This window comes from Acomys russatus, chromosome 17 (assembly GCF_903995435.1).
Source record: "Acomys russatus chromosome 17, mAcoRus1.1, whole genome shotgun sequence".
Classification (NCBI taxonomy): Eukaryota; Metazoa; Chordata; class Mammalia; order Rodentia; family Muridae; genus Acomys; species Acomys russatus.
Window position 1 is genome coordinate 47212570 of NC_067153.1, and position 143130 is coordinate 47355699.

Consider the following 143130-nt stretch of genomic DNA (forward strand, 5'->3'; position numbering starts at 1 on the left):
TTTTGGGTTCCTGTAAGCAAGCTTGGGGGACTGGCTCTCCCTAAGTCATGTCTTGGGGTCCCCATCTTCTCATCTCTCTCACAGGCCTCATAAGGCAATTGAAGCTTGGAGGATAATGTCTGTTTTGTGTTCAGTGGTGGCTGTGCAGTGGTTCACAGCTGGGAATGGGGCCCACACCCTAGTCACAAGCTGTGTGACGTTGAGTCCGTTGCTAGCCACTCTCTGCCTTGGTTTCCTTACCGGTGAAGTTATGGAGAGGTCAAATGGAGTTGATTTATGCAGAGTGCCTCAAAGAGGCCACAAGGCATGCTTGTTAGCAATCCTCTGTCTGTGGCCTTTGGGAGCAAGCCTGGGTGTTGAGTGAATTTCTGTGTTGCTGACACTTCCCTGCTGAAGGCCAGCCAGCTCCAACTTGGAATCAAGAAATGACCTTTCAGTTGGAAAGGGCAGGAGGCAGAGATTCTCAGAAGGAACTGGTCAGGCAGGTCTGGGTTCTGGAGACTTCAAGAGCTACCCTTGCCCTTCCTCCACTGGCCTTAAAATTAAACTCTACACTGCCAATGCTGAATGGACAGGCTATCTGGGCTGGGGTTTGCCTGGCTTATGATTTGCAGTAAACAGAAACCCCAGGGTCCCAGGATAGATTCTGAGTCAGAGTCTTGGTCTCTCTGAGGTTCCGGCAACTGTGCCATCAAGTTCTCAGCATAGGCAGGTGTGTGTGTGTGTGGGGGGGTGTGTGTGTGTGTGTGTGTACATGTATGTATATGTGTGTGTTGTAATACCTTGTATTTTTCATAGTAGATTTTATTTATTTCTTCATCGTTAAAAAGATTTGTTCAGCCAGCAGTGGTGGCACATGCCTTTACTCCCAGCACTTGCGAGGCAGAGGCAGGCAGATCTCTGTGTGTTCTAGGTCAATCTGGTCTACAGATCGGGCTCCAGGGCAGCCAGGGCTGCACAGAGAAACTCTGTCTCAAAAAAAAAAAAAAAGTTTTATTTCTCTCTCTCTCTCTCTCTCTCTCTCTCTCTCTCTCTCTCTCTCTCTCTGTGTGTGTGTGTGTGTGTGTATGAGTGCATGTGGGAGCATGCTCACAAATGTGGGGCATCTATTGGCCAGTTCCCTCAGAGAGCTGGAGTTCTAAGCAGTCATGAGCCACCTACTGTGGGTACTGGGAGCCGAGCTCAGGTCCTCTGAAAGACTTGGAGCTCCCAGCTGTCTAGGCATCTCTCTTGTGTGTCTGCATGTCGGTATGTGTACATGAGTGCAGGTGTCCTGTGAGGCCAGAGGGGTTTTGGATCCCCTGGATTCCCTGGAGTTGGGGTCACAGATGGTTGGGAACTACTCTGGGAAGTGACCATCAGTCCTCTAGAAGAGCAGTAAGTGTTTCTAACTTTTATCTTGCATTTAATTTGTTCACTTTATATCCTGACTGTAGTGTTCCTAACTCTTGAACCATCTCTCCAGCCCCTATTTATCTGGTAAAGATTTAGTTATTTTTATTTTATGTGTATGAGTGTTTTGCCTCCATGTATGTCTGTGTACCATGTGTGCGCAGTGCCCCAGAGGCCAGAAGAGGTGTCAGAGCCTCCAGAATTGAACTTATGGATGGTTCTTAACTCCTGTTAGGAAGCAGGGGAAGGTGGGAGCAGGATTATTGGGTCCCTAGGATCTCACTTGAGTTCCCAAGGAGCCGACTTGAGTCCAGACTGTACGATGAGTTGTATTTCAGCCAGTGATGATGGTTCAAGTTGGTTATGGATCCCTTGCCTCAGGTAGGGCCGTGTGTTCTAGGTGACGAGAAGACAGTATGTACAAAGGCTCTGGGGCAGCCACAGCATGGTGTTTGAAGAGTGCCTGAGGCCCATTCGGCTATAGCAAAGGGAATGAGGTGAAAGTGATCCATCTTGTTTTCTGGAGGGCAGCACTTGAGCGGGGGATGGGGGCTTCAGGAAGCCCTTGATGAGAAGAAAGTTGAAACCAGAAGCATTGGGTAGCATTGGATGGTAAAGTCTGATCTTGGTAGGATTGATGGGGGTGGGGGACATTCTGGTGGGTTTTTATTTTTAACTCAACACCTAGGATTACCTAGAAAGAAGGACCCTTAACTGAGGAATCATCCAGATGAGATTGATGATTGACAGTGGGAGGGTCTAGCCCACTGGGCAGCACATCCCTAGGCGGGTGGGCCTGGGCTGTCTAACAAAACTGAGCATGAGGGGCTAGAGAGATGGCTCAGTGGTTAAGAGCGCCGCCTGCTCTTCCAAAGGTCCTGAGTTCAATTCCCAGCAACCACATGGTGGCTCACAACCATCTATAATGTGATCTGATACCCTCTTTTGCAGATAAAGCACTCATATACAATAAATAAATAAATTTAAAAAAAATAAAATAAAACTGAGCGTGAGCCAGTGAGCAAGCCAGTAAGCAGCATTCCTCCTCCGGTTCCTAGTTCAGTTCCTGCTTACACTTTCCCGCCCTGATTTCCCTCAATGATGAACCTTGACCTGGAAGTTGTAAGATGAAATAAGCTCTTTCCTCTTCATAGTTGCTTCTGGTCAGAGTGTTTTATCACAGAAACAGAAAAACAAACTAAAACAGGGATGTTTGGGCCTGAGACTGGGCATTGAGGGTGGGATCCTAGGCTTCAGCATCCTTAGGAAGAAGACCAGGGACCCAGGCCAGCACTGAACATGGGTGGTGGAAGCTGTGACAGAGGTACCAGTGATGCCCAAATGGTGATGGGAGGGGCCCCAGACTGTGAGAGCGGGGCTAGACAAGAACAGATCTTGAACTCCAGGCTCCTGTCAGTCAGTTAGCCACGTGGACTTTACCATTGCCACGCCCACCCCACCCTGTGTGTCGCCTGGATCTGGATTCTAGTGGCTCCCTGTTTCTCCACCTAGACAAGTTAAGCAGTCTGTGTGTGCCTCCTGCCAGCACCAGGGACCTCGTGGTGTTGGTTGTAAGGTGGGGCTGAGACGAAAAGATGGACCCTGCTGTGATGTCTGAGGCAGAGGTAGCCAGCGCATGCCTCTCTGTTTCTGAGCCTTAGAGGGTTAGGCATGGTAGTATGGGGCCCCTCTCCTGAATTCGGAGAGAGTCTGGAGGCTTGCACATCTCCTGGGTTCTTTATCTGTGTGCCCCACCCCCACAACAGGCTGTGCTACTTAAGGTAAACCCAGCACTAATTTGCCCAAAGTAAGTAGGTACTCGTCTGCAGCTACAACATTAAGATAATTGCTATAAGGGTCTGCTTGTGTAATATGCAAACACATTTTGACAGCAACAAACCATTTTGCTATGAATGATGAATAAACGTCTTGGGTGGCTTTGGAATCTGTTTTGCATAGTGTGCTTGCTGCTGGATGGCCTGTTCTGGTCTCAGGCTCTGGTGAAAACCCGAAGCTCTCCCAGTCTCACGGATGCTGAAGGCTCCCCCAGGGATAACTCCCCTCATGGGGGAGACTCTGGACCAGCTGAACTGCAAAGGGAGCAGCAAGTGGAGGCAGTGGACACAGGCAGGGGGTGGACACAGCAGAGCCACAACAGACTGGGGACAGGGTTGAGGTTCAGATACATTTGAGCAGGACAAAGGGTCTGCTTGCAGTGTGACCTGTCACTCTGGCATTTATGAGGGCCCTTGACAATGCTGGCCTTGCACAGGGTATGTGGGGGGAGGGAGGCTTGGGCCCTTGTGAAACTTTACTCCACCTACAGAGAGCCAGAGAGTCACTTTCTGGTCATCTCTAGTGGGGAGCTGTGATGTGGGCCCACTGCTAAGAGGGTTTGACACTCCTGGGGAAAAGGGAGAATTCTCCAGAGTGAGGAAGGAGCATAGAGGCAGTGCTTGCAGCCAGGCCTGAGACAGGACTTTTTGTTTGTTTTTGTTTTTGGAGACAGGGTCTCTCTGTGTAGCCTTGTCTCTCCTGGACTCACTTTGTATACCAGGCTGGCCTCGAACTCACAGCGATCCGCCACCATGCCCGGCTTGAGACAGGATTTTTAAACGTGTATTTTGGTGGATGCGGACTGGGGGGAATGTTTGTAGTAAAAGCATGTGGATCTGAGTTCAGGTCTCCAGCACACAGGTAAAAAGCTGGGTGTGGCTGTGCCCCTGTAACACTAGCCCTGGAGATCGGGGCAGAGACAGGAGGATCTCCTGGCCTTGCTATCTGCCAATCTAGCTTTGGGTTCAATGAGAGACCTTGTTCCTAGGGGATAAGGCAGAGGCTGACAGGAGAGCTGATGTCTTCCCCTGGCCTCCATGTTTGCATGTATGTGCAACTGTATGCACACACACATACATACTATATATGACATGTAGTTACATGTAGTTACATGAGAGCCATCAAACTCACTGGAAGAGCAATTGTCTAGCATATGGTTGTCCTGGGTATATGTGTGTGTGTGTGGGAGGGATGTATTAACAGCATTATTGAGTTCTTTCAGCTACAGCTGAGTTTATGTTAATAAGGTGACTCAAAGTGGCCCCAACTTAGCTTCTGAATGGGGGAACCAACCTGTCCTGGAGGGTTGAGCCACTCCTAGGGTCTTTACTGATTAGATAGCACCCTCCTCCATTAAAGGGGGTCATGCACTTTACCCAAAGCCACCTGACTTAGATGTCAACATCACCCACAAATATCTTCACAGCAGAGACTCGTGTTTGAGCAAACACCTGGGCACTGGAGGCCCGACCAGTTGATATGCATGAAAAGGACCCTGTCTTGGATCTGTGCTAAGCCTCACTTTGGACCAGAGTCACTCCTCAGGAACTAGTGTCTGTTAGCATCACTGGTGGCTCCCAGGCCTGGAAAAAGCCAGCCAGCCACATGGCACCTGGTGGGGGCACGATACGGGAAGGGGGTCCTCAGAACTTCCTAGGCCTCTCAGAGGCAGTATGGTCCAGCTTCCTTCCTTCTTGGGTCTGTCCAGGCTGTCTACTCTGTGAAGCGTGTCCCCACTGCTCATAACATCAAGAGCCAGGTGGTGCTGAGAGCCTCCCTTTAATTCCCACTGGCTGCAGTGGGAAGAGGGCACCTGGAGCTCCCTAGCTCCCTGCACAACGGTGCAGCAGGGCTGACTGTGCAAACTTCGGAGCAGCACATTTGGGCTGTGCGAAAGGATAAAGACTTTGTGCTTGTAAAGGGAAAAGGACCCCGATGTTCGTTGGCTAAAGCAGAGGACGGGAGGAAAATGAAGCCATCACTGATGCAGAGGCCGTGGCTGTGGGCGCTGCATAGCTACTTGGCCCTGTGGATGGTGTGAGGCCTGGCTTCTCAGACATTACTGGTTCCGGTCCAGCTGCCTCAGACGTGTGTCCATGGACTGTGGGCTCTGAGGGCCGAGTTGCTTTACTAGGCTTTGTGGTAGGTTTTCCCTGCAAGACATGGGCTCAGGATCATCCCGCACTGGCTAGGCCTCCAGGTGAGCTGCTTTCCAGCAATGGATACTTTTGAATTTGAGGAATGCTGGAAAGAAGATGCCAGCCAGGGAGGCAAACCTGATCCTGAGTATGCATCTGGGACCTGGGCCAGTGGCTCCCCAGCTCAGAGGCCCAGCATCTAGAGTTAGGTGATGTGGAAAAATACGAGTTGCAGGCCTGGGGGGACTGAGCGTGGGGTGGTCACAGGTCAAGCCTCTTGTGGGAAGTATAGGAGGGCTGAGGTGGCTCAGCGGTCCACACTGGTGGTGTAGGAAGAAATGTCACAGGCTAGGATGGGAAGGTAGGTGGCCCAGAATTACAGGTGCTTTGGTCAGGGCTTGCATGTGTGTATGTCTGTTGCAGGTGTGAGGTATAAAGAAGGTGCCTGGGACACACAGCACCCCTCCCTGGTTGTCTCCTCAGGGCTTTATACCCTTGGCTCTCTCCTGGGACCTTTGCCCTCTCTGTTCCTCCCCCACCCTGGACTCCTTTCTTTCGGGATCTCCTGCCAGCATTGCCCTGGCAGCCCCCCAGGGACTTGGCAGAGGTTTAGCAACCGCCTTGCCTGTCTGACCACCCAGATAGAGGCAAAGCTCCAAGCCTGGGGGCGGGGGCGGCGGGGGGCTACACAGCAGCATGGCGGTGGCAGAGTCCTGCCTGTCTCAGGGCACAAATGGCTGAGGGCTTGTGGGAAGGAAGGGGAACAGTACGGGCAGGGGGGAAGGGTGTGTGGCAACTGGACACAGATTCTAGAAATGCCACTGTTGACATGAGAGAAGCTGCAGCAATCCCTCCCAATGACCTAGTTTCCTGGTTAGAGGTGGCCAACTTAACACCACCCCCCGCAGGGGGCACCAGCAGGGAGAGAGCTCAGTACCACCATCTCACCTGGTGGAGAGCTTGCAGAAGCACAAAGCCAAGAGGTCTGGGGCTTTCTGTCCTGGGTCCTGACCTGTGGGTGACCTTGGGCTAGTGTCTGCACTGAAGCTGGTGCAGAGCTCTGGTAAACAGAGAGATTGGTGGTTGAGAAGGGTGCTCTCCCTCAGTCACTGCCTCTAGCTCTCAGTGATATTTCTGTGGCCTGAAGACTGGGAGGGGGTGTGCTTTTGTGAGACAGAGTCTTGCTGTGTAACCCAGGCTGGCCTCCCACTTACTAGCCAGTAGCCACGTGCCACCGAGTATATCCCCTAGCCATAGTTCTAAGAGGTTTCATAGTCTATCCTAGAGAGGTCGAACCTCCCTGCTTACCAGAACACAGAGCTGCTGTGCTGCCTGTAGTGATGTCTCCTGGCTGTGGTTTTAGTTTCCCGTCTGTGTTTGAAGACGTATACTTTGTCAACTCTACTGTGTTTTAGTCAGTGAAGTGTCTTCCCCCTTTCCCTCTGTGTGTGTGTGTGTGTGTGTGGTGTAGGTCAGATGTCAGTGTCTAGTGTCCTCCTCAGTCAACTCTCCATAAGGACTGCTGGGAACTGAACCCAGGTCCTCTGCAAGCTTTGTTTTGTTTTTTTGTTTTTCAAGACAGGGTTTCTCTGTGTAGCCTTGACTGTCCTATACTCACTTTGTAGACCAGGCTGACCTCGAACTCATAGCGATCTGCCTGCCTCTGCCTCCCAAGTGCTGGGATTAAAGGTGTGTGCCACCCCTGGCTACAGCAGCCAGTGCTTTTAACCACTGAGGAATCTTTCCAGCCCCTGGAGGATTGCTTAAGTTATTACTTCTAAAATTTTTAATTACATTTATTTATCTATCTATTTTGTGTGTGTGTGTGTGTGTGTGTGTGTGTGTGTGTGTGTGTGTGATGCTGGGGCCTCACATGACACCTGTTCGTTTTGGCTGCTGGCCAGAAGCCCTTTTGCTGTGGAACTTGTGCCTGGACCTCACACACCTGTCTGTGGGGAATCTTCCTACTGAGCACTGCAGGGGAGGGAGCGGCAAAGTCACCCACCCTTGCCCTCAGCGCTCTTGACAAGCTCTGTTTATGAATGTTTGAAGGAAGTTCAGCTTCTTTCTCCATGGTGGTCAGCCCTCGTGGGGCCCCAGTACTCCATGGTGGTCAGCCCTCATGGGGCCCCAGTACTCCATGGTGGTCAGCCCTTGTGGGGCCCCAGTACTCCATGGTGGTCAGCCCTCATGGGGCCCCAGTACTCCATGGTGGTCAGCCCTCATGGGGCCCAGTACTTCATGGTGCTCAGCCCTCGTGGGGCCCCAGTACAACATGGTGGTCAGCCCTCATGGGGCCTCAGTACTCCATGGTGGTCAGCCCTCATGGGGCCCAGTACTCCATGGTGGTCAGCCCTCGTGGGTCCCCAGTACTCCATGGTGGTCAGCCCTCGTGGGTCCCCAGTACTCCATGGTGGTCAGCCCTCATGGGGCCCCAGTACTTAGCAGCTGTTGTAAAACTTGGTTTCTGACAACAGCCTGTGGTGACAGCATTCAGCAACAGCCAATGGTACTTTTTAGTGTTAGGGCTCTTGGGACTGGGTGTCAGGTCCTACCTCTCGACAGTGCTTGGTGTTTGTTACAGCTCTCAGGCCTGGGTGTCTGCATCCCAATCCTCGACAGCAGTTAGAGTTACAGCTTTAGGGCTGTGTGTCTGGATCCCAGCCCTCGACAGTGTCTGGTGTTACAGCTCTCAGGCCTGGCTGTCTGAGACCGAGCCTCTGACAGCTCCCTGGAACTGTTCTAGCAATCAAGGCCCTTGGTTTCTTCTGACTTGCACCGCTCTTGTCTCTACCACATTTGTTCTTATTGCTTCTCATTTAGCTTCTGGTATATTCTTCATCTGCGTTCTTCCTTGTTTGGGTTTGCTGTGGTTGTTGGTTTGTTTTTGTTCTGTTTTGAGAAAGCATCTCACTACATAGCCCCGGGTGCCCTGGAACTCGATATGTAGATCAGGCTGGCCTTGAACTCACAGGTAGCTGTCTGCCTCTGCCTCCCAAGTACTGAGATTAAAGGCACAAGCCGCCGCCACTACACACAACTTTAGAGGCACCTCTTATTGCTACTCCCATTGCTACGGCTGCTGTTGCCACCACCTTCCTTTCTTCCTGTTAGCTGCTCAGCCCACTCTATCTGTAACTCAAGCCAGACAAGACCCTAGTATGGAGAGGGAAGGTAGGCACAAAGTCCCACCCCTAGCTAAGGACCTGTTGGCCATTGATGGTTGCTAGGAGAGGGACAGTCAGGGTTCCCTGGTTGTTTTTAAGAATGTAGCCCTGGAGGGCTAGAGAGATGGCTCAGTGGTTAAGAGCACCATCTGCTCTTCAAAAGGTCCTGAGTTCAATTCCCAGGAACCACATGGTGGCTCACAACCATCTATAATAAGATCTGGGGCCCTCTTCTGGTGTACGTGCAGGCAAAACACTGTATATAATAAATAAATAAATCTATTAAAAAAAAAAAAAAAAGAACGTAGCCCTTAGCGGGGCATGGTAGCTCATGTCTTTAATCCCAGCACTCAGGAGGCAGAGGCAGGTGGACCGATATGTGTTCAAGGCCAGCCTGGTCTACAAAGTGAGTCCAGGACAGCCAAGGGTAACGCAGAGAAACCCTGACTGGGAAAAAAAAGAAAAGAAAAAAAGAAAGAAAGAAAGAAGGAAAGAAAGAAAGGAAAAGAAAAAAGAATGTAGGCCTGATAAGTGGACCATGCTCCAGTGGAAGGCTGCTGATCCAGGAAAATGTAGGCAGCACAGACTTGACTTTCATGGGTTGAGAAAAAGAAAACCGGAGACATACAGGTGGGTAGGTGGGGAAGCCAAGGTGGATCTGATCTGAGAGCAGTTGCAGGAGGGATGTGAATGTGACCAAAACACACTGTATTAAAGAACTAATAAGCTGGGTGTGGTGGCGCACGCCCTTAGTCCCAGCACTTGGGAGGCAGAGGCAGGTGGATCGTTGTGAGTTCGAGGCCAGCCTGGTCTACAAAGCGAGTCCAGAGTAGCCAAGATAACATAGAGAAACCCTGTCTCAAAAACCCAAAGAATAAAAATTTTAAAAAGAAAGAAAAAGAAAAGAAAGAACTAATAAAAACAGAGGGAGAAAAAAAAGATCAGAATTGAGCAAGAAATGAACTCCAGAGAGACGCCTTTAATGGGCCCTGCTATTGCAGGACCATGGACAACACAGGAAACTGCCTTCCTCTGACTCACAAAGGGATCCATTCACTTAGCCCACTCATATAAATGGGATAGAACAATGGCGGTGAGAGCCTGGCATGGGCATCTTTAACAACTACGGCAGGCCTTCATTCAAATGAGGAACTCCGCACCAGTCACAAGCCTTCTGCAGGTCTGAGTAGAAATGACTGCAGGGTCATGCAGAGTTCACGGGGGTGGGGGGTGGGGGTAGGGGGGCTGGTGTGATGGGCAGAAGTCCAGGGCAGCGTGTTGAAGTGGGTGTGGCTGGACAGAGCTTTAGGAAACAGAACTGAGCTTCCGCAGCAAGGAAGCAGCTGAAGTTGCCATGGCGCTTCCTCAAGGCCCTGTATAGCCCTCAGGGCAGCCAAGGATGGCTGGCCATTTGGCAGCCACTCATTCACTCAAAATAGCAGGGGCACCAGGGAAGGGTCTAACAGCTGTCAACTAGGGGGTCCACTTCCCTCTGACAGTCAACCTCTCAGCTTAAAACAAAAGTACACCTGAAAAAAGATGGCTACAATAAAGGCTAACAATTAATGGCTGACCAGTAGCGTTTAATAGTGATTTGTCAATGCTTAGTTCCTGTCCTGGTACTTTAGCAAGCGATAAGTCCCTCTAACCTAACTTGCCTCCCTTTCATTCCTGTGTCTCCAGCAGAGCTAGAGTGACAAGGAAGCCACAACCACACTGGGGACCACAGGAGGGTCCTCAATGGTGTCCATGGCTGGCCTGGACCCCATGCTGAGCACAAGTCATCCATTCTATGATGTGGCCAGACATGGCATCCTGCAGGTGGCAGGTAGGTTAACTGTCTGGCTGGTCCCCAGACTGGGCGGTACAGTCTTCTGGGTCTTGCAGAGTGGTGGGCTGTCACAGGCTGCCTGTCCCTAGTTGGACTAATAGAACAAAAAGTGTCATGGGATCTCAGCCACAGCAACAGATGTCAGTAAAAACATCGACGATGGGTAGCTCACGCTCTCAGGTGTCAGGACAAAATACTGCCTCATACAATTTAGGCCTGAGGATCAGGAACTCTCAGTATGCATGACCCATGTGGGCAGGAGATGACACTTTTAAGTGCCCCTGCTCTGTCACCACTGGCTCTCACTTGTAAGGAGCTAGGATCCTATTGAGGAATCAAACAAGAAGAAGTACTGTCCCAAATAGTTGAAGACCCCAGAAACAGGAGTAGTGAATGTTCTGGCACCTGCTGAGTGTAGGAGGAATCATAAGACGGCTTCGGCCCATGGGTACTTAGTTGTTTGAAGGCCTCCAGTGTCCTTTTCAAAAAGCTTTAGGCTTAGGGAGGACGGTGCTAGATCAAATATGGGGGACACGGATTCCCATACCACATATATCAGCCAAAGGAAAGAAGGAAATCATCACTTTTTAATTATTTTATTTATTTTTTATTTTTTTTTTATTTTTTGGTTTTTCAAGACAGGGTTTCTCTGTGTAGCCTTGGCCATCCTGGACTCACTTTGTAGACCAGGCTGGCCTCGAACTCACAGTGATCTGCCTGCCTCTGCCTCCTGAGTGCTGGGATTAAAGGCGTGCGCCACCATGCCCGGCTGAAATCGTCACTTTTAATAAGACAAAATATATATTTAAAGCATGGTGGCACACGCCTGTAATCCCAGCACTCAGGGAGGCAGAGGCAGGTGGATCTCTGTGAGTTTGAGGCCAGACTGGTCTACAAAGCGAGACCAGGACAGCCAAGGCTCCACAGAGAAACCCTGCCTCAAAATAAATAAATAAATAAATAAATAAATAAATAAATAAATAAAAATCAAGGTTGGAGAATGCCCTTTGGGTTTCTGACCCTGCTGAGCCAACTTAAGTTTCTCTTGTGGTATTTATTCATGGGTGTCTTTTCAAGCAGCCATACTGTGACTCGGAACTCCAGCTGAGGGAGCAATGGCCCAGGCAGGAGGACCCAGTTTGGAAAAGTCAGTTTCCTGGTGTTGTGCCCAGAGCCCCTGCTGGATAAGGGAGGGGACTGTGTGGTGGGTTATAGCAGATTGTTCTAGACTCTTAAATGCCCACCCATGCCTAGGCAGTCAACACACGTGATTCTGGTTCGTTCCTGTTCATTACCTTTCTGGGCATGCAGTCTTCTGTCCTGTATCATGTTTCGGGGAACAGGGGAGGAGCACCCCTGAGAATGGCTATAAATACTTCTTTACAACCCAAGTGAGTTAAAGATGGGTCTCTTTCTAGAAGGGGGCCCTTTGATTTCTTCCGCCAAGCAATCAGTGACGATTAGACCTGCAGAGGAGATGGCCAGGAGCCCTGGAAGTGGCTGGAGGGGGTCTCCTATGTCTTCTCCTCAGGGATGCGTATGGGCTGTGGACATCCAGCCTGCTGGGCCTCTAGACGTCTCTGGGGTGGGGGCCAGGCAAAGGGAGGAGGTGGAAGGAGCCACAAACAACAAAGTGGTGCTGAGGAGCCTGGACATCACAGGGAGTGGCATGGGGGAGCTGCAGGGGAAGGGCAGGAGGCTCTCCCATGCACGGCAAGCAGAGGAGGATGATGGGAGCTACAGGTGGTGGCTGTTCTGTGGGACCCAGGCTGGGATGTGTGTGTGTGTGTGTGTGTGTGTGTGTGTGTGTGTGTGTGTGTGTGTGTGTGTGTGTAGAGACTTACAGGCTGATGCTGAGGTCTGGTGAGTAGCTGGGGGCCTTGGCCGTATGTCCTGGTCCTGGTGTAGATGAGATAGGATGTGGGATAAAGGAGACATTCTTAATTCTGAATAGAGACACAGTTGCCCTTCATTCTGAGAAGGGAGATGAAGGCAGTGCTGCAGCCTCCCCCAGGGGAGGACAGGTTAAACCACGTCACAGTGGCATCTGCATAGCTCTGGCCTCTAGCTCATGGGTTTCTATACATTGTAAAGATGTCCACAGACAGAATGCATTGTATCACTTTTCTCCTCGGTCTGTGCAAATTACACATGAACCCATTTCCCTCCACCAAGTGACAAGTAACAACACTAGGGCTGCTGGAACCGATGGCCCCATCCAAGGAGCTTCAAACAACAGGCATTTGGTCACGTGGTTCTGGGGTTCAGAAGTGAGAACCCAAGGTACAAGTGGGCTGGTTCCTGGAAGGTCTAGGAAAATCCACCGCAAACCTCCCCAGCACCTGGAGTCCTGGCATTCCTTTGTACCTCTTGGCTTTTAACTGTTACTGCACTTCATACCTCCCGTGGCTTTAACTTAATTACATTTGCGATGACCCTACTTGCAAATAAAGTCACATTTGGAGGCTCTAGGAAGTCATGAGGTGTTTTTTTTTTCTTTTTTGGGGGAGGGGACACAAGGGGACAGAATTCAACCCAAAGCTGTCTCCATAGCCACTTTCTCTGAAGTCTAGTGCTTGGAGACTTAGGAGTGTCAAAGGTTCCAGGGAAATGCCGCTCAGTGCAGCTAGCTCTAAAACTTTGGAACCTTTAATGATAAAGCTAGGTCCGTGTGTGTGTGTGTGTGTGTGGTGTTTTGCCCTCATGTATGTTTCTGTAAGAGAGTCAGATCTTGGAGTTATAGACAGTTGTGAACTGCCATGTGAGTGCTAGGAATTGAACCCAGGTCCTGTCAGTCCTCTGAGCCATTTCTCTAGCCCTAGCTAGGTTTTGTTTTGTTGGTTGGTTGGTTGGAGACAATGACTGCCTATGTATCTCTGGCTTTTCTGGAACTCTGTAGACCAGGCTAGCCTCAAACTCGGATCTGCCTGCCTCTGCCTCCTGAGTGCTGGGATTACAGGGTGCGCCAGTACATCTGGCTAAGCTGGGTCCTTGACTGCACTGTGGAAAAGAATTTCAGGATGGAAATAAAAGAGAATAAGAAAAATAAAAATTTAAGGGCAGCTCAGAATGAATCAAGTTAGCAAGTTTTTGTTCCGTTTCATGTGTGGGGGTGTTTTGCCTGCATTTATGTCTGCGCACCGCATGCATGCTTGGTGCCTGTGAAGGGCAGAAGAGGGTGTCAGGTCCTCTGGGACTAGAGTTATAGATAGTTTGTGAGCCACTGTGTGGGTACCTGGGTCCCCTTAATGGTCAGCCAGTGAGTGCTCTTTACTACCGAACCATCTCTCCAGCCCTGAGGATCTAGTGGGCAGGAGTTGGGACTCCAGGCTTCTGGTCCCCAGCCTAGCCCCTACGTCTTCCAGTGTGTATCTTCAGTTCTATATAGATACGAGAAAGCCCCAGCCATAGGGCTCATGGCCTGGGGAGTAGTACATGCAGCATTTGGGACCTCAACAGCTACCTGCCCTCTGCAGAGAAGCTGTGTGGTCTAGTTCACTAAGTGCCACTGTACGCCTGGCCTGAGCCTGCCTCAGGTAGATGGCCTTCAAGTCTCCTTGAGGGTCATCTGAAAGGACTCCAGTCACCAAGGCTACCATGGCTGCCACCAGCGAGCACCTGCTGTATGCCGGGGCCAGCTTGCTTCATTCCTGGTCAGCTGAGCTGTGTGTGGTAACCCTCTTAAACTGAAGGCTGTCCCCTGTCCTCAGAGCTCCAGACCCAGGAGCTATCGCAAGTCCTCAGAACACATTCATTCCCCAAGTCCTCATGGCAGTCTTGTGTGCCATGAGCCGGTCCCAGAATAGGGTGACTTTGCTTTCACAGTGTAAGAAAAAGGGAGTCTCCTGTACCGGATGTGATTTCCCATCCTGTCCAGGGCAACTGGGTCCTGACCGCTCTGGCCTTCCCCAAGACTCAGAATCCCAGGAAACTACTAAGGGACACTTTGTGAGAAGGAGGCAACCAGATCCTGTACTTGAAGTCAAATGTGGCTAAAGTTAGACCCACGAGCTCTCGCCTGGTGGGACCTGTCACTGGTGGACCTAACCTGGTGGCTCCAGTGTCCCATCTGTTAGATGGGAGTAATGAAGGGTTGGAAGGTTTTCTCAGGAAATATATACATAACATGCCTTGCGTGGGCGTCAACTGGCCGGGCCCCAGCCCTAGGCATCCTAGCCCAGGCTAAACTGCTCTGGCCACCCAAGGCTTATGACTGAGGAAATCCAGCCCAAAGGCTGGAGGCTCACACCTTTGTTCCTCCAGGGGATGACCGCCAGGGGAGACGCATCTTCACGTTCAGCTGCTGCCGGCTGCCACCCTTGCACCAGCTCAACCATCAACGTCTGCTGGAGTAAGTTTTGCCCTGTTCTTGGCCGCACACATATGCCTCCTCCCAGCGTGGCCATCTTGGTCTCCATTTCCTGTGTGGATTTATAGATAGCCTGAGTTCAGGATCTCCAGAATCCATTGCAGAGCTATCTGGGGGAGGTTCCCACGACCAGGGCTACCGTGGCTTCACCAGCACTGGTAAAATATTGGACACTGGCTCGATTTTCTCTCAGCCAGCTGGGCTGTGGGCATTGACCTCTGAGGCTGGGGATAGGCCCCTGTCCTGGGTACATGGAAGTTCGTCTTCCATACCTGATGGGCACAAGCCGTCTAGAGAGCAGAAAGGTGTGTTTCTGGAAACAGCAGATCAGCAAGACACCTGAACCAGCTGGCTCACCATGGCTCCTGTTTCACGGGACTTCTGTAACTCACAGTGCTGAGCAAGTGATTGTCCTGAAGGAACCCCATGTCTTGCGCCCTTCAGGTATCTGAAGTACACACTGGACCAGCATGTGGAGAATGACTATACCATCGTCTACTTTCACTATGGCCTCAGCAGCCAGAACAAACCATCCCTAGGCTGGCTCCAGACCGCCTACAAGGAGTTCGACAGGAAGTGCGTACAAAGCACCTTGGCGGGGGTGGGGAGGGTGGGGAGGTGGGAGAGGTGGGGGTATTGGGGGGGGTAGGGTGGTAGAGTGGGGAGGGTGGGGGTTCGGAGTGGAGCATATCTAGGAAAGGGAAATGGGGGCAGGGACAGGATTATGTACCTTGGCTTTAGGCACTAAAACAATCCAGCAATGTGATATGTGGAGAATGAGCCCCCTGTGCTGGGACTTCAGCCCTGATGTGTGCTGGGAGAGCCTTCTCGATGCCTCTGCTGTGCCCTGGAGGAATCCTACCTGCATCCCTGTTGGTTACCACCTTCCACACATGCTAAGTGTCCACTCTTTACACAACCTGGTTCCAGGAGCCTTTGGCCTGTTCCAGGCTTTTAGTGAGAGCAGCTGCCTCTTCAGTGGGTGTGGCATAGCTCCAGGCTCCTCCCACCTTGTGCCTCTTGGCTGGCCGTGAGATATAGCATCAAATCTCCAGATCTGGCTGATAGCCTTCTTCACGCTTGGCTTTAGTCTCACTGTGAGGGGCTGGGTGGTGATGGAGCACTGGCCGCACTGACATGTAGGACGTACCCTCTCCTCCTTTCTTCTCTCTTACATCAATAGGGACATGTGACTTGGTGTGTTATTCTGTGGGGGTGCGTATAAGAAATAAGTGAGTGGAGGAAGAGGAAAGAGCAGACTGTTTGACCTCGAAACGTCAAAAGCAGACTTTGCTGGTCTGAGAGGTTGGCGTCCTTACGCCTCGTGGCTTGGTATCCAAGGGCACAAAAGAATCAATCCACTGTACAGGATCCAAGAATCAGTTTTTGTGGAGGGTAGAGAGTGGGGGAGGACCTGGCTTTTCCAGGCCCAGAGACTGTTTTCATGTTTTGTTTTGTTTTTCTGATAAACTGATCTTCGAAGTGGGAGATAAAGTAAGCCACCTGTTTTTGTGACCTTGTGACCTTCTCAGCTGCAGGGTGAAAGATCAGTCAGGTTGCCTGTTTTTAGGACCTCTGGGCTCCAAGGTGCACAGTGGGGATTAGCTGCTTTCTAGAATTCCACCCCAACAGGTTTCTTGAAGCCTGTCTTATGGCCACCATTTTGGAGACGTAACTTTTTTTCTTCTAGTATGTTCTTTCCTATCATTTATCACTCACATGACACAAATGTGTCTCTACCACTGAGCCTCAGCCTGGCTCAGGGACCTGAATCACTCCTTTACTCTCTGCAGGCTTCCTTCACCTCTGACCCCAGCCCTGGCACCTGTCATTTCTCCGGGGATCTGCCTCCCTCCTGAGGACTGTGTCTTTAGAGGTCCAGCTGCCTTTGTGGCCTCATGAGTTGACAGCGTGACTTCACAGGGAGCCTGTACCTACTCTTCTGCGTGCTCACTCCAGCTCCCCAATCTGGCTTAACTTCTGCCTAGTGCATCCCTTCCTCCTCCTGGCCCAGATCCCTTACCTCCACACAGTCTCACCCACTGTGCTCTGATGTCCCATGCCGTGTCCTGTACCTCAGCTCTCTGCTTAGATGCTTTCTTTTCTCTGTCTGAGCTTTGATTCCTGTCCTGAGAGACCTGTGTCACACTCACCCCCAAACCCTAACTTGGTCCCGACCTTCTGGTGTGCTGTTGTAGTTTAACAACCGGCTCTCAGGCAGTCTAGGGGCCCTCACAGCAAGCTGTCCCCCACCTCCATGACCTTATGCACATTACCCACAAGTCATCAGTACGGTGCAGGTTTAATTCTGAAAGCCGCAGCTAGGACATCGTGGTTTAGGGCTGTGCTCAATGCCCCTGTCCACACATTACCTGCACCTGCAAGAATATCCATAGCCAGGCTGGAGAGATGGCTCAGTGGTTAAGAGCCCTGGCTACTCTTCCAGAGGTCCTGAGTTCAATTCCCAGCAACCACATGGTGGCTCACAACCATCTGTAATGGAATCTGATCCCTTCTTCTGGTGTCCACTCACATAAAATAAATAAATAGCTGGGTGTGGTGGCGCACGCCTTTAATCCCAGCACTGGGAAGGCAGAGGCAGGCGGATCGCTGTGAATTCAAGATCAGCCTGGTCTACAAAGTGAGTCCAGGACAGCCAAAGCTACACAGAGAAACCCTGTCTCGAAAAACCAACAACCAACCAACCAAACAAAAACCCAATAAATAAATAAATCTTAAAAAAAAAATATCCATAGTCACAGGCTCCACTTGACACACTTACAGTGTAAACAGTACAGTGGGTTGGCCAGGGCAGAGGGAAAATACCTTCTATGGTGTGTGTGTACATGTGTGTGTAAGCCAATTGTCATTTTCTTTTTTCTTTTTTTCTTTTTTTTTTTTTTTTTTTTTTTTGGTTTTTCGAGACAGGGTTTCTCTGTGTAGCCTTGGCCATCCTGGAGTCACTTTGTAGACCAGGCTGGCCTCGAACTCACAGCGATCCGCCTGCCTCTGCCTCCCGAGTGCTGGGATTAAAGGCGTGCGCCACCATGCCCGGCCGCGTCATTTTCTTCTCAGGCACTATCCATCCTGTTTGTTGAGACAGGGTCTCTCATTTGCCTAGAACTTGCCCAGTAGGCTAGGCTGGCTGGCTAAGGTCCCTCCTGCCTCCGCCTCCTCAGAACTGAGATTACAAGCACCTGACATCACACCCAGCTTTTCTTACATGGGTTCTGGGGTTCCCAGGCACTTTACTAACTGAGCCCAGCCCCTCCCTTTTCTGGTTTTTGGTTTAGTTTTGGGTGTAGGGTCTCACTGCGTATCCCTGGCTGTCCTGGAACCTGGACTAAGCTGGCTTCGAACTCACAGAGCTCCACCTGGCTCAGTCTCTCAAGTGCTGGGGTTAAAGGTGTGCATCCTCCTACCCAGTTCCTTCTGGGTTTCGGTTTGTGTCCTTTAATTGAGCCTGTTGAGAAATTTTTTTTCCCCCCTGCGGCTTGGGCCTACTGTGCAGTAGTCACTCAGTATGGGGTGTGCTGAAGTTGGGGGGCCTGGAGTCATCTTACCCTTCTCTCCTCAGGTACAAGAAGAACCTGAAGGCCCTGTATGTCGTGCACCCCACCAGCCTCATCAGAGCACTGTGGAACATTTTCAAGCCCCTCATCAGGTGAGCATGCACCTGGTGGACCCTCATATCACCATCTCTGAGACGCACCTCTATAGGAAGGCTCGCTCCATGCAGGTCTGCCTCTGAGGCATCTATGGCGTTTCGTGGGGGTCACATGACCACTCAAGCCAAGCACTACTGTGGCTCTCTGAGGTTGTGGACAGTAATGCTGGCCCTTGACATTGATGTCACAGCTAGTATTTCAAGTACCCCCTGACCCAGATACCCACGTTCTGCATCTGTATCTTGGTCTCCAAGCTTACAAAGCCCAGGAAGGGCTCCGGCTTACACAGCCAGGGTAGCTGTATAAATGCAGAGGCTAGGACACAGGCACATGGGCTCCTCCCCTCTGTCTTCGGGGAATGATCTGGGACAGCCTGTCCCCTGCAGCTAAGTGTGATATATCGAGGAAGCTCAGCCATGCTCAGTGCCCAGGTGTTTTCTTAGGGTTTGTCCTGTAGGTGTGGACACTCCATATAACTGGCCTCAGGGACTCTGTCTCCTGCATTCCCTCTGGCTTACAGACAGACCACCCTGTGTTGTGCTGTCTCAGTCCTCTACTGGTATAAACTGTGTGACATGGCCCAGAACCACATTCCAGGCTTCCTTCCTGGAGCAGAGGAAGAGACAGACTGCTTCTTGGAAGCCCAGCATGGGTACCCTAAGCCCATGGGCTAGCCTTTTACCAGAACCCAGAAATTCAGGAACTTCTGGGACTTCTGTGAGCTCTTTTCACGTCTGGACTCTTTCCCACTGGACATCGATTTCTCTGTCGGTATCAGGAAGAACCCCAGGGGACCAGAAGGCCTGACTCTGCCAGGGCCCTCGTTGGCATCTTCATCTCCTCTCCATTAAGCCACAAGTATCAGGCACAAACTGCGCATAGTCACATGGTGGATGGATGAGCTTCATTCAGGAGGGCCCAGTTATGCATGGGACATGTTGGGACACTCGGGTGAAGCAGCACACTCAGAGAGGGAGTGGCAGTGCCCTTCTTGGTCAGCCAGGAGGACCCAGGAGGGTTTTCAGGAGGAGTATTTAAGTGCAGGGAGGGCGCACATGGACATGACCCTTGAAACCCTCTGCTGCTGCCTCCTCCATCATATCCCCCGCATCTCCTTCCTCCTGTTGATATCCACCTACGGTGGCTCAGAGGCCTGTTGCTAGTAATGCACTTCACTCTCTCAAGACCACAGCCATGTGGGAGGTTCATATTGAATCCTGAGTGACAGGGCTAGGCACTACATCCTTTCTCCGTGTCTCCATTTTCCCCTCTGACTTCAGGAAGGCAGCCCAACCCACCAACTGCATGGAAAACTCCATTTCTCCTGCATTCCCTATTTCCTACCTGCCCCCTTGAGGGCTAAGCTGGGCGTCACACCATGTTGTGTTCTGAGTCTCTGTCAACACACACAGCATTCAGGACACCGCTGTCATCAGCCCTTGGGGCCTGCACGCCCTCCTTCACTAGTTAGACAATAAGTGATTATAAAGGTGTCTATGTCATTGTCCCACAGTGCAGGGGCTGTCCAGGGGACATTAAGCTGGGGAGTCACAAACAGAAGACAACTTGGAATGTCCTACTGGGCTCTAGATGATTTCTGGGGTCCTCAATGGAGAGCCTTTCCCAGAAATGTCAGGAGAGAACCTCAAAGGTGCCTCACTGCTGGCTTTGAAGGTGGAGGTAGAAGTCCCACATCAAGGGACACAGGCACCTCTCAGAACTGGAAGGATAAAGGGATCATGGCTCTGCCCAACCCTGGCCTTCCTCACTGACCTGAACTTGTGAGGGGTACGCTGCTGCTATTTTAAGCTGTTTCATTTGCCCTGGGTCCCTGACAGCTGCCTGTGGACCACCCATCTATATCCTAGGGCCCCAAGATGCCACTACTACATGCTGTTGAAAAATCTGCCCACACTGATGTGTACACACACATGCTTACTCCACACATTCCTGTTCCAATATGTATGCTCATTTGTGTGTGTGCATACACACACACACACAATCAGTGGCTTCTGGGCATTGCTGCACACACACACATGCACATACACATACCATCAGTGGGTTCTGGGTGGTGCTGCACATACACACACACACACATACACACACACACACACACCATCAGTGGCTTCTGGGTAGTGCTGCACATACACACACACACACACACACACACACACACACACACCATCAGTGGCTTCTGGGTAGTGCTGCACACACACACACATACACACACCATCAGTGGCTTCCGGGTGGTGCTGCACACACACACACACACACACACACACACACACCATCAGTGGCTTCTGGGTAGTACTGCATACACACACACATACATACAACATAAGTGGCTTCTGGGTGGTGCTACACACACACACACACATATACACACACCATCAGTGGCTTCTGGGTAGTGCTGCACACACACACACACACACACATACACACACACCCTCAGTGGCTTCTGGGTAGTGCTGCACACACACACACACACACACCATCAGTGGCTTCTGGGTAGTGCTGCACACACACACACATACACACACCATCAGTGGCTTCTGGGTGGTGCTGCACATACACACACACACACACACACACACCCTCAGTGGCTTCTGGGTGGTGCTGCACATACACACACACACACACACACACACCCTCAGTAGCTTCTGGGTAGTGCTGCACACACACACACACACCATCAGTGGCTTCTGGGCAGTGCTGCAGCCCTACCCTACCTCAAGCCTCATCCTACTGCCCTTCAGCTCAGCCTGCCTTCCCCCACAGTCCTTGAGTTCTGTGGAATGTGGCATGCACTGCCAGGCCTGGTTATTCAAGAATGTTTTTAACTATCCTTTTGGAATTTAGTTATCTATTTGCCTTATGTTATGCACACCAAAGCATCTTAGGTAGAAAGCCATGACTTTCATACTTCTAAATGGGGAGGCTGGTACCCAGAGAAGTCATACGGTTGTAAAGAACTCAAGACTGAGATCCAATAACAGAATGAAACCAGGACATGAGCTGGAGAGTGGAACCCACACAGGCTACAGTTGGATCCTGAGCATTGTCCTAATATGGGCTCTCCTGGCAGCTGCAGCTGTAACACAAACCCTGTCCCATGCCTATGCTGGAATTCCTGACAGAGCTGCCCAAGGCCCTTCCAGCAGTGTAAAAGGCCAGACGGGTCATGTGTACTTGCCCTCGCTAATCCTAGGGCCCAGTGGGTGCCTGGCTAGCAGGAGTCCTCAGGCAGCTACAGAGAGACAGGTTTGGCTCCCAGGTGGGCAGGAGTGGCATGGGAGCACCCTGAATTGCTGAAGTAGACAGCACTGTCTGGGAAGTTCCACTGGACAGCTAGGCCCCTCCTTGGCTCAATGGGCTCCTCTTTTCCACACAGCGCTTTATACCCCAAAGGAGCCTTTAATGTCCCCAGAGCAGAGGCCAGAGTGTTCCCGAGTTGTCTGCTATCAGAATGCACAGGTGGTGAGGACATCCTACAAGGTCTTCTCCAACCTCTTCCTCCGGGCCCAGGGCTAATGCTCTTGCACAGCCCAGGTTCCCTGGCAGCACCCTTGCAGTCTGGGAAAGCTACCTTTCTCATGGTTGGAATCTAGCCCCTAGGACTGATCCACTCTTGTCCACGAGAGGGAGCCAGTGCACAGGCCTTCGCCTCCCTCAGAGTGTGGGAACTGGTTTAGGCTCTAGCTGGCCCTGATCTCAATTCTACTCTGTTCTCATAGGTGTCCCATCTCTCATGATCCCCCATGGTCTTGTTTTTTTTTTGGGGGGGGGCAGTGGTAAGTTCGATAATCTTATGTTATCTACAATGTGGAAGACACACAGATTGTTCTAACAGCAGCAGGATGCAACATTGCTGAGCAAGAAACTTGCCTTTTCTAGTCATTGCAATTCTGCACAGTGGCTCAAGTTCCAAGTGTATCAGTGGGACACAGGTCTCCTCGGCAGGTCAAATGGCTTGGCTCAGATCCCTGGGAGGGAATAGAATTGCTAGCAGAGGTTCTACTGTCTCTCCATGGCCACCTGAAACACTCCTGTGAAGTCCCCCAAGGTCTCTCTACCCTTTGGTCTCTTGGAGGAAGGGAGAGCCCAACATAAAACCAGCACTCACCAGGGATCATAGAGTCTCCAGGCATGCAGGCTCAGTCCTTAGGTCCTCTGAGCCTGGCACACAGTTATGGTCAGTATCAAGGTCACCCTGGCAGGATCTAGAATCTTATGGAAAAAGGGCCTCTGGGCATGCCTATGAGGGATTATTTTATTAACAGAGGTGGGAAGACCTGCCCCTGTGGGTGGGACCATGCCCTGGGCAGGGGATCCTGGGTTGCATAAAGAAAGAGGGAAAAACTAAACAGTAGTATGTGTGCATACTCTGTTACCCCGTACATAATGTGACTGGCTGTTTCAAGCTCCTGCCGCCTTGATTTCACTGCCTTGATGGGCTGCACCCTGAACTTTGAGCTAAAACAAACCTTTTCACCCTGAAGCAGTCTTTGTCTGAGTATATTACCACAGAAAAAGAAACTAAGACACATGCATCCAGTCCACACAGAAAGCCGCCCCTGTGCTGTCTGCTCTGTGTAAATTCACAGCCAGTTCAAATTGGAGACACATCATTTTATACAGGCGCGCCTCCAGGGCCTTTGTTCCATCCTGGGTCCCAGTGCATAGCCTGTTTTCTGTGCGGCACCCTAACTCCTGCAGCCCTCTCTCCTTTGTCTCATTGTCTTATTCGCTGGTTTCTCCTTCCTCAGTCACAAGTTTGGGAGAAAAATCACCTACTGCAGGAACCTGCGTGAGCTCCAAGAATACCTTCAGTGCGACCAGCTGCTTATTCCCCCGGAAGTAGTACAGTGAGTGTCCACCTTCCTGGGCGGCATGGCTCTGGCGTCTGGTATCCATGCACATGTTCAGGAGTGCAAGCCTCGAAGGTTGTGTGCGGTGGGTGGCTGGCTCTTCTCGCTGCCCGAGCAAAACTGATTAAAAACACGTCAAGGCATGGGTTTGCGGTTCTGCTTCTGAGCCAGATATGAAAGGGGTTCCCTGGTGTGCAGATGAGCCATGTTTTGAATGAAAATGTTCCCGGAGTGGCAGGCGCAGGGGCTCTGCAAGACAGCTGAATGCCAAATGCCTCACCGAGTGTCTGGCAAGCCAGGGCACAGGGTCACTCAGCAGAATAGGCGCTGCCTCAGGTCTGTGCCAGGCAGGTCAGCTCCAGCGGGGCTTCTGAGCCTGGTCAGCCTCTGAGCACTTCACTTTCTCCGAGAATGCAGCACCCTGCCTGAGGTGGAAATCAGAGAGATAGCATATGGAGGGGTCCTATTGATGTTGATTGGGGACCTGACCCCCCTCTCCCCACAGCACTCGGAGATGGCTTCCATGGCTAAAAGGCTGTTCCCCTGACGTGACGCTCTCCTGTTGTGTCCACAGGTATGACGAGAAGCTACAAAACCTACACAAAGGCCAGCCACCTCCTCCCACCAAGACTCCACCACCTCGGCCTCCTCTGCCCACCCAGCAGTTTGGAGTCAGCCTGAAATAGTAAGTGATGGGAGGGTGGAGGCTACTCTGCTACCCTGAACGCTGGGACCCCTCTGCATCCTGGGAGGTTGCCCCAAGCCTCTGCCTCCAGTGGCTAAAGCTTAACTCTACAGGAGAGATTAAAGGGTCAAGTCCCCACTGAGTGGAGCTGAGGGCCCCCTACTCTGTGTGTGTCCAGGCAGCGGACAAGAGCTTTCTGGTCACCTTTCAGTTCTGCCCTGCAGGCCTCTGGCTAGGACCCCCTCCTCTCACCTTCCAAGTGAGACGCGCTCGTGGGACTTCAGTGGGACAGATTTTTGGTGGATGTGTCATCTTCTCCTATTTGCTTACGAGGCCAGCTTCATTCTCATCTTCTGGGGCCCCTCCTCCAGAAGCCTTCCCTGGTGCTCCGAGCCCCACCCCCATCCAGGCTCCTCTGTGCCCCGCCCTCTGGGTGGTGAGTGTGTCCCTCTTTGGGTCCCCTGCTTTGGTAGTTAAACCTGCTGGTGGAGATCCAAGGCAATGTTTTTTGTTTTGTTTTGGTTTTGTCTTGGTTTTCGAGACAGGGTTTCTCTGTGTTAGCTTTGGCTGTCCTGGACTTGCTTTGTAAACCAGGCTGGCCTCGAACTCACAGCAATCCGCCCGCCTCTGCCTCCCTGAGAGCTGGGATTACAGGCGTGTGCCACCATGCCCGGCTCCCCGAGGCAATGTTTTATCCTAAAGTAGCTAAATCAATCAGGTTGCCCATAGTGTGCTTAAGAGTTCCTGGGCCTGCTGCATGGCAGATGCCGGAGACAGGTTGCAATCTCTGTGTTAGAAACCTGCATGAGATTTGTTCACTGAAAACCCTGGCCATCTTTAAGGTCCATGCAAGTTGAGAACCCCCTGGGAAGAATTTAAGGGAATTCTGGTAGGGACTGAAATGTGTTCCTGTCCTTCCTGGGCCATCAGGATAAGATTCCTCATGTCCTCCTGTGAGTTCGGGGATAAGACCCATCCACATGCTGTCATGGCCTGCAGTGCAGAGGGCATGTGTGGAAGGCAAAGTACGCTGGGTGGATGTCATATCCTAACCCCCAGTGCCTGTGGCTGCACCGGCCTGTGAGAAGTGTCCTGAGATGGGGGTTCTCTGGGCCACCTGATGAGCCCAGGGCCACCCCCTAGGGTTATATTGTACAAGAATTTGTGAAACTGGAAAAGCAAGGAGTCTATCTCTGGAGCCTCCAGGTGCCAGCGACACACCTATTCTAGACTTGAACTGTAAGGTAATTCAGGATGTTTGTTTTAAGCTAATTAGTCATCACAGCCACCGGGGAGCAAGAGGAGGCGGTGGGGAGGCCATCTCATGGTTCCGTATCTGTCAGAGATGGCGATGAGATAAAGTGGTGTCCCCAGAGTGCCGCAGGGGTGCATCCAGTGACCTGATGGTGCAGGATGAGTCTGTAGGGGAGGAGAGGAGGATCTTGGGATATCACAAAGAGGGCTGCTGTTCATTATGCATGTGTCCCTGGATCAGCAGCATCTAATGGAGCTTTCTGCCGAGATGGGCGTGGTCTGCTGGGCCAACTCCAGGTAGAGTGAGCACAGAGCTATTTTCTGTCTTAACAACTTGAGCAGTGCCTGTGACTGCTCCTACAGGATCACACCCAGCCACACGTTCTCAGAAAACACAGTTTATGGTGAAATAGTTCACCCTAAACCTACAGCGCAATCTTGCCTCTAAAGAGGGCTTTCCTTTTCATGGCTTCTCAAAGTAAGCTGCTGGCACTCTTAGGAGGTCCATCCATCAGAGATGGCCCCTGGTGGCCACCCCAATGGCAGGGCAGGTGCCTGCAGTAACCACGAGCTCCTCTAGGGGTTGCTGGTGAGAGACCAGGCCGTGGAGTGGCAGTTTTCACAATGTATCTGAGGCCTCTCTGTGGCCGTTCTTCCTCTAGAGGTCTGCTGACGTCCCTAGTGGCTCTTCCGTTCAGAGTTCCTTAGTGAAGAGGCTCTAGCCATGTCGTCTGATAGCCTGTAGAGCCACCTCTGACGTCTCATCTAAAGCAACAACAATAACAACAAAACACTAAAAGTGGGGCTAAGAAGCCAGAGCATGCTGTATTTCACCATATGCTGTGGTGTCGTGTGTGCCTGTGATCCCTACACTGGAGGCAGAGACATACCTGGGCTCACTGGCCAGCTTGCCTGCCCTAATCAACACATACTGGGCCAGTGACGAATGGCACCCCAGGTTGTCCTTGGCTGCACCTCATACTCGCAAGCGCACATACACACAACCTCTTGAGAAAGAAAACCAAGTGTAATGCACAGATTTGTACAATGTGCACCTGAGCGACGTGAATGGGAAACTTGGTGGCTGTCATTGGCTTCTCAGCTCTACTCTGTGACTAGCTTCAGGAAGACTTGGGTTTTGTTTTGGTATGTGGTGTGTGTGTGTGTGTGTGTGTGTGTGTGTGTGTGTGTGTGTGTGTACACCATGTGCATGCCTCATTTCCACAGGGGCCAGAAGAGAGCATTAGATCCCCTGGAACCAGAGTTATAGATGCCTGTGAGATGCCATGTGGGTGCTGGGAATCAAAACTGGGTGCTCTAGGGGAGTAGATAGTGCTTGTAACCACTTAGCTACTGTCTCTCCAGCTCTGGAAAGGCCTGGCTTTGTCTACCTCAGAAGACAGACTAAAGAGGGGCTGGTTTTGTCTACCTCAAATGGGAGGGATTGGTAGGCCAAAGAGGGAGTTCTGCGCAAATCTAGTCTGCAGACCAATGTGTTGATGGGGTCACTCATGGGGGCACAGGTGACTTAGGTGGCTGCAATTCTGAGTAACCCCAAAATCCAGCAGGGGTGACAGCTCAGGAAATCTGCATGCCTGGCTCTTCCTGTGGGACTTGCAGACAGCTCCAAGAGTCTCCTCCACCCAGTAGTTGCTCACTGTTTATATAGCCTAATATAAGCCTCGTGAGTCCTGTAAGTTTCTGGTGAGCTCTGTGAGCCTTGTGGAGCTCCCTCCTTCCTCCTCCTTTTCTTCCCCACTTCAGGAAGGGACATTTCATTATGTGGCAAACAGCTACACAACCAGGTCACCTGGGACACCTTTGGTCTTGTGACCTGAGTGTTTGTAGGATATGTGGACACAGTTGTCAGTGGACAGGGGGCTGCTGGAACTGTCACATTGCCAAAGTCATTTCTGTTCCAAGACCAGTTACTGCTTTTAACAATCAGTACTTCAAACAAGCAGGTAGAACTGGGGTGCAGCCTGGCGGCACAGTGCCTGCCTGGTATGTGTTATCGCCGCGACCACTCCAGCACCACACAGAAAAAGCCACTTCATTGTCTCTTTAGGGAACAGCGAGCAGCATCAGATGCCTTTGAATACATTCCGTGCACGCCACTTTAAAAGATAATCTGTGTGATTGCTTCTTTAAATTAATATTTTATGCTGTCTCATTGCCAATGACTATAATAAAATGGCAATAAACATATTAAATAAAGCACCAGATATGTAATTTGTTTGGACTGTGAATGAATGGAAGACATTAAAATTCATAACCAAAGCCTATTCGCCAATGTTAATTTGCTGATTTAGGTTCACAACAGAAAACCATTACTTGGAGCGAGCTGTTTTAAGCCAACAGAGGGCAAATTCAGAGAGTCAGAGGTCTCACCCTAGGGCTGGGCCAGGGCTTGGAGGCGCTTGCTCAGCATGTGTGAAGCTCTGGGTCCCATCCCCAGCACTGCAGAAATATACAGGCTTTAGAGATGTGTGAGTCTCCTCTGGGTAGCTGTAGGTCTGGGAAAGAGAACAGGTTGAGCCAAACTCTCTAAGTTTAGGAAGTCTAAGCTAATTGACTTTACACAACCAGTTTCTCTGTGTCTAGAGATGAGCCACTACCTTCCTCACTCACCCTGCTCAAGAGTCTTGCAGCCATGGGCCTTGCCACAGAACCTTCCCTGATAGTTCCACACAAGTGAGGCTGTGTGAGGCTCCTCCCCGACTCTCCCCCACATACTTAACATCACATCCTCCAAATGTTCCTCAGAGTAAGATGCAGTGTCCAGATGCAGGAGTGACCCACACATACCTCTAGGAGCTGTGCCTAAATTGTTGGGTAAGCTTTCTTCTAAGTGTGCGATTCTGTGGGTTAGGGTTGTCACGGCCATGGGCAACTGCCCATATTGTCTAATGCCAGAACATTCATGTCTGTTGCCCTTCCTCTCTCACAAACCCTTCATAGTCGTGAGCCCACTTTCCATCTCTAGATTCTAGACATTTCATGTAAATGGAGCCACAGCGCATGCGTGGCCACTCTTAGCTGGAATTCTTCTGCCTGGTGTCATGTTCGAGGTTGTAGCCGGATACGTTTATTGTACAGACACTGTTAGGGGTGCTGTTAGGTCTCTAGCAATTGCTGGGCACCTTGGTTATTTCCTTTTCATTGTTATGCATAATGGTGGCCTGAAAACCCACACCCGAGATTGTGAGCTTCCGGGTTTCCGGTTCTCTGGGGTCTACAGCTAGGAGCCGTTTCCCTAGGTTGCACAGTGTTATGGGGGAGTTGTGGGAATCTTCAGGGCTGGAGCCTGATAGCTAGTGGGAGGGACCTTGAGGTTTATAATCACGCCCTACTTCTTGTCTCCGTTGTTTCCTGATCCCCGGTGGCGTGAGGAAGCTGTGGGCTCCCACTGGCACCATGAGCTGGTCCTGGGGGTCATGCCTCTCTACCATGACGGACTGTGTTTGTTCAAACCGTGAGCCCAAGTAAGTTCTCGCTCTGTTTAGTGGCTTTTTCTTAGGAATTATGTCACGGTGATGAGAAAAGTGGCTAATCCCTGGGGTGACATGTTCCACGAGAACCCCCCCGCCGCCGGGCCATTTTCTAAGGTGGCCCCAATATTTCCCATTCCCACCAGCAGCGTGAGTTCCAGCTCCCACATGAGGCTGCCAACACTCATCGTCATTCTTTATGGTGGCCGCTCTGGTGGGCACCGAGGGGGAAGTCACCGAGTCTCTGGTTTTGTTCTTGTAGCTCACAATTCAAAGTGTCTTTTTAAAATATAATTGGCTGTCTACATCACTTCTTTGAAGAAAAGTCCTTTGACTTTTTGTCTTTTTAAATTTTTGTAAAGGCCTTTAAGAATATATATTCTAGGGGTCTGCGGAGATGGCTCAGTGGTTAAGGAGCACTGTCTGCCCTTCCAGAGGTCTTGAGTTCAATTCCCAGCAACCACGTGGTGGCTCGTAATCATCTATAATAAGATCTGGTGCCCTCTTCTGGTGTGCAGGCGTGTATGTAGGCAGAATACTGTATATGTAATAAATAAATAAATCTTTAGAAGAAGAGGAAGAGGAAGAAGGCTGACTGCTCTCCCAGAAGGGCCCGGGTTCAGTGCCTAGTTCCCTTACAGAAGCTCACAACTGTCTGTAACTCCAGTTTTAGGAGCTCTAGCACCTTCTTCTGGCCTCTACAGGCACTGCACACATACAATGCACAAACACATGCATAGGTAGGTAGATAGATAGATAGATAAAATACAGTTTTAAAAATACGTATGGGTGTTTTGCCTGCATGTATGTCTATGTACCACATGTATACCTGGAGCCTGTGGAGGACACAAGTAAGTGTCAGATCACTTAGAACTGGAGTTGGGGATGGTTGTGAGCCACCATCTGGGTGTCAGGAACCAAAGCCAGATAGGTGTTCTGGAAGAGCAGCCAATGCTCTTAACCACTGAGCCATCTATCTCTACAGCCCCCAGATACTGGATTGTTAGAAGATATGGTTTACAAATATAATCTCCTGTTTTGTAGGCTGCCTTGACATTTTCAAGTGTGTGTGTGTGCGCGTACGTGTGTACGTGTGTGTATTTATATTATATATTGTCAGATATAATATATACATTATGTGTATGTGTGTGTGAGTTTGTAACACCCTTGAAGCCTCAGATCCCCTGGAGTTGGAGTTACAAGCAGCTATGAGCACCCAGTGTGGGTGTTGGGAACTCAACTCGGGCCCTCTGGGTAGGACAGTGTGCACTCATAACTGTTAAGCCATCTCTTAGCTTGATTTCGACCCTAGTTGTAACCCACACTAGGCAGTGTGACTTCAAGTAAAATGATTTACCTCTCTGAGATTCAGTCTGTCCTCTATAAAAATGGAGATGAAATGCTGCCACTAGCAGACTCCCAAAGACATGTGATGCAGTCCGCCACCACCAATCCTTCGGCACTGTCCAGCTGTCTTGGCATCCAGGACCTCCCTGGCTGACTCTGTGGCCAAGGGGTTCTGTGGTGGTGGGAGCCATGGCCATTCCTCCTGTCTTGGGAGTTGAATAACTATCTTAGAAGTCTGGGATAGGCTCAGAAGACAATGACTGTTTTGGAGGGCTGGGAAAGCCAGTGCCCTGGGACACACGCTCACATTCCCTGCGACCAGCCAACCAGCTTCATTGCAGTAGCCTCCCCCTCCCCGTCCCACACTCCCCTGTTTGTGTATTCACCACATGCGATGCATGCAGAAGTAGGAAGAAGCCTGCTCTGACTGACGGCAAGCCCTTCTCCCAGGGGACAGGCAGGGCTCGTGAGCAGAGTCTCCGCAGTGCCTTCCAGGCAGATGGCTGGACATTGCTCTGTCTCTCAGACTACTCCCGGGGATGCCCCCATAGAACCACAGCTCAGGCAATGGGTTTAATGTGCCCGAGCATCTTTACAGAGACCCCACCCTGTTCTGTGCCATTGAGGTGCCCAGGAGGGACATGGTATGACATTGCCCCATTACCCTGGGCACATTCACCCAGGCAGGACGTGAGTGGGGCCCATCTGCTCCCCTGCGTGGCATAATTGTTATTCTAAGCACTGATTTTATGAGTCCATGGAGCAAGCTCTCTCTGGGCCAGCGAGTAGGAACTGGAGGGGATACTTGGAAATGGGGGGGTGCTTGCAGAGACTCAGACCTGGGGGTGCCCTACAGATAGTAACTGCTAGTCAGGCCCCTACTTGCTGTATGCTCTGACAGATAGAGGTAGAATACTGCTTCTTAGGTCTGCAGGCTAGTGGACCCGAGATTTTGGGAATTTTTCTCTTCTTAGGGACCTGGGTTTTCTCTGCCAACAGAGGAGGTGGGGTTGGACGGTCCCAAAGGCTCTTCCTATCCAAAGATCTGTTTTAAGTAGCAAAGTGCAGCGAAGCCCCAGGCAAAAGGGTCTTTAGTAGCTCAACCTTGTCTCCCATGCTGAGCAGGACTCTCCAAGAATGGTGGCCAGCCTGCTCTTTTGCTGTGTGACCTGGACGGTCACTGCATCTCCCTGGGTCTACTTGTTTCCTTCTGCCATGGGCCATTTGTGTTCTGCCTGGCAGGAGAATCGTCTCTGCCATCAACACCATTGTCTCCCTGTTTAACAATGCCCTTAGATGCCCCAGGCCCTGGGGAGGTGCTGCCAGCTTCCTTACTTTTCAGAACTAGGGAGACTGAGGCCCAGGAGGCTAAGGGACTGCCTGGCAAGAACACAGCTCTGGGGAGGCCTGGCATGGGACATCTGCCTCCTGAGAAAGCAGTGGTACAGCTCCACTGCCCTGGTCCTTCCTCACCAGGGACACCATCTCCTCCCTGACAGGTGGCAAATAGGAAAATGACATGGGACGGGCTGCGCAGGGTCCATCCATTCCTGGGTCTCTCCGGAGGCAGGGCCAGCCTCATGGCTACTCAGTGGCTATACAGGGTCCTACATGTGCGGCTTTAGCAGAGAGAAAGATCTCCGTGGCACCAAACAATGCACACAGTCAGAATATATGTGGAGGCCATCGCTGCTGTGATGTGGGCATTGTGGTTGAACTAAGCCAGGCATGTAAGGTCCGTCCCTAAGAGTGACAGCATCACCTTGGAGGACATTATGATCTGTTGCCCTGATGATCCCTCAGCCAGTTCTGGAGGCAGGCCTCACATCACACTCACTTAACAGAACGGGAAACAGGGTCTCAGGGAGGTCAGTGCTGGCTGAGGCTGGCAGAGCCAGGGCCATGGTGCACACTCCACTCCTCTGCTCTCTGCCTATGTCTGGATTTATACTCTGAGTGGGTTGTTACTGAGCTCACATGTTTGTAGAGGCCTTGACAATGTAAGTGACAACATGCACAGAGTAGTGAAGAGGTGAGATTCTGGAACTTGCCTGGGTTCAAATCTCAGCTCTGCCATCAACTGAGCAAGTCATATAACCAATCTGTGCCTCAGTTTCCCCATCCAAGTTCCAGTCAGCCTAAAACATTCATCTCAGTTTCGTAAAACAGAATGGGTGTTTTATGTACCTGTTCTTGTATCCCAGAGTCCTAATCCACTTTCCTTGCATTTCTGGGCCTAGCCTCACAAGCAGCAAGTGTGTCTCAGTCAGCTGTCACAGGCAATGCTGTGTAATAAACTGTCTCCACCTCAGCATGTTATAGCAGCAGGCATTTTTTTTCTGTGTCTCAGTCACTTCTTGTTGTTGACGCTGTGTAACAAATAGTCTCACTCTCAGCATGTTATAATAGGCTTTCTTTCCTGGGTTCCATGAAGTGTGCAAAGCAACCGGGGTTTAACTCACTTTGTGTGTCAATTTTGTCATTTTTATATTCATACCAGAGGAATGGCCATCCCAGTAGGGGGCTGAAGTAAGTATGGCCCAGTCAGGAGATCTTGCAAAATGTGTGTATTGTGTCCACTTATGTCTCACAGCTGCTTGTGTGGGCAGCCCATGGCCAGTGTGCAACTCCCTGCAAGGGAAGTAGTGCAGAGACACTTTTCCTAAGACACCGTAGCTCCCTCCACCACGGTCCCAGTCAGCGTTAGATGCCGAGGACTCAGAATCTGCATGAATCCTTCCAGCTATCTGCTGTTAACTGTGTCTCAGGCCCCGTGTTTTCACCATGTACTTTTGTTTTAATTTTTCGAGACAGGGTCTCTCTGTAGTCTCGACTGTCCTGGAACTTACTATGTAGACCAGGATCCACCTGCCTCTGCCTCTGCCTCTGCCTCCCAAGTGCTGGGATTAAAGGCATATGCCAACACGCCCCAGCAAGTGCTTTTTTACAATTGAATGAGCACCTAGTCTGGCCTCCTGAGCCCACACTCACAGTTAGACTTTCTTGTACCTCTGTCTGTCTTCTTGTCTGCAATGCTTTCTTCTCATTTTTCCCTCTGGCAAGCTCCTATTCATCCCTCAAAATCCCCTTATTGAAGTAGCCCCTTGGGGGAAGCCTTCTGCCCCCAGCATTTCCCACACCGTATTCTGGGTGGAATTCCAGCATCGTGCTGTCCTTCCAATGTCCTTCTCGTGGCTGCTTCATGGAGGCTGAAGGCTGAGTCTCTCCCTGGAGATGCCCTGATGTTGTGTATTTTCTCTTGAATGTGGAACCTGAGGGCCTTCCCCTGGCTGCACCTGCCATCAAGGTCTGAAGTGAATAAGGCAGTATTTCCTTCTCCTTCAGCCTCAAAGACAAAAACCAAGGTGAGCTCATCCCCCCCGTGCTGCGCTGGACAGTGACGTACCTGAGAGAGAAAGGTAAGGAGCTGGCTCTGGCGGGGACACACGACAGCGCCTTTCCAAAGGGGCTTCGTTTCAGCTCCTGAACACCCCACAGGCTAGGGGCTGCTGTAGCTGTGACCCAAGCAAGCAGTGGTGTGCAGGCACAGTGTCCTCTGGTGTGACCTCAGATGGTCTGGCTTTAAATACTTCTCTGTGTGTGCTTGTGAATGTGCATGTGAGTATGCATGTGCATGTGTGTCTGTGTGTGTGCATGTATAGTGTGTATGTGTATGTGCCTGCATGTGTATGTACGCTCGTGTGTACATGTGTGTGTATAGTGTGTGTGTGCCTGTATGTGCGCATCTGTATGTATACGCTCATGTATGCATGTGTGTGTGGTGTGTATGTATACGTGTGTGCATTATGTGTGCATCTGTGTATAATGTGTGTGTGCCTGCAGGTGTGCATATGTGTGTGTATGCTCGTGTATGCACATGTGTGATATGTGTGTATGCATGTGTGTGTGTGGTATGTGTGCACATATCTTGGATGTGTCTCATGTTCTGGCTGTGTGGCCTTGAGCTACTTGCTTACCTTTTCTGGGCCTCTATCCCCTGGTCTGTCTAGTGGGCTTAAGAAGAATGCCTGATAGACACTGTTGCTGGGTATATGTAGTAAGAATTCTGGAATTTTGGTTTCTTTAAAAACACAAAAATGCTATAAAAATGTGCTTTTATTTTAATCTCAGGTATAGGGGTGTGGGGCTGCTTTGGACTGTTAACAGCAGCTGACCATGATTTGCCTCGTGCTCTAGCAGAAACTTGATGCCAACTGCAGATAGTTTCTGTAGATAGATTGTGTCGTGTTTGGAATTCTGGGAATTTTTTGGAGGATATATAAATGGTGGGGCCCCGAGAGGCAGGGTGGGTGGTTGTTGGCCAATCAGATGAATTGTTTGTGGCTTCTTGTTAGTAATCATGCTCAAAGAAGAAACAAAAAGCAAAAATTAGATTCAAGAATATCTGTCTCTCTCCTCCTCTATCCTAGTTTCTCTCCTATCTAGTGATAGGGGTTGAAATGTGGGGCGTAAAGGGTGGGAAAAAGAAGAACCCACAAAGTAGTAAAGACTGGCTACAGGTATGTGCCCCCCCCCCCCCGCAGTGAGCAGTGGGTTCATTGAGCAGGTTGAGCCTGGGTTTGCAGGCTCCACGGCCCATGCCCTGTGGTTTGGAAGGCTTGGGCCCCACAGCTTTCTGAGACTGTGGCTGAAAAGCAGAAAAAAGTATTGCAGGCGCAAAGATACTACGGCCACCTTGGGTGTGTGTGCATGAGTGTGGGTCTGTGGGAAAAGGGGATGCTAGGGAGGAGTGGCAGGGGGACTTCAGCCTCCAGGCTGCTGCCCAGTGTCACCATCTACCCTAGGATGACTTCCTCTCCTGGCTGTGAAGCCCCAGAGGCCTGGCGGGGAGGCAGCCAAACGGTGATGTTGGATAGAAGGAGAAAGGCTGGTGGGCATTTTCTCCAGGCTCACATAGCTGCTAGGATGCAGGGACAACTGGAGCCCTGGCCTGTGTGTTTCTGCACTCCTTTCTCTTAGGGAAGAAGTGAGGAGGGACTGGAGATGGGACATTAGATGACTGGAAAAGCCTGACCTGTCACCATAGGAGGTTGATGCCCCAGACAGGGGAGTCACAGAATCTTGGGAAGCTCCATAGTGCTGGGATCTGAGATGTCCACACCTCTCCCTGCAGGACTGCACACCGAGGGCCTGTTCCGGAGATCGGCCAGTGCCCAGACTGTCCGCCAGGTGCAGCGGCTGTATGATCAAGGTGATGCCCCAGACCCCTCCCTCCTGCCAAATTCCCAACTGTTATCCCCCGGTCCTCAGGTGTCGCTCCATACCTCACCTAGCCCCAGAAACAGGTCTGGGTGGGGCTGCTGCCCAGGAACACTAACCACTATAGAGCACAGGGTCCTGTGTCTCGCCTACCAGGCAAGGCGCTGCCCTCACTACCTATGTGACTTCTCCACCGACACAAGGTGGCCACATGGTTTGAACTAACACTGCAAGGTAGGGAAATCATGTTAATGGCTCTCCATGGGCAGCTCCCACCCCAAGCAGAGGATTGGTATCTGAAATGGGGTACCCCCATAATAACACTAAGAAATCATCTGTCTTGCTCCCAGGGACACTTGCCCTCTAGCCCTGCTTGAGCCCCAGCCCAGCCTCAGTCCCGCTCCTGTGATTACATGTTCACTCATCAAATAGTGGATCCACACAAACCAGAACTTTCTGTGTGCAGCCCCAGAGCCAAGGCCCTTTCCTTAGAGCTCAAACTTCCAACAAGAGAAAACCTTACCCTAAGGGAACCATAGCTGGGTCCACAGGCACCCTAGAAAAGGGGTATAGTAGAAGTAAGAGGGAAGCTGGTGGGGACAGAGGTATCCCCAGGACACATAGCTGTGACCTACATCTCCTCCTCAAGCTCCCGAGCCACAGGCTGAGTGAGGCGCTCAGTCCTGTCATGTCCTTTGTTCAGGAAAGCCAGTAAACTTTGATGACTATGGTGACATGCACGTCCCGGCCGTGATCCTGAAGACATTTCTTCGAGAGCTGCCCCAGCCGCTGCTGACCTTCCAAGCCTACGAGCAGATCCTTGGGATCACTAGTATGTACCCACTTGAACCCTGGCCTTAGGGTGTCCCTGTCTACTGACCTAGGTCAGCTTTGGCCTTGGCTGAGGCAGTGTACACCCAATCTTGGTCCATTCATATCTAGCCCCATAGGTCAGCAGAGGGGAACTTGGGGCCACCCCTCTATTCAATGAAGGTATAGCCTCTGCTAACATCAAATTGGTCATGCTGTCCTTGGGGTCAGGGAGAGTACCCCTGGCTTGCCTGGTGGCCCTACCCAGGCGGCTGCAGCTCTCCTTCAAGTGAAGTGTGAAGGCCCTTCCTGGGAGCCCTGCAGAAGCCTTGCACATCCCAAAGGTTGTAGTCTCCAGGGGCAAAGTGATATTTGGCTTCTCTGCCTGCTTCCTGGGAGCCACCATGATAGCCAAGGTGGCCTGCGTCCCTCCCATGTCCTCTCTGTGGTCATCATTCTCAGAAGAGGGGCCTGATGCTATGTCATCTGCAGCCCAGAGCTGGCAGCCCCCTCGTTTCCCTGGGAATGTGAATTGTAAGGAAACGCTTTGTCCATTGAGATTGCGAATTGGCCACAGCACGTTTCCCCAAGATGATGATGTTTATTAGAAAGCCCTCGAGCTTTTCATAAATGGGATCCCTGTGTCCCAGTGGGGACTTTTGTATAGTTTCAGGGGCTCCTGGTCACTGCATAAGCTTAGTGAGAGGACAGTGGTGTGTCAGAGGCTGGGGGCACAGGAACAGGGTCACTTGAACACCTGTGGGTGCACCTGAATCTCAGGGAGCTGTGTGAGCATTTATTCATGGGTGATTTTTTTAAAAAAGATTTATTTATTTATTTATTTATTTATTATGTATACAGCGTTCTGTCTGCATGTACACCTGCAGGCCAGAAGAGGGTATCAGATCACGTTATAGATGGTTGTGAGCCACCATGCGGTTGCTGGGAGTTGAACTCAGGAGACCTCTGGAAGAGCAGGCGGTGCTCTTAACCACTGAGCCATCTCTCCAGCCCCCATGGGTGATTTTTTTTTTTAAAGGTGCTTCAGTTGGAGCCACCGAGCCACTTGCTCTGTCTCTTTTAAATTTTTCCTCTCAGAAATGGTCTCTCTATGAAGCCTAATCTGGCCTTGAACTCACCATCCTTCTGCCTCAGCCTCTAAGTGCTGGGATTATAGGCCTCTGCGGCCATGCTTGATTTAGCTTTTACTCTAAGGCTATAGTGAGGGTCTGAGGACATAGGTTGGTTGCTAGGGTGGCTGCTTAGCAAGCACAAAGCACAGGGCTTCATCCACAGCATAAACAACATCCAGATCCCAGTACTTGGGAAGTGGAGGCATGAGGTTTAGGAGTTCAAGGGTAACCTCAGCTACATAGCAAGTCTGAGGTCAGCCTGGGACACTTAGTACCCTGTCTCAAAACAAAACAAGACTCAAATGGAGGCCAACTGAAGGAACTGAGGGGCTCTGTGTGAAAGAGTTACACCCAGAGCCCTCCCACCCCTCCCCTGAACGTGGGGCTTTCCTTCAAGAACAACACGCACTGAGACCCATAGCCAGTCACGCTTATCGTAAAGGAGGCCAAGGAGCGAATACTTTATCCTTCCCGGGCCATGCAGTCTCCCTGGCAGCTGCTGGCTCCATCCTTGTAACCCACCAGCAGCCCTAGGCAACGTGTCAGCACACGGCCACGGTTGCGTTCAAGTAACATTACCAAGAGCTGGCGTGGTGGTGCCAGCACTTGAGAGGTAGAGTGAACAAACAAAACCTTTATTAATAAAAAATACGTGCTGGCCCGGATGTGGACTGCTGCCATGCATAGATTCCCAGCCCTGGTCTAGCCTTTTCGTCTTCGCACAGTGACCTGCTTCCCAGCAGGCGGCAGTTTCTATAGCTGTCACACAGAGGAGGAAGGAGTCTGGCAGAAGTAGTGGGGTGCTGAGCAGAGCCAAGTGGCCAGGCTGTCCTTGGGACTGTGCTCTCCCCGAGCCAGCAGCCTTATGTCATTGCAGGGGTGGAGAGCAGCCTGCGCGTGACCCACTGCCGCCTGATCCTCCGGAGTCTCCCAGAGCACAACTACACTGTCCTTCGCTACCTCATGGGCTTCTTGCATGACGTAAGTGGGGCTAGCTGCTTCCCAAGAGGAGGAAGGCCAGCCCCAAGACTGGCCCTGGGAGCCTCTTTACAGCAGTCCCTGCACAGGCCAGCCCTGTTTGCCTCAGGTCTAATGTCACAGCCACCAAAGGATTTCACTCAAGGCCCAGGGAGGCTCCTCTGAGAAGCCTGAAAATCCAATCAAATGTCTAGAGATGGGAGCCAGGAGGGACAGAGGGGCAGTCTGTCATATGATGTCGCATTCTTGGCTTTGTGTGTGTGTGTGGTATATATGCGTGTACATGTTCATGTGTGCGTGTGTGTGTGTGTGTGTGTGTGTGTGTGTGTGTGTGTGTGTGCATGAATATATGTGGATTGTATGTGGAGGACAAAGGTCAATGTTGGAGGACTCCCTCAGTCACTCTCATTTTTGGAGACAAAGACTCTTACCAAACCTGGATGCCATTTATTCAGCCAGACACTACTGGCTGGACAGTGAGCAGTGAGCACCAGGGATCTGCCTGTCATCATCCTCCGGTAACTCAATGCCCAGACTGCAGACATGTGCCGCCATTCACCCTTCCTTCCTTCCTCTTTTCCTTCCTTCCTTCTTTCCTTTCTTTCTCCCTTCCTCCCTTTCTTGTTTTCTTTCTTTCTTTCCCCCCCGAGACAGGGTTTCTCTGTGTAACCCTGGCTGTCCTGAAACTCATTCTGTAAACCAGGTTGGCTTCGAACACAGAGATTCGCCTGCCTCTGCCTCCTAAATCCTGAGATTAAAGGTGTATGCCACCTCCGCCTGCCCCAGCACCACACTCATTTTTCTTTCTTTTCTTTTTCTTTTTCTTTTTCTTTTTCTTTTTCTTTCTTTCTTTCTTTCTTTTTTTTTTTTTTTTTTTTTTTTTTTTTTTTTTTTTTGTGGGTGCAGGAAATTGAAGCCAGGTCCTGTGGCAAGTGCTTTAGCCGCCGAGCCATCTCCCCAGCTGCCGCCTACCCCCACCATCACAAGATGTTCTGTCTGGTTGGTTACCTCTCACACAAGCACGAATGCACTCAGACACTCTTAGTGGGAGAACGAATTCCTCAGGCTTCCTCAGGCAGGCGGGCACTGGTGTGAGCTGCTTTTCCTTATGTCGCTCCCACGCAGGGCTCAGGTCTTCTTTGCCTTCTGGGCTCAGCTTCCTCGTCTGTGAAGTGGGGAGTACCGAATCCTACTTCTCCAGGTGCCTGTGTAGGCCAGGAGGATGGGAGCCCTCAGTACTGAAAGCACTTTCCTTCTCACCACTGTACCCAGGAGCCTGAGCTCCGTTCACCATCCATACCACCCCAGAGCCAGAGGGTGCTGGGTGCACTCCCCCACCAAACCCAGTCTGCCAAAGTGGAAGGGGAGTTGATGAGGCCCTCAGGACATTCTAGAAATCAGACTGGGAAGTCAGAGGGTCCCCACAGTGTCAAAGCCAGAACCTTTCACAGATGGGAAAACTCAGAAACCGAGGTCCCAAGTGGAGAAGTGGCTACACTAGATTTTGACACTGGCTGAGGCCTCCATTCCAAAACTCTTATTTATTTGTTTGTTTGTTTATTTATTATTTGTGTGCATGTGAGCGTGTGTATGCGTGTGTACATGTGCTACAGCATACACACTTGGAGATCAAAAGACAGCTTGCAGCAAGCAGGTTCTTTGGGCCACCATGTGGCTCCCACTGATTAAGCTTAACTACCAGACTCTGCAGAAGTTACCATAACTCACGAGCCACCTCACCAGCCCCACTGTTGGTTTTTAGATGGAGTCTTTTCACTGGCCTGGAACTTGCCAGGCTGGCCCATGAGCTCCGGGGATCCACCTGGTTCTGCCTCCCCAGTGCTGGGGTGACAAGTGTGCATCATGGTGCTCAGATTATTCTGGGGCTCAAATTCAGGCTGGTGTGGCAAACGCTTGCTGAACCATCTCCCCAGCTCACCCCTCCCCCTCCAGAGCTCTCTCTTACCAAGCCAGTCTCCCTCCGGGGAAAGACAGGAATGCAGACAGCTGATTCCCAGGAGTTCATTTCTCTGTTTTCTGTGTGGCCTCTTCCAGGTGTCTCGGGAGAGCATTTCAAACAAGATGAACAGCTCAAACCTGGCGTGTGTGTTCGGCCTGAACTTGATCTGGCCGTCTCAGGGCGTGGCTTCCCTGAGCGCCCTGGTGCCTCTGAACCTGTTCACAGAGCTGTTGATTGAGTACTATGACAAAGTCTTCAGTGCCCAGGAGGCCCCCGGGGAGCACACCCAGGACACTGTGGAAATGCCGCGGGCTGACCCTGTCACTGAAGGATTCACGCGGATGGGCAGTCCCCGGGCCTCACCATACCTGTCACGCCTCCGCATCCCCTGACTGACTGGAGGCACTTCAACATGGAGGTGACCCCTTGCAATCTGTGCCTCTGTGTCCCTGTTTGTCGTATAAACTTGTCGTCTGTCAGAAGACGCAGGAATTAAATGGACCCGGGACTTTTTGTGCTTCTGGTTGCTGGGACCATCATGGTTCTGGGCTGTTGCTGAAACGAGGCACAAGTGTGAGGTCAACTGCTCTGACCCACAATCCAGTGTGACCTAAGGGACATGTGAGTTTGTGGACTAGGGGCCCAGAGCAGTCACCGATGCTGCAGGGATGCTCTAGGCTTGCTGTTCCCACCTGGACAGGGCAGGGCTTATACCACATACAGGCCTTTCCATCTCTGGAGACTCCAGTGGTGGTAAAGAGGCTTGCGCCAGAATTATATCCCCACCCGCAGCACTGTCAACCTCAGCAAGTGTGTTCTCTGCTTGACTCCTGTCTGGGCATGGAGCAAAGAGAAAGCTGAATACTCACCCAAAAGTGGATGCTGGTTTATATGTATCTGTCACTGAGCAATAATGCAGGCATTTGTTTCCTGGTTGTATCAAACGTCTAACCCCAAGGCCCAGACACAACCTACGCTGGCTATGGATGCAGCGCAAGACAAAATAGAAAACTTGCTTAAAACATGAGGTTTCTTAGTGATTTTTGGGTAGGGGATGTGTAACTCACTCTTGCAGTTCTTGAGGGTGAGCTTGTAGGTGACATTGCGTCACACCATGGAAAGGTTGGACACTGGTGGGTATATGTGAGATTAGAGTAGACTCCAAAGACCTGGCCTGACCCTGCTGTTGGGATGAGTCTATTGAGTCCTCAGTGCCTTTGGTTTCAGTGCTTTCTGGATTCTCACCCCTAGGCAAGCTCCAGCCGCATGTGTCAGCTGCCCCATTGCCTGCCCACCATGCTCTGTAGTGCTTTCTGCTTTTTCTGTCTTTCCTGGTCACCCGAGGCTGTAAAATAAACTTTGTTCGCCTGTTTCAGTTGTTGTCTGGGAGGCTTACTGCCTCCGTCTCCTAACCTAGGCCTAGTCCTGGAAGCTTCCAGACTCCATACAATCTAACCTAGGTCTAGAACGTTTTTAGCCTCTGAGAATTACTGCTTAATGAGCTCACCCTTTCTTGTTCTTACTGGGCTCTAGGCTGGCTGGTTCACCTCAGCTGTTCTGGCTCAAGCGCCTCTCCCAGCTGATTTATTTAATCTGGCTTCTCTTTTGGCCTAGAATTGCTCTGCTTGGCCTCAAACTAACTCCAGCATCTCTTCTAATCTTCCAGCCTGTTCTGTCTTCACCTGTGTCTAAGTTGTTCTCTCTGCAACTTGTCTATTACTGTCCCAGTAAAACTGCCTGCCTCTCTCTGCCCACCTCCCTCTCTGAATTACCTAAGTAGCTTCCCTTTCCTCTCTCCTGAGAGTTGGGCGTGTCCTATTCTGTCAAATCTTCTCTGATTCGTCACTTTTCCTGGCACTCAATTAGACATCACTTTCAAACATGGGTGCTTTCTTCTACAAACTAACTCTACCTTCATTGTTTGGGCTAAAGGCGTGTACCCCCACGCCTGGCCCTAAGATTTCTCTTTCCCTGATACTTGCTCTATACCAGGCTGGTCTTGAACTCAGATCTATTTGCCTCTGTCTCCTTGATTAAAAGCATGTTTGTATTCTAGCCGGATCTCACAGACCTAGAAGGTCTTTGGATGTGATCTCTTGCCAGAACAGCCATGTTCTGAACTAAAATTCCTCTACACGAGGCCACACGGATTCTTCTGGGCTTCATGAAACTGTGGCTTTTATCCTTTTCCTTTTTTCCTATTATCCTACAAAGCTTTTCTTCTTCCCCACCTTTGTTTCTTTAGTTTCTTCATTTTTTCCTTTTATTTTTTCCTTCTCTTTCTTTCCTCCATACTTTTTTATTTCTCTCTTCTCTACCATTCATTCTTTCTCTTTGCATCTTTCTTTTTTCCTCTTTTTCTTTCTTCCTATTTTCCCTCCTCCCTCCCCTCCCACCCCTCCTCTCCCTATATCTTTTCTTCTTTCTAACAACCCTTCCTCTCTGACCCCAAACGTTCAAACAAAGTGGGCTCCCAGCATGGCTCAGGATGGAACCCGAGGCAGCCAGCCCCCATGTCCTGTCCACAGCCTCTGGGAAAGCCACCATGCATCTGCACACACACAACACACACATATATTCTTCCATGGTGTCTGCACTCACCGAATGCTGAATAACCCCAAAGGGTCTCAGAGTTCTGCTGCCAGGGAGAAAGAAAGAAAGAAAGAAAAATGATGACTCCCTTAAGAGCCCGCCATTGTGAGCCCCGAATTAACAATGACATTAAATCAAGCCTCATGCATTATGCAGCGGGGTTTACAGGGGAAATGTGTTTCTGTGAAATATATGTTTCAAATTTCCTGACTTGGAGAGGTGCCCCCAAGATGGTCTCCTGCCGCTCCTTTGATAACAGTTTCTCTTCACAATCGGTAATTGTAGAATGCCAGCCCAGCGCTGCATGGCCCCGTCACCTTCCTGTGTCTCAGCACAATTTCCTGGTCGTTCCGGCAGCAAGAGAAAGTGATTACAGGGATCACATGTGCGAAGCACATGACATGTCCCAGCTTAAAACAATACTAACAATGCCTGGATGGCTCCAGGGTCACTCCAGGGTGTCGCCATTGCCAGGACACACAGGACAAATTATCCAAACATTCACTTTTTTTTTTTTTTGTTGCAGAAATGACAGCCATTTGCAGTGACTGCAGAGGTTCAGCAGGCTGCTGCCCAGAACTTGTGGTTGACATTTACAAGAATCACAGATACCTGGCCAGATCCACGCACGCCAGGGTCTGCGATGGCGGGGAATGTCAGGGAGAGAAAATGGAAGTTGGAAAGTAAAAGTCACTCATTGACAGCTGAAGGCCAGATTGACGCAGACATGGAGAGAGCAAATCAGAGCACTGTATGTCTAGGAATGACCCTGAGGTGGGACCAGAGCATTGCTGCAGGTAGATGCAGCTGGCCTGTCCTTAAGGAAGAATAGCATATAAGTCAAGGTGTGTCTCAGGGGTGACTGAAGAGTGTCCGGTGATGAATATGGCCAGAGCTGATCTGTGTGTGTTGATTTGGATCTCAGATTCTTCTGGTGACCGTCTGTGCTGGTCAGCTCTGTCACACCTCTGTGACACCAAAACTTACAGGAAAATATCACCGAAGGGCATCTCTGCAAGCCCGAATGGTTTTATACACACGGAATGATATACAAGCAGAAGTAGTTATTAAAAACTGAATGGGAAGCTGGGCGGTGGTGGCGCACACCTTTAATCCCAGCACTGGGGAGGCAGAGGCAGGCAGATCGCTGTGAGTTCGAGGCTAGCCTGGTCTACAAAGCGAGTCCAGGACAGCCAAGGCTACACAGAGAAACCCTGTCTTGGGGGGCGGGGGTGGGAAGACAAGCTTTGGTAGATTAAAGGGATTGTACTCAAGCAAAGAACATAACAGAATAAAAATCAATCCTGGCAATCAATGATCTCTGAGGGGGAGGCACCCGAGTACATGAAAGTGTTTTTAAAAAAAGAAGTACACAAATCAGTGTGTCAAAGAAGAATCCAGAATAGAAGCCTCTTCTAGCTCTGTGATTGTGTTAAAGATTTTGTTCTTCCTTACGCGTTTGCACGTGCATCTGTGTCGGGGTGTGTGCATATAAGTGTAGGTGTCTGAGGAGGCCCAGCTTTTCAGGTGCTGCATCACCTGGAGCTGCAGTTACCGGTAATTGCTTGTGAACCACCTGGCGTGGTGCTGGGCACTGAACGGCGGTCCTTTGCAACAGCAGCCACACCGTCTACTAGACACAGAGTTTCTCCCTGGCCAATTAGGCTGGACTGGTTGGCCAGCAAGCGCCAAATGCCTGCCTGCCTTTTTTTGTTTTTTAATGGGTTCTGGGCTCAAGCTCAGATCTTCTGGCTTATATGGCGAGCACTTTGCTGACTGAGCCATCTCCCCGGCTCCCAAGAAAATAACTTGAATTCACGCTCAAAATAATCTAAAGACATGTGGATGTCATAATATATCAACATTCGTGAAGTGTTAAAGCAGGACCTCCAGGGAGAGCTAAAAGCTTGTAGGAAAAAAAAAAAAAAAAGAAAGAAAGAAAGAAAGAAAGGAAAAAGAAATGATCTAAAAGCAATGGCTAGTTCTGTGTCACTGGAGTCAAGGGAAGGAAGTAAGATGTACAGAAATTTGGGCTAAGAAGTATGTCCTAGCTTTCTCTCTTACTCTCTCGCTTTCTCCCTCCCTCCTCCTCTCTCTTTTCTCTGTCTCTTCTTTTTTTTTTTTTTTTTTTTTTGGTTTTTCGAGACAGGGTTTCTCTATGTAGCCTTGGCCGTCCTGGACTCGCTTTGTAGACCAGGCTGGCCTCGAACTCACAGCGATCCGCCTGCCTCTGCCTCCCGAGTGCTGGGATTAAAGGCGTGCGCCACCACGCCTGGCTCTCTCTCTGTCTCTTGCTCTCTTATTTTCACTTTCTTCCTCCCTCTTCTCTCTCTCTGTCTCTCTGTCTGTCTCTGTCTCTGTCTTTCTCTCTCCATATAGAGTCTTACTATGTACCCTTGGCTGCCCAAGAACCCACTGTTTAGAACAGACTGGCCTCAAACTCAGAGATATGCCTGCTCCTGCCTTCCAACACTAGGATGAAAGGTGCAAACCATCATGCCTGGGCCTTAGTTTGCTTTCTGTTGCTCTGACAAACCCCACGGCCGAAAGCAGCTTGTGGAAGAAAGTGGCTACCACTGCAGACTCAGGAATCGAGGGGAACAGCTGTCCAAGGAGCTCTGGAGAGAGCAGAGGCTGGTGTACACTGGAGGTCACCAGATTATGGGGTTAGGTAGGAAGAAGCCTGGAGTAGACATGGGACGGTCATCCCAGTCATTCTGAAAGCCACCGAGGTGCCCCAGGGTTCCTCAGAGCCTCACACTGAAAACAAAGACACAGGACCACCAGGTTTTGAAATTGGGTTTAATGCATCATACAGAAGGAAAACTACACTGGTATATTTAAGACGAACACTTTCTCTAGCCACTATCCACTGGACGGTCCTCCTTGGTCCCAAAATAAACTAAGTCTCAAGACACGTCAGCAGCTCCCCCTCCTGGGTCCAACCTTCCAACATCTTCCCATGTTTCTCACAAAATCGAACTCAGTCCATCCAAGAAGAAACTCAAAGCAACAACAACAAAAAGAACCTGAAGACCGTTACCTCGCCAACTGTGCGGTAACGCACAGTCGGCACCGAGTAACCAATATATAAAGGCGTGCACCTCACACGGCTCACGTCGTTCATCAATAAAAGAATATAAAAATCTTGTTCAACCCAGTGTAATGTGTATTAAAATAGATTTGTATCCTACAGCACAGTTTCTCCCGGAGTCGTGAAAAATGACAGGACGGAAAGTCGCCGGTGGCGGGATCCCAGCCAGCCTTCCCGCTCTGCACTTGTGTCTGCGTGCACAGGTGTGCGTCTGTGGCCCTGGCGCATGCACGCACGCACGCACACACGCACGTGCTCACTGCAATTCGGCACCATGTGATATGCTCAGGGGGAGCCCTGAGGCTCCTGGTCGCATATGAGTTGTGCTGTGTCCCTCAGGACAGGGTGGGGCTTGCGAGGTGGGCTGCATGGCTCACAGAGTGTGCAGGGACCCCCAGGGCACCTAGGAGCCTACACTCCCTGCAAATGAGGAGACAGCATTGAGGGTAGCATTAAGGACTCTGGGGTCTCCAAAGGCCAGGCCCCAAAGTGCACCGCCTTCCGCGCCTTCCCCGCGGATCTCTAAATCCCTTCCCAGTGCTCCACCTGGTCCCTCTCAGGGGGAGGTTACCAATTCCTGTATGGGAGCAGAGACCACCAGATGCCGAGGAAGGCAGGCAGGGGCGCAGTTCACATTACGGATCGTACAACAACAACGACAACAACGAAACGCTATACAAAAAAATGTGAAGCTCTTTTTGGCATAGTGTCTTTAACTGGCAAGAAGTGGGCAGGATGCTTGGGGGCTCCTGCCAAGGGGAGTGCTCTAAAAGCTCCCACTGTTGTGAGGTGAAACCTGCCAGGTGCCTCCCCTGCTGGGTGACAGCTCCTTCTAGCCTAGAACTCCATGAGGAAAATTCCAGGGATTGGCAACAGGAAGAAGTGAGTGGCAGCAAGAACACGTGCCGGGGAAGGATGAGGCAGAGGCCAGGGCAGGCAGCCCATGCAGCGGTGACCCCAGGGATAAGCTGGCCTCTCGCTTGTCCAGTTAAATTGACTGAAAGTTCAACATAGTAATACTGATAGGTCAGGGGCCAGCGGGGCACAGGGGGCCCCAGAGCCACTGGAGGACTACCAAGGTTAGCTACCCTCTCCTGTACCAGCGGCTCACTCTGCTTACCCCACGAACCAGCTATCTGTTGTCAGCTTGCCTCCCCACAGGCCTAGCATGCCTCACTCTCTGCAGTTGCAAGTCTTCCTCAACAAGAGAGCTGGCCACAAAAGCCGAAAGCCAGGGAGGCCTGACAGCTGAGGGTGAGGGCCAGCTGCGCCTCACGTGGCCTTCAGGTGCCCCCCCGCAGCTGGTATAAGGATCTACCTTATGCTGGTTCTGGCTCTAGGATGCTCGCCTCACTCCTTTCTCTCCTCCATCACTCTGTCTAGTTTATTTTTTTGTCTAAAATTCATAGAGTTTATGAATTAAGGCCAACAGATTCCCCCAGGTCTTGAGAGCAAGGTCCCAGTAACTTTCCATGAATCTTAGACAGGTCCCTGGGGTCAGTTTTGGTTCTGGGGTTGCTGGAGGGCAGCACGCATGGTGGTGGTAGAAGGCTTGTTCCAGGGCCCGGCCAGAAGCGGGGTGGGGCTGGTGGTTGCCATAGCGACCTGAAGCATCTGCTCACCCTGGATCAGTCTCAGAAGGGCTCGGATGCGGTCCAGTGAGGACTGTGTGCCCCTTTGGCGAGCCAGGAGGTTTGTCTTCAGCTCCAGGCATTTCTGTCAAGGGCAGAAGATATTGGAGATGGTCTCAGAATTGAGTTCTGCAGCATCCTGGGCCAGCTACTTTGGTGAGCCCACCTTCTCTCACAGAGCCTTCCCCTCACCCCCAGCAGAGCCTGAAAGAGACCAAAGGCCTCACATAAATGGGATTAAATAGATGGCTGGGAGTGAGTGGCATGCTGGCACCAGGGATGCCTGTCCCTGAAAAGCTGCCAGGTTCCATCCAGGCAGGCAGCAGCCACTGAAGCCCACAGAACTTGCCAGCATGGTCTCCTCTCCTGCCTGCCCTCTAACACACCTTTGATCCTAGCACTTGGGAGGCAGAGGCAGGTGGATCTCTGAGTTCAAGAGCAGCCTGGTCTACAGAGCAAGATCTAGGACAGTCTAGGTTACACAAAGAAACTCTGCCTTGGAAAACAAAAACAAAAACAAACAAACAAAGAATGAATACCAGTTGATCCAATGCCTCAGTCTATGTCCCTTTTGTGGCCTCCAAGCTGCCTGAGGCCTAGGGCCTGGCAGAGTAGCGATTTCCTGAATCTGTGGTCAGAGGGTCCACAGAAATGATGGGGGCGCTCTGGGAAAACGGGGTGAGCTGAGGACTCATAACCCTCGCTATAGCCTATCTGCACCCACTCCTTCTTGTGCTGTGTGTACAAGTGTAAATGTGAACTGTGAGTGGGAGAGTATATGAGCATGTATGTGTGTGAAGAAGCATGTATTTGCACATGTGTATATGAACATGTGAGTGGGGCTGTGTGTGAGGGACAAGCATGTATGAAGGGTGCTGAGACTTCAGCCAATGTCCTAGTGTCATTGGAGATAGGACAGGAGGCTTCCAGTAGCAGGAAGAGCCCTGGAGCTGCAGGAAGCAGGCAGCCAGGTCCTTGGGAGAAGTGTCAAAGGGTTTGAAAGTTAGGGAGGGGCCCAGTTTTTCCCTCTCCCTTGCCGTGGCGCAGGCACAGGGGAACCTGGGAACTCCAAGAGCTAAGGCTTTAGCCAGGTAGACAGACTGTTGGAAAGAGCACCGAGGGGGTACAATCCTGTGCCATGAGAGGCCTGGTGAGGAGGCCAGCACACCTCTCTGAATGGAATGACCTTCACTACTAAGCCAACAAAGCGGTTTTTCTCCCAAGGGCACTGGGGAGCCTTGCAGAACTGGGGCTCTTATCCCAAGGGCACTGGGGAGCACTGCAGAACTGGGGCCCTTATCCCAAGGGGCACTGGGGGGCACTGCAGAACTGGGGTCTTATCCCAAGGGCACTGGGGGGCACTGCAGAACTGGGGTCTTATCCCAAGGGCACTGGGGGCACTGCAGAACTGGGGCTCTTATTCCAAGGGCACTGGGGGGCACTGCAGAACTGGGGCTCTTATTCCAAGGGCACTGGGGGGCACTGCAGAACTGGGGACAAATGAGCACTGTGCCCTAACTCCTTTGTAAAAAAGTTTGGGCCAGATGCCTGAGGGTTGGGTGCAAGGAACTACAAGAAGTATGGTGCCTGGACTTGGGACAGGGTGGGTACAGAGGAATCCAGGTGACAAGCCTCTCTGGCCTGCTGGGTCCCAGGTCCTGTGGGTGTGAGGGAGAGGCCAGGCAGGGAACAGTTCTCACAGTAACACTAACCAGGGCCCAGTGAGAGGCCACAAAAGCACCTCAGATTCCCATTAGCCATGCTGAGGTTCGTGACTCGGCAGGGCCTTGTGCCAGGGCCACGTAGCTGAGACAGGCAGGTTCAAAATGTCCCCAACAGCTTGATAAGTATTCCCGGGCCGCATTGGAGCTGTAATCACCCAGGGTTTGGTGAGTGGGTGGCAAGGTGCCCACCCCACCTGTGCTCACCTTCACAGCTGAGGCCAGCTGCCGGTCCCGCTCTTCCAGCTGCTGGTGTTCAGTCTGCAGCTCGCTGCCACGCTGCAGCAGCTTCTGTTTCTCCTCTTCTTTCACTGGGAGAGAGAGGCCAGACCCACCAAGGGGTAGGTGAGTAGCTGGGCTGCTAGGGACCCGTCCCAGTCACCTATTACTACTCAGAACTCTGACCCAGAAGAACGTGGGCCCATCCAGCACCCCCAAGGTCCCATATGAACCCATGGGTTCTTTCCCACTCCCAGGGACACCTTACCTGTCTTGTGTGTGACGTAGGAGTGCACAATGGCCAGCATCCCAGTCCAGGGCACACCCTCGTCTTTCTTTAAGGCCTGAGGGGGCAGATGGGAGTGATGAGAAAGAATACAGATCCCAGGACTTTCTGAGACCACATCCCAGGTATGTACACCACACCCCGCCCCCCGCCCGCCATCGCTGGAAGGCATGCTCTCTAAGCCACAGATTCCCAACTGTGACCAGGGGACAGTCGCCATATCAGCCTGGTTCTCTGGGGGCTGCTGAATGAGACGTTTCCATCTAGGTTTCTCTCCCTTGCAGAAGCCAGGGGTGGGTGCCTAAGACCCCCTGTCACTTTCTTGTGTATCCTCTGCTCCCACCCATGCTGGAGGTGCAGGGACAGGGTATGAGTCCCTTCTGCCCACACCTTCCGCTGGCACTTAGGGCAGACCCACACGCCCTTGGGTGCCGTCTTGAGGGGCGGGTCCAGGCAGCTGAGGTGGTAGGCCCCCGAACAGGTGCCACAGGGCTGCAGGCTGGCTCCTCGTTTGCAGGCAGCACAGAATTCATCATGAGTGATTTCGCTCTGCAAGAGAAGGGAGGGTGGGAAGCAGCTCAGCCAGGCCCAGGCAGCTCCAGAGAGTGGGAGAGAGAGACTCCGGGCAGGGTGATAGTGTCAAGACATGCTGGAGTCCAGCGGGAGGTGTGTGCCCCCGATGGGTACGGTTCCAAGGCACCCCTATACACCCTGAGTGGGGAGTGAGCACAGAAAAGTCAGCACAGCAGGCCCCACCAATGAATCTCCTTCCATGGAGTAGGGCCCAGCAGTGGTGAGTAATCCTCATGCATACAATGGCTCAGGGAAGGGGCTGTGGCCTGATCTAAGCTACATCTTTAATCCCCTCAGATGCCATCTAGCAGGGACCACTGCCACTCAGGTGAGTCACATACCTACGTCCACATCCACAATGGGGATAAGAACAGCTGACACCAGATAGAACAGGACAGAACACACAAAGTGCACCCCTACTCATGCCATGTACCCAGCAGTGCAGTAAGAGATAGGGTCCTTTGTAGCAGAAGTTTTGGTTATGTTATGTAAACATGGTTTTGTTTTGATTCCAAGTGTGGGATGTGAAATTGCCTTTAGTTTATCCCCAGCTAATAAGAGCCTTGTGAGAGAGCAAGGTGATCTTTGTCAGCTGGGAACTGCTGGGCATGGTCTTTGCCAAGTGGAAAACATCCCTGTGCGGACTCTGTACGGGTATAAATAGGAACCCAGAGAGATAGGAGAGAGAGAGAAAGAGACACACACACACACACACACACACACACACACACACACACACAGAGAGAGAGAGAGAGAGAGACAGAGAGAGAGACAGAGACAGAGACAGAGACAGAGACAGAGACAGAGAGAGAGAGAGAGAAACTCCTAGAGATACGCTCTGGAGAACGTTTCGAGAAAGCTGCTGCTGATTTATTACACTGTTGCTGCTGCTGCTGTTTAGGTGGACTACTGGAATCCTGACTACAAAGTGTGGAATCACACCAAGGAACCGAGTCTAAAATGGTCTACATGCCCCATCCCTTCTTTCTCTCCTTGGGTTGGAAGAGAGGTAGAGACATTAAGGAACCCCAAATAAAATAGGCTTTTAAAAAAAATCAAAGCCTATAGCCGTTCTGTCTTTCCCAGAGGCCTCAGCTCTGAAGACTTTGCTCTCCAGCCCATCATCAGGCTGTGAGAAGGAAAGCTCTGCTGATGACCTACAACACCTGTCCTGCCACCCAAAGGGCCCTTGTCCCTGCAGGACTATCAACAGAGTTTCAGACTCCAGTGCTGAAGTGGTAGGAACCGATGGCTCTTATCACAAGAGACTTGACACCAGATGTGTCCCCAAAAGAGGCCTCTAATCCAGTGCAAAGACTCAGGAAGGGTGAGGCATTTGTGTATCCCCTGCTGGGGCTTGTGTGGTCTGGGCACTGGTACATTGCCAGACCCAAGGACACCTGTGTTTACTGCTACAGGGGGATCTTGGAAAGCAATGTGGCCATTCAAAGCCGGCTGTAAGCAGTCCCCTGGGCACATGAGCATGTGGGACAAGGTTCATTTGGAATTAGATTAGAAACTTGGAAAGGAGTGTTGAGATATTTCAGAGCATAGAAGCACCTGATGCCGAGTCTGAGTTCCTTCCTTAAGACTCACGTGATGAAAGGAGAAACCTGAGCCCCCTCCCCCAGCCCACCCCTGCAAGTTGTCTTCTGACCTCTACACTTGCACAATGGTACACAGGAGCCTACACACACAAACACAGACACACATGCACTCAAGCACACACAACGTAAAGAAAAGAAGTGGATCAGTAAGAAGTTACGCACAGGATCCAGGTTCTGACCAGCTAATGCTTTGGGGAACGGGGATGTGGGCTTTGTGGGTGGGTGGTGTTACAGGATCGCAATGGGGTGAAACCCTGGGAATGGGTCCATAGGTTGGGCAATAGAGAACCAAAGATGGGCAGCTCTGTCCAGGGGCATAAAGAGAAGCCAGGCAGAGCCAGGGTGAAGGTCAGGTGGTACAGTATAAATGCCAGGCAGTGGAGGGGGGTGTTTGGGGGGAGGGGAGTGCTGTCCTCTGCAGTAATGTAGGGCTCAGCTTGGAATGAGGGCACAAGGAAAGCAGATTTGGTGCTATGCAGGCTCTGGATACCAAGGGAAGGCTAAGCGATGACGGATGTCCCATACCCCTTCGTGTAAAGATGGGGGTCACGTACCTTCCAGCAGGGGTCCTCATTGGCTAGCACGGGGAGGAAGGGTGGAGAAGATGTTAGTGGGGGTGGGAGGAGCATGGGTCATGGCTGAGGTCCCCCAGGCTTAGTGTGGGAGAGCTGTTGCCATAGAGCATCATGGGAGTATCACGAAGCCCAGTGACATCCAAGTTCTCAGAACCACCGTGCAATGAGAGAGGACTCTGGTTTGGTCCTGGTCAGGGACCAGGCTCATTGCATCTGAAGTCACAGTGAGGTGCCCCAGAAAGAAAGCTAGAATTCAGATGACCCCCTCAGAGTCACCTGTTTCCAGTTCCTTTTGGCTGTGGACCCTTTGCAGGTTAGGCTGTGGTCTCGAACCACACACAGTAAGAACCACAAACAGGGTTTTCGGGCTAGGTTCCTAGTCACACCATCTGCAGTGAGGCTGTTCCTGGGAGAAACTGTCTACTGGCTCACAGCAGGTATCACAGGCCCAATGTGCAGATCAGCGGTCCAAGGGCTAGGGAGCTGATGTCAAGAGCTACACAGAATCCTGAGAACCAGGTAGCCATTTCCTGCCTCCAAAACCACTGGTAGCTGTTTCTTTTCTTCTGAGACAAAGTCTTTCTGTAGTTTAGGCTGGCCTGAAGCTGACAACAATCTTCCTGCCTCAGCTTCTTGAGTACTGTGATGACAGAGACAAGTGGCTCCCAGCCGTGGGGGACGGCTGGCACAGGAGAAAGGGCCCGGCTGAAATCTGGGATGTATGTCTCTGCTTGTCTGAGCTGGCCCCAGAACCCAGTGCTCCTAGATTAGCTGAAGGTGTCCAACTGCCCAGAGCCAGGCCAGGAGGGAGGGCAGGGTTGAGATGAACCCCAGCCCAGCTAGGAAGGGAGTTGTCTACTCTCTTTAGTCCAGTAGCAGCAGGGAGCATGACTGAACAGGCAGCATAGGGCTTACACTCAGGCTGCAGAAAAGGGGGTGGAAAGTAGGGACATCCTCTATATGTGCCCTCATACCCTGCCAGCTCAGCCCTTTGGTGGACAGCCCTACCACAGTGGCCGCCTTCAGCCTGGTCTCAGATGTGGACACCCAGCACAGGCGCACAGCAGAAAGCTGTGTAACTGGTGACCAGTGCTTTCCCACTGCAGTTTCTGTATCTGAAGGAATGGAGCCCGCCCCGGCAGTCTTCCTCTTTTCCCAGGAGCTCTGAGAGCAGCGGCCATAGGAAGCCTTGGAGAACAGTTGAGAGACCAGGAGAGGGGTGGGACTGTGGAAGCTGTGGCTCCAGCTGGCACTTACCTCGCGCTGTGAGGAACAGGGGGTTGTGGAGAAAACTGGAGGCCAGCCGCTTCCTCTGTAGGGACAGAAAGCAGAACCAAGGAATCGCTCAGGCACTCTTATTTCACTACAACACCCTACCCAGGATGTTCCTGGGACAGCCCCAACACGGAGCTCTGGAGACTGGGGGCAGACTGTGCAGAAGACATCGGGTGGGGGTGGGGGAGGGGGAGAGATAACAAGGGTACCAGGACCTCTAGGCTCAAGCCTGGCAGTTGCAGAGGCTTTCTTAAGCCCCAGGAGAGTGGCAGAAGCCTTAGTTTTAGGGACCTCACAGGCCACACCCCCAAGACCTTGGTTGTCCCAAGTGGTTCTGGCTATAGTAGAAAGATTGTTCTAGAATCAGATTTGAAGCCTTCTCTCTCAAAGTAGCCAAAGCTGCACTCAAGGGCAAGGAAGGAACCTGCAAAGGGCTACTCTTGGCTCCCAGGCTCATCTAAGGCTCCAGGGTCACAGGGTTTTGAGCTGACTGACTGGGTTCTGGCTCACTGAATAGGCTCATTGAATAGGCTCTATGCCCAGAGCACTGGGGACAGTTTCTTAATATAAGCCCTGAAGCCCTGGTAACAGAATACATATTCTTGGTTGGAGGCTAAAGACAACTCAAAGTCTTTCCTTCCTTTCTTCCTTTATTTATGTTTAAAGTCAGTTTCATGTAGCCCAGGCTAGCCTTGAACTCTTCTACGTAACCAAGGATGACCTTGAACTTCTGATCTCTCCATCTCCCAAGTTCTGGGATTACAGGTGTATGGCACTGTGCCTAGTTTATGCAGCACTGGGGTTTGAACTCAGGACTTCACGGATACCAAGCAAGCACTCCACCAACTGAGCTACATCCTCAGCCATTGATGTTCATGTGAAAGGTCTCCATGTGTGGGGCCAGGCCTCGCTCACTAGATGCAGGAGAAGAGACTGGGATGTGTGCAAGAGTGAGCACCTTCTAAGGATAGGATGGGGGCGGGGCGGTGAGGCAGAGCAAGGGATGGGTTTGAGAAGCCACTTCCCTTGGACGAGGCACTACAGAACTGGAGACAAACACGCTCCGTGCAAGGGTGCCCCTTCCCAGCTACATTCAAGGTCCATGAGACATGGATTAGGTACCCACATCCTAGAGAAGGGAAATGGGGCCCAGGGCTCAGGAGTTAGGAGCACCTGCCGTTCTCCCAGAGGACCCACTTGCTTCCCGCCTACCAGCTGCCCTGAGAGGTTGAGAGATCATAGGCCTGAGGTGTTACAGTCTGTCAGAGCAGAGAGACACCACAGGGGCCTCCTGCGTGAAGGCAAGCACTAGTGGGCAGCCGGAGCCTTCGCAGTAGTCTCATGAGGAACCCAGCCCTCCCTGTAGCTAGCAGGTGTGTTCAATCCTCAGAGTGGCCTCTGATAGGAGGACTCCAACGGACAGCTTTTGTTTTGGGATAGAGTCTTACTATGTAAGCCAGGCTTGCCTGGAGCTCAAAATCCTCCTGTCTCAGCTTCCTGACTGCTGTGTTACAGGTGCGTACACACTCAGGGAGAGTACACGCCTTGTTTCAATGGAATGCTTCTGGCTAGCAAGGATGGACAAGATAGTAGTAAGAGAGAGCTGGGGGAGGTCCCAGGGACTCTTTTGGACCCATCAAAAGGGGGAAGGGCTCTATACTGTTCCTCCCAGTCCAAGCAGTGGCGCCCAAGAGTCCCACCTCGGTCTCCAAGAAGCCGCTATAGGCAGGGTTAGCAGTGCTCCTCCTCTTCCGCTCCTGCCGCTTGCTCTGGATTTCTGCAAAGGCAGACACAGCAGTCATATGCTCCCATCCGGCAAGCAAGGGCAGGCCAGAGCCCCCAGGAACTGCTTATAGCATGAGTCTGGTGGCTTTAGGATGAGTTTCAGGGATGGTGATGCAGGGACACACTCAACATAAGACCCTGTGATGATTTGAATAAGAATGGCCCCCATAGGCTCATATATATGAATGCTTAGTCACCAGGGAGCGGAACTGTTTGAAAGGATTAGAAGGATTAGGGGGTGTGGCCTTGTTGGAGAAAGTATGTCATTCATGGTGGATTTGAGGTTTCAAAAGCCCATGCTAGACCCAGGCTCTTTCTCTTTCTGCTGTAGCTGCCTCCTGCCATGCTCCCTGCCACGATGACAATGAACTAAGCTTCTGGAACCGTGAGCAAACCCCCAGTTAAATGCTTTCTTTCATAAGAGCTGCCTTGGTCATGGTGTCTCTTCACCAGCAGTAGAAGAGTGATTAAGACAAGCTCCTCTCTGTCTCTTGGGACCCCTGCATGGCAGCAGCAGTGAGGCCCTGGTTCTCTCAGCCAGGCACAGCTTTGTGGATGCTCATCAACCTCTGGCCAGCGCACACTGACCCACTTGCTTCCCCTCTCCTCTCTTTTGCATGTTGCCCCTTGCTCTGCCTCCCTCTGTAGCTGCCTAGGGTACCCATTCCAGATCGCTGTCATCTTCCTCCTGACCATTGCCAATGTGCCCTTGTGTTCTTCCTGCGAGGTGCCACGAGCCTCTGAGGAAGAGGCCAGCGTCCAAATAACTACCGTGGGATGCCAGGTCATGGAGAGGTTTTTTTCCAAGTGAGGACCAATTGCATATTAGGGAAAGTGCTATTCCCTCACTCCCTACAACAACTCAACAAGGATAAGGATACAGTTTCCCTTATGTCAGAGGTGAGGAAACAGGTCCAGAGTGGGCCAAAGACCAAAGAAATAAAGAAACACCAGCATCCACGGGTTAGCAAGGGGCAAGACTGGAGTGCGATCTCTGGCTATTTCACTGAGCAGCCTCTAGGGTCGGAAGAGTGGAGAGACTTTTCCCTCCACAAGTACATGACAGTGCCACCTGAGGCATATGCGGGCATGGGTGTGCAAAACAGAACATCTCTCTGGCTTGTCCAGAATGACTGTGGTCCCCATTACCTGGGGTTGGGTCCCTAGGGGCCTTACATCCTGACAGGGCACAACCCTGAATACTGTGTTGCTTCTGTCTAGGGCCCCACCAAGCTCCCACCCACTGTCCCCATCAATACCTTCCAGGTGTTCCGTTGTAACCAGGCCTAGAGCTACCATGAAGGCGATTTTCTGAGAAAAGGGACAGAAAGATGAAGTTAACACAGCTGTCGGCCCTCGTCCACGTCAGCCAAGAACTATTCTGTGAGCCTTGGGGTTATACCCTGGGGCTGCCAACCACGAAGCCACTGCTCTGCAGACACTGATGTTCCCAGAAAACTTGGGGTACTCTCAGACCCAGAGACTGTTCACAGTCAATGTAAGGGGCTCCTGGAAGTAGCTAGGCACTGGTGATAGGGCTGGACAAACATATTCCTCAAATACACTTAGAAAACTAACCGCATGGGGCTGGCGAGATGGCTTTGGACCAGCTGACATGCAGCTGCACTTGAGGAATGAGTAGAGCGAGCTCAACCCTCAGGAGGCACACACTATCCTGGCCCTAGTGGAAGCCAGAATGCATGCTGAGTCCCTTATTTAAAAGAAAAAAAGTCTCTCATAAATCCTACACACGCCCTCCTGAATACTCTGGCCTGTACTGCCTGATGTGACAGAAACCACATATAAATCGCTGTTTTACTGTGTTGTCTGGGAAATAACGACAGGAGAAGTGTCTGTGTGCTTCCAGTCAGGCCGTAACTATTATGGCCTGATTATACAGCACAGGAGGAGAGGCAGGTGGGATCTGTGAAACTGGCAGCATCATCACCGCAGGGCATGCCCACACTTCAATGATAGGATCCTGTGCTGTGGTTGGAACGCAGTAAATCCAAGCACTTCACTGACTTTCGAACTTTCTAGAATCAACACCCCCCCCCCGACCCCCAGTCTCTCTTTTAATATTTTTGACTCAAGGTTGGCTGGGTCCGTGGACATGGACCTGAGGATACATACAGAGTGCTGAAGCAGCTGCTGTGCCGGGTGGCAGACTGAGCTGGGAGCTTCCCTAGCAGCTGTAGTAAGAAATGGAACCGGGCCAGACACATAGGCCCCATCCCGTTAGCTCTACTGGCCTTGTGGAATGTCTTCGGAGTGTAAGGACTTTGCTGAGGGAGATGACCCAGGCTTACAGCTTCACGGAAATCAAGTAATAAGAACTTCTTCTTTCTTCTTCTTCTTCTTCTTCTTCTTCTTCTTCTTCTTCTTCTTCTTCTTCTTCTTCTTCTTCTTCTTCTTCTTCTTCCTCTTCTTCTTCTGTTTTTCAAGACAGGGTCCCTCTGTGTTAGCTTGGCTGTCCTGGACTCGCTTTGTAGACCAGGCTGGCCTTGAACTCACAGCTATCCGCCTGCCTCTGCCTCCCGAGTGCTGGAATTAAAGGCGTGCGCCACCACACCCGGCTGTAATAGGAGCTTCTTATGTCTATAACCTTCTTTGCAGAAAGTTTGGGACTGTGATCGAGGAAGTCAGTGGTAACCCCCAGCACAGTGGCCAGCCTCTGCAGCAGTGTTCTGGCTCCAGCACAGTGGTCAGCCTCTGCATTACCATCCTGAGAAACTTGGCTGCAGCCTACCTTGCCCCAACTCAGCTGCCCACAGTGGAGATGGCATCTCCAGTTCCCAGCTGCAGGGCTGGGGAGCCAGGGCATGCCCCAGCTCTAGTGGAGACTACTTCTGACCTGTGCATGTGCAGCAGGCTCACTGCAGCTCTCACACACAGGGTGTTTGCTGTGATGACACAGCCAACCTTGTAGAGCACCTTCCTACAAGGAGCAGAGGCTGTGTACCCACCATCCTGTGCCCATATCCCTTGCAACTGCTCCTGATAGCCACCCTTCCCAAAGTGTCCAGGTGTCATTCTGAGTTGCTGGCCACCCAGAGTTCTTGTCGCTCTATCTCCTGGGCTGTTCAAGCGCTCTTCTGGCAGGATGCTTAGATGTGCAGGCCTCATCACCAGCTGTTTGCGTTCCTTTACAAAAGCTGATGTCTGTACCTAGCTTCAAGGCACAGGCCCGTAATTCGGCTATTAGAGTGGCTGGGACAGGAATAAAGCAAGCTGAAGGCCTGCCTGGGCTACAGAGAGAGTTCAAGGCCAGCCATGGCAATTTAGTGAGAGCCAGTGTCCAAGGAGGGAGTTAAAGAAGGCTGGGATGCAAAAGAGCTCAGAGATGGAGTGTAGCTCTATCCTGGGCACCACACAATAATCAAAACCCATGGCCTGCAACAGCCTGGAATCCCACCTGGGCCACAGAGGTGCCTGGGAGCTCCTGCTCTGTGTCCTGGGATTGGCACACAGCCTCTTGCAACAGAGCTATGCTGCCCAACTCTCAAACTTTAACATGGGCTTCTACAGCAGGGTATGTTTTGACTGTTCTGTTTAAGCCATTACGGGTGTTTACACTAATTACGCAGTTAGATATAATTATACTAATTGTAAAAATGCGCAATAATTGACTAAGATGCACTTTGAGAGAACAAGGCGATGTCATCCAGAGAAATTTCTTGAATGTGGAGAATGCTGAACACCTCAAGGCAGGGACAGAAAAGAACAGAAGAGTGCTGAAGGCAGCAAGCCAGCCGGGGCCTTAGCATGTAAACATGTGGAGTTCAGACATTGCTTCCAGCTGGACCCAGAGATACAGCCCACACATCGGCTTCATGTTCCAGGCAACCCAGTGGTGGTGTTTATTTATTTATTTGGGGGTGGGGTAGGCAGGGTCTCATGTAGCCCAGGCTAGACTCCAACTCACTATATAGCCAAGGATGACCTTAAATGAATCCTCCTGCCTGTGCTGGAATTAGAAGTAGGCATCACCACATCCAGTTTATGTAGTGCTGCAGATTTTTAACAACCCTAGAGCTCTGTGCATGCTAGGCAAGCCCTCTACCAACTCGGCAATAATCAAATCACCCTCTTGCCCAGATATTCTATGGCCCCTGTTACCTAGGGATTAACCCCCCACCCTGACAGCCTGCTTTTATGCCTTCAGGAATCAGGTTCTGCCATCTCTCTGTTCAGGTCTGACCCTCAACTCTTAAGCTATCTGCTGTCTACAGCCCAGCTGACCTCTCTGGGAGTGCCCAGTTCTTTCCCACTTTGTGCTTCTGCCCACACAGTACCCTCTACCTGTAGACTGCATCCCTTTGACCTCTGCCCCTCATACCCCTCTTATGCAATACCCTCACAGATACACATGCACACCTCCACAGATACACATGCACACCTCCACAGATACACATGCACGCCCCCACAGATACACATGCACGCCCCCACAGATACACATGCACGCCCCCACAGATACACATGCACGCCCCCACAGATACACATGCACGCCTCCACAGATACACATGCACGCCTCCACAGATACACATGCACGCCTCCACAGATACACATGCACACCTCCACAGATACACATGCACGCCTCCACAGATACACATGCACGCCCCCACAGATACACATGCACACCTCCACAGATACACATGCACACCTCCACAGATACACATGCACGCCCCCACAGATACACATGCACGCCCCCACACAGATACACATGCACGCCCCCACACAGATAGGCATGTACACCTTCCACAGACATACATGTACACCCTCACATAGAGATACACATGCATACCCCTACACACAGATAATGCATGTACCCCCACAGATATACAAACACACTCCCACAGATACGCATGTACACCCCCCACAGATATGCATGCATACCCTCCAGATACACATGCACAGCCACACACAGATACGCATGCACACCCCCCACAGATATGCATGCATACCCTCCACAGATATGCATGCACACCCCCCACAGATATGCATGCACACCCTCCACAGATACACATGCACAGCCACACACAGATATGCATGCACACCCCCCACAGATACACATGCACACCCTCATACACAGATACACATGCACAGCCACACACAGATATGCATGCACACCCCCCACAGATATGCATGCACACCCTCCACAGATACACATGCACAGCCACACACAGATATGCATGCATACTCCCCACAGATATGCATGCACACCCTCCACAGATACACATGCACACCCTCCACAGATATGCATGCACAGCCACACACAGATACGCGTGCACACCCCCCACAGATATGCATGCACACCCCCCACAGATACACATGCACAGCCACACACAGATATGCATGCATACTCCCCACAGATATGCATGCACACCCTCCACAGATACACATGCACACCCTCCACAGATATGCATGCACAGCCACACACAGATACGCATGCACACCCCCCACAGATACACATGCACACCCTCATACACAGATACACATGCACACCCCCCACAGATACACATGCACAGCCACACACAGATACGCATGCACACCCCCCACAGATACACATGCACACCCTCATACACAGATACACATGCACACCTCCACAGATACACATGCACAGCCACACACAGATACGCATGCACACCCCCCACAGATACACATGCACACCCTCATACACAGATACACATGCACACCCCCCACAGATACACATGCACAGCCACACACAGATACGCGTGCACACCCCCCACAGATACACATGCACACTCCCCACAGATACACATGCACAGCCACACACAGATACGCGTGCACAGCCACACACAGATATTCGTGCACACCCCCCACAGATACACATGCACAGCCTCATACACAGATACACATGCACGCCCCCACAGATACACATGCACACTCCCCACAGATACACATGCACACTCCCCACAGATACACATGCACACTCCCCACAGATACACATGCACACCCTCATACACAGATACACATGCACACTCCCCACAGATACACATGCACACTCCCCACAGATACACATGCACACCTCCACAGATACACATGCACACCCCCACAGATACACATGCACACTCCCCACAGATACACATGCACGCCCCCACAGATACACATGCACACTCCCCACAGATACACATGCACACCTCCACAGATACACATGCACACCTCCACAGATACACATGCACACCCTCATACACAGATACATATATGTACATCCCCCATTATCCCCCAAGTAATCGCCCTCTGTCCTTTCTCCTGTAGCTCACAGCTCACTAGAAGTTTCTTTCTTTCTTTCTTTTTTTTTTTGTTTTTTGTTTTTTGTTGTTGTTTTGTTTTTGTTTTTTTCACTAGAAGTTTCTTAACCCCTGTTGGCAGCCTTTGTAGCCACATTAGTCTTTGTCCTAAGAAGGGAGCTTCCCAGGGCCCTTCCTGTGTCTCCTGCTCACAGCACAGAGCATGAGTTGGGAGCAGACACCAGCATGAACACCGAGGGAGGACAGGCACAGAAAGCAAGTGATATCTTGGGACCACAGGTCATTGCAATCACCAGGAGTTTGGGGGCCTAGGGAACACTTTGCTGACGTGGGGTGAGCTGAAGCAGAGCACCTGGCAGGGACCACGCTGACTGGACTCTTGTAGGATGAACGAGAGATCACCAGTAAAATCAGGACCTGAGAGGAGCATATAGAAAAGACCACAGCAGAGCGGGGATGTTCTGAGTGTGGCAGGGCTCAGAGTATGAAGCCAGGTCCTTAGAGAGCCCAACCCCATGACTGCAAGTGTCTGCAACTCAACTGTTAGAATGGCTCCGTTTACCCCTCTTCCTCTAGGGAGTGAAAGGAGATGTCCTATTGCAACTTCTAGAAAGTTCTTAGGGCATCTGAGCTCTACAGTGCTCCTGGTCTTGTTCTGTGTCCCTCAAGCTTCCAGGATGCAAGACCGACAGGAAGGAGCGACAGAGGCTATATGCTGCCCAAGATAGGGGAACAGCTCTTTCTGAGCTTAGCCCTGAGAGGGACAAGGCTGACAGCCAGGGATCCCTGCAAGTGGACGATGCCCCTGGTCTACTGGTTTGTCCTCAACTCAGAATCCTCCAGCAACCCAGAGGAACAAGGCCTTTCCACTTCTGTCTGTAGGCAAATCACCACACAGGACACAACACTGCTGACAGGCAGCCAGGTAGCAAGGCGCTAGAATCCCACACTGAGCAGGGCCTGGAGATCCGAGGGCACAGACTCAGCTCCCCTGCTCTTCCCAGTGAGGCTGATCCCACCCTCTCTAGAGCCTTGACTTAAAGCTAAGAAGGGGAGGGGCGCTCCGCAGGCCTCGCTACCTCAGGATTCTCCTGGCTGGGGGGCTGATCTTCCTTGGTGGCCTGAGCTCCCTGAGATGGCTCCTCCGTGGGTGGCGGGGGCTCTGCTGAACTCTCAGGCTGCGTCTGCACTTGAGGCTGAAGGATGATGACCTGGAAGACGAGAAAGATGAGAGGGGCAGGGCAGGGCTCCAGGGAGGGAGGGGCCTGGAGCAGCTAGGAGAGTTAGGTAGGTCCTGAAAAGGCAGTACCACAGAGGAACTAGGTGGCTGCCCTGTGTTAAGGTCCTTGCTTCCCCCATTTCCTCCCACCCCCGTGAGAGCATTTGTGTGAGGGACGGCCAGAGTTACAAAGGACACAGGCTCAGGTGTAAATCCTATCTTACCACTCCCTGATTATGTATGTGGCCTCAGAGAGGTTAGTTACCTCCATACCACGCTGAGCCTCAGGGAACACGCTGGCAAAAACCTTGGCAATGCCAGCCTCCAGGGGGCGCTAACTCTTTACTCTCAGCTCAGATGCAGGCATGCTAAGCTTGGCAGCACTCAGGGACTCCTCTGCCTAAGATGGGGTTGAGAGGCAGAGGGACTAAGCCAGTTTGGAGTTGCCTGGGGAAACGGAAAGACATCAGCTACAAGCAAGAAAGTCAGGTAGAGGGAACCAAGGACAAGTTTCTTAAAGGTAAAACAGGGGCTACCATGTTTCCCCTCAAAGCCTCAAACAGGGCAATCTTCAGAGAGCTCTAGAGGACATAGCGATATGATTTTAGCTTTAGCATTAAAACTAAATTCCTCACAAGAAATCAAGAAGCGTTGTTTTTGTTTGTTCATTTCGTTTCCCAATCCAACCTTTGCATAGAACTGCTCTTGACCACCCGACTCTAGCAGCCGAGATGGAGCATTAGTATCAGACTCTCTTGCAGCTACCCACTCAGCCACAAGTTATCAGTTCATTGTCCCCCCCATATTAATGAATAGCAATTCTCTCCGGCCTATGCCCATTCACCTGTCCCCTTACTTATTCATTCAAAGATTCGCTCAGTTGTTCCCTTACTCGTAGCACCACTCACACATGCTAACATTCATTCATTCGTTTGACCATGCTCTGTTCACACGCTCATCTGCTCACACACCTCCCGCTCCTTCACACTAATTCATCTTGTTGACTGTTGGTTCACACCCCCCACCACACACTCACCTGAGTCTTTCTCTTTCATTCTTTGACCATGTGACTATCGCACCACCCAGCTACCCAGCTGTCTAAGGCTCAAGCCCCAACTGGACAATCGCTTCTAACCCTCCACATGCAACACAGCATCCTCTCAGAGCTTCCGGTGGGACACTCACCTTTTTGTCAGCACTGATGAGGAGGGGCTGCACTTTGATGCTGTCGCTGGCCACGGGCACGGTGGTGCTGGGGGTGATGGTGGCAGCATTGCTGGGGGAGGTGGAGACGATGGCATAGGCCACCCCGGCACTGCTCAGGGGTGAGGTGATGGCGGTGGACTCGGTGAGGGCCTGGGTCTGGCTGCTGGATGTTGGCACATGGTTGACGGTGTTGTTGGCAGTGGGGAGGGCTGGGCTTGGGTTCTTGATGCTGACCACAGTGGCCTTTTGGAATGTTGGGGGCTGCTTGGGTGGCCGGTCCCTGCCCGGGGTGATAGGGAGGCTGTCTGGAATCAGAGTCTTTGGCCTAACCTGGGAGGAAGGGATCGGTGTGTGGTCAGACAGATAGACAGGAGCTGGTGATTGAAGGCTTGGCAATGGGGCAAGCCTCAAGCAGACAGGTTGAGTCCTGTATTAGAGGCAAAGGGACGACACCCTCTACAACCCTGCTCTGCGTCTCCCAGCAGGTATGGCCTTGACTCCAAGTCTCAGATTACTCCAACCATCATTTTCCTCGATCGGTTGTGCACTGCTACCTACCCCCCCCCCCCCATCCTTGGGCTCAGATGAAGCTGCTCCCTCTGGGCCACAATTCCTTCTGGCTTAAATGAAAGCAAACTACAGGGGCATAGGAGATGGGAGTCAAACAGAGAGCTCAACTAGAATGCATCTTCATGTCCAAAGTCCACATGCCCCTCTGTGTCACAAGTGCTGGGAGTACTGCCCTTGGCCAGGACCAAGCCCCAGGGGTTCCCTGACAAATATATTGGTGGCCCCTGGGCCTTGGGCACCAATCACTCTATAAAGCCCACACAAATGGAGGTGGAACATAGGCTGCAAGCAGTCACCACACAGTGGAGACTATGGCTCCAGTCAGCTTGTGTGGCTAATCCTGGGTGGCCTTGGAGACACTGCTTAATGTCTACACCTGTGCACTAGGGGTGATGGAACCCACTTGTCACCATAAGAAGGTGACAGTATGCGTAGCTAGCTATCACCAGCCTCCTGTCACCTGCATTTTCATCATTACAGCCACCACAGCTGCAGACTCCTGATCTCATCTCAAGTGAAGGCAGTCTAAGCCCCGATAGTTCAGGCAGGTTGTGGAAAATAACACTTAAGAAGGGACATGACTTGAATCCCATTGAAGCTGTGGACATGGGTGTCCTGGCCATTCCATGGAGGGAAACTGAGGCAAAGCCAAAAGAGGAGAATGATGGTACAGTAGGTGTCGTTGTCATTAAGAGCTGAGGGACCTGAGCCAGGACTGCTGAAGCTGTGTGCTGCCCTTTTCATTCTCCCTGGCTCTACTCTAGAGACATTGGGGAGATCCTGCTGGATCCTCACTCTTGGGAAAGTCACAGGCTTCAGTGTGCTGTGGTCAGTGGGTTGTGCCTATGAGATCCTTCACTGCCTGACATGAGCCGGCCCTCAATTCAGATGGCCTTCCTATCTCTTCCTCCAGTGGGCCCTGAGAAAACCAAACCAGCTCTCCCTACCTTGGAGGCCACACCATAGCTGGGCAATGTGTCCAGCCTGGCTAAGGTGAGCCTGCTGCTTTGTCCTTGTCCAGTATCAGGGCCAGTCCCCAGACTCTAGGCACAGGGCCACACACTGATGAGGGAAGGAGGGAGGAGCCCTATCCTCACCACCTCTCAGCTGCAGATGGCAAGTGCTGAGGAGGATCAGTAGGGACAGTTGACATCTCAGGGATGCTGGGTCAATGGTGACACTCTTCTAGCTCCTTCCTGACCACCTGCACTGTAACACTGGCCAGATGACATTTCCTACCTCAGACCAAACACGGTGAACAGTCATGGGGCATGTTGCTGGGCATTGAAGATGGTTTAGCCAGACTCAAACACAGGCCATCCACCTCAAGGAAAGATTTGGGGACCTCAGAAGATTCAGTGTTCCCTGCAGCCACACAGAGAACTTGGCCAACAGATCCCCATGGAAGATCCACAGCATGCCCCTTTCCTTTCCCAGGGTCAGCTTCCACCCTTTCAAACTTCCAAGAGCAGCAGGATGGGCCCAGGTGTGTGCTAGACACCACTCAGCCAAAATGACCACGTGAGAGCCAGCAACCCCACAGAAAGGCCGAATGGGAGGCAAGAAGGCCAGGTGCTGTGAGCAAGAAGAGGAGGCTGGGTGGGTGGGGCAGAGGGAGTGGGGAGTGAACATGTGGGATCATGTGTCTTTCAGTTGCAGGACTGTGTTTCTGTGGGGATGGGAGCAGCACGGACTGCTAGGAGGTGGGTAACAAGTGGAAGGGTGTCTGGCTGGGAAGCAACAGCCCCGGACAAAACAGCACAGACCTTGGCAGAGCCCCTGTAGGCCCTCCCTTGCTGAAAAGCCTTGTGGAGCTGTCCACTGCCAACAGACAAAGACAACACTGTGGCCCTAACTACTGCACCTCCCTGCCTGCTCTCACCTCCCCATCAGGGGGACAACTCTAGCCTTCCTAGGGCCTCTGCCTTGGTTTCCTCCTCCTGGGGCTCACCCCCAACTTTGCTCTACAATATCCCCACCGCAAGAGACCTTTGCAGATCTCAGCATAGGGCAGGCTATCTCGGAGCTCCCATCGACCCTTCACGCACACACACCTTGTCAGATCCTTTAGACTCTGACCGTTTTAGGGACAAGGCCCTTTGGGCTTCCGGACAGGTGGACACTTAGGTGGGGTGCATTACCTCATGGACAAGGGCCCAGGACAGCTACTTCCCTTTATCCTTGAGCTAGGGGCATCTGTTCAGCCTCAGAGCTCTGAAACAAATAGGTTCCATTCTCATCTCTGCAGCCAGTGGACCCTATGCAGGTACGGTACACATAACAGGTGCTCACCAAAGCTGAGCCACTGTTAGGTGTCTGCTACATACTTTGTGCAGGTATAAGCTCTCCCTGTGACTGCCAAGGCCAACAGACTCAGCAGAGAGCAATCTGCCCCTCTAATGGAGGAGCCTTCTATCTAAGAGGGTAAAAGGGGCTAGGTGACTTGCTCAGGAAATGGAGGCCGTCTGAGGATATAGGTTGGCACTCAGAGCCTGAACCTGCCCCTGTACCACTTACCAGGAAAGGTGTTAGTGTGGCGTTCCCCAGACCTTCTGAGTGACCCATCACCAGAATATACACCATGCGTAGCCCAGCAGTGACAAGCTTGGAGGGCCAGTGTGCCAAGCAGGGTCAACCCTAGTTGATGCTGGCCAGCCTTATTCCTCTACAAGAATTTCTGGCAGTGACCCACTCAAGGGTTTCACAATTTCTCATTGTTTGAAAAACCAGATTCAGCTAGGCGCAGCAGGGGGGAGGCAGAGGCACGTTGATTTCTGTGAGTTCGAGGCCAGCCTGCTCTACAAAGTGAGTCCAGGACAGCCAAGGCTACACAGAGAAACCATGTCTTGGAAAAAGAAAGGAAGGGAGGGAGAAAAGGAGGATGGAAGGAAGGAAGGAAAAAAGAAAGAAAAAAACCAGATTCTTCACCATGAAAACCTCTGTACCAAATGTCTTCCCTAATGAATGGACAGAGGAGATGGAGAAGGGAAAGGCACTGCCTGAGGGAGGGACCCAGAAGCAGAGCTGAGGGGCCACAGACAGACACTTACCTGAGGTAGCACTGCTGCTCCTTGCCCGGCCAACCTCTGCAGGGAGCTGACCTGAGGACCCGTGACAGGCACTGCAGTGGTGGTTCCCAAAGCCTGAAAGACAGAGCACTAACAGTCAGGGTCCAGCACCAGCCCAGGACCACGGTCTCAGAAAGGCAAATTCCGCTCTTGCTTGCCATATGACACTGTGTTTGGTTTGGGTTTTCTCACAGTAGTCTATCATCATTTAAGAAATATTGGAAACAGCCAGGCATGGTGGCACATGCCTTTAATCCCAGCACCTGGGAGGCAGAGGCAGGCGGATTGCTGTGAGTTCGAGGCCAGCCTGGTCTACAAAGAGGGTCCAGGACAGCCAAGGCTACACAGAGAAACCCTGTCTCGAAAAACAAAACAAACAACAACAAAAAAAAACCCCAGCAAGACAAAATGTACACGTGGGTGGTGTGTGTGTGGTGTGTGTGTGGTGGGTTGTGTGTGTGTGAGAGAGAGAGAGAGAGAGAGAGAGAGAGAGAGAGAGAGAGAGAGAGAGAGAGAGAGATCTCTGACTGGCCTTGTTTTTGTCTTAGCTGAGGATGACTTTGAGCTCTGGATCTTTCTGCCTCCACTTCCCAAGTGCAGTAACTGCCAGGCATAGTGGCGCACACCTTTAATCCCAATACTCAAGAGGCAGAGGCAGGAGGATCTCTGTGAATTCAAGGCCAGCTTGGTCTACACAGGGAGTTCTAGGACAGTCAGGTTTTTTGTTTTGTGGTGGCATTCAATGTCTGTAGTTTCCGCACTGGGGAGGCTGATAAAGGCAGCTCTCTGCGGCTCTCTAGCCAGCCAGCCTCATCAAATCAGCAAGCTCCAGGTCTGAGGGAGAGACACTATCTCAAAAATCAGGGCAGGGGTTGACACACATGAACACACACAAACACACATGCACGCAAGCACGGGAGTACATGTCAGCCCTGAGGACCGCCTCCCCGTCAGTGTGGATTCCACACCACTGGAACATATAGAAACTGTCGGACCTCTGTGAGTTCGAGGCCAACCTCAGTTACAAAGTGATTGCAGGACAGCCAAGCTACACAGAGAGACCCTGTCTCAAGAACCTGTCTTCTCCCAGTTCAGCTACCAGCTAATGTAACTGGAGTGACTTGCTCAGACCCATGGAGATGGGAGCCAGGCAAGGATGGCCATCCCATTAACAGGCTTCCAGGAGCTTCCTGAGAACCAGAGGCCTGCTTGGAGAAGGCTGCCACACTCTAGCAGGCTCTGCCATGCCAAGGCTACACCTCACTGCACTGTCCTCTTAGAGCAGTTCTTCCCATGAGCGGCTATGTGAGGGTAGGGCCCTGGATGCTTGGGAGTGGACCAATGGCCTACTTTTCCCAAGGCTTCTCTTATGACTAAGATGCCTAAAAACAAGACTGGTTCTGCCCACGAGGGACAGAGCACCCTTCCACGTGTCTCTGTGAGCCCCTATGTGCTTGCCGTGTCCAGTTGCTCTGGCTACTCTGCTGGGGGTGGGGAGTCTCAGGGCGCATGTCTGGGGCTACTTTATACCATCTACTTCTCTTCAAGCCCATCCTGGTGCACTGTTTCCATGTAGACCCCCTCAGCTCGGGGAGTTTCTTCAGCTGTCTCTATCCAGTGCCCTCCGCCCCCCGCCCCGCTTCATTCAGAAAGCCCCAGACGAAATGTGACAGGGGCAGCTCTTGATTGTCAGTGATTTACACTCAGGGAAGGCAAGGGATAGAAAAGCCAGGCGAGTGAGGGACAGCCAAGGTTCACTGGAGACCCAGAGTCTCCAGAGGGCCAACGACAGGGACAGTTTTGCTTCCGCTCTGTGCTTGATTCTATGTTACCAAGAAACACAACCAGCTGTGTAGTGTATGTGTGTGGGGCGGGGTGCTGTTGTCCTGCAGGCCATGGGAGACCTGCACAGCAAAGCCTGCTGGATGCTTCAATCAAGATCCTGGCCGATTCCACCCAACCTCACAGCCATGTGTCCATTACGGAGATTGGGGTGCCCAGCCTGTTCTTTAGAGAGTACTAAATACAGGGTGCCTTTAAGTACAGTGTCCCATAAGTCAGGCTTGTGGGGACAGGTTCTGTATTATACTGTGAGACCCACTACCCGGAGCACCAGAGACCTGACAGCTCTCAGTCTGAGCCCACAGCTTCTACGATTCTGGAAAAAGTCAGTAGCAAACACTTTGCTAAGGAGGGTGCTGATATCGTTGCTTCTAGGCAAGGCAAGATGTCCTCAGAACATCCATGTCACCTCTCACGGATGGCCCACCCCCCTGCCAATGCTGCACGAACCAACAGTGGGCATGCTCTACTCAGCATGGAAGCTCACACGGGCGTCCGTCCTCCCGCAGCCTCATAAAGTGCTCATTAATAAGTGGGAAGGCATTTTGTCTGCGAAGGGCTGACCTCCTCCCTCTGCGCTTGAATTTATTGATACAACTGAAGCGGTCGCTTCAGAGGTTGGATTACTTAGAGCTGCACTTCCATCAAGATAAATGAGCTGCTGATGACGACATTTATAGCTCTGAGCGTTTTAATAGGGGGAAAAGGGGCCATAAAAGTCAAAGATAACTTCCCTGTATTAGCTCAGCCCCACAGGCAGTCTGGGAGAGGGCGGGGAGAAGCTAGCACGTGGACAGGAGGCAGGCTCAGGCAGGCCCTTCAATCTTCAGGGGCAGAAGCTCCTGTAGCTTTGAAAAACTTGACTTTGGTGAATGTCTCCTAGTGTCAAAGAAACTCAACTCGCAAGCTTGGGCAGGGATGAATGAGGGAGCAGATGAGCTATGACACCAGTTACACCCAAGGATTTTTTTGTTTTGTTTTGTTTTGTTTTTTTGAGACAGGGTCTCTCTGTGTAGCCTTGGCTGTCCTGGACTCACTTTGTAAACCAGGCTGACCTCGAACTCACAGTGATCCACCTGCCTCTGCCTCCCAAGTGCTGGGATTAAAGGTGTATGCCACCACGCCCGGCTCACACAAGGATTCTTGATGCTTGGGCTACAAAGACTAAAGGCAGTGGCCCTTGTCAGGTGGGCACTGCACAGCCATGGGGTGAGGGGACAATAGGAAGTATGAGAGAGGAATATCACCCCAGGCCTGAGTAGGTCAGAGGGCAAACCCAGAGTCAACCGATTCTGGTGACCTCCTTTGGAAAGGCTATGTGTGAAAGGCTTGGTCCCAGGGTGGTGTTGTCTTGGGGGGGTGCTATGGACCTGCAGAAGGTGGGACTCAGCAGGAAGTAATGAGGCTGTTGGACCCTTTCTTTCCGTCCTCCATTTGTGGTTCTGCCTCCTGGCTATAAAGTGTGAACTTTGTTCTGTCATGTACCTCATGCACTCTCAGAGGCCCAAAGCCATCTTGGACACGAATGCCCAGAGCTATGGGCTAAATAAAACCATTCTCTTTACAAATTATCTTGAGTGCCTCATGACAGCAACACAAAGCTAAGGGATACACCCTCCTAGCTGGAAAGCCACAGCTGCCTTGCCTCCTCATCTCTTAAGGAGGGGGGCGGGGTCTACTCATCTGCCCTCAGCACAAACAGAGCATATTAGGGCCCCATTGCAACTTATGGGTGGGACAGAGCTGGAGCCAGTCTGCTAGGGTGAAGACAGTGTGAACACTGTGGAGGAAGGGCTCTGCCTCTGTCCCACTGCTGTGGCTAGGGTGGGACATCTCAGCTCTCACATCTGAGATCATCAATGCCCTCTTGCCCCCTTCTACACACTCCTGCACTTTCCTACCTATGATGGTTTCCGTGAAGGCCGTCTCTAAGCCCCAAAGCCAGTGCAACTCTTTTTTTTTTTTTTTTTTTTTTTTTTTTTTTTTTTTTTTTTTTTTTTTTTTTTTTTTTTTTTTGCAACTCTTTTTTTAAAACATTTTTTGGGGCTGGAGAGATGGCTCAGAGGTTAAGAGCACTGGCTGCTCTTCCCGAGGTCTTGAGTTCAAATCCCAGCAACCACATGGTGGTTCACAACCATCTATAATGTGATCTGGTGCCCTCTTCTGGTCTGCAGGTGTACAGACAGGCAGAACACTGTATATATAATAAATAAATAAATAAATCTTAAAAAAAACTTTTTTTATTTTATGTGCATTGTGTTTTGCTTGCACATTTTGTCTGTGTGAGGGTGTCAGAGCCCCTGGAACTGGAGTTACAGACAGCTGTGACTGTGGGTGCTGGGACTCGAACCTTGGTCCTCTGGAAGAGCAGCCAGTGCTTTTAACTTCTGAGCCAAACCAGTGCAACTCTTAATGACAATACACAAAACCCTCTTCTTGATTCTGGTGATGACTGTCCCTGTGACAGCAGAGATTGACTGAACAGGCTGTGTGTGGGGATCCCTCCCCAGACTCCCAAAGATCTTCTCTTCATTTTCTCTTCCCAACTCCAGGTGCCTAGTGCTGCTTTGGGTGGCACTTGGGACATCAGAAGTCATACCGGCAAGGCCATCATGCAAGAAGCTTTCTGATACTAGCCAGGAGGGGGGTCACCATAGCAATGGCCACCAGAGCATCCAGACTGGACAGGAGACCTGGGGCTTGGGATGTCAGTTGTGTGAGTGGCTGCCTTCCAGGGACACATGGCATGATTCTTGCTTATGACTTTAGAGCTGAGCTCTGTGAGTCCATGAGGGCCCAACAGCAATGACGGCCCTGTTCTGACAGTCACCAGAGAAACATATCCTACAGCTGAAGTCCCACCCCCTAAGTCACAACCCAGTCAGGAGGTCCAAGGGCCAGAACCACAGGACTACAGCTAAGAGGCCACAGGACCCAAGTTCCTTGAAAATTTTTATATGCTAAGATCCCAGAGCCCAGGAGAGTGAATTCTAACACTGAGGCTTAATCAACTTATAAAAGGCTCCTTTCCCCCTACAGTTCTAGGAAAGTGGCTCTTAACCTTCCTGTGACCCTTTAATACAGTTCCTCATGCTGTGGTGATCCCCCCAACCATAAAATTATTTTCATTGCTACTTCATTAACTATAATTTTGCTACTGTTAAGAACCGTAATGTAAATATCTCTGTTTTCTGATAGTCTTAGGCGGCCCCGTGAGAGGGTTGTTTGACACCCCTCAAAGTGGTTGCGACCCACAGGTTGAGAACCACCATTCTAGAGGGTCACAATTGGATGCACAGCCTTGTTCCTTTGTGTACTGTTGGGGAAACTGAGGCTCTGTAGCTGGGAGATGTTTCCCTAAGGCCACACCAGTAAGGCAGAACCTCAGAGCCAAGAAACCATATGATAAGGACTGTGCTCTCAGAGAAAGCTGGGCCCCATCTTGTCCTGAGAAAGGACTTATTCTAGTGGGCCCTGCATATGGGAAGTCACAGCCAGATGGGGTTGGCATGAGTCTTCAGCTCACATGGCCTTTTAGCTACCAATAGCAGTGTAGACAAGCTGTTGAGAGTGGACATGATGACCCAGTCTCAGATAACTTGGGAATGAAAAACAAGATGCTGTTGGGTGGGTGGGGGGGCATCAGCCAGAGAAGACAGGGCAGGACCAGCTCAAGCTAAAGGCTCTGGATGCTAGTCTCCACTCAGGCCAGATCCCTAAAGACTTCTTTGGGACATGATACAAGGTGTGTCATGGCAGAGATGTTGCCAAGGAGTCCACTCAGAGAGTCTGTACAGAGGGGTGGATAGCAGGGAAGGCAGGGCCAGTGTGGTGGTTTGAATGGGAGTGACTCTCATCGGCTCTGGCATTTGAATACTTGGTCCCAGTTGGCTACTTGAAGACAACTAAGCAGTGTGGCCTTTTGGAAGAGGGATGTCACTGGAGACAGGCTTTGAGAGATTTTTAGGTGCTATTTCCAGATGCCTCTGTTTCCTGCTTGAGCCCTCGGCTTCTTCCTCCTGCAGCCATACCTTCACTATGCCCAAATAAACACTTTCTTCTATAAGTTGCCTTGGTCATGGTGTTTTATCACAGCAACAGAAAAGTTACTAAGACAGTCAGTGAATCAGGCGTCCATAGCCTGGCTGGCATCTGGAGCAGAGGCCGGGATGTGTGTCAATGCAGGAGCACCTAGGGTGAGGCCAGGTCAAATGGCTGGCCCTTCAGAACCTAGATTCATTACATGTGCAGTGGGCCCACGGAACATTGTCACACCAGGCACATAGACGAAGATTTACGTCCCTTGAGCCATCTGGCCCCTCTGGGTTGTGTCACATGGTTTGACTGTTGTGCTCCAAATGAAAACATGGGTTCCACAGGCAGAGACTGCTGTTTGCCCTCCAGGGCTGGACCTAGGGTAGCAATGGTGTCACAGAGTCAGACATTTACCTAGATCCCAATTTCCCTGAAGGAAGGTCTTGGAACTGGGTCCTGAATGCTTAATATGTTCCCAGCATGTTCCATATAGCCTGTCAATCTGTTGAGGGGGAGGTGCCAGGCATAGGACACTGGGGTCTGGGCCCCAGGATGTTCACAGGGTGTGGCAACAGAATCTCCAAATATCTGTTTCTCTAGCCGGTCCTTACTGTTTAGGATAATACCTGGTTGGATGGCGGTAGCTAGGGTTCTGGCTTCCCATGGCCAGTGAGGTGCTTTCCTCCTTTTGGCTGGGTAGGGGGAGATGGGGAACCGAGTGGGGGACGACTGCTTTCTTACTCTGCTCCATGTGGCCCAGCCTTGGCGGACGCAGCCACAGAGTGCAGCAGTTTAATTGCATGTGGGTTTGTGATTTTTCCCGTATTCTTATAGAACTGCTGTGATGTGTGGCTCAGATAACAAGTGAGCCTCAACATCAGTAGCTACTAATAAATATTAATATGACATAAGCGCCGCTTTGACTGTCATGGGAACCAGCTAGTAATTCACAGATGAAATTGACAGTTGCCTCTACCACTGTCGGCAGAGAAAGGCTTGTCCCAAGCAATACTGCTGGCCCAAGTTTCTGGGCTTGCCCCCCCCCCCCCCCAGCACTCACTCCTGTTTCCGAGACACTCCTGTCCCCACTCCTGTTTTCCGAGACACAGAGTCTTCACTAACCTCATCTTGATGGGTGCCACCTGAAGTCTTCACAAATACTCAGGGAAATCAGCTAGCTGTCCTGCCTCCCCCAGCCCACTGCTCACAGTCACAGAGGATACGGTGACAAGTCAGGACCAGTGCCTACATGTGAATTTCCATCCAGTGACATCCATGCAGTCACTCTTTAGCCTTGTCCCCCAAGTCAGAGTAGCAAGCACCCCACCTTCCTGTTACTAGGACCAGAGAGGAGGGTGGGAGGAACCCGCATGCTTGGCAATGGGACATTCCAACAACATCTCTGCTGCCCTGGGTTCTGAGCCCCAGAGGACAAATGTGTACCATTCACCAAGGCCACAGTGTAATGATAAATAGGAAGGAAGGAAGGAAGGAAGGATGGATGGATGGATGGATGGATGGATGGAAGGAGGGAGGGAGTGAGTGATGGAGGGAGGGAGATGAATGGATGGATGGATGGATGGATGGAAGGAGGGAATTGGGCAGATGAGAGAGGTGCATGAAGCTGACTACCAGGTGAAGACAGGAAGCTTGGGCCTCTGGTCCCCACTGCATACACCTGCATCCAAGAAGGCTGGGACAGCACCACTGTCCCTAGGTGGGGAGAAAAGAACCAAGACTGTTCAAAAGCTCCCAGCATCCGGAGGAACTAGACTTAGCCATGTCCCCAGAGAGTCTTGAGCACACATCCTATCCTGCCCGCTACACTATGGAACCGTATGCAGTTTGGTGACATGCAGCCAAGCCAGCCGGGGAGGGGTGAGGAAGGCAGGGAACATGGAGGACTCCTACATCTGCTACCCCTCAGGGAGCACGCGGCAGAGGAGGACTTAAGCACCCTTGTGCTCACTCATCAGGGGCAGACCATGGGAAGGCCTTTTCCAGTGCCTTCTGCATTGGGCAACTGGAAACAAGCTTAGGGAGGCAGAGAGCAGGAAGGCTTCCTGGAGGAGGCAGTGTCTGAGCTGGACCTTTCAAAGTTGAGCCAGAATGTTTAAATGGGCAGTAGATGAAATACATGGGAGTTAGAAGCGGGGGTGGGGGGGGGCTGTGGCAGGAGCACGTGAGAACCAGAGGAAGGAGGAACAGGGGTTCCAAGTGCCACCGATCCCAAAGGTGGAGAAGAGGAGACCTAAGCAGAGGCTCCATCAGTGGGGGCCTTGAAGGCCATGTTCAGGAGCTTGATCACTCTGGAAGTGACAAAGCAGAGCAGGGTCTTGACTAGCATTGCGGGGGCAGGTGTGTCACTACTGGATCAGGAGCCCTGTATGCATAAGACTGTGTTGGAGCCGAAGCTGATGCCTGAGGGCATGCAGAGGGTTGGCCTTCTAATCCCTTCTAATAGGTTGGATGCCAGCTAGCTGCCTCCCTGGATCACTGAAAGGGCACAGCAAGGCAGACAGGGGAGGGCAGCTTGTGGGGATGGCACACCATGGTCTACGGACCCATCTGGACCTTTGTATTCTCTCCTGTTGGGAGAGAATTTTCCCGTGAGGTCCGCCCCTGCCCTGCGGCCTGCTCTCTCCCAGGATGCTAAGGATAACAACCTCCAGTGCAGGCCGGGTGCCAAGCACTAGCTGCCCCAGGATTCTCAGGGAACTGTTAGACTGTCAAACTATACCTTCGGAACAAGAGCCCTCTTTGAAACCTGGGCCCTTGACATCTAGGGAAGGGGGTCATTTGTTATAGCTATGAGAAGCAAGGTGACTGAGGACAGTGACACCTGGCCACCGTGGCTCAGCTGCCAGTGCAGATGGCCCGTGGAGCCGGTGACCCTAACTGAGACTTGGTCAGCTAGGGCAAGGTGCCCCAGGCCACTCAGACAATTGCAGGGGCCCTTCTCAGAGAGCAGCTGTCAGTCAGCATGAGAAACACCAGTGACGAGGCTCTGCTGACATCCGGAAATAACCCTTTCTGCAGCACTGGGGTGGTGGAGTAGCTTAATTAACTTGAAAGGATATAATTTTATGCTATTTAGTACAAATGCACACTCTAAATGGCACCAAAGTCTAAAGATCAGGGGCTGTGATCAGTGGGGAAGAGAAAAAAAAAATAATCATGGCCATAGGATATGGACAAGCAAGGGGCATTCTGGAAACTTCTGCGTGTAAACAGAAACCTCTGAAATGACACAGCTCTGCCACAGAAGGCAACCAAGACAATGGCAGCTAGCTGAAAAGGGTTCTGTCCCCATAAGCTCCCCTGAGGAATGAAAAGCATCTTGGGAAGAGAATTGGACTTAGGGGTCCTGTGGGACTCTCCTGTCCAGCCTGCCAGCCTTCCTTATGGGAATGCTCAGGCTGAGGAGACCATCTCTAAGAGAAGCTGTGCAGAATCACAATAGTTTGAGGGCTTGGGCAAGAATGCCCCCAGAGGAATGGGTGGGGCCTAGAACCTCTGTGGAAGGACACCAGAGTTAGATTGCCCATCTCTGTTCCCAGAACACATAACAACATGTGATATATTGATGAGGGGGGACTGAGTGATGAGGGGTCCTGGAGCCTGGGGAAAGAGGAAAAGACATGGACAGCAGGGGGCAGCTCCTTCCTGTGTTTCTGGCACCGGCCGGCCTTGCACATGTCACCAAGCATCCATGCTTGGGCCTCGGGGGTGTTTACATCAGCTCCACGACAGACAGCCAAGTCCGTGTCCTTGCAACATGTCGCAGAATGAGGATGTGTGTGAGGCCCCACACATAGTAAACAGCCACTCGGAAGATCCAGCTTACAACCGCTGACACGCCCCTTCATGGGCCATATCGCCTCCACTCCCCTTGAATCTAATTTGTACAATGTCCTGGTACATAAAGGTCAAAGAAAGCCTGTTATATGAACCTCCGTCTGAAGAGGACCCAGGAGTGATGAGATGCAGGGCCTACCTTTAAGAGGCTTGTGGTACCTTCAGGGTCACCGGTCCTCGGATGGATGGTGACTACATGGACGGAGAGATATTCATTAAAGTTTACTGAGTTGCATACCCAGCTGGCCTTTTCTTTGGAGAAGGGATGACGTTCACTATAGAGCACCCCACAGCCCGGTGCACGAGACTCACCACTCTGCTCTGGCTGAGGTTACGCTTGAATGAGGCTGGGACGGTCTAGGCCAGCGGTTCTCAGCTTTCCTAAAGCTGTGACCCTTTAATACGACAGTCCCTTATGTTCTGGTGGCCCCCCAACCATAAAATTATTTTCCTTGCTACTTCATAATTGTAATTTTGCTACTGTTATGAATCATAAAGTAAGTATCTGTGTTTTCTGATAGCCTTAGGTGACCCCTGTGAAAGGGTTGTTCTATCCCAAAGGGGTATCGACCCGCAGATTGAGAACCGCTGCTTTAGGCTGATCCCCGGTTCCTACAGCACTCAACTCATTGCCACTGTGCTCACAGTCACGGGGCCTCAGGTGGCATGCTCCGGGTGACCTTTCACTGCCAATCACAGGAGGGCTTTCAGAGCACATTAACTGTAAAGCTGAGGTACCACTGCATGACATCCATGCTGGCTGAATGCTTGGCTCATTTGCAGTCACGGACATGCAAAGACTCCAGATAAAGGAAGTAGGAAGGTGGCACAAGGTGACCAGAAGTCCCACACCACACTCCCTCCTGATGGCTCCAGTAGCCCTGTGTGGCAGGTGACTTATGGGAGGAATGATCCCAAGTCCCCCCTAAATGCTGGCCCCTCTCTGACCATGGGCCACCTACCCCTTTTGGTGTGAAGTGTTAGACAGCCAGTGTGGCCTTAAGGCAGCCATGTGGCTGGAGAGTCGTGGCCACATGTGTTCCAACTGTGAGCCCAGGACAGGGGCGAGGACATGCTCCCTACTCTAGGAACACAAGTTATGGTAACAGTCAGAAATCTAGGAGTGCTCCCTAGAGACCTCCACAGACAACAGAGAGGCTCAAAGCTCAGCAAGATGGCGCATGTCAGCTGGGCGGTGGTGGTGCATGCCTTTAATCCCCGCACTCGGGAGGCAGCGGCAGGTGGATTGATGTGAGTTAGAGGCCAGCCTGGTCTACAAAGTGAGTCCAGGAAAGTCAGGACTGTTATATAGAGAAACCCTGTCTCGAAAAACATTAAAAAAAAAAAAAAAAAAAAAAAAAAAAAAAAAAAAAAAAAGAAAGAAAGAAAAAGAAAAAGAAAAAAGAAAAGAAAAGATGGCGCATGTCTCCAATCCCAGCTACCTGGGAGGCTGAGGTGTGATTGTGGCGGGATTCAAGGAGAATTCAAAGCTAGTGCAAGCTTTTTAGTGAGAGCCTGACTCCACAAAAACAGAGGTGGGAGTGGGGATTGGGGGACGAAAAGGAAGGAGAGAGAACAAGAGAGTGGGGTTGGGGGAGAGAAGGAGGTAGGGATCCCTTGTATGATAAAGAGATAAATTTAGACCACAACGGGCCTGGAAACTCCCAGCAAAGGGACAGCCCAGAGGTGCTGGGCGTTAGGGCCAGGAAGCACCCTCTGCCAGAGCACCATCTATTTGCGAGTGGCTAGATTGTAGGACATCCAGGGGTCACCACATCTCTGGTTCAACCTCACTTCCACTTGGACTATAAGATGTCAAGCTCAGTGGCTCTCTAGGCCACCCTGAGAGTTGGGGGAGGGGGTCATTCCAGCCCTCAGCGAAGCTTGCCAGGAGCATGGAAGTAGGGTTTACGTTCACACTAGCACTACACATAAACACTCCTTCTGGGGGCTGGAAGGAAGCATTACCATGAAGATGTTCCAGTCACCCGTCCTGATGTCGCCCCAGGCTCATCAGTAGCCACAGGCATGTGGCTCAGAGACCTGCCACTGTGGCTGTGGGAGTGTGCGCCAGCCACTCAGACTTCCATGCCTGGGCTTTCCCCATTACTAAGACAAAAACCATTATGTCCTTACGGTGTCTTCCTCCAGTTTCTGACATACATGTGACACTGGAAGGCTCTAAAAACCCGGAGCTGTTGTCTAAGTGAGCCTGTAGGACACCCTGGCTCAGGCAGCGTTTGATGAAGCCACTGAACCCCCAGAACCTCTGTTTCCCCATCTATAAAATGGGGTTGGGCCAGTTTTATAAGGGGAGTTTGTGAGGTATCAGCTGAGAACAGGTGATCTGGCTCAGCTTAATCCTTCTGGAGAAGGAAGAAAAGGCTTCATGCAAGCTGAGCTGAGCAGCCGTGTGTGTGTGTGTGTGTGTGTGTGTGTGTGTGTGTGTGTGTGTGTGTGTGTGTGTGTGTAGCAATGTTGCATCTGCAGCTGGCACAGTTGCCGTCAGGGGACACAACACCCCATTGTCTCTTTGCAGCTTTGTGAGAAGGTTGTGAAAATGAACTTCAGATCCTGAGTTGTCTGGACTGAAAAGAGACAAGAGCCCTGGGCCCACCACGACCTGCAGCAGGAGACATCTCAGGAGCCACGCATATGACACGACTGTCTTCTCTAGTGAAATAATGGTAGCACCCTCTCTGCGAGCTACGGGGTGAGGCTGAAGACACCTTGTGTGGCCCCTGGGGAAGCCACCCAGCTTCCTGTCTCCAGCACCTGGAGGGGGTGGCACTAGGAAGCTGCAGCAGCCAGTCCTGTTCATAAGGCATTTCTCCGTTGAGGTCCAGCCAGGGACACTCTGTCACTCCCAACCTGTGATCCTTATAAGACTCTGACTGCCTCCTGACCTCTTGTCCTTGAGTCCTCTCCATACGACTCCCCTGCCTGAATGTCTTTGCCTCCTAGCACCTGGCACCTGCTAACACCTGCTCTGTGCACCAGGTATAAGACACATACTATTTCAAAGGCAGCGAGGGAAAAAGGAAAAAAAACTCATTACTATTTAAAAACATTAATTATATGTTAGACATGATAGTATTTGGGACATGCTGGTTACACAAAGTATATTATTACAGTCAGTTGTCCCGGTTCTTTTGACTCCTCTCGGCGGCTGACGAGGCAGTGCACAAGGGGGTTTTCTGAGGTGATGGGACTGTTCCCTATCTCCTCTCCACGGGGGTGTGAGTTGCCTGGGTGTCTGCGACTGTCAAAACTCATCAGGCAGTACAATTAAGATCTGGGAATTTCAATGTATGTAAATTATATATCAAAGAAGAATTACACATTAAAAGGGCAAGCGCTAGTCACAGCTCCCATTTTAGAAAGGCAGAACCCTGGGGGCAGCTTGGGGAGCACCTATGGGGCAAGCCCTACACTGTGGGGGCAACCCCAACACTGTCTCCTATGGATAGCTTAATGTATTGGAATGGAGTAGACATCCCTGACTATGTCTGTCAGGGCCTGGGAAAGGATCTAGGATGCAGGTGTGGAGCAGGAGGAGGGTAGGGATCTCCTGGTAGCACAGAATAAGTGTTGGGGTTCGCAGATGTTACGCTGCTGTCCACACCCCAGCTTTGCTGATCACCAATACAGTCTGAAAGGTGGTGCTTGCATCAGAAACCATAGAAAGCAGAAACCCAACCCAGGGCAGGGAAGACAAGGGACTTCAGAGACCCACCCTGGCTCCCGGCCGGGCATACGAGGCAGCTGTAGACCGGACGCTGAGCAAGCAGTATAGTGGCAAACACAGCGCCCATCTGTCTTGTCCCCTGCCAGTATCACTGAGGAACTCCTAGCAGGAAACCTAAGATAGTTCAGGCATGGCTGGGGTTAGGGATGTTCCTGCAGAGACAGACATGTGATGGGCCAAGGGTCAGTGGGTGCGGCGGGAGCCACATTCTCCATCAGAAGACACCATTAATCTAGGGTGGAGTAGGAAGAAGAAAGGACAGAGAATCAGGGGTCAGACTCCCAAAGCCAAACCCTAGAACCAGAGTCCTTATCAGTCAGTGTGTGAGGTAAGACGAAGGGTCACCATGCACTTAGCCCTGGCTGGTGTCGTCACTTTGGATGTAGGTGACGGAACATTTGTGCAAACTCCTGATACCAGGGAGGGGGTTAGCAGGAACCCCATGGGATCCAAAGAGATGGGTGAAGTTAAGCGATGAAGGCAAAGTTACCAAGGTAGAGAGATAAAGTCCTGTCCTCCAAAGTGCACCCAGCCCAGAGTCAGGAGGTTTGGAATCAGGGTGAGCCCTTGACGTTCCGAACCTCAGTCTCTCCACCTGCAAAGTCAGCAGTAGGTACAAATGCAGAAGTGACTCTTAAGTCATCAGCAACCTCTGGCATGTCATGGGCACTGCAGTCACTAGGCAATGACCCCGCCCCCATGCATGCCTCCTTTTGGCCAGAGGCCCAAACCTGCAACTGACCCATTAAGACAGGTGTGATCCTTCAGGCACCTCAATCATTTGGATCTACAGACACAAACCGTGACCCCTCCCGTTACCACCGTTAGCAGCTCTCATCTTCCTCCTGCCTGCTATGAGCCCATCATCACACCTTGCCAGTCTGCATGTCCTTTCAGCGGTAAGCCAGGGTACAGAATGCGTGCTCAGGAATTTGGGCCCAGTGCACAAGGGAGTGTTTCGATCTCAGGCTTGGAAGCCTCGAGTTCTTGGTGGTAACTTGTAGGGTAGGCTACACCCTGGGGCCTCAGGGAGGAGGCAGATCACTGGAGCTAGAATATCTTGAGCTCTGTGTGTATTTTGGACCACTGGACACTAAGTACTCTTTGGAGAGAAGAAGGTGGGCCCTGCCAGTACCCTCAGTCCCAGTACCTGGACCACACAAGTGACGGGAGAAGAGCCACAAGATCCCAGCCAAACTGGCCCACCTTGTACTATACCCGACACAGATATAAACATATCCTTTATTCACCTGACGTAATTGTTATCTTGGAGGCTTAATTCCTCTGTCTGCAAACCTAGGCCTAGTCCTGGAAGCTTCTAGCCTCCATACAATCTAACCTAGGCCTAGAATGCCTTCAGCCTCTGCGACTTACTGCTGAATAAACTCACCCTTTCTTGTTCTTTCTGAGCTCTGGCTAGCTGGTTCAACTCAGCTGTTCTAGCTCTAACTTTTTCAAGCTGATTGATTCAAACAGGCTTCCCTCAGCTCCTCACTGAATTGCTCTGCTTGGGCTCAAACTAACTCTAGCAATCTGTTCCGATCTTCTGGCCCCTTCTCGTTCTCCGGCTCATTTGTCTTCGCCCGTGTCTAGCTTGTTCCCAGCTTGTTCCCTATGCAATCTGTCTCAGTAAAACTGTCTCTCTCCTCTCTCTGTCAGTCTGTGTCTCTCTCTGCCGCTCCCTTTTATGTCACCTCTCTTTCCTCTCTGTTCTCCTGAGAGTTGGGCATAGCCTGTTCTGTCAAATCTTTCTCTGGTTCGTCACTTTGTCTGTCCCTCAATTACAATCATTTTCTTTTCTTCCCCCCGCCCCAAGAAGACAACTTTTATTTTTTTCTCTTTACATACTTAGTTTGAATATGATTACCTAGATTAAGAGGAAACAAGTTTTTAAAAGCAAAGTATCCCTTTTATTATATATTTTTTTACATGTAACTTTTAAACCTAGATCAAGTAACCACCTATCTCTCATCACAGGAAAAGGGTCCTGCACATTTTGACAGGCAAGAGATGTTAGGAAATATAATCCCCCCTGAGAACACAAGGAGCTCTAGATCCAAGACTGGCTCATTGCAACCCGTCTACACATCATTTTCAAACTTCCCCCAACACTTAAAGGCACCGGCCAGGACTAGCAGGTTGTTCTTCAGGGACAGTGTCCAAAGCGGGAGGGCCAGGAGCTGAGGAGATGGGGAAGACAGGAGAGCTGGGGTCACGTGATGCTGCACAAGCTGAGTCTTAGGCAAGGCAAGTGTGTTAAGAAGTGCAACGTCTTATCTACAGTTTGCAGGGAGAGTGCGGCAGACTCAGCAGAAAGCTGGCACACCATGGGACAAAGTCTGAAGGAAGCAATATGGAGGAAACACAGGGTATCTCAAGTGTGTCCCAGACAGAGCACATGGCAGCCTCGGGACTGATAACCACAGTCCCTTAAGGGGGAAAGAGCTGAGTTTCCAGGATTCAAAGTTGCAGCTTCTTCAAGACCCTGGCTCCAGGCCATCACTGGCCTTACTGATCACATTCCTGGTTTTAGACTAAGAACTACATCCCTCTCCATACACCATCAGAGCCTTAGGGGAAGCCTGGGCTCAGCTTGGCTTCCAGCAGTTCCTCTCTTTCACTGTTTATGGCCGAATGAGCTACTCATGTTGGAGTGTCCAATGGACTCTGATATCCCCTAAGCCAAAGCCTCCTAATGATGTAAAAAGCCTCACTAACACAGGCAGTCTCGGCATAAAATCAAATGAATGCTGAAGGACGTTAAAGGGGTCGAGTCCCCGTAACTTGTACTGGAAGTCTTTGGCCAGTTCAGATGGAGAACTGAAGGCCTGGAAGTCAATAACTACTTGAGCTAAGAAATCTAAACTACCATCCTCAGGATGTCATATTTCCTGTAAATATTCTTAATTTTATTCCATTTTTATTTAGATTCATTGTAGCTTAATGGAGTAAACCTGATGTAGCCAGAGCCAACATGACATTGAAAAAATTAATTGATGTATAGTTTGTATTCCATCTCCTAAGCACAATTGCTCTTAAAGCATTTAACTTTGCCTCCAGTTTTTAAAAAAAATCTGTACATTCTTGTGTTGCCAAAACCACAGAAGTATATTAAAAGCAAGCAGATTTCCAGACAGTGGTGGCGCACACCTTTAATTCCAGCAGTCTGGAGGTAGAGGCAGGTAAATCTCCAAGTTTGAGCCCTGCCTGGTCTTCAGATGGAGTTCCAGGACAGCCAGGGCTACACAGAGAAAGCCTGTCATCTCAAACAAAACAAAACAAAAACAAAAACAAACAAACAAAAAACAAGCCAAACCAAACCAAACAAGACAACATCCCTTCCCCCCTCCCCCTCAAAAAAAAAAACCCACAAAAACCAAACGCAAGCTGATCGACAAAATGGGTTTGCATCTTTTGGGTAAGGGTCATTGTAGAAGCAGCTTCAGACATTCTAACAATGATAGACTGTATCCCCTCAAACTGTAAGTCAAAACAAGCCCTTCTTTCCCCTTGTTGCCACAGCAACAAGACTAGCACTCCCAAGTGCTAGGTTTATAGGTGTGTGCCACCATGCCCAGCCTCTTGTACTTACCCAATGAACATACCCTCTCCGCCTATGCCCTGCCATCAGTCCATGTCAATAGACAGGGAGCATCCTGGTTCATGACAAAACAGAGAAAGCATGATGCAGATAGACGCTCCAGGTGTATCCAGGTAAGCATGGTTCCAATGGGCTGGACGTGAGGAAGGAGCCAGGTTGGGGGGGGGGGGCGCGGGGAAAGCCACGTATCCTGTTTGCTTTCTGTTGCTGCGATAAACACCACGACCAAAAGCAACATGGTGGGTGGAGATTTGTTTTAGTTTACAGAATATATATAGGACAGTCATCAGGGGATGCCAATGGAGAAACCTGGGAGCCTGGACTGAAGCGGAGACCATGAAGGAATGCTGCTCCAGGCTCTTGCATCTGGCTATTTCTTACACCACCAAGGAATGCCTAACCAGGAATGGCATCACGGACCCTGGGATGGGCTTTCCTTCTTCAATCAGCAATCAAGAGTCTTCCCGAGACCTGTCCACAGACCAATCGGATAAGGTTCCATCTTCCTGGCTGACTCTAGTTTGTTAACAAGTAAGATCAGAGTCCTTGGGCACCCCTGGACGTTACACTGACAAGTGTCTTCCTTGCTACTCAACTCTTAACAGGATGACAGCCAGGACTCAACAACCTTAAGCCACCTCAGCCCATTGCAGTTCCAGAAAGAGGCTGCAAATTAAATCTAATAGTCAATGAAATCATCAATATTTAATTTACTCGTCGTGGGTGGCAATTTACTTAGCTTAATGGCAGAAATATTGGGGTTTACCAGTCGGTCAAGTGGCTGTGAGGTGACTGCCTGCCTTCAGGAGCTGGCTATGCCAGGCTTGTGGAAGGTATATATCCCGCAGGACCACTCCACATTACCCCGTGCACATGCAGGCTCGATGCCAGTGAGTCTAACTGAAGTCATAAGTGGTCCCTGGGAACCACCTGCCTTCCAGGAGCACCCAAGGCAGGAGTTTCATTTTTGAAACTCATTCTTGAAACAGGATGCTTTTTTGCTTTTTTCCCTTTCTTTTTAGATAGAACTGAGGAGGGGAGGTGCTGTCTGGTGGGACTTCCTCTTCCTGACTTCCAACCTCTCTCATCAGGTTTATATGAATGAGTGTAGAGTTCTCTGGCTATTCCCAAATGCACATAGAAAACTGAGGAACTGCTCACAAGTAAGTCAAGTCACTCACCCACACTCAGGGAAGAGATAGGAGGTGGCCATCACTGCCACCATCCATGACAATCTTTATCTTAGCCTGCTTTCTGGTCTTGGGTGCTAGATGGAGCTGGGGGCCACCATTCACCTGACAGTCCCACAGCCAGACAGCCAATCTCCTCCATATGTGTAGCCTCCTGTACACTGTTGAACCTCTGCAACTCTGGACAACCTCCCATCCCCAGATGCCATGGTGCCTCCTGCCGGCTCTACTGCAGTCCTGGCCCCTGTAGAAGGACCAGTTCCTAAGTCCATGGCAACCCAGAAGCCCAGGGATCAGTTCCCACACATATGGGAACATCCTTGCTTGCATTTGTTTCTTGCAACCCTTAGAAAACTCGGGGTGGGGAGCAGGTGTGGTGGCACACGCTTTCAATCTCAACCCTCAGGGAGGCAGAGGCAGGTGGCTCTCCATGAGTTGAAGGCCAGCCTGGTCTACAAAGAGAGTCCAGGACATCCAAGGCTACACAGAGAAACCCTGTCTCGAAAAGAAAGCTCAGGGGGTCAGCTCCACATTAAGCACTGAGGGGAAAGTGCATTTGTGCGAAAGGGCTCTTTGGAATCCAAAGAGCACTCTCAGAGGGACTCTAGACTGCAGTTTTTAAATAATGCATGCACAGCCTCAGGAGTCAGCCTCCTTTCTTAACAACTGCTTTCCCGCACCTGAGTTTTCACGGGCTTGACTTTCTGTTCCTTGTGCTCGCTGCCCCCAATGTCCCTGGTACAGTGACCTCTCTTGTGCCAACATGGAGGGACTCTTCCAGGGCCCCACCAGATGCCTCACTACCCCGTGTGGACTTTCCTCAAGGCCATGGGACCCCTTTCCTTCACTAAGGTTCCTGCTTTGTTTTCTGAGTATAACTCCTATTTTAGGGGAGCACCTGGCCTGGGGCTCACTGAGAAAGGGCAAAGTGAAACAAAGGGGCTTTGCAAGATCACAAACAGAAGCTAGGTTGAAAATTGCACCCTCCACACTCTGTGCACAGTGCTGATGGCTTCTTCTCGGGAGGCTTCTGGGGGGGGTACACTCCACCATCTTTTACAACTGACCATGCATTCTCTCTTCCCCGGTGGCGAGGGTCTTAGGAAATCCTGTGTTCTGGAATATGAATGATCAGAGATTTTGTCTCACCCTTCGTGAGAGACAGTCTCTCTTCTTCACGCTGCACTCTGTGGTCTCATCTGGGCTCCAGACAGACACTTCTCATTTCCCCAGCTTCCACTGCCAACCCATCCGCTTAGCTTATGTCAGAGGCCTCAGATCCCTCCTGCTGCTGATGGTGAATTCTTCATCACGCATTTTTCCTCTTCCTGGCTCTTGGCTCTGCTCTCCTGATGCTGCTCTCTGCCCGATTCCTTGGAGGACCAGATTTTGGAACTGTTCCTCTGCTTCCCACAGCCCTCACCTTGTGGATCTTCTGTAGCATAGCACTGGCCGTCAGAGAGCGGAGCTCAGCTTTTACACTGTGGTGGTTTGAATGAGAATGCCCCCATAGGCTCATGTGCTTGAATTCTTAGTTCTAAGTTGGTGTGGCACTGTTTGAGAAGGACGAGGAGGAGTGGCCTTGTCAGAGGAGGTGTGTCACTGGGGGTGGGCTTTGAGCCTTCAAAAGCTTGCATCATTCCCACTTAGCTCTGTTTTTGCCTCATGCTTGAGGATCAAGATGTAAGCTCTCAGTTACTGCTCCAGTGCCATGCCTGCATGCTGCCCATGCCTGTCCACACTACACAGAGAGCTTATACCAGCTACTCCATTCCCTCAGCGGGAGCAGGCCATCCTCCTGATCAAAGGAGTATCTAATAGCATGCACTGCATCACAGTGTGTGGCCTTGACTTTCCTGGGCCAGCCACTTAGTCCCCAGTGGCATGGGTTTCCATGGGTCACTCACACCACACACTGTACCAGCAGCAGAGATAGTATTGTTTCGACTCTCAGTCACTCAGGGGCTCCCCTATTGGAGGATAGCAGGTCTTGGGAGAGCCCTTTGCAGCAGAAAACAAACACTAATGAGAGAGAAAGGCTTGGCTTTGAAATTCAAATGCCTCTGTTCCTCCTCATTCTTTACAGACACCATGATCTAGCTTGTCTCCTTCAGGCCTCCAGCTTTCATGTCCTAATGAAGATATAGAAGGGTATTAAGACCTTGTCAGATTGACTTTGGCAAAGTGGATAATGAGTTCCATTCTAAACATTTCCTTCAGGTAAAGGGAGAGCCTTGAAAAGTCACATGCCAAAAACCACTCTTTCCAAAGTGCAATAGGAAGCTGTGAACCAGACACTCAAAAGCCCGATGCTGTCAATCATCCTCTTTCACACTCCATCCTAGCAGAGCTGACCTTTTGGAACAAATACTGGTAGTCCAAGGTGGGGGAAGCGAGGAAGAAGAAAGAAGCAGACGGGAGGAGGGAAGAGGCAGCCAAGACATACCCATACCCACCTCACCAGGCTGGCTGTCCTCGGCTAGCTCAACACCAGATGACTGTCACTGTAACAAGCTCCCATTCCAGCAAGGACTCTCAGCTCGTTGCCAGGGGTGGTGCCAACTTGACTAGCTCCCACCATAGCAATCACAGCCTGCGGGAGGAGCCTGGGAACCTGGCTTTACTACGGTAGCCCCTGAGGGCTGCATTCATAGAAGACCAGGGCCCTGTTGGTTTCCATCTCGCTGACTCAACAGCCTCCAAACAGACAAAGAGGACTCTGTAAGTCACCACCCCCAAAACAGGAGAAAGCTGGGAAAACCGAAGTCCAGCGGCTTTTCCTAGATCTAGAGAAGAGAGGGCACAGAGCAAATCTCCAGACCAGAGAAACCACTGGTCAAAAAAAATCTCAGCTGGCTGCCCACAGAGGCCGCTCAAGTCAAGAACTTAAGGTGCTATCATGGAAGCGCTGGAAGCTTCATTCATCCAAGTTTGAGAAAGACTCTCAGGGACAAAAGCCCGAGTTAGGAGCACACTCGTGAGCTTACCTCCAGGAATACCGCTAGAGCCTCAAAGTGAGGATCAGGGCTAACCGGGTGGCTTCCGTGGGAAAAGCATTTACTGCCAAGCCTTAGGGCTTACTTAGTTTGACACCAGAGCCCACACGGCAGAGGAGGACAAGAACCCACAAAGAAGGGGGAGGACCGATTCCCTCAAGTTGTCCTCTGATCTCCACATGCGCACACCCCCAGATAGACAAATAAATGCAAAGAAAAATTTAAGTGAAGATCAGAGAAAAAGTCCCCTCATGCTTAGTAGGAGGAAGATGAGTATCTTAGTTAGGGTTCTATTGCTGTGACGAGACATCATGACCACGGCGACTCCTATAAAGGAAAATGTTCCATTGGGGCTGGCTTACAGTTTCAGAGGTTTAGTCCATTACCATCATGGTGGGAAGCACGGCGGTGTGCAGGCAGACATGGTGCTGGAGAAGGACCTGAGAGTTCTACATCTTGATCTGCTGGCAGCAGAAGGAGACTGTGCCGTACTGTGCATAGCTTGAGCATAAGAGACTTCAAAGCCCGCCCCCATAGTGACACACTTCCTGTAAAGTCCATGCCTACTCTAACAAGGCCACACATACTAATAGTGTCACTCCCTATGGACCAAGCATTCAAACACACGAGTCTAGAGGGATCATACCTATTCAAACCACCACAGAGAGAACAACCGTTCTGAAACATGCTAACATCTGTGCAGCACCTACCGTATACATAAACACACATGGAGGAGCCCTTACTGAACTCCTAGCATTGATAAAGCACCGCAGGAAGTGCAATGGGAACACAAGGGAGGAAAATGTGGGGCTGGCTTACAGTTTCAGAGGTTTAGTCCATTACCATCATGGTGGGAAGCACGGCGGTGTGCAGGCAGACATGGTGCTGGAGAAGGACCTGAGAGTTCTACATCTTGATCTGCTGGCAGCAGAAGGAGACTGTGCCGTACTGTGCATAGCTTGAGCATAAGAGACTTCAAAGCCCGCCCCATAGTGACACACTTCCTGTAAAGTCCATGCCTACTCTAACAAGGCCACACATACTAATAGTGTCACTCCCTATGGACCAAGCATTCAAACACACGAGTCTAGAGGGATCATACCTATTCAAACCACCACAGAGAGAACAACCGTTCTGAAACATGCTAACATCTGTGCAGCACCTACCGTATACATAAACACACATGGAGGAGCCCTTACTGAACTCCTAGCATTGATAAAGCACCGCAGGAAGTGCAATGGGAACACAAGGGAGGAAAATGTGTGGCTCCTGCCTGCAGAAGCTGGGTAACCAGCCAAGGAAGACCTAGCTCATCACTGTGAAGTCTGGATGAGGTGGAATCATCAATAGGAATGACTTAAGTAGAGTGAACAAAGCCAATACAAGGTGTGTATGTTTTAACGCGGATGACACCCCCCACCTAGAGCTTAGCAGGAGATTGTTTCTTAAGACACCTGGCTCAGGCTGACCCCTCCCCCGAATCCTTCAGAAGCACCAAGAGCTGTGAGCCGGGGAGACAGACAGCAAGGCAAGCCTGTCATCCTTTGCCCAGAGGGTTCTGTGAGATGCTGTAATAACGGACAAAGGTAAGGACGAGTGATCCGTACAGCAGGTTTTTGGTGTGGCGTGATATATCTTCACACAAGTTACTGACACGCCTTTGTGCTGGTATCACACTAAGCAGGGTTCTACACTCATGGGCAATGGTCTGTTTCAGTGTTAGACAAGGCCAGGAACCAGTGCTAGAGGATGGGGCCCCATGCTGTACTGCGTGCAAGTCAAGCGAGAATCAGAGAAAGCAGACAGCCGTGCAGACGGCAGGCATCCATCTCCCTCCCATGCTAGGTTCGCTGTTCAAATCAGAGCTGTCGAGCCAGTGTGAGCGTGATTTAGATTTAATAAGCCCTGGGTGGTGGGTGATGATGTAGACATATCAGCAAATGGCAGAGCAGCCCCTGTTATTGAAAGTTTCGATCATATAACATTGCGCAGCACTCAATCATTGGACAAGTAAATCAAAATAAAACATGAATTAACAAATGAATGCTGTCGGGTTTAAAGCCAAGGAAATCCTGTCGGTCTCTTCCTTTCCCAGCACCGAGCCACAGCCTGTCTAATTCTCCTGAAGGCTAATTCCCCACCTCCATCTATTGTATTCACATTTCCTGCGCCCAGCTTCCTACATCCTCAGTCCAGGGCCTTTAAGAGTGCAGAGAATCTTCCAGAAGCCCATCTTGTGCACCAAGCCCATCTTTTCTCAGGATGAGGGCCACAGTCCTATACTGGGACATTTCAGCTCTCTACCGCAGGCTAGTCCCTCGGGGAGTCCAGCCTAAAGGATGCCAGCACCTGCCTGACCTTGGATGCTGCCTCTGAAGCTGGCACTGGTCTACCACTAGCAGCACTGCCTGCTCCTGTCTGACCACAGCCAGTCTAGAAAGTGTATGACATGGGTCATCACTCATGGGCATCTCTCATGAGTTGCTGGAGCCCAGCACACAGGTGCCTGCCTGACCTGCTTGTACTCATCGAAAGCTCCACCATTCTTCATTCCTCCCTGCTGATAGCAGAAGACGTTTATGACTTATCTGCTCTTGAGTACGCACTGGACAGCATGGCAGAACCTCATGGAGGAAAGGGGGTAGCTGTCCGTGGTCCTGAACCTAAGCCCAAGCACACCAGTGGTCACACATCTGGTGCTGTCCGCAGTGCTGATCCGGCTCAAATCCACTGGCTGCTCTGGTGCTGTCCGTGGTGCTCAGAGAGTGGGGGCCCAACCTGGGACACTCCTATATTTGGCTGCTAGGCTCCATTCCCAGCTTACCTAGGAAAGGGACATGCATCCGTTTCCTTTTGCTGCTAGATTTTTAGTTTGATTAAAAAGAAAAGCTAAAGTACAGTGTTTATGCCACTCCAGGGGGAAAAGGCAAATTACAGCTTACCTTCAGTTGACACAGTTGGCTTCACACACTGTTCTTCTACCTTGTCTCTTAAACTTACACATCAGCCTCCAGGAAGCTTCAAATGCCAGGGTCTAGAGGAAACACACCTGACCCTCACCTTGGACACAGATGTTCACACCTGCAGGCATGCTTTATAGATGTACACACATTGTACTTTATGCTGGAGATCAGAATGTTAAAATGTGTAACTTTTGAAAATAACAATAACCAAATTAAAGGAAGCTGGGAGCCTCAGAACAAGAGGCCAGTGATGCTCTCTAGAGTCACTGGCGTGAGTTTGCTGAAAAGCTGAAGAAGCTAGCTACAGCCTGCCATCACAGGCAATGACAGCAACAACCGACAACGCACTCAGGAAGAGATGCACATGCGCACGCTGGACCACTCTGGTCTACTCTGGCTGACCATATCAGCTCCCCACGTTTATTCCATCCAGAGCCCAGTCTATTGTACAGGAGTGCCCACATGGAAGGTTCTTCCTCACTTGTTGCCCCACATGTCAATCCATTCTGAACACGGCCACGGCATCATGGACAGACACACCCAGAGGCGTGCTTTACTCCCCCTCTTAGGTGACTCTCAATCCACTGGAGTTGACAAACCAGATTACTATCATAGCTTCTAAAATCTAAAGCTTCTAAAACTTAGCTTCTTAAGTTCAGGTAAAATCTGCATTTCATCGGCTTTTTACAAACGCACCATTAAGTGACACTTAGCACCCACCCTGTTGTACAACCCCTTCCCTCTCCTTAGTCCATGAAAGAGGGACTTGACGCCTCCTCTCTGCAGGATGTTTGCACATCTGACTCTGTAGGGAAAACTAGAAATTCTGGGGAGGCAAGTACGGGGGTCCTATTCATTGTTTGGGGCTAAGGACACCTCGTTGAGGTAAATTAATGTGTGAAGATGTGGTCATGTAGGTTGACCCAGATACATTTCCAGCACCACCACACATCTAAAAAATGTAACCTCAGGCTGGAGCTGCACCGAGAGACACAGCACAGACCTCTTCTCAGAAGGTGAACTTTAGTGCACATGAGCAATAGGGTTTGGAGGGGACCATGTTCTGATAAAGATCTGTAAAGACATGAGAGCAAGGCTGGGGAATGGCCGTGGATAAAGTGCTTGGTTCACAAGCATGAGGACCTGATTTCAGATCCTTGGGACACCCAGAAGCTGGCAAGAGAGGAGGCTGAATGGAGAATCCCCAGAAGTTCACAGTCAGACCAGTGTACAAACTAATAAACAACAATAAGTCCCAACTCAAACAAGGTAGATGAGACCCAAGCTGTCCTCTGACCTCCACGTGTATACCATGGCAGCCTCACGTGCGTGCACTCTCTCTCTCTCCCTCTCCTCAATACTCTCACACACACACACACACACAGAGAGAGAGAGAGAGAGAGAGAGAGAGAGAGAGAGAGAGAGAGAGAAGAGTACAAAGGAAGCCCCAGTCATTGATGGTGCTAATTCAGGGTTAGCTTGGAAGCTGGAAGTTCCACAGGCGCATCCCCCCTCCATCTCCCTACACACCATGAAGTCACCTCACACACAGGTATAAAGCGCTGCACCTGAGTCTCTCCAAAGTGACTAATTAGCTTTTACTCAGTCTTGACCATAATTGGTCCAGGGTCGGCCACCCCAGGGAGCCCAGACACTTCACGAGGGGACTGTGCCCTCTCAGGTTAACCCAGGACCAGGAACCAACATCTGCCACCCTGCACTGAGCTCTGAGTCATCAGCACGGCTAATTAGCACTAATTGTAATATCGTTTCTGTCTCGTGGCTAATACATTTAGACTTGCTAATCAAATCAAACCATTCCACCTTGCTTTCTGCCTTCGAGTAAACATTTCTGCAAAATGAGAAATAAACAACTCCTGGGCTTTGTTGGCTTCTCAGAGCTACTGTCTGTAGACATGGGTGGGGGTGGGAGTGGGGGTAGTTAGGGACCGAATATAAGGTACCCTGCTGCTTCTCTCTGGGACCAAGGGAATAAAAGGAATCTGAGAAAGCACAGGCTTGGTTGTCCAATCAGGTTGAGAAAGAAAGAGAGAGAGAGACCTGGAACCTAGAAGGGAGAAAGAAGGGAGGAAAGAAAAGAGGAGGAAGGGACAGAGGTAGGAGGAAGGAAGGTGAGGAGCTGGCCTGGCTTGACTGTTAAACAAACACCTTTGTCACTTCCAGCATCTTTGGAGACACTTCTCCAGCAGCCTGTGGTAAGGCTAGTAGCTCCTTAGAAACCCCCCTTCTCTCACCTGCCTCCTCTGTTTGGCTGAGCTTGCTGAGGGCAGGCCCTAGGTCTCCAGATCTGGGTTTGCCAGCACCTCACCCTGAACCTAGCCTGTAGCAAGTGTACTATAGAACATCCCCCCACCCCCAGCAGCAAACACACAGCCTAAGGATTAGGCTAATGTTGCAGAGCAGGGAACCAAGAGTCAAAGCCACCAGGTGATTGCCTGGCCGTTCTGATCAGCACAGAGTGGAACTGGCTCAGAACGAGTGTTTGCTGGGCCTGGTCCACACCTGTGCTCTTTCTGGAGTCGGGGGGGGGGGGCGGGCGAGACGGACACGACACTGTCATCCCAGTGGCCACACACAACACTCCCCCAGGAACTGATAGGAAAACAGCTAATGACAGCAGTACCTAGGGCACTCTGTTCAAGGACGGAAGGGAGTGATTCTGAGAATTCTAGAAAGGAGATTGACAAAAAGGTGACCATGAATGCAATTTAGTATAAATGGGACCGGTTACCATGGCAATCTCACTATAGAAATGACTCGCCTTACATACTACCCCACTGCCCAGGAAGGGCTATGCTGCCCCCGGGGAAACGTCAGAACTCCCACATGGCACCTGGCTGTTCTGTATCTTGACAAACACCAAGCACTCAATCACCATTTTAGAGACAGCAGGAGTGTGGACTTAACCTGGTTCTGTCAGATGTGACCTAGACAACATCAGTTTGCATTGTGCGTTTGTGGTTCTACCCAGAGAACCCCAGCAGTGTCTGGCCATGGCCCACCTCACGGCAGAAGTGGGTAAATGAGTTTGACAATAGGACAACAAGATGAGAGCAAGCTCTGAGCACCAGCTGTAGGCACAGGTCACCACCACCTTCTGCGAGCCCTCAACACTGGAGCTGCTGAACAAATTTCACAGATGAGGAAGCTGAGGCTGGAAGTTCAATTACACCAAGGGGTACAGGACTCCCAGCCGAATCTGGACCTCACCAAGCCCGTGTGTTCCTAACTCCTCTACAGGACCACACAGCTTGGCTTGTCCTGCAAGGCTCTCCAACCCAGCATCTCGCGGCTACTTGCCCAGCAACGACCACAGGGTTCGTATACAAACTAAGACAAGGGAAGGCGTCCCACATCAGATAAAGCTGTCAATTGTCATTAATTTCAGATTTTGTTTCAGGGAATTATCGCTAGCAAGGCTTAGAGAAGGCATTGGAAATTGGATTTTTTTTTAATGTAGTGGTCACTGTTCATCTTTTAAGGGGCTCATTAGAGATAAGTTACAGAGTAGCAGGATTAGTGAGGATGAAGGCCCAGGGGCTGATGGGAGCATCTACGAATGAAACAGCAACCGAACTGTGATAGATTGGAGCCAGCAGCACTCCAAGACAAAGTCCAGGGAACAACATAAAACTGGAGATGGACAGAGTTGTGTGCACAGGCAAATGGGGCGAGGATGGGTCTGAAAAACCTACAATGGGGAAAAGGGATTGGCTTCTCACACCCAGCAATTGGCTGTGAAGTTAGCCAGTACAGCGGCCCTCAAGGAAATCTGGCCATCCCTAGGTCCTGAGCTCCGGACACATGCTGGTGCAGGCAGGGCACACACTGTAAAGGCTCCTTAGTGGAAACTGAGCAAAGACTGAGAGGAGGAGCCCCTTCCTCAGAGCCAGGAGGCAAGAGTAGAAGAGCACACACAGGGTCCATCCCACCAAACAGACCACGGGGTGGTAAGAGGGACCTGATAGAGAGTCTTGTTCTCTCTCTCCTCTCTCTCTCTCTCTCTCTCTCTCTCTCTCTCTCTCTCTCTCTCTCTCTCTTTCTGTGTGTGTGTGTGTGTGTGTGTGTGACTGAGGACTGAACCTAGGGGTCCTCATTCACGCTAGACAAGCCTCTCCCATCCCTAAGCTATATTCTCAGACATTTTGTGTGTAAACTTTAAACTCCCTTTTAAAAAGAAAAAAAGAAAAGAAATAGTCTAAAATCTAGTCTAAGAAAAGCCCAAACAGAAACACTCAAACAGTAACCACTTGAGACCAAATTGAAACCAATGTTTGCCTCCTGCTATGGATCCATTAGGTAAAATCAAGTGTAGTCAGGGGCCAGTAAAGGGACTTGCTGCCACACCAGACAATTTCAGTCTAATTTTCACGTGGTGGGAAGATAGAGCTAATGCCCACAAGTTGCCCTATGACCTCCACATGCCCTATGACCTCCACATGCAAGCCATGGCACACACATACATACAATCAATCAATCAACCAATCAATCAAAAAAACAATGTATCACGTGTCTAGCTTTGCTACACAACCCCTGTGGCTTTGCCACGGTCTGAGGAGAAGAAATGCAGTGAGGAAAAGAACACACAGAAGTGATTAAAATTTAGATTTTCAGAAATTTGTCATTCAAACATCCCAGGCTGTTTAACAAATAATCTACAAAGAAAAGACAGCAGGCACGAGAGTGATTCAGGCGGTAACAGCACACACTGCACAAGCTCAAGGACCCGAGTTCAGATCCCCAGTTCCCATGTAAGAGTCAGCTGTGGTTCCACGCTCATACACACACCTGCAAACCCACTGCTGGGGTTGGGAAGAGACTAGAGGGTTGAGATGGCTTGCTAGCCAGAGAGCCTAGCTGAAAAATGATGTGCTCTGACCTCTGAGATTGCACTAATGGATGCACACACATCACTCAAATGTAAATACATGTATACACATCACACATATGTATACATATGTACATATGTCACACATGTATCACAGACATGTACACAAAAAAAGAAAAAGAGGGCACAGGAATGGATAAGGAACCTTAGGTTAAGAGAGATTTAAAGACACCAGTTGTTTAATAGTGTCCTGGGTACTTTTAATATCAGCTTGATATAAGCTAGAGTCATTTAAAAGGATGAAACATCAACGGAGAAAATGTCTCCATAAGGTCCTTTATAAGGCATTTTCTTTTCTTTTTTCTTTCCTTCTTTCTTTCTTTCTTTTTCTTTGTGTAGCCTTGGCTGTCCTGGACTCACTTTGTAGACCAGGCTGGCCTTGATCTCACAGCGATCCATCTGCCTCTGCCTCTGCCTCTGCCTCCTGAGCGCTGGGATTAAAGGCATGCACCACCATGCTTGGCATAAGGCATTTTCTTAATAAGTGACTGATGGGGGAAGGCCCAGCCCATTGCAAGTGGTAACACTCCTGGGCTGGTGGTCCTGGGTTCAATAAGAAAGCAGGCTGAGCAAGCCATGGAGAGTAAGGCAGAAAGCAGCACTCCTCCATGGCCTCTGCATCAGCTCCTGCCTCTAGGTGCAGCTTGAGTTCCCGTCCCCGCTGCCTTTGATGATGAACTGTCATACGGAACTGTGAGTGAAATTAGCCCCTTTCCTCCTCAAGTTGCCTATGGACATGGTGTTTTATCACAATAGTGACTCTAACTAAGACAAATAGGATCAGACTAAACTATCTGGTCTAGAAATATACTTTGGGGTAAGAAAACACTGTTTAGAAAAAAAATTAAGAAAAGCAGTTAATACAAAAGACAGGACAGTTTCCTCAGCAGTGGCTGGGAGTCATTTTGTGGGAGGCTTTTAGTGTTGTTGACAGAATTCCAGTTCTTGGCATAGGTGCTATTTGTAAGATGCTTCATTAGGCCATCCATCAGGTTTTTATGGTATTCTGTATCTATGAGTTAGCTTACAATAAAAAGATTATTTTAACTTGTAAAAAAAACCCAGTGCATCTTGAACCATAATAAAACACTAACATCTGCAGGGGAATTAGCGCTGTGAAACTATTATTGGTTCTATTTTACAGACAGGGAAACTGAGGCTTAAGAGCATCCATGCCTCACTTAGGTGGGTGAGGAGGTCCAAGGCTCTAACTGAGCCTGTGGTGGCTGTTCTTGGTCGTCACCTTGACTCATCTAGACTTATCTAAAAGCTAAGCAGCTGGGCACACCTGTGAGGGATTTTTTTCTTCATTAAATCATTTGAAGTGGGAAGACCCATTTTTAAATCAGATCCTTTGAGGTGGGAAGATCCACCTTTAATCTGGCCTTTCTGCTGTCGCCCTATATAGAGGGCATGGAAGAAAGAGCTTGCCCTCTTTGCCTGCTTGTCTTAGCTCTCCCTGGAAAGTCTGTTCCTTCACTGTCACCAGAGCCTACTTCTTCAGGATTCCAGCTTTTACTGAAGACCAGCTGAGACATCCAGACCCATAGACTAAACAACTACCGGATTCTTGGACCTTTCACTGGTAGACAACCGTTGTTAGACTAGCTGAACCACAGCTTGTAAGCCATTCTAATAAATCCCCTTTCTACACATAGAGGGATTCATTCCATCAGCTCCGTTCCTCTCAGAAGCCTGACTAATACAGGACTCCTTATCTGTCTGTGAATCTCCTCAATCATTCTCTGACATTAGTAAAGCATGACTGCCATCGCTTTGATGATAATCATCTCTCCATAATCATCATTATCAGTATCACCATCATCACTATCATCACCACCATCTTCCATCACTCATCACCACCACGCCATCCTCTCCATCATTCATCATCATCATCATCACCATTGTTATCATGATCATCTCCATCATCAGCATCATCACCAGAGTCCTCGCCATCATTAACATGATCACCATCTCCATCACACATCACCATCATCACTATAATCACCATCTCCATCAATCACCTACCAATCGTCATCACCATTATCATCACTACCACCATCATCATCTCTATCAATCCTCATCACCACCACCACCATCTCCGGCAATCAACGTCATCTGCCATAAATCATTATTACCATCATCACACCACCATCTCCATCAATTATCACCATCATCACCATCATCACCACAATCACCATCTCCATCAATCACCTACCAATCATCATCACCATTAACATCACTACCATCATCATCATCTCTATCAATCCTCATCTCCATCAATCATCATCACCACCACCACCATCTCCAGCAATCATTGTCATCTGCCGTAAATCATCATTACCATCATCACACCACCATTTCCATCAATTATCACCATCATCATCACATCCCATCCCATCAATCATCATTACCTCCATCAATCATCATCACCACCACCATCATCATCAGTCACCATCATTGCCTCCCACAACCATCACCACCATCTCCATCAATCGTCACCATCACCTCCCATCAGTCATCACCACCACCATCATCCTCACCTCCCATCAGTCATCACCACCACCATCATCCTCACCTTCCATCAATCATCTCCATCACTACGATCCCCATCAGTCATCACTTGATTAGAATCTATCCCTTTGACATCCCTGTCATCTCTTTCATCACAATAATCACCACTGCCAACTTCCCAAGAAGAGAAGACCCAACAAAGGTTGGGAAAGCAAAACCAACTATATCTTTCCAGTTTTTTAGGTGTCCAGACTGTCCACCTCAACCAGAGCCAGAGTTCTCAAACTTCAGAGGTACCAGGATCTTGTGGATGGCATGTAACACACAGAGCCCTAGATCTAATGGTGAAGACCCTGACCTCTATGGGCGGAGAGGCACCAGGCACTTGTATAGGTAGATAGATGTGGGCAGGCAGTCAAGCCTGCTGTGATGGAGATGGTGGTGGCAACATTGAGGAACCTGTGTGAAGCATGTATGCCCGTCATGGACAGCATACCTCAGTTAATCTAGGACTACTTGTTCTCAGGAGTAATGGTGGAAGTTCCCAGCACACCTTGTATTTGCTTATGAGCTCCTACATTTTGTTCCATGATTTACCAACCTAATCTTTACTAAGAGCTTTATTTATTTATTTTTTTAGACAGATCACACGGACATACACCTTATTAGGCCAGGTGGTGGTGCACACCTTTGATCTCAGCACTTGGGAAGCAGAGGCAGATGGATCTCTGTAAGTTCAAGGCCAGCCTGGTCTACAGAGTGAGTCTCAGACAGCCAGGGCTACACAGAGAAAGTCTGTCTTGAAAGGAAAAAAAAAGATACACTTTATTGCTGCTATTTCCATTTAGAACCTCGTCATTTTCCATGGTCACCAAGTGCAGGCAGAAGAGGGACACACAGAATCTCGGCACCCAAGACACTGAGGTGGGTGCTTAGTGAGGTGGGATGTGATGGCCATCAGAGGACAGGGGAAACACTGTGTGTGTTAAAACACAGTGCTTGGTGGAATTTCAAGTTCCCTTGTCATTAGTTCTGTGTGGCTTTTGTGAGATTCCCCTCTGGAAGCATGGCATTCCTCCCTGTTAGGCATCAACCCCAGAGAGGTTACGAATTATAAAGTGTTTCCTTTTCCTTTACAGACACACAACAGCACTGCATCCTCAAGGACATAAAGTATATGCAATGGTGGTCCCCAAGCCCTTCCCCTACAACAAAAGACTGTGCTTCCTGCTTACACTTTATTTCATTGACAGGACACTGAAGTTCTAAGTGGGATTTGCCATCAAGTGGCAAAGCTAAGACTGGCAAGCTCCAGCACCCAGGGTTTAAGTCCCTAGTATAAAAGACTTCAGTGTGATGACTTTCCTGCTAATGCGGAGAATCCCATTTCCTCATGAAGGGCTTAACATGGGGAGAAGGGACCTGTTGTCACTGCCTCCACCAAGGCAACCACTATCAGTAGTAATACAACAGTACAAGCACTGTCAAACTGACATTATTATTATTACTACCAGAAAATCACCGTCACAGTCATCACCATTCTTATTATCACCATAAAGGTCACCATCATCATCAGTGGCACTCTCATGGTCACCACCACCAGCATCACCATCATGGTCACCACACCAGCACAGTCTCTACCACTGTCATAGTCACCACCAGCATCACCATCATGGTCACCACACCAGCACAGTCTCTACCACTGTCATAGTCACCACCAGCATCACCATCATGGTCACCACACCAGCACAGTCTCTACCACTGTCATAGTCATCACCAGCATCACCATCATGGTCACCACACCAGCACAGTCTCTACCACTGTCATAGTCACCACCAGCATCACCATCATGCTGTCATCAGCATCATGATCACCACTATCAGATGAACCCAGAGTTCCCTTCACGAGGAGATGATCTAGGATCTATCTGGGTCTTCATGTATGGCCTGGGCCCATATATATATATATATATATATCACCATCTTGGGGTGAAAGTTCAGTGACCCCTCAGGTATTTGGTGACTCTAACAAGCGGTCCACAGTGTGTCAGGAGACGCTGCTGAAGAACCTGGGGCCAGACTGTGAAAGGACCCATCTGTTTACTGCAACCACCTGCTAGATTTTATTCCTCAGGCCACAGCTTCTGAACTGAAGCCGACTGCCTCCCCACGAAGGCTGAGGGCAGGTGTGCAGGGTTCCAGAAGCCCATGTAAGCCTGCAACAGAAACTTTTCCAGTCCCACATGTGCACTCGGATGAGAAGTCAAGCAAGCAAACATCTGGAGCAACTGTCCTCGGCAACCAAGATGGTGAGAGCATTTGGCATGTGGGGGGGGGGGGTCAAGCTTTAGAATAAACAACATTGTAACAACGCAGAAGACACATGCTGGGGAGGGGGAGCCACTTAAGCTGCTGGGCTTTCCCACATGAGCTCTGCTGTGAGATGAAGAAGGGCAGCTGCAGAAGCAGGAAAAATAAATAGAGGGTAAAGTTAGCAGGATGAAAATGTAAGGACCAATGGGAAACTGGAGGCAATGGAGGCCTGTGCAGCCAACAGCAGAGGGAAATAGCCAGGAGATGGGAGCAAAGACCACATCACTCACTCCAGAAGCCACCTGTGCCAGGCTCTGCCACACCCACCATGTATCCTCCCACCTCCAATCCTACAAGGCTTGATGATCCCACTTCACAGACTGAGCACTCAGAGCATGACTCAGGTCCAAGAGCGAGCTCAGGCTCACATAATCCATAAGGTTTAGGGATAGAATGTTAAGAGCTGATGTCACGGAGAACTGGTGACGGCTCAAGAATCCCCAGGTCCTCTGATCCCTGAACACAAGTGCCCACCACTTGTCACCATCCCAGTCTTTTCCCTGTTTACAGAAGAAATGTCTACAGATGTACCAGCAGTGTGTACACAGCGCCTCTCAATGGTGTGCAGGGATGTCAGCCCTAGCCTCGGCTTCTAAGGAAGTTTCACAAACATTAGCCAAGTCCTCCAGGGGCTCCTGCCTGGTCATCCCCACCACTGGCTCCTTCTGTGAAAGGGAACTCACACCTCCAACGGCAAGCTGCTCCATGCCCAGAGGAGTCTGGTGTGAGAGGAGCACACCTTTTCCTCAGGTTGGTAAATCCGGTTCTTGCATCTTTTATGAGCTACGGGTTGACTGCTGGTAGAGAGAGAGGGGGAGACTCACCAGCCCTCAACCTTGGCATTTTTCTCACGAGATGTTCCATTAGGTTAACACTCAGGATGGTGCCTGCCACCTTAAGACATTGCTAAACAAATGTAACTGTTTTAATGAATGAGAGTGTTCAGGGGAACCAATCGCCCACACCTGTGATGAACATGCAAGTGGGAGAGAAAGGAACAAATGACATAATTTAAAGTCTAAATAAACACCACAGCTGGTCGACACTTTGAACACCCACATTCTTAATGTCAGGGTGGACACCCAGTGGGATGTCACTGCACTGTCATCAGACATCAGTGCACTTGGAGGAAGTATGTCCATGTCTCCATGTCACCATGTCCCCAAGACAAAGACTTGCTAGGGGCTAGGGAAGCTGTTCAGGAGACAACCACTCCCTGGCAAACAATAATATCAAAGTCATGGTTCCCTTGATCGCAACACTGAATCAGATGAGCAGTGGCTACAGCCAGACTATCTCCAGAGAATAACCAAGTTAGTACTTCAGGCTACTCTCAGGACCTCTGCCCTGCTCAATTTATCTCGGAGGCACCCCCAAAGACAGAAAGGAGGGCCTTGGATACCACAGACTTGACAGCCACCGAAAGAGTCAGATGATGACACAAAGGGGTCTATACACAGGAAAATCTTACTTTGCCTTTAAAAAGAAGGAATGTCTTTAATCCCAGCACTTGGAAGGTAGAGGCAGGCGGATCTCTGTGAGTTCAAGGCCAGCCTGGTCTACAAAGCAAGTCCAGGACAGCCAGGACTACAAAAGAAAAAAAAAATAAAGAAGAAGGGGCTGGAGAGATGGTTTAGAGGTTAAGGGCACTGACTGCTCTTCCAGAGGTCCTGAGTTCAATTCCCAGCAACCACATGGTGGCTCACAACCATCTCTAATATGATCTGATGCCCTCTTTTAGAGAGAAGAAGGAGGAGGAGGAAGAGGAGGAAGAAGAAGAAGAAATTTTACTGAGAGGAGGTAGTGCACACCTTTAATCCCAGCACTTGGGAGGCAGAGGCAGGTGGGAACTCTGTGAGTTCAAGGCCAGTACAGTCTACAGAGCAAGTTCCTGGACAGCTAGGGATACACAGAGAAACTCTGTCTCAAAACAAACAAACAAACAAACAAACAAAACCCCAAAAAAACAAAAAGTAGAACAAAACAATAAACAAATAAACAAACAAAAAGAAGGAAATTCCCATTCCTGTTTGCACACGGACAGGCCTGGATGGCACCGAACTGCATAAAATAATTCAACGTGTGGTTCTTTATCTGAAGCCCCCTAAAGAAGTCAAACTAAGATGCAGAAGGTGGTTGAATGGGAGCTGTAGGGTGCTGGGAGGAGCGAGTGAAAAGCTGTTAAGTGCTGACAGAGTTTCGGCTCTTAGCAGATTTGGGAGCTCTGGAGATGGGTAGTATCAGTCACACAACAGTCTGAATGGGCTTGAGTTGCTGCGCCACCTATCCATCAACAGTGAGGTGGTCTTACATCGCCTACACTGTGTCACAATAAACAGTTTCAAATCTTGGGTTTTCTGCGAAGTAGGTAATAAAGCTTGTGAGAGCAAGGCAGAAACTTCTGCAATCCGCTGTTCCCTGCCCAGCTCCCTTGCCCTGGGATGGACCTTGGGCAGGCTCCCACCACTTGGAACTTTCAGGAGTAAAACAGAAAGAATGGTACCACCGACCTGCCCAGGAGGAGCCAAGCACTAGAGACCCAAAGCTGTTGCCTAAAACACAGGAGGCCTGAGCCAACGTACCTGCCTGCTCCGTCAGCCCTGCTACACTGTCACTCTCACTTGGTTCTGACATCTGCCCTCCAGCAGGCCCTGGGTTGTCCCTCAATCAGGACAATGGGTGAAGGCTGCATAGGAGAAACAGAAGCCCCAAGCGGGGTGCTGCTGGAGATGCGTGACAATGACAGCAGCAGTCAGGGTAAAGCCAGGCCACTGCTCTTCTGCCAGGGTCAGTGCAAGCCCTGGCATCCCCTTCTCCTAGCAGATGAGGGTATGCCTAACCTATAACCCATAGATGTGCCAGGCTGAGGTGACACCCATGGTTCAGGTCTACCTGGAACCTTGGACTATAACCTTAACCAGAAATAGGGCCTTTGAACCTCACTTTGTTGAGGTCATCCTAGGACAGAGTGGCCTCTACACCCAAAAGACTGGTGTCCTCATATGAAGAAGAAGGCAAAATGGCACAATGAAACAAATCTGTGGCTATGTGTAAGGAGCAACAGGCTGGGGCTATAGCTCCATTCACACATAGAGAGCTTGCCTGCCATGTACAAAACCTTGGATCACTCAATCCCTAACATGGAATTTGAGGCCAGCCTGGGCTTCATGAGACCCTTTCTCAAAAAACAAAAACACAAACCAAAAGAAGGAAAGAATGACAGAAAGCACTGAAGAGATAACACAGCCTGTGAAGACGCAAGCAGAGGTCTCTGAAAAAACTCAGTTGTGTAGATACACTAATTTCAGGCTTTGGGTGTCCAGAGTCATTAGCTATGCTCACTGTTGTTTCAAGCCCCAAACTGTATCCATACAATCGATACCCAGGAAATGCACAGCTGAGGAATAGAAGAGGGTAATTGGATGAAGTCTCCGGGATCCAGCAGCCCCAGTCCAGCCCTGAGCAGCCCTTGTTCCTACCCTGGAGGCTCCGTCTATCAACCCCTCTACGATGACTCCCCACTTACAGGCTGCTGCTACTGCTGCTACTGCTGCTGCTGCTGCTGCTGCTGCTGCTGCTGCTGAGCCATGAGTTGCACACACACCCTCTTTCACTGTCATCTCCAAATCAGTGTGATTGTAAGAATGAAGCACACATAAGAATACTCCAGCCCAGGAAGCATAAGAGAATCCACAAGGCAGTGTGCATCACGTGTGGGACCCCAGCTGGGCAAGGGCTGCACACCTTGCCAGGTCAGGCCACCACTCCTCTGTGCAGCAGTCCCAGGCTAGAGAGTCCCACCCCCAGGCACCCCCATAGCATGTTTATCTTTTTTATTGATTAAACAAAGCCTAAAAGAGACAGACAGAGCCTTGGGAAAGCACGGGAGGGGCGCACACACACACACACACACACACACATTCTTCTCTTGAGTCACCAGGGCTGGGCCATGAAGGGGTGAGGGATAAATTACTACGCAAGTCCAGGCGCACTGGGATGTAATAAAATGTGTTGCTAAGATACAAGTACCAAGGAAGTTCATTAAAGGCTGCTTTAACCCTGCTGCCAGACTCTTCCTCCTTCCAAGGTGGCTTATTTGGTGCCGTCCCTTGTGTTTATAATTAGATCCACAGTGTGAGAGGCCTGTGCTGCCCATTCATGTCCACTCAGCAGAATGCATTAATAAAATAACTTAGATATGCTGACCTGGGCCTCAGTGTTGGGGTAGAGCTGCAGGTCTATTTTACTTAAAAAGCCTCACTCACTGATCTAAATGGCTAACACCCTGAGGAACCTCAATGGCTCTGTGGTTACGCAATCTCTCTGGCTACGCTGTGCTCAGCTCTGCTCAGCTGTACTCTCCTCGTTGGGCTCTCATACGGGGACCGCAGAACAGTTACACCTGGGAAGCTCAGACACACCACAGCCTCCAAACACCTTAGAGTCTCACGTTTGCAGTCACAGTGGGTCAGCCCTCGTGTTCTCTTAAGTAGCCACCATGAGATGCTACCACGGGACAAGAGGTTGAGGGAGAGAAGTCATGACTAGGCTGTGACTCGGCCCAGTGGAGCTACCAGAGGGTTGACCCAGAGGAAGAAACCAGATCTTGTCTGATAGATCAAGCGGCTGCCTACCCCAGCGAGGCTCTGGATGAGGACAGCCAGTCCTTAGGGGTTTCTCCCAGGTCTGTTTGGAAGCCTGCTTCCAATGCACCGACTGACACATCAGGCACCTTCACTACGCACTCACAGAGCAGAGTATATGAGACCATGTCACAGGCCCAAGGGACTATGCTGAGGTGTTCCCTCCCATCTGAAGTCTGGGAACCCAGGTTGCCATTTGGCCAGAATCTCCAGAATCTCCCCGCCAGGGAGAAGCACCTGGCCTTGGCCACAGTTAACAGTCATGGCCTCTTCTCCTCTAGGGTGGAGTGTGGCTTGACAGCACAAGTCCCCCACAAGCTCTTCTCGAAATGGTGTCAATCCTGACCCCAGCATGCAGGGCTAGGGGCTGACTTAAAACAGGAAGGAGAGCCTGGCGTGGTGGCGCATGCCTTTAATCACAGCACTCAGGGAGGCAGAGGCAGGCGGATCGCTGTGAGTTCGAGGCCAGCCTGGTCTACAAAGTGAGTCCAGGACAGCCAAGGCTACACAGAAAAACCCTGTATCTAAAAAACCAATCAATCAATCAATCAACCAATCAATAAATGGGGGATGGGAAGGGAGTAGCACAGCAGAGAGGCATCCAGCCCTACCTCAGCTCTCCTCTTTACACTCACTTGTCCTCTGGCCATATTCCTGACCCTGCTCTACTTGACCAGAGTGCCTTCCCGTCCCTTAATTGTCATGTTTCACTTGTGTTTGACTATCACCTGCCTGAGGCTGGCAGCACCACCTGTCCTTGTCCTGTCACCATGTTGACCCAACACTGTCCCGCACAAGCTAAATGTCAGCGTGTTCAGGAGCCATGGCTACTGCAGCCTTACCCCTGCCCACACACTCGAGAGTGTGTGCCCCTGAACACCCACCCACACTCACAAAGATCAGGAGCACACCAGAGAATATGCAAAAAGGGCTTAAGACATGGAGAGCTGTCACCCCAGTGTGCTTCCAGTCCCCAGTGCTCAACGCTCTGCGCCTCAGCTTTAAGAAACCAGCTATGGTGGCTCTCTGAACACCTTTCAAAGTGCCCACATTTGCCATGATGCCTGCAGCTGTGACAACCTTACACCATGACCACACCAGTGGCTAGCATGTGCCTTTTCTTTCTTGGCCAAAACAGATTGGAGGGCACAGGTGTGTGTGTATGTGTGTGTGTGTGTGTGTGTGTGTGTGTGTGTGTGTGTGTATGCCACAGTATGAGCAGATGGACCTCTCACCTAGCAGCAGCTTGCCCTGGCACACATGTCACCACCAAGCAGCATCATTAAATCTAGGTGTGCAACACTCCACTGATTACAGGTATGCTGCCCGTCACCTGATAAGCTGTATCTCACGGTTTTAGGCCGGAGTGTCCGATATGTCTTTTAATGACACTCTGCAGTTTGTTTATATGTGTAGATTGTCTGTCTACCCAAATGACATGAGATTACTGCCCTCTTCCTCCCTTCCTACTCTCCTATTCCATCCCTGGCCTGTCCCTTTCCAGGGGGCAGAAAGCCTCCTTCAGCTTGTCCCAGTGACAGCTTACTGAGATCTCCAGGCAAAGCCATCTCACCAGACCCCCATCCCTCACCTACTGCTGCCATCTCTTAAGACTTTGCTACACCCATTGAGGGATGAGAGAGCAGGCATTATGTCCTCCAGTGGCCTCACTGGTTTTCTGCTTCTAGCACCTCTACTCAGGGAGCTTACCCTCTCACAGGCCCGCTGTAGACCTCTATGCCCAAGTGTAGACTCTAAATGCAGCATGGTGTGTGCATAGGCTGGACGACAAACAGGGACACAGGAGCTAAGGCAACCAGCCTTCACCTACAGTGCTGGAACTAATCTAAGCCAACGAGCTTCACACACAACTCTAGATGGAAAACAGGGGCCCTGCCCAAGCTGCCCACTTCTTATTTGTGTGGTTTGGAAGTCTGCTGCCACCAGGCATCTAAGAATCACTTTAGAGCCATGAGTGCATCACCTGGGGACCCTTTCTTGGTGACCCTGTTGTCAGTCAAATACAAGGACATCCTACACAGGACCTACTATCTGGAAGCAGCAGCTTCTAGCAGAAATAAATATAGGACCCCCTTCCTTTTGGTCACAATGTAGCAGGTGACGATTACACCTTCCAGTTAGTTCTGCCCCCTAGACACAGACCCCAGGCCCATTCTTACCCATGGCCTCAGTTTCTCCTTTGTGAGAGGATGTGTCCTCCAACATTTCCCCTTTGGTACTCACATCTGATACATTCAGCCATATCCCACTGGCCGTTTCTGGCAGATGCTGGGAGACACCCTTATCTACCAATTCCCAAGTCTAGCATCCAACTCCAGCTGTGCTCACAGGAGTATAAAGACTTAGAGCATCTCTAAGTTGCTAGCCGGATGGTGGTGGTACATTTCTTTGATTCTAGCACTCAGGAGGCATAAGCAGACAAATGTCTGAGTTCGAGGCCAAGCTAGTCTACACATTGAGTCCCAGGTCAGCCGGGGGCTACATAGTAAGACTGTATCAAAAGAAGACAGGAGGGAAGGGGAGGGAAGGGGAGGGAAGGGGAGGGAAGGGGAGGGAAGGGGAGGGGAGGGGAGAAGACACATCAGTGTCTGCATTCTCAGGGCTGTCAGCTCTCTGTCCCTTGCTACGTTGTTAACAAAGCAACAAGTGTACTTGGGAGGCAGAGGCAAGCAGATCGACATGAGTTCAAGGTCAGCCTAATCTACGAAGCGAGTCCAGGACAGCCAAGGCTAAACAGAGAGACCCTGTCTCGAAAACCCACCCCAAAAACAAAACAAAAACAACTCCCTCCAAAAAACAACAAAACAAAACAAACAAAATAAAACCCAAAGCAACAGTGAGAACAGCTCCTCCTTTCAACTGCCCTGCCGCAGTCTGGGAACCAGGCCTAGCATGTGAGACACTGGCCTTCACCCACCCTTCGGACCCCACTTCGAGACCTACAACAGCTGCTTTTTCAGGCTGAGGGTTTGACTACCTCCAGGACACCCCAACCTCCTCCACATCCCTGTGGATGCTTCATTTCCTCGTCTTCAACAGGACTAGGGCCAAGCCCCGTCCCCCAAAAGCACAACCCAGGTGAGAGCTAAGGCAAGGCTGCCTGTTATTGACCATCAGAAGGAACCAGAAAGAAGCTGCCAGAAAGAAGCTGCATCAGCAATTTCTCCCACATTGGAGACACTAGACCCACAATGATAACCACAAGAAAACATTCTTAAGGAAGTATGCTTGTCCCTTTAGAGAATAGAGGTTATTTCAAAATTAGAGGAGTCAGCCCACCTTAAAGCAGAGCAACATGTCAGTTGTCATCAAAAAGAAAAACCCAAACCCTGCAGAGAAGAGCTCAGGCCAGGGCTGCACAAGCACAGTCGGATGTTAGCAGCAGGCACTGTAAGGGCTCATCAATAGGTCCAGGGGCTGTCCACTCCAGTCCTGCTGGCCGGGCCTCCCAACCCAACCTGCCACATGCTCCCTATCTGAGACTCTAGGACTTTCTCTGTCCGTGGACAAGTCCTATCGTGACCAGCAGAATAATCTCTGACTGGTGGGAAACTGTGCCCAACTCATGATCTCCATTTTTTTTTACCTGACTTTCTCTCCAGACTACACACACACACACACACACACCTATCACCCCATGCAGCCAGTAGTCAACACCCAGAGCGTCTCCACTTACTAATGTGTGACTCCACATACCACTCAACACTGAGTGGGACAAAAGAGGGTTCCAAGGCTGAAGCTGATTTACAGATCTGCTCAGTCTGAAAACGTGTGACATAGACCTTTACTACCCGCCTCTTAAAGACACATGAGAGCCTTCTGAGAAAAGAAAGGTAGGGGAGAGCCAGAGGGACTGCCACACACCCTAGGAGGCCTCTGGAGCCCTCCCCACAGGTGACCAGAGACCCTGCTCTGCATCAAGAGCCTCACGGCCAAGGATCCTCAGAATGAGTGACACCTCCAAGCAGAGCACCCCCTCACGTGCACAAGCAAAATAAAAAGACTGAGGGACAAAGGCGTCAGACAGAGACCTGCTCCATCGCAGGGTGAAGCTCATAGCCAGCAGCTCTTCTAATGAGGCATCGAGGGATTACCAAAGTTATTATCAGCATCATCTCATTGAAAAAAGTCAGGCTTAATTGAAATCAACTGCATAGTTCTGACAGCAGGTGCTTTTGAGAGGCGAAAATATCAAAGTGAACTCTCTAGATGAATTGAAAAGGGTGCCACCACCAGCAGTCACCATCCCCAGGGATGGTGAGTGCATGACACCTCCCATAGAAAAGGTACACTTCTGGAACAGTCTATAGACCTGCTGGTACATCTGGTTTCCTTCAGGAGGCTGAAAGCCAGGTCCAGTGGAGAATCTCAGAGCAGTCCTGTCACTCAGTCAAAGTTTTCCTTGACTTTGGGGTTCCTGTGAAACTTTCCCAACTCTTGTCTCACTTCCTCCCGACCGCCCGGTGGGGGTGGGGTCGGGGGAGTGGGGTCTCATCCTTGCCCATGGAAGGCAAACAAACGCAAAGAGGCAGAATGGCTTATTGAAGGTGGCCTGGCCAGAGCAGGCCCTGGGACTTGAGGATTTGAGGAGCGAGGTAAGTTTCTATGCATCTTGTCATATCCAAGAGTGCTGAACATGTCCCCCCAGAGGATGCCGATGCCACAGGCAATTCCATTCTCCATGAGTTTCCCTTCTCTTATCTGTTCAGCAGAGAAGACTGGCCAGTCCAACTGAACCCAAGATCCAAGAACACCCTGAGTATCAGATAGGAAGGTGTTTGCCTGAGAGCCCATGTGACAGCCATTTTAGGCACAGGCAGTACAGTAAGGCCCTGTGCATGTGTCTCCACCTTCTTCACCAGTGCAAACTCAACTCAACCCAGAGAGAGCTCACTGCTTCCTCGGCTACTGAGAACTGAGTGTCTTGAGTCAAAACCTCACTGGGCTTCGAGGAACAGGTAGGCACACCTACCTTCCCAGCTACTGATGAGAATACTCGTCAGTAGAGGCCATACGGAGGTCCTCCACATCCCCAGCACTGGGCAGGAGCCCTTCACACACCTGTGGGATCGGTTGACTGGAGCGTTTACAGCAGAGGCCCACCATGCTCTTCCAACTGCAAGAACCAAGTTCAGAAACAAGGAGACTGGTACATTCACTCTGTCAGAGAAAGGCATTAATCTATAGTGTGTGTGTGTGTGTGTGTGTCTGTCTGTCTGTCTGTCTGTCTGTCTGCCTGTGCACATATACCCATACAAAACAAGCAGCTGAACATGCCCCAGGACTCACAATGATTGAACCCCCAAATTAGGATAGGCAACTAAGAGTTAGAAGATGAAGTCTATAGCCAGGACTATATAGTTAGATCTTGTCTCAAAAACATTAAAAGCAAATGGAAATTCTCCTTTATCCCTGAAATGCCATTTCAGAGAATGAGAGTGACACTTAATTTCCTGATCTCAAAGACCCATGGGGCTGGAGAGCTGGCTCAGCAATTAGGAGTGCTCGCTGCTCTTCCTTAAGGACCTGAGTTCATCTGGGCACCCATGTTCCCTCTCACTCCAGCTTCGGGGTATCCTATGTCCCCTTCTGGCTCCAACAGGCATCTATACACATGTGTCACACACATACAACCCACTCAGGGGACATGGGGGTGGGTGGAGAGCTGAAGAGTTGGCTCAGCAGTTAAGAGCATTTGCTATTCTTCCAAAGGACCTGGGCTCAGATTTCAGCTCCCGTGTTGCACAGTTCACAACCACCTGTGACTTCCCTCCTCCCTGGGGTTTAACTGCCAGGAAGACCACCAGCACCCTACCTCCTACTCACAAGGTTTACTCGGGCCACCAGCCCTACCTAGCTACATCTGAGTTCTGAGGACAGACACCTTCCAGAAGTTCTTCAAAACTCCGCTATCCACACCCCACCTTGACATGTTTCCAGAGAGTGGGTCTCCCTCTTTTCTCGGACCACTCGTTTCTAAGACTTTAAAAAATCTACCATTCACTGTGTGCTTACCCCTGGAAACATCAGATCATCACTGCTATTTCCTCCCCACCCTGAGACAAACATAGGGCGGCGGCTCCCTCCCTATGGAGCTTACAGCTTAAGAAAGAAAACCATGCAAGAGGAAGCCAGTGAACAGACAGACAGCCATCCCCATAGGCAAGGGTGTGCTTGGGGCACAGAAAAACTGCAAAGGAGCGACCAAACTGTCCTGTACTAAGTGTGGGAGTTGGAAGAGGTGGACAACTCCTTCAGAGAATGAACAGTAGGGGGCACCCTAGGGTTCCATTAGGAGCAAAAGTGGACCACTGAAGGTTTTGAGGCCCAAGAGTACTGTGATCATAGCCCAAGTTATATAAGTCACTATGATGAACGTACTAGGAAGGGCTGGGCAGATTCCTGCTAGCAGGTAGGACACACATGCCCATCAACAGGTGAACGGTTAAGCAAAATGTACTGTATCCACTTCCAACATGGAGGTATGGAGGGAAAGGGACCAAGTGTGAGCACAGACGAAACATGCATAATTACAGCTGCATTCATAAGAAAGTCCAAACCAGGCAGCTCTCAGACAGAAAAGCAGAAGTGGCACGGGGCCAGGGAGAAGGCAGTGCCTAGCTTCCAGGGGATGAAAGTGCTCGCTAACAGGCCCGTAGCAATGACCCAGGGCCTGCGATGTAGGAAAAGCATCAAACTTCCTGTAGGTGATTAGGATAAGAGACACACAAGAAAAAAAAAAAAAAAAAAAAAAAAAGAGAGAGACACACAAGAGAAAAGGCTTCTGAAATCTTCCAGGAGAGAACAGCCCTGAGGAGATCCACTGGGAGAAAGCTGCTCTGTGGGAGAGCTCAGGTGGGAGGGAGCATAGATCCAAGCACTTGCAGGGGCTGCTGTCCAAGTGCTTTCCTGCAGAATAAATCACAGACCCTTTCTCACTGCTATCTTCTCTTTAGTGTGTAACCATCCTGTTTCAACACAGCCCTGCATTCTTGCTTGGAAGGAGATTGAAGCTGACCTTTCTGGAGCACAAAGCTCGGGGGTGGGGGTGGGGGGTAAAGCCCCTTCAGCCTCCCGTCTTGTGGTGAGTGCCCTCAGAATCAACCAGCACACGGACTCAGGTGTTGAGCCTCTCTGGTGTCTGACCTAGAGAGTGAGTCAAGACATGACTCAGGGCCCTGGGCACCTGCTACATATTTCCTTTCAAGAAGACAGATTTTTATCGCCACGCTTGAAGACAGCCCCCTCCGATTGCACAGTCCATAAAATTAATAGATCAGGTGTTGCCCCAGACCCCAAGTTCACCTCCAGAATCTCTCTGGCCAGACCACAGGAACTCCACCTGCAGCTCAGACAGAGGCCCTGCTAACCCTGCTCAGGCTGGACTGAGGGAAGTTGGGTCAGGTAAGGCCACCATTAGCTTTAAAAGGCTGTACAGAACTCCAAAGGAGTGGCAAGAGGCTCCAATATTTATGACATGCCTGTTATGTACACAAAGTGCTTCTTGCTTGACAATGCAGATTAAAATGTTACTGCATCTCAGCATGTGCTGAGTAAAAAAAAAAAAAAAAAAAAAAAAAAACACCGGGGCAGCTAATAGAGACTTCACACAGCATGCCTGGAGTTCGCCCTCCTCCAGGTCCAAGACCCACATGGCAGGCTACCTGTTCTTTGGGGTCGCCTTCACACCTTCCCTCCTTCTCTTGGGGAGGAGGACATGAATGCCTCTTGAAAAACACAAGGTAGGTAAACATGTACTTTGTATTTAACCCCAAGACCTTCCAATGATGGAAAAAAAAACCGTAAGCAGAATTTCTCTCCCTTCTTTGAGCAAGCCACTTCTAGGAGTCCTTTCAAACGTGTCTTTATTTCTCAGAGTAACTAAGAAGCAAAACATTCCAGTGCCAAGGGCAATAGCGGGGAATTGCAGGAGGGACACTGTCTGGCCATTACCCTACTGCTACTTTGTGTCTAACAGAGGAAGTTAACAGGCCAGATGTCCCCTCACTACGTAGTTCATCTCCTACCTGTGAACTTTCCATTGAAACTGAACCCTTTTATTTCATATTCCAAGGGGCCCCCCCGCATAGGAAAATATCTCTGGAAGTGGAAAGGCTAAGATTTTCTCCAAGTAACTCTATGGAGAGACTGTACCTTTAAATTCTTCCTTGAATTAAAATACACACGATACTACACCTGACTTATAAAAATTTTCACCCTCACTCCTGCAGTGCAACTCCTCCTGGGCAAGTTTTGGGGTATCCACGACGATCTCATTCAAAACTCTGACTGGATTTTTAGTGGCCTCTGACCTTGTAAATCCAACTGCCCCTAGCAAACTGCCAATCACCTCGAAGTCCCCTGCCGCCCCCGCCCCCCGCCCCACAGAGGACAGCGCGGAATGTTAAAACCACCAGCTCATTGCATAGGTGAACTCGGAGAGCCCGCTGCAGCCAGCGTGGGAGAGACAGGCAACTCTATTAGCATGCTGAACCGTGCCTCGGGGAGCCCCCTCCTCTCCCTCTTTTATGAGCCCTTGTTATATAAAGGCCACAAAGAGAAACGGAAAAGCAGACTTGCAGTCGCAAACACAAGTTCCTACGGCCAGGCCAAACCCTGGCTGCCTACCAGACGTTATTTTTAGGCATCTAAACGAGAGACATTTTTAAAAGGCCAGAGAACAAAAGTTTTTCTGGCTTCCTTTCTTTATTTTAAAGCACTCACACAAAAAGATGGAGGCACTGTGCATTTGCAGGCAATACTCCCGAGTTTAAATTTAAAGGCAAAGACGTCCTGGGGGTAGGAGGACTCCTTCCCCAGCCCCCAAGCGGCAGCTTCTACCTTCAAACAGGATTTTTTCAAAGATTTCTTTTATGGTCTTATCTAAATTCTGGCATGCAAGATAATAAATAACTATTCAGTTACTATGAAAAAATTTAAAGCCCTGAAATAGTTGCCACTATACCGAGGAAACGATCGCACGTAAGCTCGGAAAGAACCACTTCAGATAGTGTAACTACTGCCAAGAAGGGCCCACATAAAAGAGACATTGTTGCAAGGAAAGGCTCCTAGCACTGGCTTTTCCCTTTTAAATCTTCTACTCCGAGCCTAACACTCCACAACTTCGCGTTTTACCCAGGCTATCTCATGGTTCCAGGTTTTCTAAAAAAAATTTTTTTAAGTATCTGGTTTAATTCTACACACTGATTAAACATCTTTGTGCTTTCAGGAAAAGGGTCTTCCAACCCCTCCCCCTCCAAAAATGGCATCGAAGCAATCAAAATGGTAATGCCGGGCCTGGGTCCCCTCCCCCCGCGAACTCCCCGACTTCGCCGGGGCCGCGCGCAGGCCCCCCTCCGGCGGGAATGGAAGCTTCCACTCGTGGACGGGGGCGCGCAGCTGGGGGGTTGGGGGGGTTGGGGGGCGAGCTCCGACAGAAAGGGGCCAATGCTTGACTTCCCCGCTTATGGTCCAGCTAGGCGCCCCCTCTGCTCCTACGCGCCCCCCTCCCACCACTTTGCAACTTTAAAGACTCAGCCTGGAGCACAGACCTACGAGCCAATGTGTCTTCCCAGGGGACTGCGGGCTACCGGCCGCTGAGGAGGCGGGGGAGCCCGTGGGCTGGGGGAGGGGAGTCGGCCGGGCGGGGGTCCCCGGGATGCCCTAGTCCGAAGCGGGCGGCAGCATTCCGAAGGAAGCAAGAGCAATGCCCGTACGCGGGCGGAGAGTGGGGGGAGGGAGGGGCGCGCCCCCGCCCGCCGCCTCGGAGACCCGGGTGCACCATTGGCTGTATTGCTCAAAGTTCTCGGCCGGCGGCGCGCAGGGGCGGGGGCGCGCTCGGAGGGGGAGGGGCTCGGGGGCGCGCAGCCGGCCGGGCTCTGGCGGCGGCATCTGTTCGTGGTGCTGAAACCCAGAGCGCTGAGCTCAGCGCAACTAACTCACAATGGACAACTTTTCCTCGCCGAGGGGGCGGCGGGCGCGCACCCCCATGGCTGGAGCTCCTCGCAGGTCCCCATATCCCCTTTCAGGCACAAACATCCAAGTTGGGGCAGAACTGGGGGGTCCCGGGGCGCCTTTCTTTTGTTCCCCGGGAGCTGGCGTCAGGTTCCGATAAAAAGTGAGGCCGGCCGGATGGTCCGGAAGGGGCCGGCTGGGAGAAGGATTACCAAACCAGGCCGGCCGTGACACGAGGCTTCCAAGGAGTTTGGGGTGCAGGCCCGAATTGCCGCCCCCTTGCGTCCCCCTCCCACCGCAGCAGGGATCAGGGGATGCCGAGGCCGGGGAATGTCCACGTTCCCAAAACATGTCCACCGCTCAAGATGGACGCCGGCCCGGCGCCTCGGAGGTACAGAGCGGATCTTTTGGCGGCCGCCCGAGCCTCGCGCACCCCTCAGCCGCCGCCAACCAGCTCTTTCTATCAAGAAAGGGAGGACGACAACTTTGAGAAACGCAGCCAGACCCCCAAGGGAGTCGGTGCGTGTGGCGTCCGCGCGGGTACTTTTTAGGGTGCTTCTAAAGTGCCCGGCGACCCTCCGTGGGCCCCGGTCCTCTGTGGGGGACAGGCTCCCTCCTTACTTGTTTGTCGCTGAGCGCTGCGATCCGTGGCTGCCTTTCGTGGAGCTGCTTCTTGAGGTCGCCGTTCTACGGAGACACAGAGAAGTGGGCTTAGCCTGGCCGCCCGGGAAGCGGGGGGAACAGGCGAGCCCCGAGCCCTCAACCCCCACCAACCAACGCCGAGTGGGCCAGGCCATCCGCAGCACGTCCCAACTTTCCGGGGCCGCTTCCCGTACACCGGCGACCGTGCAATGTCGCGCGGAGCCGCTTACCTGTGGCTGCCGCCTCATTGGGGCAGCTCCCGGGGCGGGGCGGGGGCCGAGGCCACCCGGCGGCGCGCCCCGAGCCGTGCAAGTTTGCAGGCCAGGGTGCGGGTACGAGTGAGTGTGAGAGTGTGTGCCGGGGGAGGGGGGACGAACAAAGAGCCAAGTAAACACGGCGAGTCCGTGTCGAGCAAAGCTCATAAATATTCAAGTCGCGTCCTAATCTCCCCAACACACACACGCGCACGCCGCAAAAACGTTCGGGCACCGGCCGCCACGCCGCCTCTCGCCAAAACTACTTTTGCTAAGAGTGAGGGTCGGTGGCAGGTTGGGCCAGAGCCGGAGGTTGGGAGCGGGCCTGTCATGCACCCCGTTCCCAAGACAGTTCTAGAAGGGTCCCCTTTCTCGGTGCCAGAGTTGTGCAAACGGGGCGGCGACGAAGACGCCGCGCTGGGGTCCCACGAGCCCTGGACCTGGAAACAGTGCAGGATTGCCGGGGTGCGAGGGGGAGAGGGAGACCCAAGGGTACATCCCAGCCCCGGGACATACTTCCAGGAGGGAGCCTACTTCCAGCATCCCTGCGATCAAGAGTTAGATACGCAGCTCGGGTCCCTCTGGCCTCCACTCCCCAGGTCACTGCTGCGCCCCGGCCCAGGTTCCCGGACCACCTACCTGGTGGCGCGTAAGTTCCACCGCTAGCGCCTCGGACCGGCTTTGCAGCTCCATCTTCGCAACTTGGGCAGCACTTTGCGCTCACTTTGGCCTGAGCTCCCGGGAAGTTGTGCGGCTCCGCAGAGACCAGACCGAAAGAGCTCGGATCCGGCGTCCCGGCACTAGGGGACACGAGTCCCCTTCTTCACCGCCGATTGGAAAGGGGGCTGACGATGGGGGAAGAAAGGGGAGCTGGCGCCCAACTCTTCCGGCTGCTGCTAACTTGCGCCGGGTGCCCGGGCTGCCCGCGCCGCCCGGCGCATGGCCCCCCGGCGCCGGGAGCCCCGCGCAGCCCCCTAGCGCGCGCCCTGCTGCCGCCCGCGCCAGCTGACCGCTGGCAGGGACTATATTTCCTCCGGCGCGCGCGCCTGGATCTCGCTGGGGCCGTGGCAAAGTTGTGCCTCGGCACGATGCTAATTCGGCAGTGCCCGGATGGAGCGGGCCGGGGCGGCAGGGGGCGGTGCCGGGAACCCGCCACCCGCCCCGCCCCGCCCCGCCGGCGCTTGCGCACTGCGTGCGGCCCAGAAATCAGCTCGAGGAACAAAAGTGACGGCTGAGCGGAGCGCAAAGTCGCAGCTCTCAAAACTGGGCACCCGCGCGATCTCGGTGCGCAGCCAAAAGAAGGGAGAATCAGGAATGCTCTCACAGCCCCATTCCGGAGGCGATACTTCCCGCCGCAAATTGAGATGCCACCCTACTGCTTCTCGCACCTCCTCCTCCGCTTCCTCGCTCTCAGACTTCATTTAAATCACCTTGGTCCTCTCTCGCGTGCGAGCCCAGCGCTGCGACTCAGGAGACTAAATCACTCATGTCGCCAGAGTCCCAGAGCCTGGTGACCGCCGTGGTGTTTAAACACTATGAAACTGATCTCTTGACTGCTCCTTTAATGATTTTTTTTTACGCTCACAAATTAAACTCTCAACAGATGTCACTAGACTTCCCCCCGCCCCAGACAGTTGTTAAAAATCGTAAACACGCCGGGTCATTGTGACATAAAGCAATCATAACTACAGCTGCAGAGATGGCGTTTCAGAACTCCCAGTCCGGGGTCAACGTCTCGAGTCGAAATTACTGTGGCGGAGTTTCCTGTCCTCATCAATTAATGTTGAGGGCTTTGTGCCCTGCTGGGCGCTAGTACACTAGTGTGCTGCAGAGACGCAGGGAGAAAGGGGGCCTCCGCTTCAGAGTAAATGTGAATTGATAGCGACTCATAAGTAACTCTTTCCGTGGGTCACAAGAAAGGAAAAAAGAAGAAAAATCTAGCCACACCAGTCAGAAATGTGCCTTTTATGGATGCCAACATTCGAGATATTCCCTTTACCCCTCAGCAGAAATCACTGTCACACACACACACACAAACAACAACAACACACACCAGAATACCAGTGTTGTTAGGACCATACAACATACAACACTGGTCACAGCCGATTAAGATTGAGACCTGACTGGTTCCTCCCACTTCTGGGTTAGACCCAATTCAAAACAATGTCTCCTACTCCTTTTCTTCCCCTTTCTTTCAGTTAGGGGTACTGGGGGTCCAGCACAGGTACTACAGCACACTAAGTAAGCCTCTGCTACTGAGCAATCCTCCCAACTCCACTCCCCCCCACCCCAAGACAGAGTTTCTCTGTGTTAGCCTTGTCGGTCCTGGACTCACTTTGTAGACCAGGCTGGCCTCGACCTCACAGTGGATTGGGATTAAAGGCATGGGCCACCACGCCCGGCTCAGCTCCACTTTTTTGCTGGACAGGACAGAAGTCTAGTTGAAGATTGGTGTTTGGAGGGCCAAGGGAGGGCATATGCTGGACAAGACTCTCTCTCTTATGACTTCTGTAAATGTCATTGGCTTTTAGTGAAAATTCAGGTTACCTTATTGACCATGTGGTCCTTACATCAACAGAGCAGACATTCTAGTTATCCTTGGCCAGCACAGACTATAGCAGATGCTCTCTGAAGGTGAAGTGCTGCTCGGGTTGGTGATGGTCCAGCATGCTTTGTAGTTTCGCCTGCTGTCCATTGATTCTGGCTTCCGTAGTGATCAGCATTTCACCTACTTCCTGTCAACAGCACTGGCCATGGTATGGGAGCTCTCTGACGGTGCAGGAAAGGCTAAGTGAGCAGCCAAGGAGCAAACCCAAGGCTTGGCCTATGCTGAGCACATACCCTACCACTGAGTTGTGTCCCCAGCCACCTACTTTTAGAGACTCTGGACTTGTGGTCCTCCTGCCTCAGCCTCCTAAGCAGCTGGGAGCAGATGTTCTTGTAAGCAAAAGTGGAGGGTGTTCTTCTGAGTTCCTACAGGCTTCTGCACACCAGGCTTCGCTTCTTTGCCTGATCTTTGTCCCCTACTAGAACGTTCTTTCCCTCATTCCACCTTTCACAAATCCTTTTCTTCAAGATTCACTTCATTGTGTCTTTTCTGGGATACCCTCCCCTGATTGCCACAAGGAAACTCCTCATCACTCCTGGAGTCTGGAGGTCAACCACGCAGTGCTTACTTGTGCGGGGCACTGGGAATTGAGGGCAAGTCTACCACAAACAGCATCAGACAAGACTCTCTACACCTCCTAACCTCGCTCTTCTATGCAAGATGGGAATCTATCCCGCTAGATGCAGATACTCCAGACCCCTCAGCTGCTCACTCACTCCTTACCACGTTGACTTACGCAGAGGGGAGGTTGGGCTGCTCTCTGTTGCTAGCTCTGTTTGTCTCCAGCAGTAAGCCTGTCATTGGGGAGCTATTCGCTACTTTCCTGTTGCTGGGATAAAACACCATCCCTAAGGCAACTTAGAGAACTATGATCTTATTTGGTCTTACGGTTCCAGAGGGTTAAGAGTCCATTGTGACAGAGGGAAGGGGGTAGCCATGGGAGCTGAGGGCTTACATCTTGAACCACAAGCAGGAAGGAGAGAGAGTGACCTGAGAATGTCTAGTTGCTTTGACACTTCAAATCCAGTGACATTCTTGCTCCAGTGGGGACATACTTCCTAAGCCTACTCAAAAAGCACCACCAACTGGGGATCACATATGTAAACATCTGAGCCTAGAGGGGACATCCACAAACGCTATGGAGGCACCATAGCACAAGTCCACTCTAAGACTGTAGAAGGAACAGCTGTTTGTAGATGAAGTGCCACATCCTGGCATGCAGTCCTGGTCGCCGGTGGTCATCCAAGTGCTTGAATAGCACAGCCTCTGCACACAGCCTTTCAGGGTTCTAGCATCTCCACTGGACACGTACCCCTAAAAGCAGTTCCAACCCCAGATCTCTTCCCAGGTGCAGCCTGTTCTCAAATACGCCCTCCCCCCCGATCAAACACACTGCTAGTCTTATGTATAGTATCGAAGCAACTTGTTGTCATCCTTGACTCCTGGCCTAGAGCTTCTAAGACCCTTGACCTTTCCTGATAAGACTGAATGGCCTATGTCATTCATTAGGACCTTCCTTAGTCTCAGCTGAGCCTGTACTGAGGCTGCAGCTGGCAGTGAGGGTAGACAGCCTCAAGATGAGGCCAATAGCCACAACAGGAATCCTGCTGTCCAGCCAAGCTAGGCTGGCTCACAGTGGCTATCCGGCTCTGCTTAGCACTTGGGGAAGATGATGTGAAGATGCTGAGGGCTGGGCCAAGGCAAAGTGAGAAGATGAGGCCAAGGACAAGGAGTAGCTACCACACTGTGCTAGCCCAGGCTGCCTGGGTCTTCTCACCCCACCACCCTCACTAACTTGTCATGCTCCCATAGACACGATGATCTCCCGGCCCAGCCACAGTACTGGGAATGATATAATTTCCTTCATTTTGGTGGCAGAATAAAACTCCCCAAGTGCATAAGTACCACGTTTCTTCATCCCATCATCCATCGAAGGACACCTAGGTTGGTCTTAAAACCTGGGTGGTCAGGTATCTCTAAACTGGCTGACTTTGATTCCTTTGGGAAAATACATCTGGGTTGTCTGGCTCTTCCGGTCTCGAAGAACCACCATGCTGATTTCCACAGCAAAATGATATGATGTTAAGAGGTATGATGTTTGGGACCCCTCCAGTGGCTAATGGCAGATGAATGCCCATTCTAGTCAGCTACCCATCAGCACTTCAGGTGAGCGGCTCTTTTGAGAAGATGCTCCAAGGCCTGCCCTATACTGACATGTGGGGTGAGTGCCCATGGCTGATGGTGACCTAGCCACACAGCAGAGAGCAGGCCTTCTACAACTTCACAAAATATCTATCCTTCCCCCTCCTCTTCGTTTCATTTTCATCTTTGCCACCTTCTTTTTTTTGGGGGGGGGGGATGGTTTCAGCTGACCTGGAACTTAGTATGTAACGGAGGTTAACTTTGAACTCCTTTCCAGTGATGGGAGTAGAGCAGTGGTTCTCAACCTTTCTAATACTGTGACCCTTTAATACAGTTCCTCATGTGGTGGTGATCCCCCTCCCCCCACCCAGTGGTAAAATTATTTTTGTTGCTACTTCATAACTGTAATCCTGCTACTGTTATGAATCATCAATATAAATATACGTGTTTTCCAACTCAGGCGACCCCTGGGAAAGAGTTGTTCATTTCCCAAGTCAGTCGAGACCCACAGGTTGAGAACCGCTGGACTAGAGGAATGTTCCACCTTGCCTGGTGCTGGGAATCAAACCCAGGGCTTTGTGCTAGGCAAGTTCTCTGCCCGCTGAGCCATCTCCCAGGCCTGCACTGTCCCCTTCTGATGTACCAATTCTCCCATCTGAGACTCACAGTTTTGGCTAGAGGGAATTTGGAAATGTAATTTCATGTGGGAAAAGAAAAGCCAGCTTTTAAAAACCCTGCTGATTGTGAGCCAGATTCAGCTGCCTGTAACCATGTTTAATTCTTACTGTCTCCCCATTTACAGATGGATAAACTGAGACCTCACGGCCTCATCTGTACATGGCAGAGCTTGTCTCAGCACGTGAGCAAAGTGGGGTTGATGCATTGTCCTGCCACTGTAAAAGTGGCCCCAGAGATGAAGTTTGACCTATGCCATGTATGTAAGCCTCGTCTCCTGTGGCAGGATAAATGAGGCCCAGAAATGGTAAAGAGGGCCTTGTCCTGCAGTAGCTGGTTGGTGGCAGAATGAATACTCAGGCTGTGGCGGCTGCCTCCACCGCTCCATGCTGCCGCAGAAATGAGGACAAGGGATGTGCACAACAGGTGGCTCTGAGCAACCCACGGGAGCCTGCTACCATCACTTCCGGTTCCTAAATGGTGATGGCATGGGGTTAACACAGGCAGAGCGACGAAGATCAGAACCAGGGAGGTGGTAGCCAAGTATGGAACTGAGATTTGGAGAGGACATTTAAGGGAAGTGATGTCAAGGATGGGTACAGTATGTTACAGGGTGGTAGGCTTACAGATGGAGAAACTATGGCAGCCCAGCCTATGTGTTGGGCTGTCTCTACCTGAATCCAGATTAAATACCCAAGGACATGCTCTCAGAATTCAAGTGGTCCACGAGCAAAGGAAAGTAAGTGGGGGATGGGGAAGGTACTGAGGGCGGGGGTGGGATGTTTCCCGGACCCAGCATAAAGGAAGTGGCAACAGGTCAGGGGTTAGGGGATCCTGGCTGGGATAGGAATCTTGGGGCTTTCTGATATGAGGTGTGATTCTATCTCACACAAGCCCCCTTCTCTCAAAGACTGCCAGCTTCTCGGCTTCTTTGGAGCAGAAAAAGACCTATGAGGAGGAGGCCTCCATACCTCTGGATAACTGACAACAGCTGGCATTGGAGACCCAGCAGGTGCTGGAGATTCCTTGCTTCATTTCAGGAGTCTGGGTTTCCTCCTGGGTCCAAAAAGGGTAGGCTGATGAGATGAAGGGGGAAAATGGCCAAGTAGCAGGAGGTGAGATTCAGCCTTCATTCACTCCTAGGGGTCCCTTGGTGAGAGCCATGAAACAGGAAAACTCCACCCTGTGCCACCTGAGGATGCTCTGTCCCTGGGATTCTATAATTAGCAGCCCATCCTAATTAGTGCTTTCACACCTACGTCATCATATATTCCAAGTCAGCTGCTCAACTCGCTTTTGAGAATGAGTCAATGCGTGGCACGTAGACGTGGGCCGCCCTTTAAAAAGGAAAGGGACGGTTGCTGGCACATACCGCGTTCTCACCCGCCCCCCCCCCTCAACTCTGCACCTTGAAGCCAGCAGAACAAGAAGCGTGGAGATGGTTTGGGTTTTCTTTCTTTCTTTCTTTCTTTCTTTCTTTTTTTCTTTTTTCCACTTTAAAAAAAAGTGTGTAGTCAGGAGGTAGCGGTGCATGCCTTTAATCCCAGCACTCAGGAGGCGGCTGGCGGATCTCTGCGTTTGAAGCTAGCCTTGTCTACAGAGTGAATTCCAGGACAGCCAAGGCTACACAGAGAAACAAAACAGAAAACAGAACACTGTTTTTGTCTTGAAAAACAAAAACAGGAAAGGGGTGTGTGCGTGTGTGTGTGTGTGTGAGCGCATGCGTGCATGCATGCACAGCACGTGTGCATATCAGAAGACAACTTTTAAGAGTCTGTCCTTTATTTCCACCTTGTGGGTCCCAAGGACAGAACTCAGGTCTTTAGGCTTGACACGCTTGACTTTACCACCCACCAAGCCATCTTGATAGCCCTTGGAACATTTTAGCTTCTGGCCAACATTAAACCTACGCCTGTGCACTTCTTGCAAAGAAACAGAAAATCTTTGTCTCTAGTTCAGCCCTGAGCTGCTGGCAGTCGACCCTTCAAGAATTTGGCCACAGTGGTCCTGAGGAGGTTCCTGGGAGATCCAGGAGGCAAACTAGCTCTTGTTCCATCATTATCACTTGGGCTTCTGGCTTCCTGAACTGTCAGGTGTGTGGGACTTTTACTGAAAGTGCCCAGTTTGTAGCAGGACATTGTGTTGGCTGAGCCTCAAGAAGCTCATGGTTCCCTTCCTCTTCCTCAGCCAGTATTCTCTTCCTCTTCCTCAGCCGGTACAGCCATGGGTCAATGTCCTCATCAGCCTCTTTATTTGAGGGACAGTTCATTACACCTACCCTTCCATCACTGTCCAGCAGGCTGGGCTGCAATCCTCCCTCTGCTCACAATGCCAGGAGATGCCACCTTCAAAGTCCAGCACTTGTTCTCAAGTCCTGTGTACGTCTTCTTCGTCTGCCAAACAGTCATTAATTCTCACTACATCTTCAGCCTGTGGCCCCATATAACTTAGGTCTGTAGATGTGATTTTGAACTGGAGAGGCTAAGCTATTTGCCCACGTTAGACCACCTTTTGGGAAGGAGCTGCTCGGGCCCACGTCTGCATGGGTCAGGCCTACAGTCTCCAAGGCCACAAACACAGAAGCCAGACCCAGGCTGAGCTGCACTATCAGTGCAGAGTCCCAGGGCCCAGGACCCAGGGCTTGGGCTTGAAGAAGGAAATGCTCTTGACAGGTAAAGAAGTCAGTTTGACAGAATCTGAAGCCACCAAGTAGAGGAACTCAGGCAGATCTAGGAAGGGTGGTTTAGATTAGGTTAGCCTCTGAGTGTGCCAATACTGATCAGACCAACCACAAGTGGGAAGAGCCACCTTAAAGGAGGGTGGCACCGTTCCATGGCCTGGGGTCTCAGACTACATAAAAAGGACAAAGTGACTCGAGCATTAACATTCATTTTTCTGACTGTGGCTACAACTGCTTCCTAGTACTGAGCTTTGACTCCCCCACTGTGTGAAGAACTGTGAGTGAATTTAAGGCTGGCCTGAACAGTTTAATGAGGACACTATATCAAAAGTCTTAAAAAACTTAAAAGGGAGGCCAGGCAGTGGTGGCGTACACCTTTAATCCCAATACTCAGGAAGCAGAGGCAGGAGGATCTCTGTGAGTTCGAGACCAGCCTGGTCTACAAAGTGAGTCTAGGACAGCCAGGACTACACAGTGAAACCCTGTCTCAAAAAACAAATACAAAAACAAAAACAAAAACAAAAACAAAAACACCTTAAAAGGGGCTTAGAGGCTGTAGTTGTAGCTCAGCGGTAGAGCATTTGTCCATCATATGCTAAACCCTACGTTCAGTTTCCAGTGTGTGCCCAGGACACTGTGCATTTTTAGGAGTGCCGATCCACCAGTAGCTACCCCAGGAACACATTCTTCGGAAGGCAGCATTTTAAAGCTTCTCTCTGACCTGGACTCAGGCAGATATCTTGAACTCCTCTTTCCCTCATTTCTTCACCTACTTTTACTGTCTTGGTTAGTTTTCTATTTCAACTTGACACAACTCAGACAGAGGGAACGTCAGTAGATTGGTCCATGGACTTGTCTGTGAGAGATAGTCTTAGTTGATAATTGACATGGGAAGACCCAGCCCTCTGTGGGCGGCACCATCCCTAGGCAGATGGTCTTGGGCTGTGTAAGAACGCTAGCTGAGCATGAGCCAGCAAGTCCCGGCCCAATAAGCTCACTAAGCCACTCCTCCCTGGTTTCTGCCTCCGTCCCTGCCCTGACTTCCCCCAGTGATGAACTGTGACTTGGAAGTGGAAGCCGAATAGACCTGTTCCACTCCAAGTTGTTTTTGGTCTATATTTTTCACAGCAACAGAAAGGAAATTGGAACACCCAGCAACCACACACCTTCCTGGTGTACCATTCTGAGCCATTCCCTCTTGCCTCAATAAATCAGAACTAATGACTGCAATTAGCATTAATTGATAGCACCTCTCATCATTACAACAATAATATGTATTTTATTATTATTTTATATTAATAACTCATAACTCCTTAACTACTATCTCACCAGTGACTGCCGTATAGTGGCTGGGAGACTTTTACATATATACTCTTTAGACGGAGATAAAGCAAGGCCAATTCTGGCCCCTCAGCCTAGAATATTGTTCCCAGCCTCTGGGCAGCCTCTGGCCAATGCTGGCTAAGCTTCTTGGCCAACCCAGCTCACTTTGGACATGGAGAATAGAACATCAGGTTTGGACCTAGGTTGAGTAAAGAAGGGGGACTGCTACTCAGGTTGGGGTCTCCTAGATACAACACCCAGCATCCATTGGCCTTAATATATATATAAAGGGTTTAATAATACCTATTGTGCTGGCTAGTTCATGTCAACTTAACACAAGCTATAGTCGTCTGAGAGGAGGGGGCCTCAATTCAAACAATGCCTCCATAAGATTGGGCTGTAGGTAAGCCTGATGTGGGAGGGCCTAGCCTATCATGGGTAGTGCCATCCTTGGGCTGAGGCCCCTGGGTTCTATATAAAAGCAGGCTGAGCAAGCCATGATGAGCAAGCCAGTAGGCAGCATCCTTCCATGACCTTTGCATCAGGTCTTGCCTGCAGGTTCCTGCCCTGTTTGAGTTCCTGTCCTGATTTTCTTTGATGATGAGCAGTGATACGAAATTGTAATAAAAATTAAACCCTTCCCCCGGCAAGTTGCTTTTGCTCATGGATTTTGTGAAAGGTGAAAACAAGACAATATGGTAAGATCTTAGCATGGTGTGTGACATCTAACCTCTCCTCATCCAGCAAATGTTAGATGCAAGTGATGGTGATGATTATAACGGTGATGATGATAATGATGATGTGATTGTGGTGATAATGTTGCTGCTGCTGCTGCTGATGGTGATTGTGATGACAATGGTGATGAGGTGATGATGGTGGTGGTGGTGGTGGTGATAATGGTTATATGATGTAGACGATGGTGATGTGTTAAGTACCTTCAGTGGTGCCTGATGTGTGGTGGGCATCCAATAAGTGCCTGATGACACTTGGATCTGCATTCACAGACAGGAAGAGGGGAAGGAAGGGACAGGAAGCAGGAAGCCAGACCTAGTTCTGTTCTCATGCTTCTGAATGTGGCTGACTAAAACTGGTAGAGATAAAAAAGAACTTTGAAAGTTTTCAGTGAACTATTGGCAGGGGGAGGGGAAGACCTAGGCCTGTGAATGGACATTTGAAGCAACTTTCTATGTCTGAAAACAGTATAAAGTGTCCCACCTTAGGTATGTGTGCTGAATGCTTGGTTCCAGCTGGTGGCACTTTTGTGGAATGTGGTGGATTCCAGGAAGGGGGTTCCCTAGCCAGCACAAGGAGGGCACTGAAGAAAGGCCTTTGACGGTTATACTTATCCTGGTCCCTTCTTTGCTCTCTGCTTCCTCTCCTCTGTGAGGTCACATCTGCCTCCCCACACACCCTGCCTCCTTCATGACAAGCCCAGAATGGGAAGATGCAAGGATTGTGAATTGAAACCCTAGAAAATGAGGAACAGGAGCATTTGGTCTCAGTGGCATCGTTGATGGTCTCCAAGATTGCCCAGAATTCACAGGCGCATGGGAAGACATCACCATAACTGTTGAGTCTCCATCTTAACAGATGTCGCCAGCTCTCCTCTACACCCAGAGCCACATCTCCAACCTTCCAGGGTCAGGTTACACCTGGGACAGGACCCTGCTCTGGCCCTATGCCTTGCCCTCTTCCCACTCCACCCAGAAGAAAAGAAAGTTCTAGAAATTCAGTTCTCCCATGTCCCAGATGGCAGTGAGGCTGCGCAGTGGTGCACTGGGCCCCAGTCCAGAGCCCCACACAGCAATGTTGATCTTGGGTGCTGTTGATGGTGTTTTTCTTCTCTTGCCACGGACACCTGTCACCCCAGCAATCTGTTGGCTTCTCCTCCCAAGTCTTGTGGACCTAGGTTAGAAACCAGAACACTGTGATCTGCCAGGGGGGCCCACTTCCCCTGGGAGCCAAACAGTCCTATCCTCCTGTCTCTGAAGTCTCCCACAGCCCAGGAAGCCACCAAGCCCAGGGTCTGTCCAAGAGAGTGCTGTAACAATTCCATCCCCAATGGGAAGATGTAAACAGTGTCAGTCCCCTTCTCATGGGTCTCAGTGACAAAGCAAAGTACAAACCCCACCCAGGTGCACCCTGGGGAACCAATGAGCTTATTGGACTGAGCATGGGTGAGAGGCAGCTGGTATAAGTATGAGTGACCCCCAAAGCAGCCACACTGGCCATCACCCCTCATGTATCTCATGACCCTAACCCTAACCCTAAAGCCACTGCCTTGCTAGGAATTCTAAAACTGCCCTCAGCTTCTTGTGGTCCAGGCTCAGTGGACACAATGCCCTGCAGAGCCACTGGAATCCTGGCAAGCAAAACCAGAGCCAATCTTATGTCAAATCCGAATAGCCATGTGGCCTTAAGAAAGCTACTTAACTTATCTGTGCTCAAGATCTCTGCCCTCTTGCCAGGAACACTAACTCTTACTATGCCCAGATTTGGCAGGAAGCCAACACGACAGTGCCGTCACGTGCCTCGGTGCTATCAACTAAACAGCCACTGTGGTTGTAACGGTTGTAACGGCTGCAACGGTTGAAATAACTGCAACCCCACAGTGAAGGCGGAAGGTATTTTTAAAGTTCAAAGCTATTTATGGTAAGACAGGTACTATTCGGGCCACCAGTGTCTGCCTGAGTGAGTGCCTTGCCCTTCACAGGGTGATCCATGTAATTATTAACTTGCAGAGGTAGGCTCTGTTCTCAGACTGCTAAACCATGCTGCTCTCTGACAAGGACCGCATCCCTGGGTCAGCAAGGTGGGGGAGGGGCTGACTGCAAAAGGAAAGCGATAGATTGTGGAGGATCCCTTCAAGCTGGGGATAACAGGGAAACTATATATGGAAAAAGAAGTGACACACTTTACTCCAGGGATGGGAGTCCCAGGTCCTCCAGCAAAGTCCCTCTTCTCCCTTCATCTTGTCACCTGAGGCTGTTGGCCCCTCAACATTGGTGTGTCTCAGACATGGTCAAAACCTCTGTGAAGTACAGTTGGCACGTCTGAATCCAATCAGCTGCAGCCCTAGAGTCAGTATTCATTTGGCATGGCCTCTGCCCTGGAGTTCCAAAGAGAGCCAATGACCTGAGGTCCAACTGTGCAGGGCCTGGCACTGACTGGAGCTGTGAGCTCTTTCACCCGGCCTGTTGTAGTAGGGTCTCCACCTTGTCATCCCTGTAGTGGTTAGTGTTGTCAACTAAGTAAGAATGTCAGTGGTGTGCTCTCTAGATCAACTTAGCCTTGGGGGTGTGTTTGTGGGGATCATCTTGATCCCTAAATAAGAGGTATCGTGCCCAGACTCGGGTTCTGAATTGCTTAAGAGCAGAGACACGCCGGGTGGTGGTGGTGCATGCCTTTAGTCCCAGCACTTGGGAGAGGCAGAGACAGGCAGATCGCTGTGAGTTCGAGACCAGCCTGGTCTACAAAGCGAGGTGACACAGAGAAACCCTGTCTCAAAAAGCCAAAAAAAAAAAAAAAAAAAGCACGTGTACATCCATTCTCTTTGCTCTTAAATGTGAGTGTGACTAGCTATTTCACATACCTGCCTCGACTTCCCCACAGTGATGAACTGTGACCTGGAACTATGAACTAAAATAAAACCTTCCTCACCTACACTGCTTGAGTATTTGATCACAGCAACAGAAATGGAACCAGGACATGCCATCATGGGCAGCTCCTGTGTTCTTCCAGGGCTCAGCTGGGAAGGCTTCTAGTTCAGGCTCCGCAGGTGCTGGGTCAGGACTATGTGCTCTGGTTGCTCTGCACTTGGCTGCTGTACTAGCTGACTTTGCGTGTCAACTTGACACAAGCTAGAGCCATCAGAGAGGAAGGAGCTTCCATGAGATCCAGCTGTAAGGCATTTTCTCAACTTGTGACCAATGGGGGAGGGCCCAGCCCATGATGGGTGGTGCCATCCCTAGGGTGGTGGTCCCAGGTTCTATAAGAAAGCAGCCTGAGCAAGCCACCAGGAGCAAGCCAGTAAGCAGCACCCCTCCATGGCCTCTGCATCAGCCCTTTCCTCCAGGTTGCTTCTCTGTTCAAGTTCTTATTCTGACTTCCTTTGGTGATGAACAGAGATATGGAAGTGTTAAGCTAAATAAACCCTGTCCTTCCCAACTTACTTTCTGGTCACGGTGTTTTATCGCAGCAATAGAAACCCTAAGACAGCTGCTATATGGCACTGACTGGGAAAGTGCCTCAACTTCTGTGACTCTGTTCCTTCATTGTTAAGTGGGTCCTCTGACTCTGGGAAGCTATGAAATAGGGTACCTGACAGTGAGTGCTGTGGGACTAGCATCGCCAGACAATGTCGACCTTCCACGTTTACTTGTGTCCCCAAAGTCCTTTCTGAACAGCAGTACACTGAAGAAAAGGAATTTCACTGATGACTACTGAAGATACAGGGAGCATGTAAAATGCACAAGAGTGAGGGTAAATTGAGGCATGTGTAGGAAGTTCAATCTTCCCACTGGACACTCAGGGGTGAGTCTGGAGAAAGACTCACAGGAAGCTATAAACAGAAACTGCTCAGTGACAAGGACCAACACCAGGGGACAGTGCCTCACCCCGGTGTATGCAGCCCCTTCATGGGGCATTCAGGATCCAGAGCTCAGAGATGCTCAGAATAAACAGGCTCATGGGAGAGTGGGCTTTGTGCAGTGAGGGTCTTGATGCCTGTAAGGTGGATTCTTCCTTCCTTAGGTCTGGGTATAGCCTGGGACTTTAGTGGCAGCAACTGAGCAAAGGAGCAAGGGGGAACTGTAGGAGGGAGGCTTAAATGGTGGGCTGCAAGGCATAGCCCTACCAGAGACCATCCAAGTGTGTCCTGAGTGACCGTTCTTTGGATGCTCAGAGTAGTGACTGTCACTAGCCTCCTCCTGGGGAGAAGACTGAGTAGCAGTAAGGTCAGAAATGGCTCTTACGGCTGGTTGATTCTTGGTACCCTTCGAGGTCACCTGAGAGGTTGATGCCTGCCAACTGGAATAGGAGACTCAGCTCATGGCTAGTCATCATTGTGATGGGACGTTATCTGGCAGTCCTGTGAGCCCTGCTTAGAAATGACTGGAAGTATGGCATGCTCACCCCTGGCTTTCAGCTTCCACAGCCCCTGCAGAAGGAAGCATTTGGGCATCAGGCTGTGCCATTAATAATATCTCCTGATGCAATCTATGCAGAGTTTTGCAGAAAATGACCATGTGCCAGGTGGAGAAGGTTGGGAGCAGTGCTATGGGCACACCCAGCTCTGCACAGGGATGTGATGAGCCAATACAGGAAGACTGACAGGGGAGAAACCCTACACCTTCCACTAAAACCACCTTAAGGGGTGTGTACATGGGAATGAGGGATAGAGACCTTCCCAGACTGACTGGAAGGGGCATAACCATCTAACCAATCTCTTCGCCCAGTACATGGTAAGAACAAACTCTCCACCCTCCAGCCAGAGATGGTCCCTGTGGTGGTTTGAAAGAAAATGGTTCCCATAGGCTCATAAGGTGCACTTGATGGAGGTGTGGCCTTGTTGTAGGAAGTGTGTCACTGAGGGCAGTCTTTGAGGTATTAGATGCTTAAGCAGAGCCTAGTGTGGCTCCCAGTCTCCTCCTGATACCTGCAGATCCAGATGTGTAACTCTCAGCTACCTGTAAAGCATCCCATCTGCCTGTGTTCCGCCATGCTTCCCGCCATGACAATTATGGACAAACTAAAATGTTTTCCTTTGTAACAGTTGCCGTGGTCATGGTGTCTCTTCACAGCAATAAAACCTAACTAAGGCAGTGCCCTTGTTCAAATTCTAGCTACACTTGTTTACAAACGGTGTGACCTCACTGGGCTTCGGTCACTCACATACAAAGTAAGGTGATGCTGGTGTCCCCCAAATAGGATTTTTCTGAGGGCAAAATAATGGGAATCCTAGAACAGTGCTGGAGCCTGATAAATACACAGTTCAGCTCTGTAGCTCCATTGTAAACAGTTGCAATGTCATGATAAAGGAGAATTGATGGGTGCGTTATGAGCTTCTGGGGATGTCGGGGACAGTCAGATATGCAGACATTGTAGATGGAATATGCACTCAAGCTTGTAGTGCATGCATCTTCTAGAACCAATTTCATCTTGCTTAGAAGCCTCCATTTTCAGACAGTGGCAACGACAAACCACTTAAATTTCCAATTAAGCTGGTACAGGCTCCCCCGGTTGTGAGCTGTGTGGCTTGATGAACTTGTCTTCTGTAACAGTGCTTCAATTCTGCTCTGAGGCTGTTTCCTGGGTGAGAGACTCCACTGTTCTTCGTTGAAGCCCCTGTACCTCAGGCAAGGGGTAGGATGGCCTTGCTGTCCCTATGCACTCAGTCTTTTTCCAGGGACAATCCACTAGGCTTTGACTCCAAGAGCCAGGCTGTCACCCCCACTGAAAACCTTTGGCTTACTGCTTTCCTGGTAATAGCCCTTGACATCTAAGGTCTCTCTGACTCCAGGGCCTGACCACCTGCACAGCTCCCAAGACCCCTTGATTCAGGCCTGGGAGGGGTTGAGACCCCTGTCCTTCCATCCGGACCTCCACTTGTGGGGCACGCAGACCATGACACCAGGGGAACGGGCAAGGCAGAGCATGTTCAAACCCCTGAGATCTCACACTTGAGATCAGCAGGAATAATATCCTCTCCATCCCTGCTCTGAGCCTGCATGCCCTGCCACACATAAGCCACACTGGAGGCAAACAGAACATCACCCGCATCCTAGCCACGGCCAATAAAATGCATTCACCCTCCCAAAAAAAACCCTCCCCACTCCTCAAAGTTGATATAGTACTTGCTCACCATGGAATAAAGGGCATAAGCATCTTCATTAATAAAGATACATAAGGGCTGGAGAGATGGCTCAGAGGTTCGGAGCACTGGCTGTTCTTCCAGAGATCTTGAGTTCAATTCCCAGCACCTACATGGTGGCTCACAACCATCTATAATGTGATCTGATGCCCTCTTCTGGCCTGCAGGTGAACATGCAGGCAGAGAATTGTATGCATAATAAATAAACAAATAAATCTAAAAAATAAAGATGCGTAAGCTCTTTCACTAAATATCATCTAAGAGTTATTGTTTCACTGAGATAGTCTAAGCTAAGAGAGCTGAAACACTAAATCCTCAGAGAAAGTGGTCTTTCTGTAGCACTCCCAACTGGACCAGGATCCTGCAGACCCCACCTGTTCTGGACTCTGCTTCATTCTTCCTGGGATCGGTGTATCGTTCTGCCCTGACACCCAGAAGGAAGGAGCAGAATGCGGAACCACACCCACTGTTCCACCCTTACCATAGAGACCATCTCCCAGGTCTCTCTGGACTTGTCTCTGGATTGTCACACCTCCCCACATATCCCATGAAGGAGCTTGTCTCTAAACAGACAGCAGGTGCACCCATCTCTACACCCTGAGTCTCAGATCCAACCGTCTGGAAACCAGGTCAGCAGGACACCAGACTCTCTGCTAGGCAGCTCAGTGTGGGGGATGAGGCCCCAGAGCTTGGTCGCTGAATGGGAAGGCTAGTTCCGGGCACCAACATCTGACTGACAGTCTGCCTCCATGTCACTCTGCCTACAGGTTCTGGAAAGAATCTGAAGTTTCTTAGCATAACACAGCCCTGAGTACCCCTCTTGTCCAGCTGCAATTTACTCTTCCCACTCCCACTTCCCTCTTGAAGCAGGGAACCCCATATACTGACTGAAACCCACTGGTGGTCCACACTGAAAACAAATAAAATTGGTTTGTTGATTTGAGTAAAGGTCCCACCATGTGACTCTAGCTGTCCTGGAACTCACTATGTAGACCAGGCTAGCCCCAACTCACAGAGATCTGCCTCCCAAGTGCTGCGCTTAAAAAGCCTACACCACTATGTTGCAGGATTTTTGATCCCAATATGATCCCTGAGATTGTGAACTGTAAAAATCTTGTCTTTTAACCGGGCATGGTGGCGCACGCCTGTAATCCCAAAACTTGGGAGGCAGAGGCAGGCGAATCTCTGTGAGTTCAAGGCCAGCCTAGTCTACAAAGAGAGTTCAGGACAGCCAAGGCTACACAGAGAAACCCTGTCTCAAAAACCCAAACCAAACCAAACAAAAAAAAAATTGTCTTTTGTTTGGTATAGTTGAGCCCTAACACACACCTTTAATTCAACAGCTTTCTGTGCACAGGATTTAATAAAGTTAATCCTGGGTCAAGAGGCGGAGCAAGAAATCAGCTGACAGGGATTAAAGAGTAGGAGGGACTTTGATTTGAGGGGTATTTAAGACAGCCTGTAGAAGTAGAAGGGGCCTTTGGCATCTTTAGCTCTTGAGGCTTGGGATTTTAGCTTTCACTCTCTAGCTCTTGAGCTCCTCAGCTCCTTGGCCTTTGGTTTTTTTGGGCCTTGAGCTAGTAAGCCTTTTGGCCTTAGGTTTTTTTTTGGCCTGTTCCTCCTGGGCTGTCAGCTGAGCTAGTGAGCCTTTTGGGCCTTCTTCACCGGGACGTGAGCTGAGTAGGAAGTTCAACTGGGTGCTTTCTCTGGCCTTTCTGAGCTAGTAGGTTTTTAACCATAACATCTGGCTCCTGAGTCTTTACTGGTAAAATAGAATGATCTGGGGTTTTCAATTAAACCACCACCAGCACACCTGGCTGGAAATTGGTATTTAAATAACTCAACAGTGGGTTTGATCAGGGGTGAATGCAGAGACACAGAGCACAGACTTAAATAAGAACAGCCTCTGTAGGCTCCTATGTTTGAATGGTTAGTCATCAGGGAGGGGCACTATTTAGAAGGATTAGGAGGTGTGGCCTTGTTGGAGGAAGTGTGTCACTGGGGGATGGCTTTGAGGTTTCAGAAGCCCAAGGCAGCCCCAGCGGCTCTCTCTCTCTCTTCCTGCTGCCTGCAGATCCAGATGTAGAACTCTCAGCTTCTCCAGCACCATGTCTGCCTGCTTGCCTTCATGTTCCCTGCCATGATGACAATAGACTAAACCTCTGAACTGTAAGCACTCCCCAATTAAATGCTTTCTTTTATAAGAGTTGCTGTGGCATAGTGTCTCTTCACAGCAATAGAACACTGACTAAGACAACAGGTTAGCTCTCTGAACTTCTAGGGAAAAGTAGGAATAGGCAGGGGCGCATTCTGCCAGGAGCCAGCAGAGAGGAGAGCAGATGCGGAGGATGAAGGCAGGCTCCTGCAGAGACACAGGGAGAGCAAGATATTGCAACTTCCTCAGCTGCTTTGCTGCAGGCACATCAGGACCTTAGTGTGTGGTGTGTGCCCTACAGGGAGGTTCCACCTTCCCTAGGGATGAAGTATGAGGTGAAAGGAACAGGTCACTGCCCTGCATGGGTGGGGGCGGGGCGGGAGGAAGCTGTAGGCAACTGTAGATGGTAGATGATAGGGTTTTGTTTGTTTGTTTGTTTGTTTGTTTTGAGACAGGGTTTCTCTGTGTAGCCCTGGCTGTCCTGGACTCGCTTTGTAGACCAGGCTGACCTTGAACTCACAGTGATCCACCTGCCTCTGCCTCTGCCTCTACCAAGTGCTGGGATTAAAGGCATGTGCCACCACTAGATGATGGCTTTTATGGACATAGAATGGGCCCAGTCACCAGTGATGGCCCCTGGGGTCTAGGGTGCTGGGGTGCAGCCCCTTCCATAGTGGGGAACCGTCCTGGTTAATGGAGTCTCAGGGTGAGGGCTGAGGTCTCTTTTCTGTGGAGCTTGTCTCCAGGTTCATAGGGAACTCTGTGGATAGACCCCCCTTCCCTCACTTCAGAAGGGAAAGGTGCCCATGCATCCGTGTGCTAAAATAGAGCTGACAGAAGCCTGGGCCTCTGGTGTCCTGAAGAGGTTACCTGGAGGGCTGTCCACAGGAAAACTGACAGGAGAAGGCAAACACTGAGGAAGACACAGGTCTTTTGGATTCCTTATGTATAGTCCCGGAAGCTGATGGAGAAGCGATATTTATAGGACTGAGCAATAAACTGGTTTTTATACCACAGGAAAACACACAGATTACAGGGAGCACCTCTGAAGCAAGCTTGCGTATGGCGCTCCAAAAATAACACCAGGAAGCAAAGAGACCCAAATCTCCTTGGAGGAAACCTGGCTTGCTCGCATGAAGCAGCCATCGAGGTGGTCTTCTTACTTCACAGGCTTTACAGGGATGAGATGTGTGCTTCGTAAGGTAATGTTAAAGCAAGTCTTCCAGGGTGTGGTGACACACACCTTTAGTGCCAGCACTCGGGAGGCAGAGGCAAGTGGATCTCTGTAAGTTCCAGGCCAGCCTGGTCTACAGAGCAAGTTTTAGGCCAGCTTGGATTATATAGAACAACTAGCAAGCAAAGAAGCCATACTTTTTTCAATTTTAAGGTGATCATTTTTGGGAGGTAGGGGTTTTGAGACAGGGTTTCTCTGTGTAGCCCTGGCTGTCCTGGAACCAGTCTGTAAACCAGGCTGGCCACAAACTCAGAGAGTCACCTGCCTCTGCCACCACCACCTACCTGGCTTGTGATTTTTTTTGTCTCTTGAGCATCTGGGTTTTGGTGCATGGTGTGTGTGTGTATGTGTGTGTGTGTGTGTGTGTGTGTGTGTGTGTTGTGGTTCTGTGTCACAATCCTCCAGTTCAGGAATTCCAGGACTCTGCTTCTGGCCTCTGGCCCGGGTGTAACAGCAGGTTCCTCAGCCCACCTTCCCACCCCACTCATAAAAGCATCTTTAAATACCATGCTTTGTGCTCTAAAGACACTGACGTATTTAAGCAGAAGACATGAATCATGGTAGGGTTCTATAAATAGCACCCTGCTGTTGACAGACCAGTCCTACACCCCAATCTCACTGCCAGATCCTAGCTCTGGCACCTGTTGCCTTCTGTGTTGGTCCTTCATCCACTTGGCAGAGCTGGGATTCTTGTCCCCAAGGGCCTGGGTAAGCAATGTCCACAAAGGAACCACAAGCACCCTAGCTGACACCAGGATGCACATTGTGAGGTTCAGGTTCAGTGAGAGATCCTGCCTAAAATAAATAAATAACGTGGAGAAGACTAGCAGAAGACACCTGATGATGACCTCTGACCTCCAGGTGTGTCTGCTGACACATGATAGCGATTCATCGGTGTCCCTCTGTTGGCTTCTGTCCTCATAGACTGGGTTTTTCCACCCCAGGAATTCCCACATCAACAGAGCACTGAACCATCTGACTTCCAGGCAACATGGTTCCTGGTATATCCATCTGCATCAAGAGCATCATGGCTAGTTTTATGTCAACTTGACACAAACTAGAGTCACTGGAGAAGAGGAAGCCTCAACTGAGAAAATGCCTCCATAAGATCAGGCTGTAGGCAAGTCTGCAGGGCATTTTATTAGTGATGGATGGTGGAGGGCACAGCCCATTGTGAATGGTGCCATCCCTGGGCTGGTGGTCCTGGGTTCTATAAGAAAGCAGGCTGAGCAAGCCGTAAGGAACAAGCCAGTATGCAGCTCCCCTCCATGGCCTCTGTATCACCTCCTGCCTCCAGGTTCCTGCCCTGTTTGAGTTCCTGCCCTGACTTCCCCCAATGAAGAACAGTGCATGAAAGAGTAAGCCAAATAAATCCTTTCCTCCCCAATTTGCTTTGGTCACAGTGTTTCATCACAGCAATAGTAACCTTAACCAAGACAGAAAGCCCTCGGAGTCTGTCCAGTTAGCTATCCAGTTCTCACTCAGCCTGGAAGCACCCTGGGCTGCCTTGGTCAGACCTCCACCAACTAGGAACAGAAGTGTGGTGGGTTTTAAGTAACAGGATGTAGCTTACCTACCAGCCGTCATGACACCGAGTGACAGCAGCATTTGTCATCCGAGCCGAGGGGAACTGGTTAGGCTTCTGCCATGGAAACCCATACTGGGACCTACTTATTGGTAGATGTTGTGTAGCCACGTCCTCCTAGATAACACTGTCCATCTTGGAAGGAAGATCCTCAAGCCACAGGATGTTCTAAGGGAGTGGATCTCACCCTTCCTAATGCTGAGACCCTTTAACACAGTTCCTCATGTTGTGGTGACCCACAACCACAAAATGATCCCGGTGCTACTTACATAACTGTAATTTTGCTACTGTTGTGAATCATAATGTGATTATCTGATATGCAAGGTATCTGACATGCAAACCCCCAAGAGGGTCGTGACCTACAAGTTGAGAACCACTGGCATACACAGCATCCCTGTAGTCATTCTCTGAGCCATACACTGTTCCTGCATTTTTTTCCTCCTGTCCAGCATCTCTGTGGTACATCTCCCTGCCCCCACGATGTTCCCCACAGCCCATCCTCTTTCCACTGTCCCTTTGATTCATCTTGTTCTACGGTTTCCGTCAGTCCATTCTCCTGTCCACTTGGTGTCCTACAGCCCATCTGCCCGTCCACGCTGTCTCTGCTGCTGCCGCCGCTGCCGCCACCACCACCACCTCCTCTTGGCAGTGCTATAACTGCAAGTTCTGACGCTTCTCTGACCAGGAAGTCTGTGACAGCTCCCTCCTCACTGAGCCACACTGCCCTGATGCCCTCCCTCATTCCTTTGCAGCACTTGTTCTCATCTGACATCCTCTCCTTGAGTTTCTTACTTGGGCATCATCCACCTTTCTGCCCCCAACTCTCCAACACTGGGGTCTACAATAGCTCCTGCACATGGTACTTGCTATGTTGATGAATGGGGAGAGGTGGCTTTCTTTCACAGATGAAAAAACCCAGAACAGTTCAGTGACAGAGCCAATCACATCCACTGAGACCAGGTACGTGGCAGGGGAGTCCCTCTACGGAGGCCCCGAGAGGCCATTGTTTGAAGTTGTGAAAGGGAAGCCTGGATTGCAATAGAGACCCCAAGTTGTTAGCAGTGCCAAAGCTGTGGGGTATCTGCCAAGGACATCTGACTACAAGGGGTGGAACCAGCCCAAGAGAGAGAAGTGTGCTGCAGCCAGCGAAGGCAGAAGGGTGAGACCATCTAAACCCTTTGACATGAAGCTACTTCTGGGTTTCAGACCTTGCTTTGGTCCAATATTTTCTCTTTATATGGCAATTCCTACCTTTTGGAGTGGTAACGTGTATTCTGTGCCATTGAATGTTGAAAGTATGTAATCACCCTTTGATTTTGCAGGGTTACTTACAATTAAGAGATTGCTTTGAGTCTCAAGAGAGACTTTAAACATTGGACTTATAAAGTGTTAGGAATGTGAAGGACTCTGGGGACTGAGTTGGCCTAATTTTACATGACATGGCTGATAGCCAATGGTATCCAGGGAGTGGCACGTGATAATTTAAATGAGAATAGTCCCCACATGTTCGTGTGTTTGAATACTTGGTCCCCAGTTGGTGGAACTGTTTGGAAAGGACTAGGAGGTGTGGCCTTGAGGAGGCGGCATCATTGGGGTGAACTTTGAAGTATCAAAAGCCCATGCCATTCCCAGTGTGTTCTCTCTGCTTCGTAATTATGAATCAAGATGTGCGCTCTCTGCTGCTCCTGCCACCACCATGCCTTTGCTCTGCCATCGTGGACTCTAACCCTCTGAAATCATAAGCCCAAGTAAATGCTTTCCTTTATAAGTCATCTTATGTGTTTCATCATAGCAGCAGGAACATAACTGAGACAGCTCCTGAAATGAAAATAGTGTTTGTGGAAATGCTTGGTTTCTTCAGTGCAAAGTCAAGTGGGAAACCACCATGTAAATTCTGCTTTGATTCTGGAGACCTGCGACTTTGGTAGCTTTTCCAGCAGGCATGCTAATGGAAATGTTAGGGATTTGTTGCTTTTGAATATTTATCTTTGTTATTTTTATTTCTGCATAGATGTATGCATGTGTATGTGTGGGCGTACACATATCAGTGCAGTTGCCTGCAGAGTTCAGACGTGGCCATCAAATCCCTCACAGTTAGAGGTTCAGGTGGTTATGAATTGCCCAGCGTGGGTGCTGGGAATTGTACTCGGGTCCCCTGGAAGAACAGAAAACACTCCTAACCACTGAGCCATCTCTCCAGCCCTGAAATTTATTGCTTTTAACCTACCATAAGTGAGAAGTACAAGGTTGTAAAATCAGGTCCACATGAATGGATTAGGGTCTGGGGGGCGGGCATTTTTAGTTACAGACACAAATCTTAAGGCATAGTCTCTGAGCATATATCTTGAATGTTCAATGCCCCGTATTTGCTATTTCTAGTCTTAAGAATGTTCTAGATGGCTTGGACAGATTCTATAACATCTTTAAGAAGGCCAAATGTCACTCTGGATATCACTCCATCACAAAGCCTATGTCTTACCTTTCTTTCATTTGGAAGATGTCACAGATTTCTCTTTGTGGGGCTCTGTGGTGGGACTTGTCACTTTCTCCTAAAGGTGGAAGAGTGGGCATGAACCAGCCCTGGGTGCTGGGAGGGCTTTCTGCTTGCTGGCTTCCAGCTGCCCACAATGACTAAGAATGATGCGTGAAAATAGCAGCTGAAAATGTCACCACCCACCTCCCCAAACTTTCCAAGAAAGAGAAACATTGGCCCAGGCGGTGCAGCCTGTGAGCAAAAGGAAGCAGCTGCTGCCTGTCTGGGGCTGGAGACAAGGCTTCCACTGAAAGTGCTATGGCTTGGGACTGTGTTTGCTCGTCCACTGTTGCGAGACACTATTCCTAGGGCATGTGAACAAACGTCTACTCCCCAAAGTACAGGCAACACCAAAGTCCAACTTGGCGAATGGATTAATTTTTCAGTGTTACAGGAATATTAGTGAGGAGTTACTTGTAGGCAAAGAAATGACTCAAAGGCATTTGAGTGCGACAAAGCCCACCATAGTATGTGCCATGCCTCACACAAAGATGTCTTTTTGGTTTTCTGAGACAGGGTTTCTCTGTGTAGCCTTGGCTGTCCTGGGCTTGCTCTGTAGACCAGGCTGGCCTTGAATTCACAGACCCATCTGCCTCTGCCTCCCCAAATGCTGGGATTACAGGTGTGTGCCACCATGCCCCAGTTCACACAAAGATGAACACACACTGCACCACCAGTAAGAGGCTCAATAGGCTGGAGAGTTTCTGTAATTGGTCTGAGGCTCTTCCAGGCAGCTCAGCTGACTGAGCCTGTCAGCAGTCCTTCCTGCTTATATAAGCTTGGGGAAAATCGGAACCTAGTGAATCTGGTCAGTTTCAGAGAATTCCTGAAGCTTTTGAGTTGTTTATTTTCTGAGGTCAAAGAGCTTCCTTGCATATTGGAGCATTGCATTTTACCTCCTCTTAGAACTGCAATTCTCAACCGGTGGGTCATGACCCCTTCGCAGTTGTTTATTAGCTAGCTATCCTGCATATCAGATATTCACACTATGATTCACAGCAGCAAAATTACAGTTATGAAGTAGCAAACAAAACAATTTTATGGTTGGGGGTTGGTCACCACAACATGAGAAACTGTATTAATGGGCCACGGCTTTAGGAAGGTTGAAAACCACTGGGACAGAGTGTGAAAACACCATGAGAACAGAAGGATGGATCAAAGGGACACTGGAGGGAAGGATGGTTTATGGGGACAGAAAGCTGGACCACAGAGACATTGTAGTGGGAAAAAACTTTTCATGAGAAACAAGGCCTAGCCAACTTGTAGTGGAAATAGGTTTTGGCCAAGCAACTAAGCAAGGTGTCCCTCACTCTTTTAAGATACAACAGGAAGCAAACTGGGCTGGTGTTTGTCCATCAAAGATGCACATCTGTGGAGAGGATGGCAGAGGGCTGGGTTCCTGGGGATTTTCTTACTCTAGCTCTGTGGTTTTCAAACTGGAGGTCACAACTCCCCAGGGTCAGGCAATCCTTTTACAGGGGTAGCATAAGACCATCAGAAAACACAGATACTTACTTTAAGGTTTGTAACAGTAGAACAATTACAGTTATGAAGGAGCAATGAAATAATTTTATGGTTGGGGTCACCGCAACATGAAGAAGTGTATTAAAGAGTCACAGCATTAGGAAGAGTGAGAACCACTGATGTAGTTTTAAGTCAGTCATGAGTCCTTCCCCCGTTCTCAGTGTCCCTTCTCTGTGTGGTACCCTCTCCATCCATCTTAAACTTGGGTATGGTGGTACATACCTTTAATCCTAGCACTGAGGAGACAAAGGCAGGCAGATCTTTGAGTTCTGGGGCAGGCAAGATTCCGTTATGAAACCTTGTGTTAAAAAAACAAAAAACAAAAAACAAAACAAAACCAGGGGCCTGGAGAGATGGCTCAGAGGCTTAAGAGCACTGGCTGCTCTTCCAAAGGTCCTGAGTTCAATTCCCAGCAACC

The 143130-nt window shown here is 50.6% G+C and overlaps 2 protein-coding genes across 3 annotated transcripts; one reads left to right on the forward strand and one right to left on the reverse strand.

Moving 5' to 3' along the window:
• Window positions 1–10239: 10239 nt before the first annotated feature.
• Window positions 10240–40539, forward strand: Arhgap8 (Rho GTPase activating protein 8). Its single transcript, XM_051160127.1, has 11 exons — window positions 10240–10361; window positions 14628–14715; window positions 15178–15309; window positions 18311–18397; window positions 23168–23266; window positions 23844–23954; window positions 33392–33465; window positions 35181–35258; window positions 35970–36098; window positions 38087–38190; window positions 40243–40539. The coding sequence occupies exons 1-11, from the start codon at window positions 10274–10276 to the stop codon at window positions 40537–40539; spliced, it is 1287 nt and encodes a 428-aa protein (XP_051016084.1). The 5' UTR covers window positions 10240–10273.
• A 6534-nt stretch (window positions 40540–47073) lies between these two features.
• On the reverse strand, window positions 47074–118314 carry Phf21b (PHD finger protein 21B). Of its 2 annotated transcripts, none has more exons than XM_051160129.1 (13): window positions 117359–117962; window positions 117108–117173; window positions 67823–67915; window positions 64182–64532; window positions 62857–62988; window positions 56765–56816; window positions 55421–55497; window positions 53703–53757; window positions 52425–52447; window positions 50081–50239; window positions 49673–49748; window positions 49393–49496; window positions 47074–47549 (listed from the first exon to the last, which is right to left on the reverse strand). In XM_051160129.1, exons 1-13 carry the CDS (start codon window positions 117548–117550, stop codon window positions 47331–47333), a joined length of 1599 nt encoding a protein of 532 aa, XP_051016086.1. In that variant the 5' UTR covers window positions 117551–117962; the 3' UTR covers window positions 47074–47330. The 2 variants fall into 2 exon arrangements, with proteins under 2 accessions (XP_051016086.1, XP_051016087.1); XM_051160130.1 differs by lacking the exon at window positions 117359–117962 and adding an exon at window positions 118022–118314 and having other exon boundaries at window positions 47075–47549.
• Between the last annotated feature and the right edge of the window lie 24816 nt (window positions 118315–143130).

Coding starts and splice junctions, on each gene's coding strand:
- Arhgap8 (XM_051160127.1), top strand. CDS start 10,274: ATGGTGTCCATGGCTGGCCTGGACCCCATGCTGAGCACAAGTCATCCA. Junction 10,362..14,627: donor TGGCATCCTGCAGGTGGCAG/GTAGGTTAACTG, acceptor TTGTTCCTCCAG/GGGATGACCGCCAGGGGAGA. Junction 15,310..18,310: donor TACAAGGAGTTCGACAGGAA/GTGCGTACAAAG, acceptor TTCTCTCCTCAG/GTACAAGAAGAACCTGAAGG.
- Phf21b (XM_051160129.1), bottom strand. CDS start 117,550: ATGAGCTTTGCTCGACACGGACTCGCCGTGTTTACTTGGCTCTTTGTT. Junction 64,533..67,822: donor GAGCAGCAGTGCTACCTCAG/GTAAGTGTCTGT, acceptor CCTTCCTCCCAG/GTTAGGCCAAAGACTCTGAT. Junction 52,448..53,702: donor CCTGTTCCTCACAGCGCGAG/GTAAGTGCCAGC, acceptor TCCCCGTGCTAG/CCAATGAGGACCCCTGCTGG.